Genomic DNA, 144179 nt, shown 5'->3' on the forward strand with positions numbered 1-144179 from the left:
TAAATTAATAAGGATAGGCCTTTAGGTTCACAGGCCACTTCAATAACCATTTTCTGCTGCAGTGTCTTTGAGCACAACCACTAAAGCCATCGCTTTGTTGCAAAGTCAACTCCTTCAACACTGTGTGTTTTTTTTTTTTTCTTTTTCTTTAAATGATAGTGAATTCTATTTTTAGAGACTTTTTTTTTTGTATAGATTTTATCGGCATGAAGGGGGTGGGGGTGGTGAGCTTCAATAGTTCTTAATTTGGGCCAGCAATTTATCTTTGTAGAAAGTCTTGCGTATTGAAGTTGAAATTCACAACTTTCTACTGTACCATGCACATGGATACCATAAGCCTGATTTGCAACACTGAGGACAGTCTTCGTTATTCACTAAACTATGAATTGTTCAGCATGCAAAGTGAATTTTAAGCCAATAGTAGCTTCCCTTGTTTTATTATAATATATATAATTTTTATTTTTTTTATAATATATATTTGGCTTTTTTGACCGAACACTTGAAATTCACTTTGACCTTTGGACAATTCATTGTTTATATAACAACCCTGTGTATATGTTGGGTAGTTCTTCTGCTGCAACAGTAGCAATCATTGCTTCACCGATCAGTTGTCAGAAAGGACATATTTGAAAAGTATAGTGTATTTCTGATCATGCATTATGAAAACCTTTTTAAATGGCAGAATGTGTCCCTGCTCTTTATTAATGCGTGTGCATTCTAGACTTATTTGTAGCTCCAGTAAGACCATGACAGTTGTATGTGAAACTTCCAAATAACTCTGGTTTTATTGCCTTAATCTTTAGTGCCTAATACAGATTCCTATGTTTGACACATTTCATTCCAGGTTTGTTTTTTGTTTTTCTGTCGATTTACATATGCATTTTGTGGAGACAGGGCAATCTCCTTTGCAACTTTTTACTTATTTTCATCACAGCATAAATGTAATTGTCAATATCCTTGCCCTGAACAAAAGTATGTTCTGCCTGTAACCTGCCAGACCCACCATACTTTTTATATTTTCACCTACATGATGGACAGCATGTGAAAAGTGCTGCCCTCATATGATGCCAAAGGGAAATCTTTTTTTTTTTTTTTTTTTTTTTTTTTTTTTTTTTTTTTTTTTTTAATGAAGCCCGTGTCATATTCTATAAATACTGTATCTTGTAAATTTTAGATGTTTATCATATGCACAAAACGAATCTTTGTCTAGATCCCTTCAGTTGCTTCTGGTTAGAGAACTCCTATTCACAAACTTAAAAGAAAGCCCATGTGAATGATGTATTGTAGACTTGTTTATTTCCAGAGCATTACACTTCTATGCAATTGTTTATGATCACCTTTTAGAATGGCTGATCTATAGGAGCCCTTAAAATGGGGAAAATTGTAACATATTTGTTCTTTAGAGTTGTTAAATTTATTTTGGTATTTAATTAGTAAAGACTGAGTTGCTAGCTGATTTTTGGGAATGCAAATATTCACATTGTCGATGCCAATATTTAAGTGTTTTCCTTGAAATGAGGTGTGTGTGTGTGTGTTGAGCAACTGAACATGTATGTAAATATACACATTCTGGGATGACCATTTGTCAAAATGTTAAACTGTTTGTTATACTTTTTATTTTATTATTCTAAATAAAGACGGCATCTTTGTATGTTTAATGTGATTTTAATGTCTTTATTTTAAATTATACACGGTGTTTGTGGGGGAGGTGGGCACTTTCTGCTGTGCTTTCCCATTTAAACTAGCTCCCGAATTGGGTTTTGTCTTAATGAGTGTCCTACAGGGTTCCCACCACCATTTTCCAGGCACTTAGAGCTGCAGTAGTTGATGCAGTGTTTGTAGAGGATGTCCAGTGGTTTTTGGGAATGTGTGTAGGTTTGTCGGCTATGTTTGGAGGGGTGGTGTGTTAGAGGAATGGCTTATTTGCATCTTTTTCTTAACGTTTTTCCCCACTCTTGCATATAGTCAGGGAGAGGGGATACTGTACTCTTTGCAGTCTGTTCCTGCTGGTTGCCCACATTGTTCTCGAGGAGTGCATTGTCTTAACATTGCCATGGTAACTCGCGCCAATGCTCTGGCAATTTTGGCTCTCAAGAGGACTCAGTGGAGGAGCAGACTACCTCCCTGGCTCCCTCTCAGAGATTCAGGAGAAGAGATCTTTGATATATTTTTGCCAAATGTGGCCTGGGCCCCTTAACCCCTTAAAGCCAAACTTCTGGAATAAAAGGGAATCATGACATGTCATTCATGTCATGTGTCCTTAAGGGGTTAAAGGTCTACATCCTATAGCCCACTGATGGCAGTCCTGTTTTTACTTCTATTCCAGCTAAATTTGAGACTACTTTCTGAAAAGATTAGGATGTATAAGACCCTACTGCTCCTTCCTATAGATAATGTGCTGTATATTCAACAAAATCCTAAATATTAAAGTTAAATTAGAAATCCTGTAATTGTACAGTCATGTAATCAAACCGAACAAGCTCCACTATATTGACATACATTTAATAGATTTGGTCAGGTAGACAGAATTTTTTTAATTTATACAGTTTACAATACCTTTTTTAGGGTGCTATTGTAATCTTTGTTAAACATTGTGCAATATGAATTTGGATATTCAGTTAGTTTGTTATATATTCAACAAAGAAGGAAGTGCTCTCACAGGATTTGCTGTAGAAAATCTTCACTGACTTTTATTTCATGAAACGCAGGCTTATAGCATACACTTTCAACCTTTTTAGTCTCACACACAAGACTTGAATCAGTGAAAAATGTATATAGAATATTCCTGAAGTGCATGTCCTTCTTTGAGTGTACTAACCGGCTGGCAGTTGCACTGGGGTAAGAAACACAATTTATTAAGTGTGCTCGGTTTCTAAGATTTTTTTTTTTATATATATAATATAGATTATAGCAGCCTGACCTTTTAAAGGGTCAGTCAATAAAAATTAAGACTTGTGTTCCCAATTATGCAATCTACAGAAAGGAACAAGAATTTACTCATGAAACATTAGTACATCTCAACAGGACAAAAATAGAGTTGCATTTCCATGTATCGGCCAATGTTTTCATAAAAATAAAATAAATACATAAAAAATGACGACGGATACTAAAAGTTGGAAGTCAAGTAGCAAGGCGTTCATAGAATGCCACATCCAAAATGGTTTTGTGAGTCCATATTTCATGAAACCATTGTGCTGTTCACTGAGGGAGTGAAACCACAACTTCTACGTAATTGATGGGGAAGAATCCAGATTCTCCGTTGACCATACCTTCAAACCAGTTCTCATCAATTTGGTTGGTTAAAGTAATGATGTCACCTTCTTTAAATCCAAGCTCTCCTTCATTTTCAGGTTCAAAATCGTAAAGTGCTCTGCAGCAAGGTTGGTCAAAATGTACACTAGAACCTAGAAAACATATAGAATAAGTAAATGTTATAATAGGTTCCTAATATTTCCTCAAGATATGTTACTGAAAATTAAAGGGGGGGAAAAAAAACAACTTGCCAATAAGAAGTGTTTAAATGCATGGGATCACAAAATATTGTCTTATACCTTGCCCTTCTATGGCCGTGTCCCTCAGCTGCTGTGTGTACGATGAGCTGCTGGGGCAGGTGGTCACCCTGCACACACAGTTCACCGATGAGGACAGGGAGATGTTCAGCTCCTGGGGCCGGTACTGGGCAGGCAGCTGCGGGGAGTGGGATTTCACACAGGCCCTGGAGGGAGGCAGCTACACCGGACTGGAGCCCGAGGGCACCTGTGGGTGCTGGAGCATCCTCCATACAGGAGGATCCAGAGGGAGGACGTGCAGAGCCCGCAGCGGCTGGACTTCACCCTCTACCAGGACCATGAGCCCCTGGCCAAGCTGTTGGCCACTGCCACCCAGGACAGGGCCTTCATGGGGGAAGGAGTGAGCAGGCACCCCATGAGGGAGGGCAAGGTGAACACACACTTCTCAGATCCTTCTGAACTACCATTCTCAAACTCCTCACCCAGCTTCATGCACCCCAACATTTTAATTGGACAAAGGACAGTTTAATTTCTGTTTGAGAAATTTTAGGTTAAATAAAAATATTGTTTTATATGGAATTAGTTTTGGGGGAAAATATAAACTTTGCAAGCCAAATGAAGACATCTGGCACAAAGACAACTTTACAGCACTTGGCCTTATTAGCTCTAATACATCCATATATTTTTTTTTTTTTGTTTGTTTTTGCGAAGTGTTTTTCAGCATTCGGCATCTTATCCTTGCATTATTGGTCTCCCCTTCCCCAATGTTAATACTTGCTGGTTCCTTTCTGTATGTCTCTCCAAATCTGTGTTCTCCAATTGCACGTGTCATCTGGAAGTTTTCATGAGTAGAAAGTTGATAATAGAACTAAGGTTATTCACTAATGTGAGCTTTCAAAGTGAATTTAAAATTTAAGGCCAAAATAGAGAATCTTTCCAATAAAGTCAGCTATGCTTCCAGTTTGGCTACTTTAGTATGAAATTTGAAATTCACAAGTGAAACTCTATAGACCATGATGAGCAGCTCCTGATTGTCCTTCTTTGAGTGATTAATGCCGATGTGGAAATTTGCACAAAATGAATTTTACCAAGAAGTATGTTTGCCTTTTTATTACTGTAAACATATAGTTGAATTAAGTGTTCTTGCATAGCAAGACCACTTAATGTTATCTCACATATATATATATATATATATATATATATAATTTTATTATAGCCAAATGTACCACCCTAACTCCTCCCACAGTTTTTACACTACATAGACTGCAATATACCGAGATGTGCGGATTGTTCCCGATTGGATTGCTATTACTTTGTGGAATGTTTCGCCGAATGGTTCATGGAATATCGTCGTTCTTGTGGCAAAATTGGTCCCATAGGAATGAATTGCAAAATGTTCAAAACTAGAGTGGGAACTGGCAAAAGCTGAAAAATCAGGACATGATTTCTAAACTGCCACCAAAATGTAGGTATGGGTCTTGTGATTCTCACAATATAAAGCTCTTCGCTGTAGGATGTATCGTTTTTGAAATCCGACCGTTTGAAAATGTCAACCGCCAAAATACTCTGCCCTGTGCCAGGCTGGAACAGTAAGTGATGTCATAGACAGGGCCTTTTGTACACCTGCTAATGTTTTTATAAATGTAACTGTGAAGCACTTTGGGCAACAACGTTGCAATTAAATGTGCTATATAAATAAATAATAAGTTACTCCGCCCACTCCAGTTGTAGACTACTGGTGGAGGCAAGAACACTTCACACAATTTCCCCAGAAATTGTAGCTTTTCTTGTTATTTCTACAATGCTTAAATTTATTCATTCAAGATTTATTTTTCAAAGGTCCAGATGCTAGTGAGTTAGTTGTTGGTCAAACTGTTGTTGTGCAATATGCACTTGTCTAGATGTACACACAATCCATTATAACTATAGATGATGGCTAAGATTCTAAAATGAAACATCATCATTTGTTAAGGGATCACTCCAAACACTAAAGCCCATTGTAGTGGTTATGGTGCATAGAGCCTCCTGGCTCATGGTAATTTATCAAAATGTTTTTAGAATGGCTTGACAATTTGCCTGCAGGAGAAATTCTTGTCTCTGTACAAGACGACACAATCAATGCTAGACCATACGAATTGGCAGAGAGCTCAACTGGCGCTTTCAGCCAATAAGTGCAGTCCTACTGGAGAAGATCGAATGAAATTGATGTGTCCTTGAATGCCTGTGGGACTTGTTAGTTGCCAAAACAGGTCCTAGTGGTCACGGAGATTGGAATGTTCTTTCAAATATAGAACATTTTCTGCCAATAGGTGGCTTTCCGGTTTGTAGACAGAAGGCATTTTACTGTCAGTTGTCTTAGAGTAAAATGTTCATGCCAGCTGGCAATGGAGTAGAACATTAATGCAGTATATAGTTACAGGATACATGCCCATGAGAATATATTGGCAGGTTATTAGAAAGTAACTACAAAGTACCATCATTCTTCACAATCAATGCCAGTGTCAAAACTGGTGTCTGTCATAAATGTTTCCTTTTTTTATACCATTGAAACTAGTTCCAAAACAATGTTTCTAGTCTCCTCATTTGTATTGTGCTCCCTGGCTGTATCGGGGCTAAATTAAGTTGTGATGTCACTCTCCACTGCAATCATCTGCACCATAGTGACGTTCCAAAACTGTTGCTCCAAATATTGGCTTTATCCAGATTGTTTTGATACGATGATGGAGGGAAAAATATACAACCAGGATGAAAATGCTTAAAGAGGGGAATCTACTATCAGAATGTCTCAATAGAAAAGGCTTAATCTTTTCCAGCATCCATCCCTCTCTTGCCTATTTAAATCCAGGTTTCCTATTAATAGATGCTAGTTTAAATCTCAATCATGAAGCTAGCTTGTGTACACGCTTATTTCTTTGCAGCTTTAGCCCCTGCTCTTGCTAAGTAACCTGTTCACTGAACTGAAGCCCTTGTTCCTTGAACCATGTTCATGGTAAACTGACAATGCTTGCGCATATGCCCCACAGTCAGGGCCGGATTAACATAGGGGCTGATGGAGTTGCAGCTCCAGGCCCAGGCCCATGGAATAGGCCCATTTAAAAAAAAAATATATATATTTTTTTTCTTCCCCCTTACACACTACTCTTATGTTTGCCACCTGTATTTTACTGGCACAGCCGGTATTTGAGGCTGCCTGGCCATGCCAGTATCCCGGCAATACAAAAAACACCATCTTGCCCCCCTGGGCCCTCTTTCCTCCCTAAATATAGTAAAATCTTACTTGTATTCAAGTCTGCAGCTGCTGGCTCTGCCTCTGAACTGACTGACTGCTGAAATCATTAGAAGTGGTGGTCTGAGCAAATTACAACGCTTCCCCATAGGATTGGCTGAGACTGTCAACTAGGCAGATCAGGGGCAGAGCCAGCACAAGTCAAACATAGCCCTGGCCAATCAGCATCTCCTCATAAAGATAAATTGAATCAATGCATCTCTATGAGGAAAGTTCAGTGTCTGCATGCAGAGGGTGGAGACACTGAATGACAGTGCTGCACTAGGCAGTACTTCCCCAGGAAGCACCTATAGCAGCCATCTAAGGAGTGGCCAGTTGAGTTATTTTCTCTGAAAAGACAGTGTTTACTGCAAAAAGCCTGAAGGGAATGATTCTACTTACCAGAACAAATACAATAAGCTGTAGTTGTTCTTTTGACTATAGTGTCCCTTTAAGTTTGGAAGCTTAAGAGGGATGTATGGCAACAAAACTTGTGTGGACTGGCTGACAATAAAATTAGTTTAGGTAATGCAGACTTTAGTTTCTCTCTGTTGCATGTCCGCTTTTTTCTACACTCACTACATACACATTTATTCTGCCCAGACTGTATACCAGGAGCTTCTGCCTGTTAGTAAGAACGTAAGGACACAAGTGTACATGTGAGTGCTAGGGGACAGTCCTTAGAAAGCTTGGAGTAGGCGCATCATTTGATGCATTTATGTCAAGCTCAGCAGGTGCTGCCTGCATAGTATGCCCTTTGGTTGGACAGCCTGCATGATTGGCTGGCAGCCTGACATGCATTCATGCCAGGCTGGCCTTCCAATTTTGTGGACAAACATGCCCCCTTTTTGGGCATGTTCACCCCTTTTGGCAGGTCTGGTCACGTGATTCGCACACTCTTTTACCCTGCACATTGACTTCCTGCTTCACTGGACACTGCTGTTAGGCGGTATGGATTTATTTTAAAGATGAAAGCATAAATTAGAGAGAGATTAGCATAGAGTATGTGTTTTCGTATAGCTGCATCCTTTCCCTCCAACACCATCTCCATCTGATACATGACGCTTGGGAGGTATGGTTGTTTTAGTGTTTTTGGTCGATAACATTCTGTAATTAGGCCCATCATAATTGTTGGCTCCAGGCCCACTGGGCTCTTAATCTGGCCCTGCCCACAGTCCTAGTACTACACTGATCACCTGGCGTTGAAACCCTGATCACTAATCGGACAACCACAGGCATGAGCAGCACATTTCATTAGGGTATGCACCCAATATTTTTTTTTCTCTTTATTTCTGTTTATTCCGGTAATCCAAACATATATAGAATTCAGTTAATAATGCAATCGAACAGTAAATCGGCAGTATGCTTTGGTACAGTGGTTGCATATATTCAGTGAATTGTCATTACGTTACATTTTGGTTATGCAGTTGTATGTACATATTCAATACCTTTTGTGGATTGCGAGCCAGCTCAACCCATATGTTGTTAAGATCCTATGTTGGTGGCTAGCCCCATAGCCCACATGCCGCTCTATGTATGCATGGTCTCTGAAGACCACGATAGCATCGCGTTTGGGTGCTCTAGCCCCCTGTGGTATGCCTGCCTGTGTGGACACCAGTTTTTTTCAAGAAATTCCAGCTCAGGGCTGGATGAGAGGACTCCTATAGAGAGGAGAAAGAGAGAGGAAGTGAGAGAAAGAGTAGCGAGAGGAGGGTTTATTTAAGACCGGTGTAGTGCCGCCGTGGGTCTTCTTAGTAAGGGTGGGGGAGGGTAGGTGATGTTGGTGAGTGTTCCTGTGGGTTCTGCTTTTTTCAAACTGTGTTGGTGAAAGGTTTCTAGTGTGGCTACAGTTTCCCCTTGTCACATGGTTGTTGCGCCCGGAGCCGCAGCACTTTGGCTCACCCTCCCCTCCAGCCATTCATTCCATTTGCCCCCTGCATCTAGGCTTCAAGTTTGCTGCTATCAATATGTGAAATGCCAGGGTGCACCCAATATTTTTTAAATGTTATACATGGGGAATATATATATATATATATATATATATATAGTATATACACGGCATTCACCATAACTACATCAGCTCAGTATGTGCTTACGGTGTCAGAAATGTCCTAGTATCCTCCAAGTGTAAGTAGTTTGACAACTTCCCTGGGTCCCTGCAAGAACCTTCTGTTCCTCCAGGCTTGCCACGCAGGACCAGCCCATTGGCTGGGAGCTTGGATCTGCACATCCAGACTCAGCTCAGTTGTAAGAATTCTGATTGCATGGGAGGTGGTGGTGGGCTCCCAGTGGAGCATAAGTTGCCAATCTGTTATGAGGCTTTTTACTCTGGGAGGAAGTTAGAACATTCCTTGCACTAAAGTTCCTACTGTTTGCTATAGTGGTTATGGTGCTTAAAGTATACCTTTAAAAGAGCGTGTGTGTGTGACTGTGTTGTTTAGGTGTAGAGTGGCTGTTTGTTGGTAGCGATGGGTATTGTGTGGTGCTGTGTATGGGTAGCTGTGAGTAATGGGTGTTGCTGCGTATGGGTATCAGTGACAATTATTTACGTTAAATGTCTAAGACATGCACATAATTTAGAGTATATGTTTACCTTTCTCCTCATACCAGTGGCAGAACTACCACACCGGGGCCAGCCGGCTCAGGGTCACAGTTAGGCGCTGTGGTTCTTTAACAGAACAACCGGGCCCTTTGGTCTGTGAAAAACCCTGGTGCGGGGAGGAGTACAGGTCACTTCCTCCCTGATTACCAAGGAGCCGTGTGGGAGAGAGGACCAGAGAGGAGGGAGTCTAAGAGTCAGGATTAGAGGAGGGAAAGCCTGGCCCAGACTCGCACGCTGGTCACTGGGAGATTGTGCACCCCCTTGGTGACTGGCAACCGGGGGGGGAATCACCTGCCCGCTTCCCCGGGTTAGTTCGCCACTCATTCTACTTATATGTACAGCAACTACCATTTACACCAATCATTTTCCATTTGGTTATATTGCAAGTCCATGTGATACAGTCCATTGCATGGACTCATTTGATAATAATTCAATTGCTTCTAAAGTAAAAACCGTTCATTTATCTTTAAATTTATTGTGTCCTTCCAGTATTGCAAATTACAATGGTAAAACCCCTAACAGACATGGCCGCACCATTACAATACTATGACCCCAGAACACTGATCTATATAAACTCTTAATTCTCTATACTGTGCATTTGCAATTCTACATATCTGGCTCTGAGGCTGCAATAAGAAAACACAGCAAGCAAGCACAGGACCGTCTAAGTACAGTGACTGGGAAGCAATTAGGCAAAATTCCAACACATAACAAGTGGAGTATGGAATAAATGGAAATAAAACTGAGCATTTACATTCTGGCTGTTTCAAGCCCATTTCAAAGCATCCATCTGCAATTGCTTCTCCAATGGCTTCTATGTCAATCCGGCTAGACTTGGGCACAGTTAACAAATTTGTTTCAGCCGAACCAATAATTTAACATTTTCTGGATAGCAGAAATTTGTGCATGTGATGGTTTGGCTAGTCTGAATTTCATCCCTCAAAAAAAAAAAAAAAAAAAGATTTGGGAAAACTAATCAGACGAACCAAAATGGTGAAAAATGGGCCAATCCGTGTACTGCAAAATATATACGTAATATAAATATCAGGTTTACTTTGCAATACACAGATAGGCACATATTCCCACCATTCGGTTTACAGATCATATTAAAAAAAAAAAAAAAAAGTGACCAAAAGAGGGAAGAAGAGCAGTTAAAAAAAATCTATATTTTCTGCTTCTACTTTTTCCCCTTTATTGATCTGAATAAATTCAACATTTAGCAGCTGTCACCTAGCTATCAATCATCTTTTTTCTCCCATAAATCGGGTTGTTTTTTTGTGTTTGAATGCACCATGGGTGGAACTCTGAATCACGAATTAAACAAGCCTTTTCATTGCACAAATCATTTGTTTTGTGATAAGTCTATGTGGCGGATTGGAAATCAAAAATTCGGACTAACTTTGTAACAAAATGAATCTCCAAGTCTAAATCAGACCCTGCATGACTTGAATCCTAAATGACTTAAGGAAAATGTAAATACTATTATGATACAGGATGCATCAACTTGATCAAAATCCGCTTTGTGCACAGCGAACAAAACGTCACCAACACAGTTTTGAAAATATATCTCATCCACGGACGTCCGTGTTGTGCCTGCTCATTTTTTTATATTTTGTTAAACAAAACAATGAAGAATTAGTTGAGGCAAATCATGTTTGTATATAGTTAGTGGTAGTAGTTAGTAGTACATATAGAAAACATTTGATATTAGCAGTCTGTGGAAATGGTCTGGGCGTTACGTGTTAGGTGTATATTGCAGTTAGAAGTTTGATCTAGTAGCACTCAGCATTTTGAGCTTGTACTTCACACCATACACTCATCTGAAACACAACTACTCACAATTAGAGGGTTTGGTCGTAGCCTTCTTGTTGCTCTTAGGTGGGCGTGTTTTGGCTGAGAGAATATGAATGAGGTAAGTGGTACAATATAGGTAACTTTTAGGCAATGCCAATTGTAACCAAGCACATAAAGCAGCTAGTTATCTCTTAATGTTATATGTACGGTGTAAGGTGTAATTGTGAACTCAACGTTCCTTAGACCTTAAAGGAACATGTATTCCTGACCCTATAGTGTTAAATAATACTAATTAGGCCCCTCTTACCCCCTTAAATAAAGTAAAAAAAACCCACCTTATTGCCAGTGCTGCACAGGTCCACCGGCACTGGCTCCACCATTGCCCCGCCTCCTCGGTTGATATCAGAATTGATGATCTCAGCGAATTACAATGCTTGCCCATAGGAACCAAGGAGATGTGGCGTGGGTGGAGCGAAACACCCTGGCCAATCAGCATCTCCTCATTGCAATGTAGACACCAGAACAACTACAATAAGCTGTAGTTGTTCTGGTGACCAGAGTGCCCCTTCAAGCTAGGCAGGAAAGGCTATTCAACATAATATAAACCATTGACATAGAACATTCAGAATACTGCTGTTGTACACTGTATATAATGTAATTTCCAGTATAGAATCATACTTTACTTTACTTTTAACATAGATTAACACTGCACAGGCATTCTGGATTCCTGTTCTGAGCAGTTTTAATGAGATGGTCATTTGCCGCATCAAAGTCATGAATGAATATTTTTCCTCTCTGATCATATGACAAGTCAGAGGGCCAAATGGCGCCAGTCTCTATTTACTAGATACAGAGAAAGGATTGGGGGCACACCCGAGACCTGCATTTTGCATGAAAGGTGCTGCCGCAGTGACCAAACTTCATACATGAAATAAATAGTTGCGGCGCACTCAGACTAGAAAAACTAAAACACAAAGAAGGCTTCTAAATTGCCTATCTAAGAATAAATATGGGGATTTAGTTCCACCATATGGCCATATGATATAGGAGGAGTTTTCAATAGTCAGGTCACTTTTATTATTTTCTCCATTCAACACAGATATCATCTGCAATATTGAGTATATTCGTTCTAGCACTAACACTTTAATTGTTTAGTTTTAACACTGTTTTAATAGCTTTCATCACTTTATTTTTGTATACTCACTTTTGCTCTTACCAGGATTTAATACACTTTATTTTTAATACAAGTACTATTTAATTTGTCCCCCACATTTTAGCGTAGGACCCACCGATATTGGGGTACTTTGAAAGCAGTGGTGGGCTTAACAACATATGGCCATATGGTGGAACCAAATCCCCATATTTATTCTTAGATAGGCAATTTAGAAGCCTTATTTGTGTTTTATATTTTCTAGTCTGAGTGCGCCGCAACTATTTATTTCATTTCTTCTATTTACTAGATAACCTGATAAATGAACATATTTATCCACGATTATCATTGTATTTTCTTTGCAGTTTTCATTTCCTGGTTTTAGCACTTGAGATTTAACTACCGCCAGGCTGGAAAGACTGTATTTTGATTAAATCTGGGTCATTTGCCAAACCAGCAGAATCCATTATCCTCCTATTGCTTTTAAACACCCCATCTGAAAACATTGAGTGTGTAGCAATACTAGCAGCGAGTGAGGGGAAATGGATCTTATTGGAATCGCTGTGCGATGTAGGGTTTTCGTTGCCTGTTTTTTAAACTAGGACTTTGTTTAAAGTCCAAAGACATGCCACAAGGCACTTGAACAAGACAAATAGGGCTCTCATCTTTCTAAGAAAGCAAAATAGTAGCTGTAAGAAGCCTTCTGGCACGGATTCCTGGCTCCGGTGTGTGCCGTTATTTGTCGTGATTATTAAATGGACATGTTAATATATTATCTTAATGAGTGCACATTTTAACCCACACTGGCAGTGTATGCTGCAATGATCATAGGTTTTACGTTATTCTGGCAACACAGCCGCAGCGCATAATCCCAGTGTTATATGTAAATATGTATATATAATTTTTTTAATGTATTTTTAAAAATAGTTCTAAAGTATGCATGTTAATGCTCCAGGCTAATGATTAATTCAGCTTCAGCTGCAGACAGTTCACATTAACCACCTGTTTCTGTATCTCTCCTGCCTTTTCAATCCCATAGCACATGTGCAGGATGGCTGGAGGTGTTTCCGTGTGTTCCTAGATGTACTGCCTACAATTAGCTGAATTTAGAAAACACAAGGCCAAATTAGTCAACTTGAATAGATAACCGATTTATAGAATTCTTCCAAATCAGTCTCTTGATAAGTGTTCTAGATCTGAAATATTTTTCCCCCAATTTATTCTTTAATACGTTACAGAAATGAAAGTACTATTACAAGTCAGATTTACCTGATAACGTCATCGATGTATTGAAGGAAAGGCCATTATGCTGCAGCCTGTCCGTACACTCCAGAGTTGACATTATTGATTTTGATTGGAGTTCCCGGCGAGGGCGACTAGATGCGGTATTAATTCTGTAGGTAGAAAACAGTATCGTGAGCTCGTCTGGCCAATCCAGGTTCTTTGTACAGAAATTCACCTCTAATGATTTTACAATCACCTGTTGTGCAACCTGCTGTGGAGGTCTTCCAGGATGTGAGTGCACTGTCTGTGATAGTCTAACGCAGCTTCTATTAGAACAGCCAGCTGGCTTACTTGTTCTATCTGTAGGGAAAGAAAAATAGTAAACATGTGTCCAGTGCCTTCGATGAAGATTGCTTTCTAATATAAGGTCTCACTCTTGACGTTATTTCATTATTGCTTTATTTTAGCCCTCTAACTCAAGGGTACCCAAAATGTAGATTCCTAGATGTTGTAAAACTACAACTCCTATGATGCTTTGTTTGCCAGCGTGACAATGAATCACGGAAGTTGTAGTTTTAAAACTTTTAGGGATCTACCTTTTGGGCACCACTACTCTAACTTGTCATATGATCAAAAAGAAAAAAGAAACTATTGTGTTGTCTCTTGTGCTCTTAAGAGAGTCATAAGGACCCCACCACCCAGCCCAGTACTTTAATGTGTTCTGTGACAGTAATCTTATCTCCAACGCATAGTGGCACAGATCATAAGAGGAATATAAGAGGACTATGAGGGAAAGTAGCAAGCAATTAAAAGTAATGGGTCTCCTGCAGTAAACGATTTAAATAATTGTCTTTGCTGTATTCCTAACAGTTTTGGATTAAACCCTCTGCCTTTTTATTAACTAGAATAGGTGGTGTACTGGTATATAATACAAAAAAAACATTTATGGCCAGAATATTGGGGATTTATAATCAGTTTATAACACTATCAAGGAAGATTGTATAGGAACTGGGGATTGTACACTCTCCACCTGTTACCTGATTGTGTGACTTTGTGGGCTGTTGTTCTCCATTACTAGAATTTACCCTCCATGCCACAACTAACAGAGAAAGAATGGAGAGATCAGAAACATTATCTCTTCTACCAGATATGAGGGGCAACCCTTAGTTTAATATGGCACCATTTGCCCTTTCAAACAGTGACTCTCTTAGCCTCTTTGGCCTCCCCTCGCATTACCACAATGACAACGTGCCTGTGTTTCCTCACTCACTGTGATATTATAACCGAGTCCATGCGGTAAAGTGACACAACAGAGTATTACTTCGTTGTTGAAAATAACATTTCGATTGTTAGGCCCACCTTGAACATGAATACCATGGAAATGATGCAGACTACAACATTTTAAAAAGGAAAGGAAGACTTTAAAAACTGCCTCTGTTTATTTTTTTAAAAAAGTGCCTCAGAGCAGATATGATAACACACTATACTGGGCCTGTACAAGCCCGTCTCTGGTAATCTTCTCATTAACAGTCCTATACAGAGTACAAGAGGTCATCATTTTAGAAGGTTTAAAATGATAATGTGAAATTATCTGTCTAAGAGTATATTTTATCTGCTTTTGGATTCTTTTTTTCTTTTTCTTTTTTTTTTTTAGAAAATAAGAATGTGTGAGGATAACTGCTAAATAGCGGAGGGAGTCAGAGTTGTAGGTGGAGCATAGTCTTTAAAAGTTCTGTCTGTCTCTCTGTCACCCCCTATCCTGTGAGGGGGAAGAGGCATCTACCAATTTGTGAACTGCTGCACTGTGTATAGGGGAAAAAAAACTAATTTAAAAGGGAGACTTACAATCAGAATTACTACTTAAACTTAAAGGGACGCTATAGGCACCCAGACATCTTTAGTTCATTAAACCAGTGTTCCCCAACCCAGTCCTCAAGGCACACCTACCAGTCCAGGATTTAAGGATTACTCAGTTTTGTCTAAGGTGTTTTTTCTTTTTTTTCTAAAAACACCTTAGACAAAACGGGGTAATCCTTAAATCCTGGACTGGTAGGTGTGCCTTGAGGACTGGGTTGGGAAACACTGCATTCAGGGCCGCCATCAGGGCATGACAACCATAACAGTTGTCATGGGCCCGGCGGCCCGGGCCCCACATGTGGGGCCCATCGGGTGGCCCACACACTTAGGGCCACCCGATGAGCCCCCTCCTTCAGGGGCCCGGTCAGCGCTATGGCCGTTGTATAGTGCGACCGGGCCCCTTTAAAAAAAAAAAAAAGCAGCCGCAAGTGCTGCTGGGAGGAAGTGCTCACTTCCTCCCAGCTCACTCCGCGCGGGAGGAGCGCGCCCGCCCGCCCGCCCAGCCGTAAAGAGGGAGAGCCCGGCAATGAAGAGGGAGCAGCGCCGACTCCCATCATCCCCAGCCACCCTCCTGCAAAGAAAAGGTAAGAGACAGGAGGGTGGCTGGAAAATGAGCTGTGTGTGTGCATGTATGTATGTATGTCTGTGTGTCTGTATGCATGTATGTGTATGTATGTCTGTGTGTCTGTATGCATGTATGTGTATGTATGTCTGTGTGTCTGTATGCATGTATGTGTATGTATGTGTATGTCTGTCTGTCTATCTGTGTGTCTGTATGCATGTTTGTGTATGTCTGTCTGTCTGTATGCATGTCTGTGTCTGTATGCATGTATGTGTGTGTCTGTATGCATGTCTGTGTGTGTCTGTATGCATGTCTGTGTGTCTGTATGTCTGTCTGTATGTGTATGTCTGTATGCATGTATGTCTATGTATGTATGTCTGTCTGGATGCATGCATGTCTGTCTGTATGTCTATGTCTGTCTGTATGCGTGTATGTCTGTGTGTCTGGATGCATGTATGTGTATGTATGTCTGTCTGCATGTCTGTATGCATGTATGTGTATGTATGTCTGTCTGTGTATGTATGTCTGTCTGTCTGCATGCATGTATGTCTGTCCGTATGTCTATGTGTGTATGTATGTATGTCTGTATGTCTGTCTGTATGTATGTATGTCTGGATGCATGTCTGTGTGTATGTCTATGTCTGTCTGACTGCATGCATGCATGTCTACGTATGTATGTCTGTCTATGTATGTTTGTGTATGTCTGTATGCATACATGTATGCCTGTATGCATGTATGTCTGTATGTATGTATGTGTATATGTATGTCTGTATGTCATTATATATGTATGTCTGCATATTATTATGAACGTAGGTCTGTGTGTATGTGTGTATGGATGTCTGTATGCATGTATGTCTGTCAGTATGTCTGTATATATGCATGTATGTCAGTCTGTATGTCTGTATGCCATTATGAATGTATGTGTGTATGGATGTCAGTGTCTGTATGTATGAATGTGTGTGTGTGTGTGTGTATGTATGTATGTATGTATGTCGGTGTCTGTATGTATGTGTGTCTGTCTGTCACTATGTATGCCTGTGTGTATGTGTCAGTATGTATGCCTGTATGCGTGTATGTCTGTTTCAGTATGTGTGTCTGTTAGTATGTATCAGTGTGTGCGTTTGTGTCTGTGTGTGGACCCAGTGAGCGGTATTTGGAGGCGGGCCCCAGGGGGCCCAGACCCTGAGCTGAGTTAGGGGCCCCAAAATTTCTGGTGGCGGCCCTGACTGCATTAAACTAATCTTGGTGCAATGTCCCTCTCCCCCTTAGTCCTGCAATGTACATCATTTTAGAGAAACTGCAATGATTATCTTGCAGGACTAAGACTGCCTCTAGTGTCTGTCAATCAGACGGCCACTAGAGGCACGTCCTGGCTTATAGCCTACTTTAGATCACCTGACGCTGGACATCCTCATTAAGTCAGTGCTTTCCTATGGGGAGGGCCTAATACAGTCGTGGCGCTCGCAGCCAGGTGACGTTGGATGAGAGGGAGTGCCGAGAGACATTGGTGCTGGGATCATGTAAGTGTTAAAAGAGTTATTTAACCCTTGCAGTACTCAGGGGGTGGGGGCAGAGGGTACTATTGAGTAAAGAATAAAGCTTTGTATTCCATACACTATAGAATTCCTTTAGTGTAGTGGTTCTAGTACAAATAGACTATCTATGCAGTCTCAGCAATGAAAAGCAATGCCTTTCGTGAGAAAAGGCCGTGCTTGTTTATATTGCTTCCAGAGGACACTTCTAGTGGCTGTCACTTTATGTTGCAGGACCGATATTCAGCGTGTTCCCTGTAGGGAAGCACTGCATTGGCTGAGATTATCATCATCGATGATCTAAGCTGGGAGTAAAGTGGTGGCTACATGAAGACAGGTGCGCCTTAGGCCTAACAGCAAAATAATCTACTTTATTTCACTTTTTCAGGGAGCAGCAATAATCCAAATTGGAAGAGAAACAATCTTACATTGGAAGTGCAGAAAATGTAGTGTTCCTTTAACTGATTTCCAATTATGTCATAGAAAGTGAAAAGTTCCTGATTTTAAAATCACTAATCTGATATCTTCTTGTATCAACAAGTTGTTCCACCACATATTACGTATTTTTGTGTGCTACGGAAAAGTTTTTTTTCAGTGAATAAAAAATGGTTTGTCACCTTCTTTTGGACCAACAGCAAGAACGGATGTGTGAAATACCGAACTTGATGGGCATGAGTCTTTTCAACCTAGATTCTCTAACTATCCATCAAAACAGCTGCCCGACTATGTAAAATCATATGTTGCCAGGGAAAAATGAATTAAAGGGACACTATAGTCACCTGAACAACTTTAGCTTAATGAAGCAGTTTTGGTGTATAGAACATGCCCCTGCAACCTCACTGCTCAATCCTCTGCCATTTAGGAGTTAAATCCCTTTGTTTATGAACCCTAGTCACACCTCCCTGCATGTGACTTGCACAGCCTTCCATAAACACTTCCTGTAAAGAGAGCCTTATTTAGGCTTTCTTTATTGCAAGTTATGTTTAATTAAGATTTTCTTATCCCCTGCTATGTTAATAGCTTGTTAGACCCTGCAAGAGCCTCCTGTATGTGATTAAAGTTCAATTTAGAGATTGAGATACAATTATTTAAGGTAAATTACATCTGTTTGAAAGTGAAACCAGTTTTTTTTTCATGCAGGCTCTGTCAATCATAGCCAGAGGAGGTGTGGCTAGGGCTACATAAACAGAAACAAAGTGATTTAACTCCTAAATGACAGTGAATTGAGCAGTGAAATTGCAGGGGAATGATCTATACACTAAAACTGCTTTATTTAGCTAAAGTAATTTAGGTGACTATAGTGTTCCTTTAACTAATCAAGGAGAGAATCCCTGGTGTTCTCAAGCTAAAGCTGTGAGTTCTACAAACTCCACTACAGTCATTTTTCATGCAAAAGACAATGTTCAGAAATTCACGGTTTATAAGCAAACGTTTTCTTTCTAATACACCATCTGACCGATCAAACAGCAGAGAATGCTTGCTCTTAGTTAAATAAACTATTTAATTGTGCCAGATTATATAGCCTTGCCAAGATTTCTGTTTCACATTATTTGAATAAATGAGTATAGACCTGAATGCAAGTTATGTTTGTCTTTCTCTCTTTTATATTCCTTTGCCCATCCTGTAAAACAGGATTATAGGGTGATGTATTACAGTAAATTTATTTATCAACTCATCTTTTTATGTCTAAATTCCTTGGGGGGAACTACAAAATTAAAAAAAAACTAAAATCATTCTCGAGTTCAAATGTGTTCCGGAGTCACCTGTAAATTTAGCAGTTTGGATGCCAACTATTAAATACCAATACCATTATTAACTAAAGTAACTGGTGGTGAATTGTTTTTTTTGTAAATGAACTGGTTTTTTTTGGAGTTGGAGTTATTCAGTAAAACCCAAATCATAGTAAAATGAACAGTTGGTAAAAGTAAATTATTGGAAAGTATTCTCCAAGTCTGTTGCAATCACAGCTTGGCTACATGTTTCCCAATTCGGTTTTCAATTCACCGCAATTTAGTTTAATAAGGACACATGACATGTGTGACATGTCATGATTCCCTTTTATTCCAGAAGTTTGGTCCTTAAGGGGTTAAACTGCTAGTGAAATATTAAAAGGCGATTTATTTAGTAAACCTTGAGCGGTGGAGAACTGACATCCATTTGGAAAAAACAAACAAACATATAAACATCAAAAAGCCATTAATAGATACACTCCCCCAAAAATGTTTTAAGCATAAAGAATTTGTATTCCATTAAAAAAACACATGTATCTAAATTAATTGTATTAACATTGTATTGGACAGTTCAAGTGCATACGGTACATTTTGATTCGTTAAAAAATAAAAAAAGTATTAACATTATGTATATAAGGATCTGAAACCCTTTTTAATGTTTACATGGTGGTATTTGTATCTTCTTTCTTATATGTATTTAATATCTGTAAAAATGTAATGAAGAATAAAGATAAAGAACCAAAAAGTGTCCAAACAGTCCAGTATAGTACAAGGACAGGCTTATTCAAAATGTGTGAATTGTTGAATTGTTGGGAGTTCAAACTGGATTCTAGTCCAAAATAGCTGAACTGGAAGCTGTAATTCAAGAATACTACGTTTAGTATTTCAACTACTGTGGCCTAAAGAGTTTAATTCACTTTGTATTCACCTTGACTTTCTAACATTTCATATGTTACTGAATAATCCAAACTCAGTTAGATGTATTACACATTAGTAATGTCCTGAACTGCAATTAACCAATATTTTCTCTAGAGGGCAGCAAAACACGTTTAATCTGGTATTTAAAGCGTAATAGTTCCCAAGGACAAGAAAGAGAATTCCTTTTTTTTTTTGAGTATAGATTTACCAAGATTCCTGTGATTGTTTAATGGAAAGGAATCTGATGTCACCTAGGAATGCATTAACAAGCTGTCATTTCTCAATATCACAGCGTCTTTATTAATTTCTTGACAGGGCTCATAGAATGAATTGACAGACGGTGTACTGAGTAAATCTTTCTTTTAAGAAACACTTAATCTGCGTGCCTGGATATTAAAGGCCTACTCAATTTTACCTGGATTTGTGTTTTCTACTACTAAGCCCTGGAATAAACAAAGGTAATCATTATACCTTTCCTTTTCAATATTGAGTATTAGAATCCCTTTATTGGCAGAAAATCCTTTTTTATTATTATTAAAAAAAAGTTATTAAAGGGACACTCCGAGCACCAACACAACTTTCAAAAATCAGCATTGACCTATGTCTATTTGGAAAATCTGGCTCTGCTAACCCCTATAATTACTTTGGGGTGGACAACTGACTTGAGCACAAGCAGTTTTCAAAACAGTTTTCAGCTGCTACAAATGTATCAAATTCCTTTTAAACTACATCCAAACTAATCATTCCGTACGGGATTTACCTGTGAATTGAATATTCAATGAATAAGACTCCCCAGGTAAATCGCAGACGGATCGATTAATTTGGGTATAGATTAAAAGTAATTAAGTAATTTTGGGGTATAGATGAAAAGAACTTGCGCACACGTCTAGTGGACAATGAGGAAATTAAACCTATTCGTTATTATGTCCACATCAGAGGGGTGGATTCTAGGTGCCAAGAAGACTGCTTGACGAAAACTACTTACACCATAACCAAACTTATAGTGATTGTGCTTGGTGTGCCCCTTTAACCCCTTAAGGATCAAACTTCTGGAATAAAAGGGAATCATGACATGTCACACATTTCATGTGTCCTTAAGGGGTTAAAGAGACACTATAGGCACCCAGACCACTTCATTCCAATGAAGTGGTCTGGGCGGCATGTCCCCACGTTTTAACTCTGCAGGTGAAAATATTGCAGTTCTGCAGGACGATTGATGATCTCAGCCAAGGATTCGGAGACAATCGCAGAGAGAGCAGCGCAGCATAGGACAAAAGGTAAGTAATAACGTTTTAACAATTATATGGCGGGTCACGTAAACAACGACTAGGACTCTATATCATTAGGAATACACGTTTGTATTCCTAACACGAAAGTGTTCATTTAAGCATACTCCCTGCAGACTTGTATTGAAAAGTATCCACCCAATGTACAAAGTAAATAACATAAAACAACCAACCTCCTGTCAGACTCTTAACTACTGACTCCTTAAGGTGAACATGTCTCTGACAACCAGGCAGTGTACTCTATTTCATACTTACATCGTTTTCTAAAAAATTGAACATACTCCTTTCTGCAAGTTCCTTGGACTCTTCAAATTTTTCGACAGCTTGTCTGACTTCTTCATCGGGGATCTTTCCATGACGCTTCTTTTTGTAATCATAATCCAAGCGGCGTCCTTCGAGTTTTTTCAAATGGTACTGTATGAAGAAAACAAAGAAGAAACAAAATTTAAAAAAATATTTTGGACTGGCTGAAAAAGTATTGGGTCCTACTGGGTGGATATGCAGAGATGCCATATTAGTAGCACTAGATATGAATAAATGTTGTTAGCAGTAACATGTAAACCTCACCCCGATTCCATTTAGCCTTGTTTATGAAAACTAGAATTAAAATCATGGTCAGTGACTAATGGCAAACTTTTTTTTTTACAAAAGCATATAACTGGAGCAATAAACACACATATTAAATATATATATATTTAAATTCTTAAACTTTTCTCCATTTTATAAAAGAACGTTTAACTTATGGTTTCCAATGTGTCCCTTCTCCAACAACAAGTAGCAGACTTAGACTGTCCGAAGAGAACTGAATTACTGCAAGAGGTGAGCCTGAATTTTTGAGAAAATTCAGAGGGCTACAGAATTAGCCCTCTCACATACCTCTTGCCTGGCTCACTAACCAGCCTCCCCTCATATTTTCCTTCTCTATCCTTGGTATGCTCTCTATTAGTTCCACGTGTCATGTTAGAAATGCCACACTTCAAATGAGAAGCTAGATCTTTCCCCAATTGGCACCATTGCCTGGAGGAACACAACAACACATTTTCTACACCCAGCTCCGTCAGTGTTCTGCAGTTGGCTGCTGATTGTCGGAATGTCATAAGACCAAGGATTTGACCATTTTTACAAATATCAACCTGCTTCAGTCTGTGTAAGTGAATCTTGAGCTGCAGTGTTATCATAGACTGCAGAATGAAGATGTGCTTTTAATGACATAATAGGTTTGTTATGTTACTTTCTTCGTACATACATGTGGTGGTAAGAATGTAGAAAAGTTCTGAAATGAGGGGCAGTGTAGACCGAGTTTGTATGTTGAGATTGTATTATATTGTTTAATAGTGGTACACCTAGTTCAAAAACCAAAGCCTGATCAATAACTAAAAGGTTAAAAAATCACTGACATGAACTAACAGTCAGTCGCCATCTTATTGTTTTTTATCTTCATAATTTTTTACAAAAAAAAAAATAAAATAAAAAAATGACCAACCCTCTGTGGCTAAAAGAAATGTTTCCTCCATGTCACTACTCAAGTGTTCAAGGAAGAATGCGGAGGTGACAGTAAATGCCCAGATGATATGACACAGACTAGTCTTTAGAGTCAAAGTAGGTAGTGAGGGAATAAAGAAATACCCCATATGCTTGGGCTGGCTCAGCCAGCATTTAGTGCCACTTCAATAGCAATCAGCAGTCCCTTGCCTAACTAAAATCTCAGTATTCATGTTTCTTGTTATGCCTGTGACATCTGTCAGCTGCTATAAACCAAGCATATATCATCTGGGTAATGAGGGAGTTGTGAAATGAACATATTGGAGTGCGGCTAAGTGACACATCTAATTTGGCAGGTAGAATACTCAAACATTAGTTAGTGTATCCTAGAGCATGAAGGTATGCCTTAATAGAAAGAGGTATCCTCCTTCACATCAAATATCTTTTATAGGACCCCTATAATATATAATGTCTTGACTATACCATATCAAAACTAACTAAATATATATACTTATATTTAATGATTATCCACTATTTATTACATGTTCTAAATGTATTTTCTCTCTGTATTAAGAAATAACATTGGAAGCTGTCATAGCTTGGCAGTCGTGGCACTGGCTGTACACTGAGACCTAGTGAGTCCATTAGCTCTACCCCCTCACCAATATCCCTTTGATAGTCCTGGGTCAAGACACAGATGTCATTTCCTACCTACTCCCTTATCAACCATGGTTTCTGATAGAAATTGCATCACTTCTGGCAACTTTACATGTTACTCTGCAGGTCAACACAATAGATAAAGGTGTGAGAGAGCAATCTGCTCCATTAAAGGACAACTGTCATCAAAATGTTTACTTACCAGAATTTCTTTTAAGTCCTTGTCTTGTAAACACTGTAGAGGATCAATAAAGTTTTGCTTGACATTGATGTCTAGATAATCTTTCACCTCTGCCATTTGTTTCATACATTCACCAACATCCAGCAAGGCTCCTCCTAAGAAAGGGAGAAAATTAACCCGTTAAGGAATGAGACTCTGTTAAGATGTGATTTGTGACCAAGCCCTTTTTTTCACTTTTAATATGTGTTCGTTCTTGCACACTTTCACCCTTTCTGTTTAACTGCACCCATACATATTATATATCATTGTTTAAAAGGGAACTATGGCTTTATTTTAGTACCCCATATTTCTCCAAACCACAGCAGTAAATATGAAAAAAGAACAAAATTCTCAATGTTACATTTAATTGCATTTCTACACAAGTGCAAATAACACCATATCATTACAATATTATTATATAGTACATGTCTGTACACAATGAAACACACAAAACACCTTATGTCATTGTGATGGGCCTGACATTCATCTGTAAAAACATGTTTCATATGTTAGCACTGGCTCTCTCTTCTGTGCACATGTATCTATCTGGCTCTATACACTTCCACAGTAAAACAAAAGGTCAGAAAACATTCACGGGAGTCCGCACAACAGGACAGTTCATGCAGGGTAATTTAAAGAGACAGTGCAGGATTTATTGCAAGTGAAACTTAGAAAAAAGTATGGTATGACTCAACAATCTGGAGCCACCCTAAAGCTTAGATGTTAAAGACCACTGTCGGCACCATACCAACTTCATTGCAATTAAATTGTTATGGTGCAATGATGTCATGGGCTTCGCCTTACCTTAAAGGGATACTATAGGCATCAAAACCACTTTATCTTAATGAAACAGTTTTGGTGTATAGATCATGCCCACTTTTGCTTCTGTCCATGCAGCCCTAGCCATACCTCCCCTGACTGACTGACAGCCTGCATGAACAAAATGGTTTAATTTTCAATCAGATGTAACTTGATTTAGACATTTTCATCTCCTGCTCGGTAAACTGAATTTTAATCACACACAAGTGGCTCCTGCAGTGTCTAGCAAGCTGTTAACAGTGCATGAAATAAGGGATTCTAAATAAAACAGAATGTGCAATAAAGGAAGTTTAAACATTAGATCTCTCTTTACAGGATGTGTTTAGGTGTTTTAGTGTCACATGCATGGAAGCGTATCTAGAGCTGCATAAACAAAGTGATTTCACTCCTAAATGACAGAGAATTGAGAATGCAGGGGCATGATGTATACACTCAGTGGCGGAACTACCGCGGTTGCCGGGGGGCCACATTGAAGGGCCCATGCTGTTAGGGCCACTCGATGCTATGTATTTCCAGGGGGCCCGGTCAGCGATTTAACAGCGTGACCGGGGCCCCCTCTGATAAGGTCACTTCCTCCCAGCAACCACCGGGAACCACGCTGGAGGAAGGAGAGGAGGGAGTCAGAGTGGGACTGAGCCACTGAACCCCAGGGAAAGGTATGTGTGTCTGTATGTATGTCTGTGTGTATGTATGTATGTGTGTGTGTGTGTGTATGTATGTATGTGAGTGTGTATGTCTGTCTGTGTGTCTGTATGTATGTGTGTGTATGTCTGTATGTGTGTCTGTATGTATCTATGTATGTATGTATGTCTGTCTGTGTCTATATGTATGTGTCTGTGTGTGTATGTGTGTGTTTTTGTAGGTATGTGTCTGTATGTATGTATGTATGTGTGTGTGTGTGTGTGTGTGTTTGTATGTATGTGTCTGTATGTATGTATGTATGTATGTATGTGTGTGTATGTGTCTCTGTATATGTGTGTGTGTCTATGTGTGTCTGCATGTGTATCTGTTTGCATGTGTAGGGGGAGGGGGTATAACTGATTGAATATAGCTTTTCCATATGAGAACAATAATTTAGATGAAAATGTAATATATATGTTAAAAATGATATCACTTCAGGGACTTTGTAGTGGTGAAAAAATAAAACGTATTTTTATTCTGGTTGTTTGCCAAGTAAAACCGATTGACATTTCAGTTCAATACATGAACTTTCATCAGGATGACATAAAGCATGTGCATAGAACATTTAAATAATAACACAGTGATTAACAAATATCTGATATTCCTATGGTGTTTGTTTAGAACTCTGCATATCTTTTACTAACAAAGATAAGTGATGAAAACCAACGTTGAAGAAGCAAGAATATCCCATTCATATAGCTGCAAATTGAATATCTCAAAGTCATAGGTTCAGTAACATAGGCTCAATTCAACCTTTCAGCCTTTCCAGGTCGATACAATAAGCACCATAAAATTAGGTTAAAATGGCAAAATATCTAGAACCCAGGACACACTTGGAAGCCAGCAAAAATATAGATGAACATTTCTTGGTTAAATCATTTGATAATGTTGTGATTATTAAGAAGATACAGGTTTACGCAATATATTTTTAAATAAAACTAAACACAACTTTACAATTAGAATTTTAATTTTTTTTTAAAGAACCAAAATTGTCACCATAGAGTCTCTTTAACAAATATTATATCACTGTTTTAGAGCTCAATACCTTGTGGCCTATGGTAGTGAAAGGGTTGACTTCTTTTCACTCACCAAATTCAGAATCATCCCCCAACTCTCTCCCATAGCGCAGCATGCAGTCTCCGAGCAGACCTTCTGTCTGAGGATATCCTGTGTTTTTAACTTGTCCTCTGATTTTTGACATTGTGTTCAACATTCCGAGCCTTGCCCTGTATGCTGGAAATGATAAGATATATTCACAATATTTTTCTGTATAGGTAAGTGTATGCATGTTTACATGTATATGCAGTATAATGGGGATATTAATCAGAGAGTTCTGAGAAGTGATGGTTACATTCAGTCATTGTTTTGGTAGAATTTATTAAAGTGATCAAAAAAGTAATTTTTTTTTTTTTAATAGTGAATTACGCCAGTTTAGCAAAAACAGACCCTCTAAATTTACAGTTGTGGGAAAAATCCTGACACTTTTCTGCTAAATTCATAAATCCACTGTATCGCCAAAAATGGTTTATATACTAAAAAGTACGGTTAGGGAGCAAAACCCCCCCAATAAATAAGAAATTCAACAGATTTAATAAATTACACTTTGTGTTTGAGTTTGCAGTTTACACTGTGAGAATTCTTATACAGGTTTCACATCTGATTTTAAAGAATTGTGAGTTCATCCATTAAACAGTAAACGGTGGAGACATGACAAGTGAATTTGAAACAGAAGGTCAAAATAAAGCAGTTGGAAAGTGCTGCTAATCACATTGGCCTACATGTTGCAATTCCTGGGTTAATTCATAATGCTAATAATGCTTTTATAGATCAATAATAATAAACATATTACAAATCTTTTTTTTTGTGGGGGGTGGACTCGAAAGCACAGTAAAGGCACCTAGTTCACTTCGTCTCAATGAAGTGGTCTGGGTGCAGTGCCCCTGCCGTTGTAACCCTTGTTTTCATTGCAGGCTTAAACACAGCCCTAGTGGCTGTCTTCCTGACCACCACTAGACGCGCTTCCCTAGGAGACCCGAGTCAGACTTAGTTCTCAATCAAATTCTGCTCAAAGAGAGCATCTGATTGGCGCAGCATGGTGATTTGCCACGCATGCACACTTTTCCTATGGGGAAGAATTGTATTAGCTAAAATTGGAGACAGGGCAGCCAATGTGGGCTATAAGGTAGGTAATTATTTTTTTTAACTCTTGTAGGGAAACAAATAATCCTACTGGTGAGGAGAAAACTATAGCGTTAAGAATACATGTTTGTATTCCTAACACCATGCCCGAACTGGCCATCGGGCAAACCGGGCAAATGCCTGGTGGGCCGCGATGTCCATGGGCCAAGGCCAGCAGGGGAGATCATAGGCACTTTACTGGGCAGGTCCTTCCTCTTGCGAGGTCGAAGCGTTGCCGGGGTTACCGTGGCAACGCTCCGGATCTTGCAAGAGTAAACGCACCACCGGACCACCAGGGCTGCAATCTCCCCCCTCCCTGGGCAAAGGTAAGAAGGGAGGGGGGAATATAACTAAAAAAAGGAAATTAAATACACAGCTACTTATGCTCATTTTAAATACATGGTTTATTTATAAAAATGTTTTTTTATATATTTGCCTAGATCTGCACCCTCACATACACAGCCTGCACCACAGACACACACACACACACACACACTGCACCACAGACACAAAGTGCACCCTTCACACATGCTGCACCACACACACACATTGCACCACAGACACACACAGTGCACCCTTCACACACACACTACACCCCCACACAGTGCACCCCTCTCTCTCTCTTTCACACTCACACACAAATTCAGTGCATTCTTCACACACACTACACCCCTCACACAGTGCACACCACACACACTGCACCCATCACACAAACACACTGCTCCACACACAAACACAGTAGTGCCTTCTTCACACACACACACTGCACCCCTCACACAGTGTTCACCCCCCACACACACACAAACACTGCACCCCTCACACACACACACACACATTATGCCTTATACACACTACACCACTTACACACAATACATTCCTTGTAAACACTCTGGATCCTCTACACACACTATTTCCCCTATAAACACTCTGGATTTTCTACACATACAAAAGATCCCTTATTATAGGCACACAGTGCACCCCTCACACACACTACACCACACACATAAACACTGCACCACACACACACACACACTGCACCCCTCACACACACTGAACTCCTCACACACACACACTGAACTCCTCACACACACACACACACACACCATGCCTTATTCACACTACACCACCTACAAACACTGCATCCCTTGTAAACACTCTGGATCCTCTACACACACACAAGAGATCCCCTATAGACACACAGTGCACCCCTCACACAAACTGAACTCCTCACACACAGTGCACTCCACACACACACACACACACAAACAATGCCTTATTCACACTACACCACCTTCAGACACTACATCCCTTGTAAACACTCTGGATCCCCTACGCACACACACAAAAGATCCCCTATAGACACACACTGCACCACCTACACACACTACATTTCTGACATACACACTCTGGATCCCTTATGCACACACTAGATGCTCTACACTTAAACACGCACACTACATTCCCTAAACACACAATCTCTACAGTTCAAACACACTACATCACCTACACACACACATATACTACTACAGTCACTATGCACACGCATGTTACACTCCCCTATACACACACCTTCTCTCACTCTTTTCAGTCTCTAGCCACACATATTACATCACAAACACATCACACCTGAAACCGACCAATTTACAGAAAACACCACACCACAATCAGCTCACTACACACACACGCAATACCACAACCACCTTCAAACACATGCACAATACGCTTTCCTTGCCATTTTGTCCTCTGGTATGCCACTTATAGAGACACCAGAGACAGAACAAACACAGGGCCTTTTTCTCATGCTAGAGCTCTTCAGCAGAGCTCTATGAATGGGCTGCCCTGGAAGAGCATTGAACCAACATGCTCACTTTAAGAGGGGGCGTGTTTATAATTGGTGATGACAAAACGCCACCTCTCTGGCCCCGCCCCCTCTGTCTGGGCCACTGTGAGTCAAAAATGCCTGGGCTGAATTTTTTTAGCAGTCCGGGCCTGCCTAACACTATAGTGTTCCTTTCAATATCTACTATTAATAGTTTTTTGTGGGGAGAACACACTTCATTTGTAGAACAGGAGGAAATGAATTGTTAGTAGTTGGTGAAACTTCCCTCATTACATTCTACATAATTCTCATTCCATCATTAACCCCTTAACCCCTTAAGGACCAAACTTCTGGAATAAAAGGGAATCATGACATGTCACACATGTCATGTGTCCTTAAGGGGTTAAGGACGGTGGGCGTGCTATGCCGTCCTTGTGGACCCGGCTCTAAACGCCAGTGGGCGGCAAATCACGTCCACGCTGTCCTTCCCACTTACCTACTCGCCGGCGATCCCACACCGGCAATCGCGACGGGGGGGACTTACCTGACATCCCAGGGAGTCCCCTGCTGCTGATCTGGCCCTCCTGGGCCATGTGATCGCGAGGTCCTTGCAAGGTCCTCTGCTTCTGTACACACTCTGCTGAGCACTTTTCTGCACTTCACTACAAATACTTCCTGTCCTGATTTATTGTCCACCTTCTACTCATTACTGAATACTTATGGATTATTGTATATCTACTACTTTGTGTCTTTAGTTCTCTCCTTTATCTCTCCATTTAGCATTCTATCACCCTCCATAGTTGCTTCTATCATTCATCACTACACAGAGGACATGCCATTTCCAAAGTCGGTCAGGTCCTGAGATTTCAACAAATAAGTTGGCCATGCTCCCAGTATTCCATTGCACAATGAAAAAGGTGAATCAAAGATATGAATGATAGGCTGTGAGACCTGGAACAACTTTATTTCATCAGCCTCAGCTTCGGAATGCTAACATGACATTGAAGCTTACCATTACCTGAGTGTTTGCAGACCGGTGGGATTTAGTCCCTGGGAGAGCACTGTTAATTGTCAAAATGTTTGAAAATGGTCTGAAATGATACTGGGACTCATTGCACCAATTGTAAGACTTATTTTACCATAGCCACTGAAAAGAGCTGTAGTGATTATGGTGTTTAGAGTTTCCCTTTAATAAAAGCCTGCAGAGCAGATTTAGAAAAAATCAACACAGAATATTGGCAGTTTTTTTTTTTTTGTCAATCTTTCTTTTATTAGGCATACTTGAGGGGTACAGAAGAAAGAGTGGGAGATGCAGAAATGTTGTACATAGTAGGGTCAAAACAGTGCTAACAGTGGACATATACATTTCCATAGCAGTAATGCCTCATTTTATATTATTATATATCGATGACCGACAGCGTATTGTCAACTAGCTGAGGTGATAGTCAAGGGGTTGAGCGTGTTCCATGCAGTGTGTCTGCGGGAGATAGTTAAAGATTGCTCGAACAGCATGTGTCGTGTGCATAATAATACAGCTTTGTCAGGTAATGTATTAAGCAATCAGGTGTGGTACCGGCTGAGTAAATGTGTCTAAAGCAGTGATGCGCTTAAGAATATCAGGATTGTGTCATTAAACGTGTAAGCCTGCTCTAATATGTTCTTTTTATCAAGGCTAATATGCAGGATACAGGATAAAGGGTGGGAAGTGCATGGATAGTCCAGCATAGGGCTCACACTGTATCAGCAATGTCGAGTACATTTCCAGTTCCTTGGTGCCTCATTTTTATGTTTTGTAGGTATACAACAGTAAATAACAATATGGAGGTATATAACAATAAAAACAATCGTTTGGCAGAGCTGTACATTGCTAGCTTGTACTTCTTGCTGCGGTTGGCTCATCGGATAAAGGCACATATCATTTAAAACATTTAAAACATTTCAGTATATTCTAGTAGAGCTGCAGCATGGCTACGAGTCAGGTATCTGGCGTGGCTCGTGTTACCGTTTATTGTGGCTTGGTTTGTTGGCAGGTTTGTGAGAGGCATAAAACTATTATCTTCTAGAATGCCAAACTAAACAGTGCCATAGAGCCAGTGTCACAAAAGAAGATTATATATTGTCGTTAGCTAGCTGAAGTCACTTCAGATATCCTGTTAGGTGACTATTGAACTGACACCTAGGAAACTGACCCCCAATGAATTGTATGTTGAGGGCGTCTATAAGTGTGACATGCTAAATTTAAAACGACTAAGAGAGCTATATTGACAGCGGTCCCGTGATTCCTGGGAAGTGCTCGTCGGTCTGGGAATTGTGGGCTAGGGTGTGGGTCGTCTTATGCAGTAGGCTGTTTAATACCCTGGTCGATTGCACCCCACACGGGCTACACATTGCTAGAGTTAAAGAGAGTCGGATGCCCGTGTGACAGGGCTGTCCCGGTCTCACTGTACAGTGGGCCACCGTATGCAGTCGTTAGGCAACTATAAAAGTAACGTTGGTTATATGCAGGGTAAACATCAGGGATAAACGTCATTTACGAGAAAATACGTTACTCAGTTGCTTTGGTCCCGTGTGTCTCGAGGGCAGAGTCATACTAGTGTACTTACTTAAGGCAGGCGTGGGGAGTTGCACATAATTATGAAGGAATGGGACTAGTGGTTAAGTGTGGGGGCTGTTAAGCTCGTTCTTTGAGTGTGGCATGAGTATATGTGAAGTCGTGTGAGTTGGAAGAGTCTGTGTTTGTGGGTGTATGTGTCTAGCGTGGGGTGTCTGGGTGTACCGCTTGGCTTCGGTTAGGGTGACTCGTGGGTGGTAGGGGGGAAGGGGGCAGGTGACTTAAGTCAAAATCAGGCTCTAGTAGCGTTGTAGTGGGTAGAGCCAATTCATTATTCCAGAGTGTGATGGTTGTGTGCGAGGAGTTGTGTAAACTACGTGTCGATATTGGGTGATCCACATGCCAGTGTGTCAGTGCTCGTCAACAGTCGAGACCCTATATAGGAGCCTGGTAGAAAGGCACAGGTGTGAGCAACAATATTGTAAGCAGTAGGGGTTATATACATCACATAGTGTCCTGGTATTGGGGTAGACTGGCTGGCAGTCTGCGTCAGGGTCGTATAGGATTCCCCAGGAGCTCGCAGGTGGAGACTTGGTTGGTAAATTGGGTTGTCACGACCATCCATAGAAATCTTTTCCCCGTGTGAAAGTCTCTGGCTGGTTGACCGGCCTGTGGGACCGTCCTCTGAGGGCCGTGTTGATGCCCAGCAAACAATAATACAGTCGTTCGGTAGATGGTTAGCAAAGTCCCGGGAGTTTTAGGGTGGTCGGTATAGGTGAGTGGCGTGATCCGGTAAAGTCAGGCGATGGCGACATCCAGTTGAGTGCGAAGGTGCCTCGTGTCTGTTTAGGTGGTGACCGCGGCATATGTGACTGGCGTGAGGTTCCGAGGTACGAAGGGGGCGCTGGCTGCCGGGTTCCAACTGTGAGTCGGAGTGGTAGTGACTTTGGGGCTCGCCTGGATAAGTGAGTCCCATGTTAGGCCCAAAGTCTGTAGCAGGTCTGCAGCATCCTGTGGGTCGCGGATTTGGTGGGTTGTTTCCCCACGCTGCATATGGAGCGAGTTGGGGGACCGCCAGCGATATGAAATGTTATGTTGCTGGAGTGTGGTGGTGAGGGGTCAGAGTGACCTTCGCCATGCCAGGGTGCCCCCTGACAGATCCTCGAAGAATGTCAGCTTTGCGCTCTCAAATTGTAAGGGTTTTTTTCCCCGGAGGGCGTTTAGGACCGTTGCCTTGTCTGCTCCGTTTTTAAAGGTAAGTATAGTGTCTCTGGTGGCTGATTTAGGGGCTTTGGTTGGTTTTGGGATCCGGAAGATACTTGTGGGTATGACAGAGACATGGTTACCTGAAGGGAGTATGCTGGTTAGAAGGCGATCGATCTTGCGCGGGACTTCTGTCTCCGGCAGCTCGTCTGGAAGCCCTCTGATCTTAACATTGCATCGCCTTTTCGCGTCCTCCTGGGCATCTAAGCGCCGTTCCAGCAATGCGTGTTTGTGGGGCAGCTCCCTCAGTTCGCCCTGCAGCGTGGCGATAGTGCTCTCGTGCTTTTGGGTGGAGGCCTCTAGCACCGTGATGCGGCCCGTCAGGCCTTGTAGTTCGCCCCTTAAGGCCGTGGTATCAGTGAGGATATTGTGTTGTAGATCCGCCAGCAGGGCTTTTAGCACCCCAGTGGTCACGAGCTTGGCATCAGGGTCCTTCCTTCCAGTGCACAGAGTTTGCTTTGGCTTCGGGTCAGGAGTTAGGGAGTAGTCTTCTTCTGCTTCATCGGAATATTCATCCGAGAAGTCCGTGCAGCCTCCGTGGAGCGCCGCCATATTGGCTTCGCTCGGGCCGCATGTTCGCCTCCACATCTCCCCGATTGTGAGTCCCGGGGCTGTCATTTCTGTCGCCTTCTTTTTGTGTTTGCGTCCCATTTGTCGTGTGGGATACCTGCGTGCAGGCTGCGGTCAGCAGTGGTAAGTTTTTGTCGGTTTAAGTGTGGTTTCTCGAGTTCAGCACGGAGCTTCTGAGTTGTGCGACTGTTCACCTCGATCCGTCAACCGGAAGCCAGAATATTGGCAGTTTTTAAATCGCTGTTAGAAAATTTCTGATAATAAAGTCACTTTAATGTGTTCATGGCATAATACACTGTCACTTTACCTGGGTTTGGCTGTAGGTATTCTGTTGTCTTGGATAGTAGTTCTGCAACAACCTTATTAGTGATGTCAATTTTCTAAAAATACAAACAGAAAAAAATATATAGTTTTTCAGATTTGAATTCAACCATGTCTATGTAACGCTCACATATGAAAAATCACCTAGCTGAATTTAAAAAAAAAAATTGAGTAGAAAATAGTAAAGGTATCATTTTTTAAATTCTTTATCTGCAGATTTTTTTCAATAAACAAATATCGTCGTATCAACAATCATGTCTAGTCAGGGCCGGACTGACCCACCTGGATACCAGGAAATTTCCGGTGGGCAGGCATACTAGCAGATCGCCTAGTGCGCACCGGCCCGCGTGTCACAAGGCGCAATTACAGGGTGAACAGCAAGAGGGGATGCACTCCCCTCCTGCCGGTCACAGAATGTAGTGTGGCCCAGCAGGCAGATCGCGGGTAGGGGAGCTTCTGTTCCCCCACCGGTCTGACAGGAAGTGCTCACAGAGAGCACATGACTGCTTCCTGTCAGACGGGGTACAGTGAGCAGGAGCTCCTCCACCACGGTCTGCCTCCTCGGCCACGCTACAGCTAGGTACAGGGAGAGCTGGGGAGGGGGTGGGGGGGACTAATGGAACACAGGGAGAGCTGGGTGGGAACTAATGGGACACAGGGAGAACGGGGAGAACTAACGGGACACAGGGAGAGCATGGGAGGGAACTAATGGGACACAGGGAGAGCTGGGGGGGAATGGGACACAGGGAGAGCTGGGGGGAAATGGATGGGACACAGGGAGAGCTGGGGGGTCTAATGGGACACAGGGAGAGCGGGGGACGACGACTAATGGGACACAGGCAGAGCATGGGAGGGAACTAATGGGACACAGGGAGAGCATGGGAGGGAACTAATGGGACACAGGGAGAGCATGGGAGGGCACTAATGGGACACAGGGAGAGCTGGGGGGAACTAATGGGACACAGGGAGAGCTGGGGGGGAACTAATGGGACACAGGGAGAGCTGGGGGAAACTAATTGGAGAAAGGGTGAGCTGGGGTGGGGGAAACTAATGAGACACAGCAAGAGCTGGGGGGGACTAAAGGGGCACATGGAGGGCTGGTAGGGGGATATAAGAACACATGGAGGGCTGGGAAGGGGGTATAGGAACACATGGAGGGCTGGGAGGGGCTATAGGGACACATGGAGGGCTGAGGGGAACTAATGGGACACATGGAGGGCTGGGAGGAGGGTATAGGGACACATGGAGGGCTGGGAGGGCATATAGGGACACATGGAGGGCTTGGAGGGGGCTAGTGGGACAGATGAGGGCTGGGAGGGGTGGCTAGTGGGACACATGGGGCTGGGAGGGGGCCTATTGGGACACATGGGGGCTGGGAGGAGCCTATTTGGACACATTGAGGGCTGGAAGGGGGCTATAGGGACACATGGAGAGTTGAGGGGCTGATGGGGCACATGGGGGTGCTACTGAGACACATGGGAGGGCTAATGAGACAAATACAGGGCTTGGAGGGGGTATAGGGACTCATGGAGGGCTTGGAGGGGGCATAGGAACACATAGAGGACTGGGAGGGCGCTATAGGAACACATGGAGGGCTGGGAGGGAGGGTTAGAGGGACACATGGAGGGCTGGGAGAGAGAGCTAGTGGGACACATGGAGGGCTGGGGGGCTATATGGACATAGGGAAGGCTAATAGGACACATGGAGGGCTGGGGGCTAATGAGAACATGTGGGGGCTACTGAGACACATTGAAGACTCTAGAGGGTGGAATAAGACACATAGAGGGCTGTTGGGTAATGAGACACATGAAGGTGGCTGGCGAGTAAAAGACACACGGAGGTGTGTGGGGAGAAAGAGACAGAAAGTTTGGGAAAGGGGAACAGGAGGCACACACAGAGGAGCTGAGGAAGACAAACAAGAGACACACAGAGGGGCTGGGAAAAGATACACATAAAGATTTGGGGCCTGGGAAAGAGACTCACAGAAGGGCTGGGGAAAGGGAGATAGAGATAATGGGGCTGGGGCTAAGAGACACATGAAAGGGGCTTGGGAGAGAAAGACACAAACAAAATGCATCTTCACTTGTGTTTCCTGCTCTCCCTGTAACTCAGAGTCAACCAGTGAGAGAAAGAAGTCGTATTAAAGGGACATTATAGTCACCAGAACTACTACAGTTTAATGTAGTGGTTTTGGTGTCTACAGCCTGTACCTGTAGGCTAAGCACTGTAAATGTTACCTTTTCAGAGAAAAGGCAGTGTCTACATTGCTGCCTAGGCACATCTTTAGTGATAGTCACTCAGACGGCCACTAGAGATGCTTCCTAGTCCAGTGCTGCACACTCTGCATGGAGGCGCTGATCGCTCCCCATAGAGATGCATTGATGCAAAGAATCTCTATGAGGAGATGCTGATTGGTGCGATGAAGCGCAGCATTTTGCCATACATGCGCAATAGCCCCCCCCAATGCTTTCCTATGGGAATTGAATTGGCATTGACTGAAACTTATCCAGTTGTAAACCAAAGTGAAGAGCACACTTTTATTACTTCAAAATAAAACAAGATAAAACATTTTTTAACTGCTGTGCAATAGCATACATTCCCAATTTCAGTCCAAATTACCAAACATTTCATAATATATCAAGAAAATGGACTAAAACATTGATTATATGCAAATGCACGTCTGCTTATAATAAATCTGCTCTTTTGTTTATTTTGAAGCCCTATGAGTGCTTTATTTTACGTTTGAGTGATAGTTTTCAGTTTTCAGTTTTTTTTTCCCGCTTCCATATTTGCACACTGTGCTGCCGCGATGCATTATGGGGCTGGTATAGCTTTTATTCCCAGTCCGGCCCTGTGTCTAGTCAATAAACGATAAAGCATGAAGACAAACAATACAACATTAAATGGTTTGACGACACATGTCTTTGGTGCAGAGAAATGTATTTGAAAGAACCACAGAAAAAGGAAGAAAATAAAAAAATTAGGTAAAGGTTCACCGGGGGACCAGCCTATGACAGAAGAGGATGCTGCAGCCATTATCACATGTATTGGTCCAGTATCACTTTTAATGCAAAACTGAACAATAAGTGGTTTGCTGTATTTTCATTCAATGTTCTATAATACCTTGTTTTGATAAAAAATTATTATTACATTTAAGCTGATTCCTCAACTTGAGTGAGTCAAGTCCTTCAACTTGTGTATATACTCACTGACCCTCCTAATGTAATATCCTGACCTATGGATTTGATAATGGAACTCAGCAGGATACTCTCTTTCTGAACCAAGGTTCACTTTGTTTCAATATAAACAAAAGCCCTTTATCGTTGTGTAAATACATCCCTGGCTGCAGGGAAAGAAACTGAAAAACAGTTTCTTTTGTGGAAAAGTGACCATTCTTATATATTAATCCACGTCTGTTCCTGAGGAAAAAAAGTTGAAGAACTGGTGATATCAGGATAAAGGTAATCAACATGTCTCCAGTCCAAAGACTTACATCTAAGAGGTCCAGCAACCATGTTTCCAGGACACATTGAAAGCAATGTATGTGTTATACAGCTTCTGCATGTTGGTTACTCCAAGTACCATGACCCATTCAGTGATTTGAAGTTGTTATGGTGCTTGCAGCGTTTCAGTGATAAATGCTGTACATACAGAGAATATGCACTTTGATGCCGAAGTTGTAACTTCACCTCTAGCAGCATCACTAGACATGCTCTCCCCTTTATATGCAGCTACAACCAGGTTTAAACTGCATTTACATTACAGACTGTATTAACAGGCTTTACAATTTCTGGCCACTGCATGTTTCTATGACTCTCTTCTCCTATAAATTTTTGCCCGCACATCTTTAAAAAGGGTGAAGAAACATTAAGCTATCATACAAATCATTGCTAATTTTTACAGGTGAAATGCTCAGAACTTACTCTTTCCATCTCTTGAAAATCATTGTCGAGTTTTGTTCCTTCTACTCCACTAATTTTTTCACTTAGCAGCTGTAATACAGAATAAAAAATGAAAACTATTTCTGAATTAGTTAAAGAAGAAGGGCACAATTATATACCAAGCATATGCAATATATTACAGTGTACAAAGGCTTCGTTCTGCAAAGAGATCGGGTGAATAACTCAGCATCAATTTACGAAAATAGAGGAGGTAAGCTCCACGTCTTTTCAAAGTCGATTTATTCTTCTATTCGACAATATGGTCTAAGATCAATGTTTCAGTGCAGCAATCACATTTCTTTTGTATGTGAATATTACATCCATATTTCTATATTTAATACTAAAATAACTAAATCTGGAAGTAGATGGATTAACCTTTCACACCAAGGTGTGTAGGTCCTTCACAGGTCCTGGCCACAGAATGATGTCTGCAGCCAGGTTGAATATGAAAAATGTCAACTGAGCTTTTTTCAGTCACCGCCCTCCTGCTGGAGAAGACATTACGATTAGTTGCCTCCCATACTACATTAAACCTAGAATTACAGCGAATGGCTTCTGCTGGGTAAGAGACTTGTCTGGAGGCCCACCTGTATAAAAGGCTTTATATAAAAGTTTTTTTTTTTTTTTCTCATTACACTTTTCATTCTAGTTTGTTTTTTTTCAATAATTGTTTAATTTTTCTAATTTTTATATCTTGTATATTTTTCTAATTCTTTTGTTTTCATTTATTTGTCTGTTCCCCCATACAGAGTGGGAAAGAAGTATTTGATCCCCTGCCGATTTTGAACGTTTGTCCACTGACAAAGAAATGATCAGTCTATCATTTTAATTGTAGGTGTATTTTTTTGTTGTAAATCTTTATTTTTGCGTGCATGTGGGTAACAGACAGTCGAACCATGCCTCGATAGCATTGGCAAGATAGTTGGTCAAACAAAACATACAGTTTACAAGGCATTAGATTATACTGCACAATTTTTGTAAAATATAGTGTAGAGAACAGGCTAGGCAGTGCATGTCTAGATAAACTATTAAGAGAGAAGTACAAGACTGTGCCAAGTCTTAGACATGGTGTACAAATTAGTAAAGTAATGTAAATCGAGTTGATGTCACTGTGTAGTAATATTCAGGAACTGATTTATACAATGTATGGTTAACAGCATAGTGTTTCAACAAAAAGCAAGAACAGGTATAGTATATGATAACATGGCTTCATCTATGATGTATGTCAAAATGAACTTAGTGTAAGAGAGCTTGCTTGTAGTGATAGCCTAGAGTTGCATACTGGGCTGCACGTTCGCAGAAATTAGAGTATTTTAGGTTCATGTCTAGCTTAGGCATTGCAGTATGTCCCTGAGTAAGTCTGGCTGGCTAGTCTGTGAGTCAGTAAAGTAAAGGCAAGATTAACATGGAGCACGTTATGTTGTATGGTGAATTTACCATTAACCAGATCAGGGTAACTATTCAGGAGTGTGCTACTAGAACATGTGTATGTTAATATTAGAGTGTTGTAGGCTATATGTGTCAACAATATACAAGACATGTAAGCCACTGAGTCCCCACATACACCTCTGCTACTGAGGTTGCTGCTTAAAGTAAACCCTGCACCATTTATACCCACTGATTAGCGGCACATTAATGTAGGGCGGTGGTGAGGGCCACATGGATAACCGCCTAATGTGGCTGGGGACCAGTCCTGCAAAATTAGTCCAGCCTCAACCGATATGGGTGGCGGGAGGTCTATCCCCAGCTCCAGGCCTTGTTCTAGGTCAGCATCCTTGGGCCACAGATTCGGCGTCTCTGAGAGGCCCCTTTTTAGGCGCTGCAGAAGGGCCTGGTGGTCGTCCGCCACCAGCGGCGTGTAGCCTTCGGGTGTTGTGGTCGATGCCTCGGAGGGGGTTTCCTCACGACCTTTGGCCTTGATGGGCTTGCGGCACGGGTAGTGGGTGCTTGGCATATCGCTTCGCCTGGGATGGGCCTGTTCTGCCCCATGGTTCCATTCCTCCCTGCATGAGTAAGGGGTGGTTGGGAAGCCCGCTGCTCCAGCTTCTCCCAGAAGCGTTGAAAAAAAGCCTCTAGCCGCTCATGTAAAGGCTGAGTAGGCATAGGCCCGAGAGCGTGGTCATCAGCCGCCATCTTGTAGACGAGGTGTGGGTTGCAGGAGTTCACAGAAGCTTGTGGTAGCTTGTGAGCCAAATTAGTGTGGCTTGTGAGCCAGATTAGTGTGGCCGGTCCATAGGGGGGGGGGGGGAATGTGGGCTCTGCATACATTCAGCCGAGTGTGAAGGCGGCGGGAGAGCAGCCGTCTCCCCCTGTGGCGCCCTTGTGAGTAGGCCGCATGTTGGTGCTGAGCGGTTCTGAGTGATGCATCAACGTTTGAGGTATCGTTGTGGAGGTCTCGGGTTCCTCTGCCTGATGTCTGCCTCCGAGTGACCGGTTTCAGCGTCTATGTGGGTAGATGCAGCTTAACTTGCCGGTTCGCACAGGAGCTGTTGCTGCCTGTGTCCGCTCAGCTCAGCGGTCAGGCCCCGCCCCCATTGTAGGTGTATTTTAACAGTGAGAGACAGAATAACAAAAAATAAAATCCAGAAAACCACATGTCAAAGACATTATCAATTAATTTGCATTTCAATGGAATGAAATAAGTATTTAATACCCTATTAATCAGCAAGATTTCTGGCTCCCAGGTGTCTTTTATACAGGTAACAAGCTAAAATTAGAAACATGGAGTGATCCTAATCTCAGCTCGTTACCTGTATAAAAGACGCCTGTCCACAGAAGCAATCAATCAGATTCTAAACTCTCCACCATGGCAAAGACCAAAGAGCTGTCCAGGGATGTCAGTGACAAGATTGAAGATGTACACAAGGCTGGAATGGGCTACAAGAGAATCGCCAAGCAGCTTGGTGAGAAGGTAACAACAGTTGGTGCGATTATTCGCAAATGGAAGAAACACAAAATAACTGTCAGTCTTCCTCGATCTGGTGCTCCATGCAAGATCTCACCTCATGGAGTTTCAATGATCATGAGAATGGTGAGGAATCAGCCCAGAACTACACGGGAGGATCTTGTTAATGATCTTAAAGCAGCTGGGACCATAGTCACCAAGAAAACAATTGGTAACACAGCCGTGAGGGACTGAAATCCTGCAGTGCATGCAAGGTCCCCCTGCTCAAGAAAGCACATGTACAGGCCCATCTGAAGTTTGCCAATGAAAATCTGAATGATTCAGAGGAGAGCTGGATGAAAATGTTGTGGTCAGATGAGACCAAAATCAAATTTTGCCACGTTTAGGGGAGGAGGAATGCTGCCTATGACACCAAGAACAACATCCCCACAGTCAAACATGGTGGTGGAAACATGCTTTGGGTGTGTTTTTCTACTAAGGGGACAGGACAACTGCACCGCATCAAAGGGACGATGGACGGGGCCATGTTCCATCAAATCTTGGGTGAGAACCTCCTTCCCTCAGCCAGGGCATTGAAAATGGGTTGTGGATGGGTATCAAGTGGCTCAAGAAGAAGCACATTAAGGTCTTGGAGTGGCCTAGTAGTCTTCTGAACTTAATCCCATAGAAAATCTGTGGAGGGAGCTAAAGGTTCAAGTTGCCAAACGTCAGCGTCGAAAACTTAATGACTTGGAAAGGATCTGCAAAGAGGAGTGGGACAAAATCCCTCCTAAGATGTATGAAAACCTGGTGGCAAACTACATGAAACGTCTGACCTCTGTGATTTTGCCAACAAGGGTTTTGCCACCAAGTACTAAGTCGAATGAGTCAAATACTTATTTCACTCATTGACATGCAAATCAATTTATAACTTTTTGGAGCAACTTTCACGATTTTTTGTTTTTTTGTTATTCTGTCTCTCACTGTTAAAATACACCTACCATTAAAATTATAGACTGATCATTTCTTTGTCAGTGGGCAAACGTTCAAAATTGGCAGGGGATCAAATATTTTTATTCCCTCACTGTACATTTTATGTGTAACACTCACATTAGATAGATGCTAAGTTGAAAAATATAAAGAAAAACCAAAATCAAATGAATCAGATGAAAAAGAAAGCAAGTTATCATCAAGGAGTTTTGGAACTAGAGTATTCATCATTAAAACCCCAAATCTGTCCCTTTGCTTAACAGCCTATGTCTGTCTGTTTCTCCTTTTCCTGATCCAGACAAATCTATTCACTGCAAAGCTCCGTGAGGCCTTTGGATCTTTATGCGGATGTCTTTTTATAAATACTGAAACTGTATGTTTTTCAGAAAAGCTTTTAATATTGCAACTTTGCAAGTGTGTTGAAAAGGCCTTTTATTTAAACCATCTCCTTGCTGTATAAGAGCACTCTGGCACACAGACTACAGTTACAGCAAAAAGTTCCAAATTGTTTGATTGCAAATTCTCTTTCATTGGTGAAACTTTAAATAGAACATAGAATAAAATGAACAGACATTTCACATAAACGACATCTTCCACACTAATACATTTCTCCAGAACGTACAATCAAGAAAATGTTTCTTTACTCCATAAATTCCCTCCCAGGATGTACATCCCAAATAATGTTAATAAACTGAATATATGTGCAGCGTTATAGAATGTATGAAGCTCTGCATTTCAGAGTAGATATTATTGAAAGGATTCTAACAGGAATCGCTACTTCACCAAGCTACTTTATTGCTCCAGAGTTAAACTTCTCCTGGACAAGACAATGGCCATGGCACTTTTTGGCAGTGCAGACACCTTTTTTCTAGCCTTCTATATATTAAATGTGTGTTCTTCCAGGTTTGGCACGGACCACATAGTTTGTTGATACCTTGAGATGGCTTAGCTCTGACCTCCTTCCTGATCCACCAGTACAGAACCTGGGCACATAACATGTGTGCAGACCTCAGTTTTGACAAGGTCTGTATAATATGTCTTGAGCGTTCATTGCTATATGTGATAGGAGTGTGTAATTGTGCAGTGCATGTGTGATATAAGTGCTGTATATGGTATGGATCCCATGAGGGTTCTATGTATGATATGGGTATGAAGCAAGTGCTGCATATGATGCAGGGGCCCCATGTTAGCACGTACAGGGACAGATGTTTCCCTCAAGGATTTAGGAAGGTCTAGAATTGGTACCTCAGTTGGGTAGTCTAGCTGCCTTTTCTTTTTAATTATTCTTTTGTTGGTGGATCATGATACAAGAGGCATTAGACTCAGTCTATTATAAGATATCATACCCTCCTTATATTTCCAGTTGGTAGTATATTATGAGTATGTATGTTTACTCTGCATACAATGGCCAGCTTTATCAATGTACTATGTGTACAAAGTTCTAAGTTAGAGTTTATAGAGGAGGGAGATGCATTGCTATAGAGGGAGGTTGTGTTTCAGCATCTTTTCAAGTGACATGTCTGATTTTGAATGTGATAGTGCTTTAATTCATGGTGTTACACAGCATATCCACCAAGGTGTAAGTCTTTCAAAACAACATTACGGCTCTCCAAAGATTATACTTCATTCCTACAATTAACGGTAGGGGTGAAAGTGTCGAGAGGCAAAAGTCCCCCACTTCCATCACTACATAGATAAACAAATACATATAGACTAACAAACATACAATAAAGTTGACAAACCTATCATTACCATTCATATTATATACAATACCACTCTTAATTCACATTAGATTAGATTCCCACTCTTCTAGAGATTCCTAATTGATATCACAATACACTTTCCAAAATTGGATTCTCAAGGACCTTTATCCAGTTATCCCAGATCTCATATTGGCGAATATTAATACTTAAATTCGAGGCTACTCCCCTTTCCATTTTCCATTGAGTTATAATGGTTGCCTTAATTGTCTTCTTCCAATTTTTTGCAATGGACATCTTAAAGGCCATCAAAGCCTGAATCAGCAAGCCTTTTTTTATCTTTAGTTAACTGCGGAAAATTTAAATGTAAAAGCAAATTGTCTGGGGTCCAGATATGCGTGGTATCCAAAAATCTATTTATATGCCCCAAAAATTGAGCCCAGGCTTCCCTAATTGGTGCACAATCCCACCGTATATGTAGTTCATTCGCCCCCTCAATCCCACATCTCCAACATCTAGATGTCTCTCCCTTCGAGAATTTCTGAATCTTATTAGGTGTCATATACCATCTATTAAGGATTTTGAAGTGAGCTTCCCTAATATTTAAGCAATGTATCGTGGAATAGACTGATTGAAGAGCCCTATACCATTCCTTTATATCGATATTTATTAATAAATCTCTTAATATTTATTAATAAATCTCTTTCCCATTTACTTTTAGCTATAGGGTGAACAGGTCCTTTTACACTTTTCAAAATCTCAACACATCTGGTTAATATTTTAGTATTTTTCTCTGAGTCTATCAAATCATTTAATTTAGATATTGATAATGACCTCGTATTACTACCGAGGGAACTTTGCAAAAAACTTTTAATCCTAATAAAATGAAACGCTTGTGAGTATGAAATACCGTATACTCTTCGTTTCTCAGAGAAGGGGATGATCTTCCTATCTACTAGTATGTCTGCTAATTTTTTAATAGTGAAAACTGATGAAAACTCGGACTGAGTTGAAGCGCGTCTGCATTACTGTGAATTCGTGTGTCACCATATGGGACCTGCACAGTCATCTTTTAACCTTTATTTACAATAAATTTGTTTATTTTTATTCCATCATTTGCTGCTTTTCCTGCCTTTGGGGGACGTCACTCAAGATTCTCCACATAGCCTTTTGAGGCACCTTTTGGCATTATATACAGAGCCTGGTACGGCTCTGGAATCCGTGAGTGTATTCAATCACTTTTATACCTCTTTATCTGTATATACAGTCTATACTATGTACTATTTTTTGTTGTTATAGGACTTTACTACATGGAATATTTCCTACATACACCTGTACATGTATAAGTATTACTATTTTTTATTGATACACAGGGAGTGGTGTGTGTATTTGGCACTTGTTGTTTTCAAGTACCTTTATTTTATTATTTTGACTTTAGGGTGTTGGGGAACACCTTTTCCACTCCAGTACTGTGTTTTTATTGTTCATTTTACTGTGTAAGCGCCATCCACTTTTCTCTTTTCTCTATGGTGATCACATGGCCCTGGAGGGCCGGGGTGGCCGGAGCTGCTGCAGGGGGACTGCTGGGGTTATGGGCAGTCCCCCCTGACCGGGATCGCTGTGGATCGCCGGTCCAGGTAAGTGTAGCGCACATACCCGTCGAAGTACTAGGTACGTCCGGTCCTTAACTACCTTTTTTGCCGAACGTATCTAGTAGGTCCGCAGTCGTTAAGGGGTCAAATAAATATGTAATATAGAACTATAATTTTTTATTTATTTATTTTTTTTTTTACTGACTCTCCTTTTTTACCATCCCATTAGTTACTTCTCATTTGATCTGTAAATCAAATGGTGGAAAAATGCCCCTATCTGTGCACAAAATGCATACATAATATGTGTATATGTATACAAAGAAACTAGTCCTGCGCTCAAACTCCCATTACCCCTGGGCGGCAGCAATGACTATAGTACACACATCAGCCAAAATACATTTAGTAAAAACCAAAGAAAAACGTTACCTGCGCTCTTTCCACATCCCTATGTATTTTTAAACAAATTGAGTTTTGGGGTTTTTACTATATGTGTATATGTGTTGCCCTTTTAGTTAATCTGAATAGTTTGCATGGGTACATTTTTTTGAACCAAAACATCACATGGATGAATTTCATGGCACCCGGAACAAAATGTTTTCTGGATGAAATGGACGATTTGGCCAAACTGAATTATTTCCCATTTTTAAGAAAAGATAAACATTTTAACAATTTATAGAATACATTTAAAATGTCAGGAAGGGATATGTTAGGTCAGGAAACAACCAAACATGTAATTCGCATAAGCATCAATTTCCGTTCAAAGATTCAGGATGGGCTATCAAGCATGCCTCTGCTTCTTTAAATCCGGTTATTGAAAAATACCACCATTTGCAATTTAGTATCCAACTATCGACTCAAGCTTACTCAAGCCTACATAATATTTTATCTCCCAGTCTGATTACCACATCTTCGGAATCCGTTTAATACTGAATGCTTTAACAAAAGATATTTCACAGAAGAAATGACAAATATTGAAACATTGATTGTGTTCTTTGTATATTGTAAATAATCTAGAATCTATAATTGAGACAGAAAGTGGATAACTGTAAAGAAGATTTATGACACAGTCTGAGCTCATATTTCTATATTGCCGAGGCCCGAGAGCAGGAAGATAGAATGTTGGGGAGGTCCTTATATCTGGCAGGGAAACAGACGTTCCGGATTGGATCCTCTCTATGTTGCAGAATGCAGCTTCTATCTTAATTCTTCCAATCCATTTTTCACTGGGACCGTAACATTAGCCTGGTTCTTGTAAAATTAACCCAGTGACCCATTTTTGAACAGTTATGAAATAAATAAATACATTATTTTTCCCAACCATCATTAGCATCGTTAAACTGCCAGAGGACAATTTATTGAGGGCAATTAATTGCCTGCTATCAGATGAATATGATGTACGCTCTGAAATAGTATGGGGAATTCATTTTAAAGCCCCCTAAACTGGTATTGAACCCCTACTAAACTCGTACTGATCACCTACTAAACGGGTATTGAACCCCTACTAAACCCGCACTAATCACCTACTAAACTGGTATTGAACCCCTACTAAACCCGCACTAATCACCTACTAAACCGGTATTGAACCCCTACTAAACTCGTACTGATCACCTACTAAACCGGTATTGAACCCCTACTAAACTCGTACTGATCACCTACTAAACTGGTATTGAACCCCTACTAAACTCGTACTGATCACCTACTAAACCGGTATTGAACCCCTACTAAACCCGCACTAATCACCTACTAAACCGGTATTGAACCCCTACTAAACCCGCACTAATCACCTACTAAACCGGTATTGAACCCCTACTAAACTCGTACTGATCACCTACTAAACCGGTATTGAACCCCTACTAAACTCGTACTGATCACCTACTAAACCGGTATTGAACCCCTACTAAACTCGTACTGATCACCTACTAAACGGGTATTGAACCCCTACTAAACCCGCACTAATCACCTACTAAACTGGTATTGAACCCCTACTAAACCCGCACTAATCACCTACTAAACTGGTATTGAACCCCTACTAAACTCGTACTGATCACCTACTAAACTGGTATTGAACCCCTACTAAACCCGCACTAATCACCTACTAAACTGGTATTGAACCCCTACTAAACCCGCACTAATCACCTACTAAACCGGTATTGAACCCCTACTAAACTCGTACTGATCACCTACTAAACCGGTATTGAACCCCTACTAAACTCGTACTGATCACCTACTAAACTGGTATTGAACCCCTACTAAACTCGTACTGATCACCTACTAAACCGGTATTGAACCCCTACTAAACCCGCACTAATCACCTACTAAACCGGTATTGAACCCCTACTAAACCCGCACTAATCACCTACTAAACCGGTATTGAACCCCTACTAAACTCGTACTGATCACCTACTAAACCGGTATTGAACCCCTACTAAACTCGTACTGATCACCTACTAAACGGGTATTGAACCCCTACTAAACCCGCACTAATCACCTACTAAACGGGTATTGAACCCCTACTAAACCCGCACTAATCACCTACTAAACTGGTATTGAACCCCTACTAAACTCGTACTGATCACCTACTAAACCGGTATTGAACCCCTACTAAACTCGTACTGATCACCTACTAAACGGGTATTGAACCCCTACTAAACCCGCACTAATCACCTACTAAACGGGTATTGAACCCCTACTAAACCCGCACTAATCACCTACTAAACGGGTATTGAACCCCTACTAAACCCGCACTAATCACCTACTAAACCGGTATTGAACCCCTACTAAACCCGCACTAATCACCTACTAAACCGGTATTGAACCCCTACTAAACTCGTACTGATCACCTACTAAACCGGTATTGAACCCCTACTAAACTCGTACTGATCACCTACTAAACGGGTATTGAACCCCTACTAAACCCGCACTAATCACCTACTAAACGGGTATTGAACCCCTACTAAACCCGCACTAATCACCTACTAAACGGGTATTGAACCCCTACTAAGCCCGCACTAATCACCTACTAAACCGGTATTGAACCCCTACTAAACTCGTACTGATCACCTACTAAACCGGTATTGAACCCCTACTAAACTCGTACTGATCACCTACTAAACGGGTATTGAACCCCTACTAAACCCGCACTAATCACCTACTAAACGGGTATTGAACCCCTACTAAACCCGCACTAATCATCTACTAAACGGGTATTGAACCCCTACTAAACCCGCACTAATCACCTACTAAACCGGTATTGAACCCCTACTAAACCCGCACTAATCACCTACTAAACCGGTATTGAACCCCTACTAAACTCGTACTGATCACCTACTAAACCGGTATTGAACCCCTACTAAACTCGTACTGATCACCTACTAAACGGGTATTGAACCCCTACTAAACCCGCACTAATCACCTACTAAACGGGTATTGAACCCCTACTAAACCCGCACTAATCACCTACTAAACTGGTATTGAACCCCTACTAAACTCGTACTGATCACCTACTAAACCGGTATTGAACCCCTACTAAACTCGTACTGATCACCTACTAAACGGGTATTGAACCCCTACTAAACCCGCACTAATCACCTACTAAACGGGTATTGAACCCCTACTAAACCCGCACTAATCACCTACTAAACGGGTATTGAACCCCTACTAAACCCGCACTAATCACCTACTAAACCGGTATTGAACCCCTACTAAACCCGCACTAATCACCTACTAAACCGGTATTGAACCCCTACTAAACTCGTACTGATCACCTACTAAACCGGTATTGAACCCCTACTAAACTCGTACTGATCACCTACTAAACGGGTATTGAACCCCTACTAAACCCGCACTAATCACCTACTAAACGGGTATTGAACCCCTACTAAACCCGCACTAATCACCTACTAAACGGGTATTGAACCCCTACTAAACCCGCACTAATCACCTACTAAACCGGTATTGAACCCCTACTAAACTCGTACTGATCACCTACTAAACCGGTATTGAACCCCTACTAAACTCGTACTGATCACCTACTAAACGGGTATTGAACCCCTACTAAACCCGCACTAATCACCTACTAAACGGGTATTGAACCCCTACTAAACCCGCACTAATCACCTACTAAACGGGTATTGAACCCCTACTAAGCCCGCACTAATCACCTACTAAACTGTTATTGAACCCCTACTAATTCATTTTGCATTCCCTCTTTCTGCTGCTGTTAATCCATATTCAGTTGTCTTGCTTAACTTCGCTTTCAAATTCCTTTTATTAAACAAAGTAATATGCACCTGCCAGGTTTGAATCACATGAAGTACTTCCTAATACGTACAGTACCGATGGCAATTCCTGATGCAAACTGTAATGAATGCTGCTTTCAGACCACTCTGCCCTCCTATACGTATTATAAAATGTTTACTCAAATACTTCACATGTAATGCTATAATTTAAGAGACACTCAAGAGCTGGGAGTGAATTTGTTTTTAAAGCATTATATAAATAATATACAATCTCCTTTAACCCCTTAAGGACACACGACATGTCTGACACGTCATGATTCCATTTTATTCCAGAAGTTTGGTCCTTAAGGGGTTAAGGTTCTGCTCATTCACTATAAGCAGAAGGATGAGGCAGATCATTCCCATAACAGGAAGAGGATTTGGGTTGTGGTGGTTATGGTGCCACAAGTTGTGCCCTAGGACCTCCAAGTTTAAGTAATGAAACAATTTGTTAAAGGGACACTATAGACACCCAGACCACATCAGCTCATTGAAGTGTTTTGAGTCCAGTGTCCCAGTTTCCTTAACCATGAAGTGGTAATTATTGCAATTTTTAATAAACCTAACTAATTACTTGCTGGGGTTAACGCCACCTCTAGTGGCTGTCCCATTAGGTCCCATCTCCGGTTGACAACGGCAGAGCCTGAACCAGCATTGAGGGACATCGGTGCTGGAATATGGTAAGTGACAAAAAGGGGGGGGGGAGTGCAAGGGAGAGGAGCACTAAAGGGAGCTATAGTGCCAGGAAAACAACTTTGTCTGGGGTACACTGTGCGCAATTCACCACCACCATGAGAGCTGGAAGCTCTCTTCATTGAGGTAAGCCTGGCAGTACAGGGCATAGCTCATTGGCTGAGAGAGTGATCAGCTAACACTCTTACCCAATGGGGGGCCTATGGCAATTCATTCACCAGGGCCCGGTGATTTCTGGTTACTCCTCTGATCCTGAGAATAATATTAGGTTTGTTCGGACTAGGAATTCCCTGCCATTTACCTTGATCTTTGTATGTAGAATAATGCAAGTTTTAATATACTGTATGTTATTTACTTAGTTTCAAGCACAGAGATACTGCTGTTGCTGACACCTGATCCGAGCTCCATGCTTGCTTAATTAAATGCTTTTCATAGTGATCAGGGATTTCATCAGCATTTGATGGGGTTTGACGTCAAATGTCACGTACCCAAGTTAAACTTTGTCATTACCATTGAAGCACCCTCTAGCCAAGTGTTTAGCCATTAGAAGTGTGTTTAGCCATTAGAAGTTTGCTTAGCCCTGCAATGAAAACATTGCCATATCTACTAAATGGCAACGTTTACATTGCAAGTCTAACATTATAGAGCCACTGCACCCAGACCACTTTATTGAGATGAAGTGGTCTGGGTATCTATTGGGGTCCTTTAAATGGACACTCCAGGCAACCACTTATTGATGCCCAAGGTAAGATAATTTTCTCGAGTTAAAGGGGTATCTAAGAAGCATAGCCACTACCAAGCATTGCAGTAATGTTGATATCAACATGCCCCTGACACTGTAACTTGATTACGTATTGAACTGTTTTCGAGGATGTTTCACTCGCTCTGTATTTGGATAGCATTATAGCAAATGCATAGCATGATAGCAGTTGACACACAGCTTATTAATGTCGAGTAAAGAATCGGTTGCAATAGTCCTTTTAAACATACAATTAAATTGAAAAAATAAATACAGTGATCATTACAGAACAATCTGTCTGCAGCATCCACACAGGGGGTCATGTATTTCCTTTAGCATATTTCCGTGTTTCTCTTATAAATACATTATAGAGAATTACCAGACCCCACAGGAGTTGATGAGAACGTGAAATGAGTAAGAGGTTCAGAGAATTTTGCAAGTCATTTCCCTGAAATTTACTGATAAAGGTTAATGGAGATTAGAGTTTTACAAGATGTATTATTATACAAATTTAGCAGATCAGCACAAATTTTCTAACAGTCTCTCAACTCTAAGATAAAACATCTAGTACTGTAAACATTTACAATATATTACATACAATTTCAGTTTCTTCAATTGTCTCCAACAATAGCTGGGATGACACACACACACACACACACACACACACACAATTCCATCAAACAGAAAGGTCCAGAACACCTCTTTTAAGTTTAAGCTCTTTATATTTATTATACCAAAAACTAAATGACATCAGCATTTCGACCCTCTTAGGGGTCATCAAGCATTATAGTTGAGCTTAGTAGGGATACCTTCAATACGTGAAGTTTTAGTGTGACCTGAGACTCCAGTGGTAGATGCACCATACATATGTCTGCATATGTAACATTAGACGTTGAAACAGCAAATGAAAATCCATGTGTGTTTTTAAAGTAGCCTTAACAGATTTTGCCACTCCAGATGATATTGACCCAGAGACCAAGACAAAGACTTTTCTGGGCACAGTTGTGAGGGCATTTGATAAGCCTACAAGACTAGAAATTTCATGTTCCCGTAAGTTTTTTGTAATTGTCCTATTTATAGTTAAATCCCCCTCTAATAATATTGTAAATTACTACGGAATCTGTTGGCGCTATATAAATGGCAATAATAATAATAATAATAATAGCAACACAGCACCCTTTACACACACACTCCCCCCTCACACACACTGTCCCATGCTGCACCACTCACACACAAGTAACCCTCACACACTGCACCACACACTGTCCCATACTGTCCCCTGACACACAGTGCTCCCTCACACGCACACTGCACCCCTCACACACACACACACACTGCACCCCACACACAATGTCAAAACAATTTCTGAGAAGTTTAATATTGAATGAGGGAAAATGGCGAGCCATAGCTTTGCAGCCGTTGGAGATGTATCGAAGACAGAGATTAAACACTTCCTTCTAGCCATAATAATTCATTCCAGCAATGGGTGCTGTGATAGGCTCTCTCAGCCAATCACTGCTGCCCACTGGTGCTCAGGTAACATGTCCTGATTAGTCATAGCAGGACAAGGTGGTTGTGCTGCTGGGGATCCTTGTTTAGCATTAAAACTTAAAAAACAGTTTGAAACAGAATGGAAAAACAGTGGGACTCCAGACACTTTAACTACTTCCATGCAATGAAGCACTTATAGTGCTTACAGTGCCCTTTTAAATATAGCGATCAAGGAGACTTAGCTTCTCCTGGACCAAATTGTAATTACAATTCTCCTTACTGGTAATATTAGGAACCTCACTTGTGGTTTTTAGTTCAATATTTGTTTTTCTCTTGGAGAGAAAGATTAATTAGAACTTCCTGTAGTAATTGCTATGGTTATTTTCTGATCCATGCAGTAAATGCTATCTGTTGATCAGTATCAGATGCAATGACTTGTGAGCAGACGTTATAGACGGGTCAAATATTAACCGTCAACATTGGATATGAGCTTTAAGTTGAACAACATTGGGTTTGTAATACAGAAGTTCACTTCCACATTATAAAGTATCAAACATTTTGAAACAGATGTGTCTCAGTGGTTATAGTATTTAGAATGCCCCTTTAAGACTGCAGTTTCCATCCTAGTACAAGTCATATTATATTGTGGAAGGAAATACATCAATTTATGGAATGACTGGTAGAAACTAGGCTGGGGCTTGAACAATGCAAGTAAATCATTGTTTATTGGTGAATGAAATGATTTTGTCACTGTTTGAGTCACTCTGCACCAGGCAGGGACATGTTTTAGATTTACTGTGCGTCTGTTATAAAATAAAAAAAAAAAAACAACACAATTCTGCTGACACCATTCTGTAACAAGGGATCTCTTTTTTGTTTTGTCCAGGGCAAAGATACATTTTGACAATATGTACTTTGTTTCAAATCCCTGGAGTTTCTTACACAGTATTTTCAAGCTTGTTAAAAAATAAATAAGTAACGGATAAGAAAAACTAAAAACATACAAAACTGTATACTTTAACACCTAGCTGGAATGCGACACACTAGTAGCAAGGTAATAGTGGCACTCATTAGAGGCAACTACTATAAAGAACAATATATAGCCATATTATTATTATTATTGTTATTATTATTGCCATTTATATAGTGCCAACAGATTGCGTAGCGCTTTACAATATTATGAGAGGGGGATTTAACTATAAATGGGATAATTACAATAAACTTATGGGAACAATAGGTTGAAGAGGACCCTGCTCAATCGAGCTTACATTCTATAGATTCCCTCAACCCTGAGATACTGTGGATTAACTCCCGGTTGTCTAGCTAAGCATGATGGGAGATATAACTGTGAGCTCATTGGAAAAGGGCCATCTGCACCTTTTGTTTCTATCAACATCATTTGTCTGTCAATTATTTGTTGATTAATTATCCCACTGTATAACAGTAAAGTAATGTCATGTGGGAAACATTTGAGCTATATAAATGCTAATATTGCTAAAATAGTTCACAGCATCTTGAGTGCACATACACTGATCAGCCACAACATTAAAACCACCTGCCTAATATCGTGCAGGTTCCCCTCATGTTCGCAAAGCAGCTCTGATGCGTTGAGGCATTCTCCAATCTGTCCTTATTGGGCAGACTAGATGGGCCGAATGGTTCTTATCTGTCGTCACATTCTATGTTTCTATGACTCCACGAGACCTCTGAATGTGTCCTGTGGTATTCGGCACTTTGCCAAGACATTAGCAGCAGATCCTTTAAGTCCTGCAAGTTGTGAGGAGGCGGCCTCCATAGATCTGATTTGTTGTTCAAGCACATCCCAAAGATGCTCAATCAGATTGAGATCTGGGGAATTTGGGGGCCATGGCAACACCTTGAACTTGTTGTCATGTTCCTCAAACCATTCCTGAACACTTTTTTAAAAGTTTTTCAGCAATTTTATCTACAGTAGCTTTTCGGTGTGATCTGACCAGATGGGCTAGCCTTCGCTCCCCATATGTATCAATCATCCTGGGCGCCCATGACCCTGAGGTCAGTTCACCACTTGTCCTTCCTTGCACTAAATTTGGTAGGTAATAACCCCTGCATACCGGGAATGTCACAAAAGACTTGACGTTTTGGAATTGCTCTAGCCATCATTACTTGGCCCTTGTCAAAGTCAATCACATCTCTTTGCTTGTCAATTTTTCCTGTTTTCAACACATGAAATTCAAAAACGGACTGTTCACTTGCTGCCTAATATGTCCCATTCCTTTACAGGTGCCATGGTAACGATATCATTGATGTTACTCACTTCACCTGTCTGTGATTTTAATGTTGTGGCTGATCAGTCTATAGCCCATAACTAACAGAATAGTTCCCTTCGGATAATGAAAAGTGTCCCTGAGCATTAAAACTGAAGCCATTGTGAATGACGCAGTAATTAAATTGCACTCTTATGAATCATCTCAGTTATAAAGCAATATCCACATTTGGTTCATCATTTCGAAACCACAGAGTCATCTCCACTATTTCCATGCATACTATCTAACCACTTAAGTGCATTCTAAAAAATAAAATAAAAATCCCTATTGGATTTGCACTGGTTTAATGTCTTATAATGTCTTATCTGTCTATACACTATAAGACACTCATGGCAAACCTCAGTAACACATGTTTGGTAATTACATTTCACATGACTCATAGAAAAACTAAAGGCTTAACATGCTGGCAAATAAATCTCTAACATCTGGGGTGTCACTCTGCCAGCACTGCCACAAGGGGACGCCATCTAAATGACCGTAAAGTAATAAATAGGGAATGTCATGTTCTGTTTCAATGTCGAATATAGAAAATAAAAATACAAATGTATTGGTCACATGAACACTAAAACGGATTCAAAATATCTCTATTGATCTCACCTACTCAATCAGACCCTACTCATTTACCAAGAACAGTATCGCATGTAAAGCAAACTATGATCTATACTTGAGACTGGCCTGCTAATGCTCTGTAGCGGAGCTCAGTACTCGGGCTAAGCACCTCCGCTGTAGTTTTCTTATTAGTTTGTCACTAGTCTAATACTATTCTTACCTTTTTGTGTCACTTTACCCCATTCCCTCTTGCATGTAAGCTCATTGAGCAGGGCCCTTAACCCCTCTGTTCCTTTGTGTCCACCTTGTCTGGTTACAAATACATGTCTGTTCGTCCACCCATTGTACAGTGCTACGGAATTTGTTGGCGCTATATAAATAAGAACATAATAATAAAAATAAAATAATAATTCCAGAAGAATATCGCACTTCAATGTTAAAGCTCCCACAGACACTAGACGACACATAGTGCTGGGGACAAGAACTGGCTTTATTGCAGCTGTGCAGAGGTATTTATACCCACAGAGGGTAATTTGCATACAGTGGGAAATTAACAGTACATACATTTCCCTATCAAGTCTTCCTCACATAATTCCTTGTTTTTCTTGCTGAAAACAACCCTCAGCCCCACCAAAACAAAACAAATGCTCAGCTCCATTTTGTCCATATAATTCCAACAACCTGAAACAACGAAAGCTCCTTGTAAAATTCTCATACCAGCAGGAGGAAGCCCTACCCTGCAACTCTGGGTCCAAGACAGGATCCGTCACACGCAGTAAAAGGGATAGGGTAAAAAAGGTTGGGGAAGGACATAGACCATGAGGGGGGGAGTTTTTACTGAAGGATAAAGAAGATATGTTGATATAAAACAGTTGTATGAGGAGATGATGTAGTAATATTGAGACGGTCGGGCCGAGGGGATCAATGTGGAGAGAAAACACGGATACGATGAAGAGGTGTATGAGGGGAAGGGGAGAAGGAAAGCATGTACCTGAATTTAGATAGCAGACAATGAAGCAAAAAGGGGACAAAGATGAGTAAAGTGTGAAGGGAAATGGGAACTTGTATTTTTGTTATCCTGTTTCTACGGATAATTTGACCCTCAGACTTAAAACCATTTGTCGTCAATGTGCAAGCGTGCGGTAAGTAGACATGATTTAACGTCTTTCACCACTGGCCACTTATTACATGGTCGGGAAAAGAAAGATGTAATGCAACAGAAAGGAATGGAATTTTATCAGCAGGTTTTCTAAAATTTATAATCAACTCGTGCTTCTTACACTACATTTTAAGCTGTTTTAAAAAAAAAATATTTGCACCATTGATTTCCCCAGCGCATGTGATCAGAGATGAAATGTAAGTCAGAGAGAGTTCTGCAATGCAAGAAAGAAATGTGGCCTATTGTGTAAGTGACAATGCGTGTGGCTGTGTGTGGGAAGACGCATGTTACACGGAATGATCTGAAGTAACAAGGGAAAAAGAAGGGAAAACAAGTCAATGTCAAAATGGATATTAAGCAGCTGTAAATAAAAAATCCTGGCTATTAAAAAAAGAAAGACTTGCAGTACATACAGTGAACCGTAAACTGCAGCGTATTGTACCAATTGTGGTTTTCTTAACGTGCCCCCTGAATTGTGCAGTCTCTGCATATGTGCATAAGCTATATGCAATGCATTAATATGTTGTGTAGTATGCATGACTACTGTGTCCATTGCATGACTGCTGTGAGCAGTAAATGAGTGCCGTGTGCAGTGTATAAATGTTGTATTCAGTATATCCACCGATCAGCCACAACATTGCCTAATTTCATGTAGGTCCCCCTCATCCTGCCAAAACAGCCCTGATGCATCAAGGCATTGACTCCACAAGACCTCGGAATGTGTCTGTGACGGAACAACAGAGAGTACCTCTTCTAGGTCAGCTTCCTCTTTGCCACCAGAGGACTCTGGAGCAATTCACACCCAGTCACCAAAACTTGATTGGGGTCTCTGAGAACCATTTCATCAGACCAGGCTACCGTGTTTATAGCTCAGGAGAATTTATTAGAGAATATTGCGAGCTTCTATATTTGCAGGCTTTTAAAGGGGATAACCCTTGGTATAAAGTAATTTTGTAAATGCAGAAATTGCCCACAAGAAATATGTATACAAATAACTTTAATTAAAATAGATATCTACGATAGAGGCAGCACCTATCTGGCAGTAAAATTGCTCACTAACTATTGATAGGTATTATACTAATCTGTGCCTTCAACGGCACCTATCATGCTGGCAAGATATGTTTTTCTAAAGTAAAGACAGCTCTAGGTCGATACCCAAAGCCCCTATCTCCTGTAGCTGCTTCAAGACAGCCGGCCTAGTAAACCCCACTTACACGTCAAATAAAACAACCTCTTGCAGACTAACTCTCCCAGAACCTAAAATCAAATGTAGAACATCGGCACCAAAAGTGCTCGACACCAGGCCCGGACTGGCCATCGGGCACACCGGGCAAATGCCCGGTGGGCCGCGATGACCGTGGGGCCGAGGCCGGCAGGGGAGATCACAGGATCTCCCCTGCCAGCCCCTGCAGGGCCAGCGCTACCCGAGCGCCAGCCCTGCATAGTGCCTCCATGGGCCGGTGGGGAGATCAAAGATCTCCCTCACCGGCCCAGAGACACTCAGGTGCGGCCGCCGGCTGGGGAGTGTGGGAGGGAGGGAGGCAGGAGAGAGGACCGGCGGAGCTCTAACCAGCAGCTCCGCCGGGTCCTCTCGCAAGGTCTGAGCGTTGCCGCGGTAACCGCGGCAACGCTCAGATCTCGCGAGAGTGAACTCTAGCCTGCAGGGGGCTAGAGTTCACTCTCACCACAGGACCACCAGGGAAGAATGGCCGCACGGCACCCCTCCTCCCCCCAGGCAGAATGGACCCCCCTCCTCCCCCCAGGCAGAATGGACCACCCAGGATAAAGGTAAGAAGGGGGGGGGGGGATATAACTTTTTTTTTTTTTTCTTAATACAAAAATATATTTAAATAAAATATACATTCACACTCACACACACAGCACCCCCAGACACACACAGCACCCAAACACACACAGCACCCCCAGACACACAAAGCACCCTCAGACACACACAGCACCCTCAGACACACACAGCACCCAAACATACACAGCACCCAAACATACACAGCACCCAAACATACACAGCACCCTCAGACACACACAGCACCCTCAGACACACACAGCACCCTCAGACACACACACAGCACCCAGACACACACAGCACCCAGACACACACAGCACCCACAGACACACACAACACCCAAATACACACAGCACCCAAACACACACAGCACCCCCAGACACACAAAGCACCCTCAGACACACACAGCACCCTCAGACACACACAGCACCCAAACATACACAGCACCCAAACATACACAGCACCCTCAGACACACACAGCACCCTCAGACACACACAGCACCCTCAGACACACACAGCACCCAGACACACACAGCACCCACAGACACACACAACACCCAAATACACACAGCACCCAAACACACACAGCCCCCACAAACACACACAGCCCCCAAACACACACAGCCCCCAAACACACACAGCCCCCAAACACACACAGCACCCACAGACACACACAGCACCCACAGACACACACAGCACCCACAGACACACACAGCACCCAAACACACACAGCCCCCACAAACACACACAGCTCCCAAACACACACAGCACCCAAACACACACAGCACCCAAACACACACAGCACCCAAACACACACAGCACCCCCAGACACACACAGCACCCAAACACACACAGCACCCAAACACACAAAGCACCCCCAGGGTTCTGTGTGTGTGTTTGGGTGCTGTGTGTGTTTGGGTGCTGTGTGTGTTTGGGTGCTGTGTGTGTTTGGGTGCTGTGTGTGTCAGAGGGTGCTGTGTGTGTCAGAGGGTGCTGTGTGTGTCAGAGGGTGCTGTGTGTGTCTGAGGGTGCTGTGTGTCTGAGGGTGCTGTGTGTCTGAGGGTGCTGTGTGTCTGAGGGTGCTGTGTGTGTCTGAGGGTGCTGTGTGTGCCTGAGGGTCTTTTTATGTGCCGTCACATTCTAGGTTTCTAATTTTCTTTGTATGTTAACTCACTGAGGGTTATTGTATATATTATATATATATATAATATATAAAATAACCCTCAGTGAGTTAACAGACAAAGAAAATTACACAATAGTGGATGTTTTAAAATCTCACAAACCCCCAAACGATTATATTCAAGTTACCAGTTTTATGCAGCTTTTCTCTCTGCTACCATTTACAGATTATATTTTTATTAGTGTTGCGGTCTTTATCACTCATTCTAATTTGCCTACCTAAATAAAGGGGGGGGGGGGGGGGGGATAATATGTTTTGTATTGTTTTTTTTGTTGCATACAGGCTGTTTAAAGGCTCTTCTGTGTATTTATTTATTATGCGATGTGTACAAGTTGAACAGTTGTTTAATAAAAAATAAAACACACACAGCACCCAAACACACACAGCACCCAAACACACACAGCACCCAAACACACAAAGCACCCCCAGGGTTCTGTGTGTGTGTTTGGGTGCTGTGTGTGTTTGGGTGCTGTGTGTGTCAGAGGGTGCTGTGTGTGTCAGAGGGTGCTGTGTGTGTCAGAGGGTGCTGTGTGTGTCTGAGGGTGCTGTGTGTGTCTGAGGGTGCTGTGTGTGTCTGAGGGTGCTGTGTGTGTCTGAGGGTGATTTTATGTGCCGTCACATTCTAGGTTTCTAATTTTCTTTGTCTGTTAACTCACTGAGGGTTATTTTATATATTATATATATATATAATATATAAAATAACCCTCAGTGAGTTAACAGACAAAGAAAATTAGAAACCTAGAATGTGACGGCACATAAAAACACCCTCACATACAGCACCCCTCTTACATACACACACTGCGCCCCTCACACATACAATACGTCCAAATATATATATATATATATATATATACATACACACACACACACACACACACTACAGCACCCCTCACACTGCACCACTACACACATTACGCTCCAGATACACGCTAGATCCCTTACCCTATATGCACTCTTAAGCCTCTACACACACACACACACACACACACACACTGGGTCCTTTACACACTAGATCTCCTACACACACACTACATTCCTTGTCAACAAACACATACAACATTCTCTAAACACACCCTCTCTACAACCCCTACACACACTACGTCACCTATACACACACACTACAGCCCGTATGCACACACTCGCTACATCCCCTATAACACTATGCCCCCTATATACACACTCTCTACAGCCCCTAGCCACACATATTACACCACAAACACAAATGAAATTTACCTATTTACACAATACCACACCACACTCTACACACACGCAATCCCACAAGCACGCTCTAAACATATGCACCATACACTTTCCTGGCCCTTTTGTCCTCTGGTATCCCACTTGTGAAGACACGAGAGACAATTTAAAAGCAAACACAGCGCAAGCATGTTATTAAATTTGCTTGCGCTGCGCAGAACAAATTCAGGGCTTTTTTCTAATGCCAGAGCTCTTCAGCGGGGCTCTGCGCATTGAACCAACATGCTCACTTTGAGAGGGGGCGTGCTTGTCATTAGTGATGACATAACACACCCTCTCTGGCCCCGCCCCCTTAGGGGCCGCTCTGATTGAAAAAATGCCTGGGCCTAATTTTTTTCCCAGTCCGGCCCTGCTCGACACGTGTTTCGGCGTAAGGATACACCTATGTCAAGAGCTTAGTGTCAAGTGTTCCCATGAGTGTTTAAATGAGAACATAGAGCCCTCCCTCCTATCTCCATCATCCAATCCGATAGTATCAGACGTTAAGTGGGAGTATCTTTCAATTGACTCACTCCCATTGGTGAAGCCAAATGCTCATCAGAATTAGGGGAGGGGATTAGAGACAGATTCCCATTAAGATGTTCCCTGGCAACCCAATTAACTTGCAGAGCGCCGGATCAAAATCAGAGAATGCCACAAAAATATATATATATATATATATATAAAGTTACAGTCTCAATAAATTGTTGCAGAAAGTACATGCCCGACTATATAAAGGCATATTTATTCATACTTATTCTGAAAGTAAGCGCATTTAGGGGGCTGTAAACAGATCTTTCAAACTGATCGCACGGGGACAGACTTAAAAGTGAAAAAACTACTTTCTCTTAGAGACAGTCCCAATACGTAATTACAAAGAATTGACCTCTGGTTAAATACGGACATATTTGTTCAGAATATAGATGTATCCAAGAAGTGTAAATGGATCCCATTAATATTAATTATAAGTCAAGAGCTATTCTCTCAGTCATAAGTCATAAACCAGGCATAGGCAACCTTCGGCACTGCAGATGTTTTGGACTACACCTCCCATGATGCTTTGCCAGCATTTTGTGTGTAAGAGCATTATGGGGGATGTAGTCCACAACATCTGGAGTGCCGAAGGTTGCCTATCCCTGTCATAAACCATTAATTCATTGATTTATACATATCTGATTAAAGCATAGCTCATGAGAATATTGGGATCCCCCTACTAAAATATATATATGCGGGAGGAGAGGGAGAGGGAGGAACTAGGGGGAGTAGGCTCCCTATTGTTCAATGTAATATAATAGAAAAAATATATAGTGAATTCCTCATTAACTACGGGAACACACTGGCACTACAACTACCACACCCATGGATAAATGATCACAAGAAATATATTTACAAGTATATACAACTACATGCAGGTAAATTTTAAAGTTTAAACATATGAGAACTGGAGCAGATATCAACCCGGAATCATAGGAAGCAATGCTCTCTAATTAAATAAATGGGTAGAACGAAAAACCCTCATTTAGACCTCTTGGACTCAAAGTTCCAAGTTTATGGACTGTCTGTTTATCTGTACTCCCTACTTGAAGTGGCCTTTGAGACTACTTTACCCAGAATTTTAAAGGTGTATTATCACTCTGTTTATTCACAATGTCACATTTGTTTGGGTTTTGTTTTTTCACATAGAACCTACTGTTCTAGTTAGGCTCTCTATATTTTAATATCCTAATATTCGGCTTTAATAAAGGTTTATACCACCTATACGAATTTTTACTTTTAAGGAACTTATTTTGGTGAAGTGGGAGTCCGCAAACTTTAAGTGGGTGGTCGTCCCATCCTGCTTTATTTTTCCTCTATACCAAAGGCTTATACCATATTTATGGATACTTAATTCGTTTAGAGGTTCTCATTTATGGAGGAGGGATTCCCCACATATTTGTAAAGGGAGTTATCCTGACTCCATTTAGTAGTTTTTGTTTTATATATATATATATATATATATATATGTATAAAGGCAATTTGGCCTGGAATTGTGGGAGGTGCTGGTATCCACTCCTAGACTACTTAAGGCACACCCCTTACCTTGCTCCTTACCGTTCGAGGTCAGTGTTGAATGAGGATCCACTTCCAGGTTCTCTCAGACGCCTTCTTGCTTTCAGTATCCACAAGTTTTTTTTGCGGCAAGCTGTGTCCAGGAATCCTGTTGCAGGCCTTTCCGTCCGTCCAGCTTCTTCTGACCCCGGTCTTCGTCGTAGATCGTGTCCCAAGTTATACCTACCTGTCACGCCAGGATCGGTTCCCACGGCGCACGGTACAGCACGGGTCCTCGCTTTACGGTTTTTCCCTGTTACGCCGCAATTGAACAAGCCGTTCGTGGCTTCATTTCGTACGGTTATTCGGCTAATCATATATATTAGTTAAGTGATCATTTGCATATAACTGTTCCCTTGCTACAGTGAAAAAAGTTATCATTTCGGTTGTTTTGCCATTCGGCACTTAATTCATGATATGCTCAAACACGCTTGCTGTTCGCATAAAATTCATACGTTTCAACTATTCGTCCCAGCTTCTGTTTCCCTTCACATTGGGTTTCGGTTTTCTTGCTATGTATTACGCATAAATCCTTTCGTGGATTATATTTCATCATTTCATGTATATACCATTTGGTTAACGATTTGCTTGATTAAATACAAAGATTATTTCCATTACTGTTTAAAGGTATCAGTATTCTATCAATGTTCATAAAAAAAAAACAGCTAACATATCTGTATGGATCATTTTGACTCCCACGCTTTCAGGGGTCTTCCATACTTATCCATTTCATTCAAGTTGGTTCAGCCTACATTACAGGCCTCATTTCTGTGTTTTAAACTACGACACATACATAAGGATACAGTTTTCCTTTTCCAAATAATGAATTCTCGGGTTGAATCACACGTACTGATCCAACCAATCATAGGTCTTTTACAGTACAGTAATATACATATATATATATAACTTTACATAATTTTAAAGCATGGTGTTTTCCCTGCCACATTTGTTATTATATAATTCATATATGCTGTTTAAACATAGGCCTCCCTCACCCCATCCTCTTATTTTACTTGACACCCATCATACATTCCCCACTGTTTTAGACAGAATTGTGTATTAAAGCCACGGCATCACTTTGCCGTGGTAACACATTTATATTCCCATGGAATATCACTACATTTCATTTACAAGTAATACGCCAGCAAGACTTAAAAACATCGTTGGTACAGGCTACACAGTCTACTTCATTCCCACACAGTCCACACTCATTATACTACTCTCTTTTACCCGTTTCAGGCTGTCCAGGTTTAAATATCTTTTCACCACATGGTTTTTCCTGTGAGATATTCATACTACCAGGTACGTACACCTGCTCATATGGTATTCTGCCATACATTTCATTTCTCCCCCCTAGGTTAGAGTACTGGCAATAGGGTCATAGGCTTCCCAATAGGTATTTACCCCTTCTTAGCAATTGCCATCAGTTAGCGGTCCCACGTGGCCAAAACTCCGCCTCAACGTTTCAGAGGCAAACACCCATCGGGCCACATGGTAGCTAGCCGCCTCGCATGTTACATAGAGAGGGCCTCACCTGTCACTCACTTCCCCTGTTTTTCTGTGTTACAGTCACCGAGAGGCCTAAAATTCCTGCCACTACAACGGGTGGCCTCAAATCCCCTCGCGCCAACGCATAGATAGAGCCTCTCAAGCCACTTGGCAACTAGTAGGGCCTCACCTGTCACCAAACAAGTGTAATGTTTTGCCATCCGGCTTAGCTAGCCTGCCAGTACGATTTGGTGGTTTTCATACACTAATTAATTGTTTTGTTTGTAGTATGTCTCAGGAAGGGGTAGAGGATTTCTCCCTGCCAAACACTCCGGCTAGAGCTATCACTCCTACACAAGGAGGAGAGGTAACTAGTCCAGCATCGATCAGATCCTGGACGATCCCTTGTATAACTACAGAATTGAGGAGACGGCAAATCCCTTACCCCGCTACAGCAAGGAAAGCAGAACTTTTCAAACTGCTACGAACCTCAACAAACCACATGGATGCCGGGGAAGGACCTAGCCAGTCCAACCCAGGAGACATACATTCCATGTTGTCTTCACTCATGGCGTCCATGAGCAAGGTCAACTCCAGGCTGGAGAAACTTGAGTCGGTCACCACGGCCCTTACTCTAGCAGGGCCACCCGCTGCTGCCTCACAAGCACCAGCCGACTTGCTATTAGTTACACCAACCATCACCCTGGATGACCAGGAAGTTAGCTCTGCTCATATGATCCCTGAGCACATTAAAAGAGATATCTGAAAGGTAAAGACGTCAACCTGGCTTCCCTGCTGATTGCCTCCCAGGATATTGTGGAAAATAAGACTTACGCTTATGATGATGTGTCTGTTGTTGTCAGATCTAGGGACGCCCGCCTAAACAGAAAACTGACTATCCCTGAGTTTGTACTGGCCTTTGGTATTTACCGGGATGTCATCTGTGCGGTCTATCCCAATAGAAGAGAGGAGTTTGATCTTTATATGCACAAGCTGGTAGACCTGGGCAACAAATATAGTGGTTCAGCCTTTTATGATTACCTTAGGTCTTTTTCTGCAAAAGTGTCTGGAGCGATCTCCCAGTATGGAACAAGATCCAACTGGGGAAGGATTGATACCGTCATATTTTGCAGACACTTTGCAGGTCTAAGAACACCGGCTTGTGCATACTGCTCCTCTACAGCCCATACGACAAATTTCTGTCCCAACACGGCGGACGAACATGCCTCCACGCAAGGAGCTAGTTCCTCTGGTGTTCCAAAGAAATTGTCAAGAGACTGGGACGCCTAATCAAGTTTCTGGGCAAGTCCCAGATATGTAATAATTTCAATGTTGGGTCTTGTAATTATAGCGGTTGCAGATTATTGCATATCTGTTTAAAATGTTTTAGGGCACATGCAAAAACCATGTGTCCAAATAAAATGTACTCCAAGCCTTACCTAACGTCCATTAATATGCGGGTATTTACTGCATTTATGTCACATCACCCGTCTAAACACTTGGTGGACTTTCTTATCTCTGGTTTAACAGAAGGCTTCCACATGGGTATTCTACACATACCATCCGGGACTCTGGAATGCCCTATTCTACAATCCGCACAACACAACCACACAGCGGTTGACACTCTCATAGCCCAAGAAGTGTCTGAGGGTTTCGTATTGGGGCCTTTCAAAGCTCCTCCATTCATAGAATGGCACACTAACCCTATTGGTATTGTCACAGGGAAATCTTCCCTTAAACAGAGACTCATCATTGACTTGTCGGCACCACACTCATCGGCCAACCCCAGTCTTAACTCCCTCATACCCTCCAAGGAATTCTCCCTGCAATACACCACCATAGATCACGCCATTACAGCTATCATACAAGCAGGGGTCGGAGCCTGGCTTAGTAAGACCGATATTACTAATGCCTTTAAATTGCTGCCAATCCACCCCACACTGCGGCATCTGCATGGCATCAAGTGGGCCGGGAACTACTATTTTTTCTCCCATTTAACTTTTGGGTCCAAAAGTAGCCCAGCTATTTTCGACACATTTGTCGAAGCATTGTGCTGGTTACTATTGAACATAGCCAGATGCCCTACGGTATTACATTACCTGGACAATTTCTTACTGGTCGAGGAAAATACTTCCCCTTCTAGTAGCCTCAAAGCTACCAGCAAGCTATTTGAGCAACTAGGTGTACCAATCTCCCCTAAGAAAACAGAGGGGCCAGACACGATTATCACTTTCCTGGGTATTCAATTAGACTCAGCCACAATGCAAGCAAACCTACCACACGACAAGATAGAGAACATTCTTACCTAAATCAACCGCTACCTTCAGCTCGGTACTTGCAACTGCAAAGAGCTACAGTCCCTGCTGGGATCACTAAATTTTGCCATGCGTATCATACCTCAAGGCCGCTCCTTCATATCACGACTCTTGTATCTTTTTCCACGCTTCCTACACGACACACACAGGTTGTCCTTAGATACCCAAGCTACGGCAGACCTAAACATGTGGAAGAGATTTTTAACCACTTGGAATGGTAAAAGTATGTTCCTCCCTCAATTGACTGTCTCATCTCCTACCATTTGGTCAGATGCGGCATCTACCACAGGTTTTGCAGCAATTTTTGGGAACGAATGGCTTTGGGGCAGCTGGCCTACAGCAGTTCAGGATTTGGAAGGTTTTTCCACTACCTCAGCTCTCTTTGAGATCTATCCCATCATGGCGGCTGCTGTAGCATGGGGTCTTTTATGGGCAAATATGCCAGTTCGTTGTTACTCAGACAACCAGGCAACCTGTCACATCATCAACAAAGGTCGTTCCAAATCCCTTACGATCATGAGATTTCTGAGGAAACTCACTTGGTTGGCAGCTTGTCAGAATTTTTGTCTATATTGTTTCCATGTTCCAGGTATATGTAACACAGCTGCTGACAGTTTGTCTCGTTTTAAATTTCAGGCATTTCATCAAGCACTCCCGTCAGCTGCACCCACAGCCACCACCACTCCAACATTTCAACAACTAATACTGGACTAGACACCATCATGCATCATAGCAGGACACTGTCCCAATTGGCACTATCAAAAAATACACACAAAACATACGACAGGGCTTTTACCCTATTCAAAACATTCCTTTTGGAACATAACATCATGCAACCATTTCCTATGACATCTTTTGGGGGTTTTGCTTCTTTTTGCCACCTTAAACTCAAAATGTCATATAACACCATCAAAACTTTATCTCACAGGTATTCAACACCATCTTACAACCAAACAACACTAGTTTCATGGCCACTCACCAGATTAAGACCATACTCAGAGGCATTCAGAAATCTGAACCCACACGTACATCACAGAGGCTACCCATAGATAACCATATCTTCAAAGCATTGTCTAACCTGCTTGATTTAAAACCTTTTGACACCACTACAAATTCTGTCATCAAAGCAGCAATATACATAGCTTTCTATGGATTCCTAAAACCTAGAGAGTTTACTACAACCAACACAACACAATCTACTCCTATTCTCCTCTATTCCCATTTAGCAAAACACATGGATCATTACATCCTGACTCTACCTCACTCCAAAACCAGTCAGCACATACCAGTAAACATTCCATACTATCCCACGCACAACAGGTGGTGCCCCGTCAGGGTTCTTGATGCATACATACAGCATCATAATTTACTACCATCACAACCATTACTAATATTACAAGGTTCGGTACTCACCACTACAACCTTCATGACCTACGTCAGGTCTTTGCTCACTTAACTGGGCCTCAACGCAGCTAACTACTCAGGGCACTCTTTCCGCATAGGAGCAGCATCCACAGCCTCCAGTGTCAACATTCCAATTCATGTTATAAAAACACTGGGGCGCTGGTAGTCATCCGCTTACTCACGATACATACTGAACCCAGTACAAGAATTAAGGGATGCTTTCAAAAACATGTCTGGTTGATATATGTATCTGTATTGGTTGTCTGTAATAAATGTGATTACTTAATTTTGCCCTCTTCTTTCTCAGGCCTACCTCATCGTTGGTTCCGGCACACCACAACCGACTTGCCCTTTTTACTATCCTACAATTAATTATGGTATTTCACTCTCTACTATCATAAGCACCTAACACAAGTATTAAGGCAATTTGGCCTGGATTTGTGGGAGGTGCTGGTATCCATTCCTAGTCTACTTAAGGCACACCCCTTACCTTGCTCCTTACCATTCGAGGTCAGCGTTGAATGACCCTCTCACCACACCACATTTTAACATTTAATTTCCTTTCTATTTCTTCTTCCTGGGTAGGCCCTCTTCTTTCTCAGGCCTACCTCATCGTCGGTTCTGGCACACCACAACCGACTTGCCCTTTTTACTATCCTACATTTAATTATGGTATTTCACTCTGTACTATCATAAGCACCTAGCACAAATATAAACACACATACATATATATATTTCAATAAAATAACTGAAAAAATATCAATTGACGATTTTCATTTTACAGTTCAGCTATTTTTCTTTTAACTAATCTAAGCAATTTATCATAATTCCTATTTTAGTGAATAATGCTGTTTGGCAGGAGGCTGTGCTCTGAAACTACAACTCAGAGGGGGGTAGGTGCTAATGCAGATGAAGCGTTTAGGAAAGTTTGGGATTATGGACACTGTCCTGTCCTCAGCAGAAAAAAATAAAATAAAAATACAGGAGTTTTGTAGGCACACATGTAGCCACAGGCAAGATAATGTTTCACTCATACAATTTGTTAAACTTGTCATAGAGTGTTCCTCCTCCTGCAGTTCTTGGGAAAGATGATGTGGTCTTAAACTGTAATTGTTTTGATTACACCAAACTGGGAAGCAACATTTGCAAATGCTTTACAATTACAATACGGATTGATGCAGATTAACTAATAAACATTTAGAACATGTAGAATAGATTACAGTTTTTAAAGGGACACTATAGGCACCATTTCTTATAATTTAAGTGGTTATGATGCCTGAATTTACCTGGCACCAGTGTTTGTAGTTATAGTAATACTGACAATGTTGTCAACAAGACCCTTGGATGTATGGTCACCCATTTAACAAAGTACATTCTTTCCCAATTATAGAGCCAGTGGTATTATTGCCTTATTATAATAGTACATTCTTCTCAATGTATTCTATGTCGACATAATAACAGAAGCACGGCATAACATTTCATTTAATATTCTAGAATTGCATTGTACAATGAAAGCGATGATTATCTGTATGTGGGCGTGGCTATAGAACTACTTTATGACTTCCCGTAAGAAGCACAAGCTGTCATTAATTTTGAACTGCACGGTCCAAACAGTCATTACTTTCCAACTATGTGCATCCATCATGGAATGGAAAGATACCCACAGAAATCTGTTTCTGCATGTTTCGTAGTGAAGATGACTCTATGACTAAGGCATCTGTCACACGTAGTTACAGCAGCTCTCAAAGTAACCTTGAAAATATAATGCAATATCTGACACAAAAAGCAATCAAAGAGCTAGGATTTTTATATTTCACTCTTACTGTGCTAGCAGAATATGGGTTTAACGCAAGGCCTGCAAAAACAGAGAATATGCAATTCATTGTAAGCTATTGTTTAAGGACACAACGTATGCACCACAACCACTAAAAATCATTTTAGCTCAAAAATTCTTTGGGTGCTACCCATAGCACCCTCTGCCTACCACTGGCTTCCAAGGCTAGATGGTGAATTTGGGGCTTCACTTCCACAATAGCCGAGCAACAGCAGATGCCAAATAGTTTTAGGCCACAAGAATGCAATAATGGTTTGGCCCAAACCATGGAACAGAACCCAATGGAAGGACACTCACCAATACTTACACATTTGCATCAATGCAGCCTAGATCCCAGCCATTTAGACCTTGTTCCAATATAGACACAGGCACGTCAATCCAGCTGCGGTCTAGGCAATATTAACATAGCTTCATTTTTACTAGGTCTGGTTCTGAACTAGCCTGAAATGATGCAGGCTGTGACCCTTGCATCTTTTTATATTTTAGTATTGGCCTGTTTGCACAACGTGACTGCACATGAAGAAAGCAAATTTGATAAAAGAGTCTGTCTGCCTTTGACCAGTGTCAATTTCTGGTCTCTCATAGCCCATAAGTGAGTCATATTTCTGTTCCTGATTCTCTTGTTACTGAGCCGGATACACCTTTGGCCCTGAGCTAGTCTATCCTTGTGTTTGTGTATCAGACCCAGCTATGCTCCTGGCCTTGATTTTGCCCTTGTTTCGATTTCCTGTATACCAGACTTGGCTCGTTCCTGACCTTGCTTTTCAGCTTTTGTTACTAATTTGCTCTAGTTCTGTAATATAACTTGTTTGGACTTGAATTATTTAGTATTAGTTTTTTTATACTTCCTATTTCTTCCCTAAAGTCTGCTAATACAGATTTCTCTAACTCTTACTCTATCTTTGGATGTTGATTTATATCTTGCTGAGAATCCCCCGTCGTTCCTGAAACCCAAATAATTTTTGCATCATAACCACTAAAGTGAGCTATATCGGTTATGTTGTATAGAGTGTATTTTTAAGTATTAGGTTCCTCAGGTATTGACGCGGAGTCATTGAACCTTATTTATACAAGTTACAGAGCAGTTCATTTATATTTGTAGGCTCGCCGTAGCATTCGTTTCAAAACAGAGTTTGACTTAAATACGATTTATTTTGTATGTGACATTTGTCATTCTCTTAACAATTACATGACCATGAACCAAGGGACTTCAGCATGGCTCCCTGAGGAAGGCCCAGTCATGGTACTTGGTAAAAGTCTCTCACTGCATAGCCCCATGGGGTTACATGCTGCTGCGAACCTGTGGTTAGTAGCAGGCTGAGACCAATCTGCAAGGCAGAGATTCCTCCCATCATTCCATTAAGTGTCTCTGTCTTCTCTCTCTCAATTCCAGTGAAAGGTAAAGAGCATATCTTCTATTTTCCTGGTGCATTGAGATTGCCATTCCCATTGCAAGATTCCAGATGCTTATTTTCCAGACTGCCTGCAAATCTGGCAAGTTGCCAAAACAGAGTCTGATGATGAGCAAGTATGGCTTTGCAACTAAACACAGTGAAGTCCCCTGCAGCTGTGACATTGTGAATGCCTATAATTGCATTTAAAATTGGATGGATAAGTTCATTCCCGGGAGACATATTAGAGGGGCAAGGGTTTAAGTGCCAGGAGAGCCCTGTTTGTCATACTACTCAAAAACAACTTGACTAAAAAAAATGGACATAGAGCATCCAAGAACTATTTGCACCATTATCATTACAATAATTTGTAGTGGTGATAGTGCAAGGGGTAGGCCGTGACCATCTCTAGATTCAGATACGAATAGTTGGTCATTTCAAATGCAAGGACCTTCCATATGGTGTCTCCATGTAGACAACCTGTGATCAGTGCTGTATTTACCGCAAGGCTGACAAGGCATTTGCCTTGGGCAGCACTTTCAAAGCCACCCTCAATCACCCTGACAAATGCCTTGCCAGCCTCTTGTCCTGGGGGGGCTCTGGAGCTGGCTGGCTGGCGACCTCTGAGCCCCCCCGAGAATGGCATGCGCTGATGTAGTCGGGCGGCGAGGGAGCACTCTCCCCTGTTCAGCTCCCTCGCGTGCACCTCAGTGATGCCGGAGCCGGAATACAGAGCCGGACTGGGAATTAAAAGCAGCCCTGGAAAAAAATTATTTACCAGCCCCATAATGCGTCGCGCCAGCATAGTGTGCAGATACAGAGTTAGAAAAGATAACTTAAAATTAAAATTATTACTCCAACGTGAAAAAAAGCACATATAGGCTTAAAAAAAAAAGAGTGCAGATTTATTTTAAGCAGACGTGCCTTTGCATATAACCAATGTTTCAGTCCAACTACCATGACATATTAAGAAAAGCTTGGTAATGGAACTGAAATGGTGAATGTATGTAGGGCACAACTGTAAAAAATTACGTTATCTTGTTTATTTTGAATGTTATTGTGCTGGAGTATGCACCTAGAAACAAGACTGGGCCAATATCTGCTCATTACATATGGTACATATTAATGACATTTCTTAGTGTATTATGCATATATAAATGTACATTAATATATGTGTAAATATTATAGGCATAATTATATATATATATATATATATATATATACATATAAAATCAGTGGCGGATCCAGAGCCTGATCTCAGGAGGGGCACTTATAGATTATTTAAAGAAATAATCCATGCACAATAACCACTACAGCTCTGTGTAGTGGTTATGGTGCCAGGAGTGCCGGGACCCGCTCCCAGAGTAAATAGTCAAACCGTTGGGATATGGGGCTGTAGTAGGGTATAGGAGCAGTGGTGCAATGTGTGAGGGGTGCAATGTGTGTGAAAGGTTCAGTGTGTATGGGTGGCTGTGTGTGTGTGTAGGGCAATGTGTGTATGGGGGTCTGTGTGTGTGTATGGGGGGGCAGTGTGTGAATGTGTATGGTGTGAGTGTGGGCAGTGTTTGTATGGGGCTAGAGTTCACTCTCACCACTGGGAACACCAGGAATCCCTGGTGGTCGCAGTGGTGAGAGTGAACTCTAGCCCGTAGCTCCAGGGCTAGAGTTTCCCTGTGGCACTCTCCCTCCCCCTCTGTCTCTCTCTATTCGCCCCTCTTTCTCCCCTTGTGTCTCCCCCTCCCCCCTCTGTCTCTTTCTCCCTCCTTTCCCTGTGGCACTCTCCCTCCCCCTCTGTCTCTCTCTATTCGCCCCTCTTTCTCCCCTTGTGTCTCACTCTCCCCCCTCTCCCTGTGGCACTCCCCCCTCTGTCTCTCTCTCTATTCACCCCCCCCATCCCCTCTGTCTCTCTCTCTATTCACCCCCCATCCCCTCTGTCTCTCTCTCTATTCACCCCCCCATCCCCTCTGTCTCTCTCTCTATTCACCCCCATCCCCTCTGTCTCTCTCTCTATTCACCCCCCATCCCCTCTGTCTCTCTCTCTATTCACCCCCCATCCCCTCTGTCTCTCTCTCTATTAACCCCCCCTCTGTATCTCTCTCTATTACCCCCCCGCATCTCTCTCTATTACCCCCCCCCTCTGTATCTCTCTCTATTAACCCCTCCACTGTATCTCTCTCTATTAACCCCCCCTCTGTATCTCTCTCTATTAACCCCCCCCCCTGTATCTCTCTCTATTAACCCCCCCTCTGTATCTCTCTCTATTAACCCCCCCTCTGTATCTCTCTCTATTAACCCCCCTCTGTATCTCTCTCTATTAACCCCCCTCTGTATCTCTCTCTATTAACCCCCCTATCTCTCTCTCTATTACCCCCCTCTGTATCTCTCTCTATTAACCCCCCTGTATCTCTCTCTATTAACCCCCCTCTGTATCTCTCTCTATTAACCCCCCCTGTATCTCTCTCTATTAACCCCCCCCTCTGTATCTCTCTCTATTAACCCCCCCTGTATCTCTCTCTATTAACCCCCCCTCTGTATCTCTCTCTATTAACCCCCCCTCTGTATCTCTCTCTATTAACCCCCCCTCTGTATCTCTCTCTATTAACCCCCCTATCTCTCTCTCTATTACCCCCCTCTGTATCTCTCTCTATTAACCCCCCTGTATCTCTCTCTATTAACCCCCTCTGTATCTCTCTCTATTAACCCCCCTGTATCTCTCTCTATTAACCCCCCCTCTGTATCTCTCTCTATTAACCCCCCTCTGTATCTCTCTCTATTAACCCCCCCTCTGTATCTCTCTCTATTAACCCCCCCTGTATCTATCTCTCTATTACCCCCCCGTATCTCTCTCTATTAACCCCCCCTGTATCTCTCTTTATTAACCCCCCCCCCTCCGTATCTCTCTCTATTCACCTCCCCCCCCACCCACCTTAGAGGAGTCGAGGAGTCAGGGGGCCGGCCGCGTTCCACACTGCAGCCTCGCCGGTCCGGCTGCACTCCTACTGCTGAGGGCTGAAGGGGGAGGGAGCATATCTTTACCATGCTCCCTCGCGGTTCCCACAATTCACAGCACGGATGCTGCTGTGAATTGTGGGAACCGCGAGGGAGCATGGTAGAGATATGCTCCCTCCCCCTTCAGCCCTCAGCAGTAGGAGTGCAGCCGGACCGGCGAGGCTGCAGTGTGGAACGCGGCCGCCGGCCCCCCTCTGAGTGTGCCACCGGACCGGCCACCCGGTGGCACATACTTGCGCAGCCCCCAGATGCCGCGGCCCACCGGGAAATTTCCCGGTATCCCGGTGGGCCAGTCCGGCCCTGCCGGAATATGACGTCACTCCGGCTCAGGCATCACTAAGAGGCGCGCAAGGGAGCTGAGCAGGGAGATCAGAGTTCCCTCGCTGCCTCCACTATGAGCCTGCCTGCCCGCCCGTCTGCGTGCCTGCCAGCCCTGCCAGTAGCAGCCCCACTGGATCCCAGGCAAGAATCCACTTCTGCACTCCCAAAGGTAGGGATGCTGGATAGATTGAACTTAAAAAAAAAAAAAAGGTAACAAATTGTGAGTGTTAGTGTGTGTCTATTAGTGAGTGTGTTAGTGTGTCTGTTAGTGAGTGTGTTAGTGTGTGTCTGTTATTGAGTGTTAGTGTGTCAGTGTGTGTCTGTTAGTGAGTGTTAGTGTTTCTGTTAGTGAGTGTGTTAGTGTGTGTCTGTTAGTGAGTATGTGTGTGTTAGTGTGTCTGTCACTGAGAGTGTATATGTGTTTGTCAGTGAGTGTGTATGAGTGTTCATCAGTGTTTGCGTGTGTATCTGTCACTGAGAGTGTGTGTCTGTCAGTGTGTGTATGCATGCGTCAGTGTGTGTATGCATGTTTCAGCGTGTGTATCTGTGTCTGTCAGTGTGTGTATGCGTGTCTGTCACTGAATGTGTATGTCTGTTAGTGTGTGTCTGTCAGCTAGTCTGACACGGAGTGTATATATGTATGTCAGTGAGTGTTGTATATGTGTGTTTGTCAGTGTGTATCTGTCAGTGAGCATATGTGTAAATGTAGAAAATTGATGGAAGTGCACTCCACCCCTTGCCAAGGAATCCAGGGTGCTAAACTGGATATGTCCCAGTACCCAAATGGACCAAATATAATAGTAAAAATAGAAAATGAATCCACTCCAAATTAATTCCAAGAGAAAGGCAATTTATTGGAACCAGCAGCTACAAAGCGACGTTTCAACCCCTAAGGATCTTTATCAAGCATATTAACATACTTTATTGAGCATATGTGTGTCCCAGTGTGTGTGTGTGTGTGTGTGTGTGTGTGTGTGTGTGTCTGACACTGTGGGAGTGTGCGTCTGTCAGTGAGTGTGTATGTGTCTGTCGGTGAATGTGTGTCTGTCAGTGTATATGTGTGTCTGTCAGTGAATGTGTGTAACTGAGTGAGTGTAACTGTTAATGAGTGTGTGTATGTCTGTGAATGTGTATGTTTCAGTGAAAGTGTGTGTTGGTTAAACAGTGTGTGTGTGTGACAATGACTGTATCTGTAAGTGAGTGTATGTCAGTGTATGCATCAGTGAGGGCGTGTGTCTGTCAGAAAGATCAATTTGGAAGGAGGTGGGGGGTGGTGGGGGGGGGGGGAGGGGGTGCCCAACTTTTGTTATGCCTAGGGCAGCACAAAACCAGAATAGACCACTGCCTGTCATACCAGGTGACCTGGGCAGAGTTGAGAAATTATACCAGTGTGAAAAAAACAAGACAATGGATAAAAGCCTTGATTTCTCCTGTTTGTGATATAGAATCTATTTGCAGGGATCCTAATGACGCAAACATTGAGGTTCTGATCCATGAAACCAACCCATTGATAAAAGACTGGGTTGAACCTCATATCTAAGCCCTGTCTACCTCGTCAGAGGCCTAAAAGCAAGAGAAGCAGGCAGGCAGCTGGGCTAAATGCATTCCGATTTAACACTGAATTGATCTAGGAGTAATGCTTTGAAGAGATTTCTAATTATCTTTGCTAATACTATGTTGAGTGGTTTATTATTTGCATTTAGGAGTGAAACATGTCTGTAGTTACAGTTACAGTGTAATTCTAGATCTTCTCTCTCCTTCTATATTACACTCACACCTTTCAGAACCGCATTTTATCTTACAGCATTGTAAGGATGTGATACATTGCTCCAGTCAGGAGACAATCTAAGAGAACAAGGGGATTTCAGAAGCTATTAGGACAGACACAGTCCACTCAAACACCATGTCTAAGGACTGAATGTTACTCCCTGCCTCGTATCCCTCCTTGATGGCAACAGAGCTGAGCAGCTGGAGCAGGAGAGGGAGAATAAAATTAATTTCAAGATTGTGTGTCTGTTGTAAATCATGTATGTTAAAGACAGCTTGTCTATCTTTTATGTATGAATGTGAGCCTGTGGAGCGACTGGTCAAATTATGTGTGAGTGCATAAGTGGCCACCCTTGCCCAGTTCCAACACTGGGAAGAGAAGGAGAAGATATTAGCCAAAAGGTCAGTTCCTGTTCCATTATAGATTGATTGTTGAAAGGAAAAAGTATGAAAATATATGAGATATCTAAATTTATATATATGTGTGTGTTGGTTAAACAGTGTGTGTGTGTGACAATGACTGTATCTGTAAGTGATACAGTCATTTGCTCATTAAAGAACCACAAACGTCACCACAACCATTTCATCTCAATGAAGTGGTTTGGGTGCAGTGGCCCTATTGTTTTAATCATGCAATGTAAAACATTACCATTTTATAGAAACTGCAATGTTTGCATGCAGCAGCTGAGTGAAACATTCAACATTCATGACAATTCCAAACAACATCAAATACTGCTCTTTGGAAAGCCCTGAATTCAATACTTTCCTATGAGAAACATTTAATTGGATCTCGTCCCCAATGCTCCTCTATGAGGCATCCAGGATATTGTCGTGGGAGTAGGAGAATTTTTTTTAAGGTTTTTACTGCAAAAGGAGGGGTGGGAGACTATACTATAGGATACTATAGCCTTAGTTACAGTTTTTTGTTTTTTTATACCTATCTCTATAGTGTTCCTTTAAACTTGCGACAGGCTCATATACTGCATATATAGATTGAGCTATCCTTGCAAGTGAATTAAGATCCACTTGAGCTGTATAAAATGTTCCATTATATATATATATATATATATATCCATTATATATATATATATCCATTATATATATATATATATATATATATATATATATATATATATATATATATAACCAATAGGTGCAATAATGGATTTAAAAAACAGAAGAGAAACTGGTGATTGTGCAAGTTTGCAGTATGTGCCTACTGATTCATTCATTGACTATACCATTTTATCTGTATGTTTATTCATCGTTACATAATGGATACTGTTATACATAAAATTCAGGCTGAAAAAAAAAAATCACTCTTTACACTGTATGATTAACACAGCCAAATCCCAATCATACTTTCCCTGTTTCCCCGCGAAACACTTATTATCCAAGCAGATACCAGAATCGGAATGCACACACCTCCCACATACGTTCTTCAAATACTTTTGAGAAAGTAAAAGAGCTGGATAAAATACTTTTATGGAATCTACTTTCTCTTTCACTCCATGAACATTTAGTAATCGATCATTTAACGACATACAACCACTTAAATCAAACTAATCTCCTTTAACCCCTTAAGGACCAAACTTCTGGAATAAAAGGGAATCATGACATGTCACACATGTCATGTGTCCTTAAGGGGTTAAAGGCACACTGCAAACGCCATAATCTCTTACGCTCCTTGTCAGGTGGTGATGCAATTAGATTCACTGTCTCTGTCCGTGTTCTGAGACTAAAACCTGCAGTAATGTGCAAAAAGCTGCATCTATAAACCCACCTATTGCATTACTAGGGGAAGATAAGCATCCCCTGCTCATACAAGTTCTAATATGACATACAAATCCCTACTATGTTCGACAGTCTCCATCAGAGCCTTTAAAAAAGCTTGCTGCAATTAGCGTAATATTGTGTTTAACTGCAGGTTGAAACAGCATAAGGAAAACTATAGGCACCATAACTACTTCAGCTTTATTGTAGAGATTATAGTGCTTGGACCTTGTCCCTGGAAGTTTACAATTGCAGCCCTGTCAGTCACTTCCTGGCTCATATGCCGACTAAACTCCATACCCCTGGTGACTGGTGACGCACACAATGCATGGTGAGAGCCAGGATGTATAACTCTGAACTCTTTGATTGACAGCTTTAAAGGGGAACTAGCATCACCCATTGTAAGGAGTCAAACTTTTTTCTTAGAACAGTTTGGCCTTTTACTTGGGGTCCAGCAAGTGCCACTCCCTTCCTCCACTTTCGATTATAAATCCCAAAGTGCACTGGGTGACAGCGTTTTTAAGAGCTTCTGGAAGAGGCAAGGAGCAAGGTGGATCCCATTAAGAAGGACCATTTTGACACTTGGGCACTTCTGACACCATAATCACTACCGTACACTGTAGTGGTTATGGTGCTTGGAGTGTCCTATTTTTTCTCAGTTTGGCAAACTTGCCAACCACAAGGCTGCAGACTAAGGGTCTTGGTACCATACCAATTTGTAAAAGTTTAAGTGGTTATGATGCCCAGAGTGTAATTTCTGATGAAACACTCTAAGCACCATAATCATTCCAGCCCATTGTTGTGGTTATTATGAGGGAGTCTTTGAGTGCAAATTTTAAGCCGTTTGACAAAAAAAAAAGATTCTCTATCAGCACCTAAAACACAGGCCCATCAGCTGCCGCTGAGATAATGCTCTCAACGCCAGAAGACTATCACTGCCATCCACGTGTGAAAGGATTCGTAAGATACAGCAAAATGTTTATATCTGCATTATTTTAGGGGCATTACGTGGACTTCAGGGATAGCCCAGGTTTTCTCAAATCACTCAGACAAAAAGATTATTTGATCAAACCCAAACGGTTTGCACCATAACAACTACAATAAGATTTACTCATTACAGTGCTTTGATTGACTGTTTAATAAACCAAACAAGGCTTCATCTAGTTACACATACTAGAGTACAGAACAAAACAACAATAATGATCAGGGTGTGGTTTGAAAACTGCGAGGAAAAAACGTTTTCTTACCATGAAAAGAATTTGAACACTCCAACGTTAGAGAATTTTTTATTTTTTTTTTATTTCTAGCGATGGAGTGTTCCTTTAAAAAAAGCAAAGGGTCTTGCCTGGTAGAGGCTGCTCCAGTTGTCCACATTAATATTTTCTAATAAGCAGTATTGACCAGAGCTGATTTACTTCTACAATCCTACCAGAAAATGACTTCTGCTTATAGATTATTCCTCCTCAGCCTCAGTCCTCTTTTAGACCAGCAAGAATAGCAAGTAGGCCATATTTCCCCTGACAGTTAGCACTGCCAAGCATGCATTCATGATTCACATTCACAGCTGTTACTTGACATGTTGTAAGAAAATAAGCGTAACATCCAACATGCAAACTAGGAGGAATGTTCTGAGCCCATCACCTACAATTCTGCGTCTCACAACATCACTTTATTTATATTACAGGTTGTAAACTATGAGTCATTCCAATGCAAACATGTTTATTGGGATTTGCAGTTTTCTGGTGTAAAATGGGTTAAACGTTCACATTGTTGTGGTCTGTGTAATAGAAATGTTTGGCGTAATAACAGAACTCTCGCCTCAAATTGGATCTTCCTTATGCAGTCAACATTTTTACAAGTGTTTTTAATTCTTTAAAAAAAACATATATACAACTGCGTGCGTACCTAGTGTCTTATTTTGTTTGTTTTTACATGTTTTTAATTATAAAATATTTTGTAATCCTATTTCCAAGTGTTGAAACTGGGAACAATTTTCTTTACTTTTTTGTATTATGGGTTCTCTCGATCTCTGTTTATTTTATTTAAAAATGTATTTATTTATTTTTAAAATATTTTACCAGGATGGATACATTGAGATTTCTCTCGTTTTCAAGTATGCCCTGGGTATATACACACACACACATATAGATATGTAATACATAACAGGTAATAAATATATTCAACCATGACAGGTGCATTCTGTGCTGAGGTATATTGCCATGGGTGTCTTAAAGGATTTCAGATTGAATGAAGACTTGACTGTGTCCCTGAGGTTATTCCATATTTGCGGTGCTCTGTAGGAAAATGAGAATAGAGCCACTTTATTTTTGTATCGCGGCATGCTAAATATCTGGCTTTCTCTTTCTGACACTTTTCTTCAACTCCTGGAGTTTCAGCTGCCAGGAGCCAATGTCAGCCATGTACTCTAGTGTGTGCGCAAGAGTACAGCATTGAGGTCTATGGAGGATCCTGCGAGACCCTCCATAGAAAGAGCTTTATTTACTTACAGCGATCACTGATGATGGCTGGGGTAAAATTGCAAGCTTGACACGGTAGCTCCTCCTTTTCGTCTAGCGTACGAAATATACTGAGACAAAGTAGTCCCCAGTGAAATTTCCACACAGTCAATCTGAGTATTTCATTAAGATTCTAATCATTAGGAAACAGTCATTTTTGATATTGGGTGTGAGATTTGCTTTAATTGCTATTTTTTACAGTCTCTACATCACTACACTAAAAGAGGCAAAACATAAAGAATAACCATTGTTAAATAGACTATTTATTCATTAAAAGCAGGAATACCCACTGGCCAGAAACGGAAAATGTTACACCAACTCGGGCTCACAAAGAAGCCACAAGCTAGCATTTGTTATCTGTGAAAACACAGACAGCAGCTCTATAGAATGTTCGAAATATTTTCTCCAGATCTGATCTCACTGTTCTATCATTTTAACTCCCCAGTCAACCTTTTATGACCCAGTAACACAACTTTGACTTCTGTACCTTCCTCTTATTATTGATCCACAACAGGGCTCTCCCCATTCCTTTTTCCCCCAACCTTCCTATAACCCGTCTATCTTCGTCAATTCTCCTCAAACCCCCAATTGAAATTATTTTACGCTACTGTCCTTTTGAAACTTAATATCTATTCTCTAAATGCTGGATTTTAATATGTAACATTGATTATAAAAATGCAGAAATGCCCTTAAAGGGACTCTATAGGCACCCACACCACTGATCTGGGAACCATGTACCTTATTTTAAACCTGTAACTGAAAACGTTGCCACTGCAGAAACAACAGTGTTTCTATTGCAGAGTTAACACTCCTTTAGTAGCTATCAGGAAGACAGTCACTAGAGGCGCTTCCGCAGCTAAAACTGAGTTAAACTTGGTCGTAGCTCATAATACACTCATTGAGAGCATTTGCTTGGCACCGCGTGACAATTTTCCAGGCATGCGCACAAACCACCCAATGCCTCCCTATGGGAAAACATTGGATTGGCCAAGTTCATTAACATTAATTATCTCAGCCAAAAAGTCAGCACACAGCAGTAGGTAAGGAAAGTAAAATTTAACTTTTAGCACGATGTAAGGGGAAGGGGCGCCTAGGTAGGAATACACTATTGCATTAGGGATATATGTTTGTATTACTAACGCTATAGTATTCCTTTAATTTTACCATGTAGTCTGACAATTTCAGTTCTCACAAGCCAAGAAGTGACTGTTAAAAAACTAAACTAGGTAAACTGTCAGTTTCATTTAACAATATATATTTTGATTGAGTAATTCTGACCAAACATGCATTCTGTGTATATGCCTCTTTTGTTTAAGGCTTATCAAAACACCTCCAAATTGTACTCAATGCCTTTAGAATTAATAGTAGCCTTGATTGAAACAATTTAAATGGCATTCGGGGAATGTGAAATTGACTTAGACACCAAAGGATGTTCTGAAGACTCTCGTGTTTTATAATTATATGATTTGTAGGAAATAGTTCTTTCAGTCTCTTAAGAAATGATTACACATCTTTCAAAGAACTCATTGTACTCCAAAAAAACATGCATTTTATCTAAACTGTACCTGTCGTGGTACACACACAAGTTAGGTTCATTTTAAATTCCACAATTATTGTCCCAGTAGAAATGTTACCATATATATCGATTTTAACTTCAAGCTCTTTAAAATGTTGTTTTCTATCCCATCTATTTATCAAATTGCTTCATTTGATCCGTGTGTCAGAAGCACAGAGGGTCTAATGCCATTGGGTGACAAGAAGAGCGACAGAACAGTTGTCTCAAGCCAGCATATCAGCGTCAGCAGTGATGGAGCAAGAGCTAATCGCAACAGACAGAGGTCAACAATGTAACAAGAAAAATGGCACTCCATGATGGAGGTGTTGGCACAATGGGCAGCTGGTAAATAGGATTATAACATCTCCCAAAGCATGTCCTGACCGGTGAGACTAAAGTTGCAAATTATTTGTTACACTCTATGCCCGGTATATTATGTCTGCTAGTAGACTTTGAAAGGCAGAATACACACAGCCAACACTTTCACATTATTTATTAAGTATTTATAAAATACAGCTATGTCAATATAATGTACCAAGCACCTTGCTAGGTCATTCACACTTCTGAAATATTGTAAAACCACATTATTGCATAGCTTTCATTTTTGCTTTTGCTTTGAGATTATGACACTCAGATTGTAATGCATTGTATTGTTTTATGCTAATTGAAAAAAAATTGCCATTTCTTTAGAGGGTTATGCTATCAAACAATGATAAACAATGAAAGATAGAAAACACACTCAGTGGGTAAAAGGTAAAAAAAAAAAAAGTCACAACAATTACCCTTAGTTAATAGTATTGTAGATAAAAGGACTCCTCTTGGTCCTCAATACAATATAGAAAAAAATACCCAAAGGTAATCTACAATACAAATATTTGTTGGGTTATGCTATGTATATCAAAGTCATCTTTTGTTTCTGCTGTTTGGTTACACAGTAATATAGGTTGTAAAGACTCACATCCATCATGTTCAAACTTTCACACATTTTAATTTCTTATGTTTATCCAAAACAAGGTGAAAAGTACAATATGAAGTGATTCCCAACCGTGTAACAAAGTGGGGAATGCATTATAAGCATTGCTTCATATCAGGGGTAGTAATCACACCACAGATCCGTGACATGCTGTTAATTGTTTCATAATTAGAGATGTCCTGAATATGGTCAGAGCTTAAGAACATTCCGAGCACCATAAGCACAACAGCACAATATAGTGGTGGCCCTTTTGTAAATAGTCAAACAAGTTTAGAATAGTTCGACTTATTACCTCTGTCCGCTGGATGATGTTCCCCACCTCCACTACTTCAGACAGAGAGTTAGAAGTCTAACATCTGATCATGTTGTTTGCCTCCTTCACTGGTACCTGAACCAACAGGTTACTGCCGCCACCTTAAAGGACCACTATAGTGCCAGGAAAGCATACCCCTCAGGGTCCCACTCTCGCCGCCCTGAAGGGGGAGGAAGGGGTTAATCCCTTAGCTTTTTTCCAGCGCCGGGCTCCCTCGGCGCTGGGACTCTCCTCCCTCTTCTTCCGTCATCGGCTGAATGCGCATGCGCGGCAAGAGCATTCTCAATGCTTTCCTATGGACACTTGCGTCTTCTCACTGTGAAAATCACAGTGAGAAGCGCGGAAGCAATGAGACAGTCACTAGAGGCTGGATTAACCCATAGGTAAACATAGCAGTTTCTCTGAAACTATGTTTCAGCAAAAAGGGTTAATCCTAGCTGGACCTGGCACCCAGACCACTTCATTAAGCTGAAGTGGTCTGGGTGCCTATAGTGGTCCTTTAAAGGCACAGCAAGCGCATACGTTCAGAGCTATAGCGTCTAAAAGGCTCTAGATTTGTGAGCATAAATCTCTTTAACTTTCAGTGTGTATGCGAATTGTCTATAACAATTTTGCACGTATTTCTCTACTTTCTGTTTTTCCAGTTACATATGAGAAACACCCTATATTGTATGGGTAAGCTTTGTATCTAGCGCTGCACTATTCCACTGTGTGTACATTAAGGGGATTATTATCTAAACTTAGTTTCCACACAAAGTGGTATATATCTGTTTTTTTGGGTTAATACGAGTGCTATAGCTGCTTAAAATCAACCTAATACTGTATACAAAGACCACTAAGCGCCTCACTTCACCCGTATAAGAAAAACATTGTTTTTTCTTTTCTGTTTTATATCTGATCATATTGTTGAGAGAGAGAGTGAGTGAGTGAGTGTGTGAGTGTGTGGTGTGATGGGGGAGGTTGAAGAGAAACTTTCAGATCTCTAGTATTGTTTTAGTCTTTTACAGCTTATTCATGTCACTAAACAATACAGGAGTAAACAGTTCAATAAAAATGTTAAGGGTTGTTTACTAAAATGAAAATTACCAGCTAAAATTTTAAGGCTAAAATAGCTGAACTGGAAAAAAAACTCAATTTTAGCTATGCTTACAGTTTCGTCTCTGGCCCCCTGGCAAAGAACTAGAACAACAAGTCCTCTTAAGCAGCAAGTGCCGGTTCGGATCCCATTATTATAGCAGCTCACAACAGTCCGCTAGCATATAATATCTCTTGCAGCCACCAACACTAGAAATGATAGCTGCTGTCATCTACTACCAGTTTCGTCGGTCTGTTTAACCGTAACTCATCCTCCATGTCTTTATATTCCGCTTACATTACTTCTTCAACTGGAAATTAATTTCAGCTGCTTCCAGAACTAAAACATACAGGGCTATTCATTAAACACTGGATTTTTTGGCAATTTGCAGATTTACCAAAGCCAACTGCGATCAAGATCCAATCTGTCTGGCTGGTTCTGTAACATTCAGAAAATCACTAATACCTGCATCCAAATCAACACGAAGGACAGGAATCGAAGATTTATTGAGCACATGGCGGCCGAAGATAAAACGAATGCATCCGGCAGAAGCCACATTCGCAAATTAACATTTCCATTCTTTTTTGTATTGCAGCCAGAGGGCAGGTAGTTAGGATTGGAACTTCAGACTTGGATTGAATTAATTATGTCTGGATTTCAGCCGTCCAGTGGCGTTTGGTCCGACCAAAGTCTGGACCAAATTCAGGCCCAGTTGGGGCCTGATTTACACAAACCAGATATTGTTAAATTTTATCAACAATGTCTGCATTTTGATGTCTGAATGGCCTCATCCAGCAGCGAATGGTCTTGCCCTATTCGTTACAGAGCCATTCGGACTTTTGTGAAAAACTCTGATAGGCCACCAATATTCCCTATGGATGACACGTAAAGCCGCACATGCACCCTAGATGTGGTCACAACAAAACTAATAAAATGCCATCTTTCACCCAACACGTCGACCATTATAAGGCTTGCACAAACAGAAAAGGAGGCTAGCCACAATTACGAACTGAATATTGATATAAACAGAAAAAATATTTGCAATTCTTGCTAAGGATATTTCTCTAGTCTGAGAAAGAATTTAGATCCGAACAAGGCATTGTTTAGAACACATTTATGTACCGATATGTGTTGTGGTGGGGCCTTGCTTGCATTTTAATGAGACATTCTAGGCACCACATGTGCAATAATGAATGGAATAAACAGAACATCAAAAAAAAGCAATTTTTTTCTTACTGTATGATTCCAGATATGTGATTTTTGCAAAGGAAACTTGCACCGGAGCAACACCACAATTATTTACTAACCCATGTGACATAATCCGACAATGCACTAACACATTTGTGTTTTATCACCCTAGAATGTCATATCATCAGTTTACGATGTGTCTCCTACAACAGTTCATATAATTACTGTCATTTACTTTCTAGCAGTTTCCTAAATAAGGCACCCATTATTGATTACAATATTGATCCTGTTGTAACCCATGAACCCAATCATTGGAATTCAGGAAAAATTCATAGCTGTACCGATTCGCCACCACAGAAATGGTGACAGATTTTAAAATGTCCATTTACCATTAGAATAAAATAGATGAATCACGCAGCAACGTATATACGGGTACATTGAAACAAACACCTGTAGTAAACAGTAAATAAACAAACAAAGTGGGTATATACCAAGGTTAGGCAGTCGTCAGATAATATATTTTAAATGCATTTGAGCTGATGTCATGTCTAAATAATGACTTCTGGAATAGCTGTGATGCAAGATAAAATATGCATCCACACATATGCACGAATTAATTAGCACCCAGTGGAAAGCATGTGACAATTAAATCAAAGCAGATGTTGGGGGCTATAAACATTGTATAGGAGACACAGACAATTATCACAGCAACACAATTGAGGTAATTGCACTGTTTGCAGAACAATTTTGACATCTATAAAATCTAGAGATACCTGTAGAAAATTAAGCTAGGAAGCAGAATTGAAACATGGATTTTTTTTGTTTACAATTAACAGATCTCTACACCTTATACCCATGCATTCCCCCTCCAGCTGTTTATTTTTCTTCAGAATGCATTGTAGTATTAATACAAGATAAAAAAAAGTGTTGAGTAAATCTAAATAACTCCCATCAGATCTGCCAATAAAGGATATGATAGAACATGTCTTTTCATCAGACACTCCCTTGCTGTGTCACAATGTAGCACAGCAGCCAGTTGAATAATTGTGTTTACCTCGAAGGAAGTGGTGGATAGCCTGTGTGTGCAAATCACAGGGCACATGTGTTGTGTACATTGTATACAGTCCTGTCACCTTGTACCTGTTAGGAGAATGTATCAATCTCACATCATACATGGGTTCATTATATCTTATTGTGTTTACATGATCTGGTAACCCAGCTACAGGAAGGACATCAGAGAGTTGGACTGGCTGTGTGTAAGATGAGAATGTGATGTACACTGTGTATTGGCTTCAGCTATAAAACACTTTTATTTATGAACAAATAGAAATGAAATGACAATTCAGGACCCATGCTTTACCTGGCTGGCTTTGTGGAACTGCTTCTTCAGACCTGCCACTGACATTCTCTCATCAGTTCCCCGGTTTATAGCAGTGTGCACTTTAACTCCTTTGGCAGCTGGAGGCTGGCAGTGTGCACTCAGTGAGTGTGATCCAGGGGGGGCGCTCAGCGGGCAGTGCAGCGAACCTCAGGCCATTCCAATTCCAGAGAATGGAACGTTCAGCGTTCGCTCAGGGAGCACAGCGAGAGCGAAACACGCCTAGTCACTGGGGGGAACGCCCCCTTCTATTGGATTGGCCAAGACGCATAGATATGCAAATTAAGGGATGATTTACCGCCCTGCTGAGTGATGGTTGCAAGGAGTCTTGTAGTGGGACTTGCAGTGTAGCTATGGTAGTATGATGTTGTTGTGGTGTAGCTATGGTAGTAGTGTTTGATACAGTCAGTAACTATGTAATTAGCCTTCTTGGAAGTTTTATTGTGTAGGGATATGTACTATGTTGTACTCATTTGTGCATTCCCAACAGTTTTTGTTTTTTTACAAAATATACTCATTCTGTCTGTTTTTTTTTTAAAATGCATTTCTATTAATGATAGATGATTATTACAAGTGTATGCATTTGAAAAAAAAAAAATTGCCAGTTAATTTTAATTTCTACTCCTTTTTAGATACCCCTCCCCTCACAAGACCCAAAGACATCTGAAACAACCGTCTGGGGTTGCAGTTTCTGTAGAGTTGACAGACTTGCTAGCATTTTGCTTTCACATTACCTTTGTGGGTGGCAGCAGGCTGAGTTTAAATATGTTTTAATACCTGAGCATAGAGTAACCTAATGGCAAATCAATTTTTTTTTTATATCAGTTCTAAGATTCCTCATGTATTTTGTTTTAACTTCTATTTTGCTCTAACATTAACTTCCATTGGGATCTACGTTTTATGGCAGCCTTACTAAGGATCATAACTTATCAACATTTGGATTTACACAGTTTGCCCAAATCTGATCTATTCATTTCAATTCCATGCAGCCTATGTGGTGGAATATCGGTAAAAATAAATTTAGTAGGCCGAGATTGCCACGTGGTATGTGCACGTGCATATGCTGATGTATCGGTCGGTTGGTTGCACGTGGCAACGATACAATCAGTAGTGTACGGAGCATGTGCAGGAATACAGGATATGCGAGTATTCCCCTCCTCCATTGTGCTGGGCAAGCCATGTGGTCAAACAGGAATTTAGTCTCTATTCTGTTGATTGGGTAAGAGTACGTGTAGGTGGAACTGATTATAGGAGGAGCTATATGTCTATATAAGGTGCCTACACTGTACGATCAGGGCTCAGATTTTAGCTTTTTTTGGTGACATTAGTCCCTCTGAGTCCTGGTCGGTGAATCGAATAAAGATCTCTTCCTTCCTGAAGAAACCTGTGTCCATCTCTCTGTGCTTGGCTTCCGTCAGTTTCTCCGGTATCATTTGGTGCATTGGCCGGGAATCTCATCGTTCAACGGTAGCTGAGAGTAGAGGCGTGAGACGGTCTATCTTTGCCCACGCTCCCTACGGCTGCACCCCTGAACTTTTGCGTGGACCTCCCTTTGTCTCGGCGCCACTGGTCTGTTGTGCAGGAGATCATCGGCCTCTACGTAGTAAGTGCTGGGGTGCCCCCGTCGATGAGTGTGAACTCAGGTTCAGGAACGAGGAGGTAAGACGACTACTGTTTTAGACGGTGGACCCACTAGGGGTATTGGATACCGATTGTGCGGTAGGCCCATAAGGGGTTTGTATTGTGTATGGAATTGGCCCCCTCAGTAGAGGGAAGGAGCGAAGGCACACCGCTCGTAATTAAACGCCCTGTAGTCAGCCCGTTTAATCTTGGTTTGGAGTCAGGCTGGGTCCTGTGTAAATAGCCCAAGCCGGACACCGGTGTCTTGTCTAGACTAGCGTATCTAGGGTGTATATTTTGTTCGCTAGGTCGGAGGTACCGGGAGACTAAGCGGCGCCTGTTGTATATTCTGTCCGCTAGATCTCAACCTATCTTGGCTAAGTGGGAAGGCGTGTAAATTTGGAACCCACTAGACTATTGATAGAGTAGATAGACTAAGAGGGTTCTGTGTAAATTCCGCCCTCTAGTTCGCTATATGTGGTGCTTGGGCAGCGACGGCTAACCAAAACGGATGTAAATTTTTTAGGTAGTCCCTCCAGGTACTGGCCAATAGATTAGTTGGGAAACTGTAAATGTGTTAAAAATTATTGTAGTAGAGTGTATATCTTGCTAGATAGCGTGAGCTCTGCCGTCTAGCGAGAGTGTGAATAGTGTGTAACTGTATCATAGCGCACGGTACCATAACCATGTATTATAATTACTGATACTGTAAATAACCACTAATAACTGTCGTTTATGTTGTATGTTTAACATCATAACAACTACTAACTGAACTGTGACTTTAAAATTGTACTTTAACCAATGCTAACCGTACTATAACTACTGTTTGTAAAGACGATGTTACTAGGGTGTGTTATAGACGGGTGTAACAGCTTTGTGCGTACGGTAATTCCCTGTATGTTTTGTTGTGTGCGTTTGGCCTAGTAACCGTACCACGTGGTGCTGTTGCCAAGGGGAACGAGTGTGACTGTTGGACGTGTGTTTGTTTTGCTTCTGTTGGAGACGACGCTCCGTTGCTAAGTATGGGTGCGTCGGATTCAAAGATCATTGATCCCTTAGAATGTATGTTAAGGAACTTTAAAAAGGGATACTATGTACATGATTTTGGAGTAAAGATGTCCCCAACACGCCTGACTACTTTATGTAGTAGGGAATGGCTTGCCTTGGTGGCTGCATGGCCTCCACGTGGTAGTCTTGATCCTAATCTGGTGCAGCGCGTACACGTGGCTGTATCGGGTAGGCCTGAAATTTACGGCCAGTTTCCGTATATCGATTGTTGGAAGCGGGCCGTAAATGACTTGCCAAAATGGATCAGGGTATGCCACGAGGAGCAATCTCGCCTCATGTTGGCCAGAACTCGTTTGTCCACCAAGGCCGTGATTACGCCCATTCTGGACACGCCCCCTGAGTCAGAGATCCCCTTGCCGCCCCCTTACTCCTCCTCTACAGGAAGAGGAAGAGGAGGTGCTGCTAGTAATATTACTCCCCTTGCTCCGTTGTCTCCACCTACCCCCTCCTCTAGCTCAGAGTCTAGCCCACTTGCTTTAAACCCTCCCCTTCCGGTACCTACCCCTATTAACCCCAACTATCCAGATTTGGCGTCATTTCTGGTTCCTGGTCAGGCTCCTCCCAGCCCGGCCCGGAATATTCTACTTACTGATCTTCCCTTCAGTAAAGAAAAAGCGTCCCCTTCTTACTACCCCTCGACCGGAACCCATAACTGACCTTCCTCAACGAAGGCCCATACTAACCCGACAATTGACCGGTACCCTCCAACCCCGACATTATCAAATGCCTCTCCGACTGACACCGGGCCCGACACATATTAATGGTGAGGGTCAGTTACAACATGCTGATCCCGTATTTGTCTATGTTCCCTTTACCACTACTGATTTATTCAACTGGAAGACCCATAACTCCTCCTACACAGATAAACCTCAAGCCATGACAGATTTGATTACCTCTATAATCCAGACATCCAGCCCACTTGGGCTGATTGCCAGCAATTACTTATGACATTGTTCAATAACGAGGAAAGAACTCGGATAAATCAGGCGGCAATTAAAGAGCTTGAAGAAGTGGCCCGTACTCAAAATCAGGCAAACCCGGCAGCATGGGCTGCAGCCCATTATCCAAACGCAGATCCGAATTGGAATGTTAATGGCGCAGATATGGCCCATTTAAGAGCTTACAGGGACGCCATTATTGCTGGCATGAAAGCCGGAGGGAAAAGGGCGATCAATATGTCAAAGACGGCTGAGGTATTGCAGAAATGTGATGAGTCGCCCAGTGCCTTTTATGATCGATTATTGGAGGCATACCGGTTGTATACCCCCTTTAATCCAGAGGCTCCTGAGAATTCCCGGATGGTTAACTCTGCCTTTGTCAGCCAGGCCTATGGAGATATAAAGAGAAAATTACAAAAGTTAGAAGGGTTTGTAGGGATGTCTATAACTCAACTAATGGAGATAGCAAATAAGGTTTATATGAATAGGGAGACAGAGACAAAAAAGGAAGAAGAACGAACGATGAGAAGGAAAACAGATATGTTAGCAGTAGCTATCGAGGGTGTAGATAGAAGGAAAAAGGAAGTGTATAGGGGAACTGAGAAAAGCGAGAATAAGTGGAATAGGGAGCCTTTAAGTAGGAACCAATGCGCATACTGTACGGAAGAAGGGCATTGGAGAAGTGAGTGTCCACAGAGGGAACAATATGAGAGAGATAGAACAAGGGCAGGATATAGTAAGAGAGGCAGAGCGAGAGGAAGAGGAGGCCCTGGAGGAAATGGTGGGAATAATAGAGGAAGCGTTCATGGGGATAGGTATTACCCAGCAGCGCAGAGACCCCGAGAAAGAGAAGATAGAGACTTTGTGGGTTTGGCTGACACTGTCATGGAAGACTATTGATACCGACCGGGCTCCATCCCCCTTGGCCGAGCGGAGCCTATGGTCGATGTAGCAATAGGGGGAAAAAGGAGTTCTTTCATGATCGACACTGGTGCTGAACATTCTGTGGTGACTAACCTGGTCGCTCCTCCTTCAGGAAGAACTATCACTGTAATAGGAGCAACTGGGAGGAGTGCTGCTAAACCGGTTCTTAAAAGTCGACTCTGTACACTGGGAGGCCACGTAGTAAAACATCAGTTCCTTTACATGCCTGAATGTCCAGTCCAACTTCTAGGACGAGATTTGTTATCGAAATTACAAGCATAGATAACATTTCAGCCTAACGGAACGACATCCTTGAAGTTTAATGGACACTCAGGTATAATGACATTATCAATACCGAAGGAAGAAGAGTGGCGACTTTATACAGTGTTGACCAGCCAAAACCCTAAGAGTGATGAATCCTTGTTTAATATACCAGGAGTGTGGGCAGAGAATAACCCACCAGGACTTGCTCGCAATATCCCATACGGATTGAACTAAAACTTGGGGTTTATCCAGTGAGCCTAAGACAATACCATATTCCCCAAAAGGCAAAGAAGAACATACAGTCTTATTTGGCTAAGTTCACAAGGTATGGTATCCTAAAATTCTGTACTTCCCCCTGGAACACCCCATTGTTGCCTGTTCAAAAGCCTGGGACAGATGAGTATCGCCCTGTGCAGGACTTGAGAGCAGTCAATGATGCGGTAGTAAGTATACATCCAGTTGTGCCCAATCCATATAATCTGCTTGCCTTAATTCCGGGCGGGGCTACTTACTTTACAGTTTTGGACCTTAAAGATGCTTTCTTTTGCCTACGAATTGCTACAGAAAGCCAGTGTATCTTTGCATTCCAATGGGAAAACGCTGTAACGGGCTCGAAACGCCAGATGACTTGGACAAGATTGCCCCAAGGGTTTAAAAATTCACCTACCCTATTTGGATCAGCATTAAGTCAGGACTTACTAGACTTCAAGTCCATCCCAGGAGAATGTGTACTACTACAATACGTAGATGATTTGTTGATAGCGGCAGTTACAAAAGAGATATGCCAGCAAGCAACATATGATTTACTGCACATTCTTTGGAAGGCAGGATACAAGGTGTCCAAGAAAAAAGCTCAGTTGTGTCAGCCAACTGTCAAGTATCTGGGATTCCATATCTCTGAAGGTCAAAGGATAATGGGGCCAGAGAGAAAAGAAGCTGTATGCCAAATACCAACACCCAAGAATAGAAGACAAGTGCGAGAGTTCTTGGGGGCAGCAGGCTTCTGCAGGATATGGATTCCCAGTTATGCGATATTGGCGAAACCCCTCTATACAGCCATAAAAGGCACAGAACGCGATCCCTTCCTGTGGACCATCGAACAGCAGAAGGCATTTGAGGATGTTAAGAAGGCATTAATGAGCGCCCCAGATCATACACGTCCATTCTACTTATATGTACACGAGCAAAGAAGGATGGCTGTGGGAGTACTGACACAGTACTTGGGATCATGGCAACGACCTGTTGCATATATGTCTAAACAACTGGATGCAGTGGCCAGTGGTCTTCCACCTTGTCTAAGAGCCGTAGCTGCCGCCGCCCTGCTGGTAGCCGAAGCTGATAAGCTCACTCTGGGTCAGAAACTCTACGTGCGAGTCCCGCACGCAGTGCAGACGTTGCTAGACTATAAAGGCAATCACTGGTTTAGCAATAACCGTATGACTAAGTATCAAGCTATGTTATGTGAGAACCCAAGAGTGCATCTTGAAACTGTCAATAACTTGAATCCCGCTACCCTTTTGCCACAACCTACTGAGAGTCAACATGATTACCTGGAGGTGATGGATGAAGTGTTCTCAAGCAGACCGGACCTTCGTGATTTTCCCATCCAGAACCCCGATGTCCAGTACTATACAGACGGCAGTAGTTACGTGAAAGAAGGGATTCGCTACGCAGGATACGCAGTGACAACCATAGACAAGGTGATAGAAGCTCGGCCATTGTCAAAAGGAACATCGTCACAGAAGGCAGAATTAATCATACTCACACGAGCGTTACAATTGGCTGAAGGATTGAGGGTAAACATCTATACGGACTCAAAGTATGCATTTTTAACCACTCATGCCCATGGAGCCTTGTATAAAGAAAGAGGACTACTGAACTCAGAGGGTAAATAAATCAAGTACGCAGCGGAGATATTACAACTATTGGAAGCCGTATGGGAGCCGAAGGAAGTTGGTATCATACATTGTCGAGCGCATCTGAAAGGTGATGGTGATGTGGTGAAAGGAAATCGGATGGCAGATAATGCAGCCAAGCGTGCCGCTGAATCGGGACAACAGGAATATGTGGAGTGTATAGCTGCTCTCATACCGACCCCTCTGTCTCAGTGGACTCCAGTTTATACAGCTCAAGAAGAAGAGTGGTTAAAGACTGAAGCTGGAAAATACTTGGAGAATAATTGGTATCAGTTAGAAGATGGAAGGATAGTTATTCCAGCATCGCTAGCTGTAGAAATTGTCCAGAACTATCACAATGGGACACATTCCGGGAGAGATAGTATGGAAGAATCTCTTAGGAAGCATTTCTACATACCAAGATTGTCCAACTTGACTCAAGCCATTGTACGAAGATGTGTGTTATGTGCCAAAAACAACGCAAGGCAAGGTCCAGTGAAACCACCGGGAGTCCAGTACATGGGAGGGCTCCCTATGTCCAATCTCCCAATAGACTACACGGTAATGCCTAAATCCGGCGGACATCGTCACCTACTGGTAGCTGTGTGCACCTACTCAGGATGGGTCAAAGCATGTCCCACTCGTACAGAGAAAGCAGGAGAAGTTGTGCGATTTCTGTTGCGAGAAATAATACCCCGATATTGACTACCATGTTCTATAGGATCAGATAATGGTCCAGCCTTTGTTCACCAGTGCCTACAACAACTGACTCATATGCTTGGTATTAAGTGGAAACTTCATACGGCATATAGGCCTCAGAGTTCTGGGAAAGTGGAAAGGATGAACAGAACCATTAAGAGCCAATTGGCAAAAATGTGTCAAGAAACCCAACTCAAGTGGAATGTTCTTTTGCCAATAGCTCTGTTGCGCATTCGTAGTACACCTACCAGAAGGATGGGTCTCTCACCTTTTGAAATTATGTATGGGCGTCCACCTCCCATACTTAGTAACTTAAGGGGGGATTTGAGTCAGTTGGGAGAAGGAATTACCCGGCAGCAGATTGTAGAGTTGGGTAAAACTATGGAGGAGGTACAGAAATGGGTACAAGATAGGTTACCTGTGAATATTTATCCACCTGTCCATTCTTATCATCCAGGAGACCATTTTTGGATAAAGGAGTGGAACAGTGTACCGTTGGGACCAAAGTGGAGGGGTCCTTATGTTGTTCTTTTGTCTACCCCAACAGCTATAAAGGTGGCCGAAGTGACTCCGTGGATTCATCACTCCAGGGTTAAACCAGCAGCAGCAGATTCTTGGCAAGCTACACCAGATCCTGAGAATTTCTGCAAGATCCGGTTGAAGCGTGCAACTCAGTCGGAGTGACGAGGAGATATTGGGACATCTAGAGTAATTATAGAGATCAGCAAGTAGGTGTTTTGACGGCCATAATAAAGCCTGACCACCTGCCTACGTTACATAGTCAGAGTGTCTTGAAGGGATCTCTGTGAAGGAAAGTGAGGATCAGAAGGACTCCATTCCCTGCAGCCCTCACATTCCTGGAAGCTGAGGTGCCATTGCACGGTCGAAGAGTTAGGAAGAAGATGTCAGGAGTGATGTGTTTAATAATGCATATATGTGTGTTTTTAATTATTCAGGAAGGTAGAGGTACCGACACACCAGGCTGCGAGGTTTGCATTAAGACTACGAAAACAGGCAATCACATTTCCCAGACCCTTATTTGGCATTCACAGTATGAGTGTAAAGGACATGTATCTAAGTGTAGATACTTAGGCATAGATTATAGTGTATGCCATTTAGGAGCAGGAGAACCTAAATGTTTTAGCCCTGAGTATCAACCCCGTACAATTTGGTGACTATTCGGAATGGAGACTCACAGGGGACCCTGATAAGAAAGACCATACTAGAAACAGTACATTCTCCAGTTGTTTTGCTATTTGATGCATGTAAGGCGATATCAGGTGGTAGAAAACCGTGGAATGTATGTGGGGATCTTAAATGGGAAAGAACGTATGGGTCTAATGATAAGTATATTTGCCCAGTAGTAAGTATAAATATATAGATCCAAAATGCCCAAATAAAGAATACAAAGATTGTCCGTATTGGTCCTGTGTGGGGTGGGCAACCTGGGGACAGACAGTAGATAAGGATATGATCGTCACTAAGTTGCCTACCAAGCCATATTGTAAGTCTAGGGAGTGTAACCCAGTCCATATACTTATCAATGACCCAGAACTATTCATAGATAGGTTTGGGAACTTATTTGGGTTCCAGATATATGGATCAGGTTTGGATCCTGGGACAATATTATTTATAGGAATAGAGACCGATACTGTGGCAACCCAGACTCATCAGGTCTTTCATTCCTTCTATGAGGAGATGAGTGTGGAAAATAAGATCCCCCATAATGCGAAAAACGTATTTATAGATCTAGCCGAGAGCATTGCTGGTAGTCTTAATGTAACCAACTGCTATGTGTGTGGAGGTACTAATATGGGAGACCAATGGCCATGGGAAGCAAAGGAGGTAATGTATTCTGGTTCTGAGACAGTTGAACAGTTAATATCTTCTCAAACTAATTATCAAGTGAGTGTTAGAGGTAAATCTGAGTGGCGATTAAAGACCTCCATTATAGGTTAAGTTTGCATAGCAAGGAAAGGAATAATGTTTAATACATCTGTAGGAGAATTGACTTGTCTAGGGCAAAAAGCTTATAATGATAGTACAAAAGATACAACTTGGTGGTCAGCTTCAAATGTCTCAGAACCACCTAATCCGTTTGCAATTTATACCAGTTTAAAGGATGTGTGGTTTGACCTATCTGCTACATCTAGTTGGAAAGCCCCAGCAAATTTGTACTGGATCTGTGGTAAGAAAGCCTATTCGGAGTTACCACAGGACTGGGAAGGGGTATTAGGTATGCTCAAACCATCCTTCTTCTTGTTGCCAATTGAAACAGGAGAGACTTTGGGAGTTAAAGTATATGATGTAAATCATAGAAAGAAAAGGGGACCCCTAGAGATAGGTACCTGGGAAGATAATGAGTGGCCTCCCCAGCGTATTATAGATTATTATGGGCCAGCTACGTGGGCAGAGGATGGTACTTATGGATACAGAACCCCAATATACATGCTAAACCGTATAATAAGATTACAGGCAGTGGTTGAGATAATTACCAATGAAACATCACAAGCGCTTAATCTCCTAGCAAAGCATAACACTAGGATGAGGACAGCCGTCTACCAGAATATATTAGCCTTGGATTACCTATTGGCAGTAGAGGGAGGTGTATGTGGGGAGTTTAATCTAAGCAATTGTTGTCTTCAAATAGATTATGAAGGGCAAGCAATAGCTGAGCTTACTAGCCATATGGTTAAACTAGCACATGCGCCTACTCAAGTATGGAAAGGGTATAATCTGAGTAGTTGGTTTGGTAATTGGTACGAGCAGCTTGGAGGACTCAAGGCACTGGTAGGTGGAGTCATGCTAATCTTGATGCTGTGCCTCTTCCTGCCGTGTCTGATTCCTTTGGTAGTTAGGTCTGTGCAGAGCATTATAGAGAATATAGCAGAGAGAAAGGCCGCTGCACAGATAATGTCTGTTTACAGGTATGAGGTTCTAAATCAAAGAGAACACATACAGGGAGAGGAATGCTGAGGGGTTCGTATCTCTAGAGAGTCGCAAAGTCTAGTCTGGTTTATGGCAACTTGAGGTGTAAGCAAACCCCGATTAAGTGATGCATCTGGAATTATGAAATATCAGAAGCATCAAAGGGGGGAATGTGGTGGAATCTCGGTAAAAATAAATTTAGTAGGCCGAGATTGCCACGTGGTATGTGCACGTGCATATGCTGATGTATCGGTCGGTTGGTTGCACGTGGCAACGATACAATCAGTAGTGTACGGAGCATGTGCAGGAATACAGGATATACGAGTATTCCCCTCCTCCATTGTGCTGGGCAAGCCATGTGGTCAAACAGGAATTTAGTCTCTATTCTGTTGATTGGGTAAGAGTACGTGTAGGTGGAACTGATTATAGGAGGAGCTATATGTCTATATAAGGTGCCTACACTGTACGATCAGGGCTCAGATTTTAGCTGTTTTTGGTGACATTAGTCCCTCTGAGTCCTGGTCGGTGAATCGAATAAAGATCTCTTCCTTCCTGAAGAAACCTGTGTCCATCTCTCTGTGCTTGGCTTCCGTCAGTTTCTCCGGTATCACCTATATGTTCATTCCTTTTATCCAAGCAGTATTTAAAAAAAAAATTTCTAATTGTTTAATAAATATATGTACCTTACAACATATTGCAGCTTTCGGTGAAACGTTTTGAAACATTTTATGAATGATAAAAGAAAGGATTAGTTAGTGGCAGATGAGACATTCGAATTTTCTTAAAGGGACACTATAGTCACCTGAACAGGTGAGAACTACAGCTCCCTGCAGCCTTTCTCATGTAAACACTGTATTTTCCGAGAAAATACAGTTGTTTACAGTGTTTACATTGAAAGCTAGGAACACCTCCAGTTGCAGTCACTCACAGTGAACCAAAGGGACTTCTCATAATATGCCTCCATCCACTCAGATCTGATGTCAGCAGAGCTCTGGGCAGCACTGTGCACAGCATCCTGTGATTCAGTATCTCCTCCCTCTGCGTGCAGACACTGAACTTTCCTCATAGAGATTAATTGATTCAATTCATCTCTATGAGGAAATGCTGATTGGCCAGGGCTGTGTTTGAATCATGCTGGCTCTGCCCCTGATCTGCCTCTTTGTCAGTCTCAGCCAATCCTATCTGGAAGCATTGTGATTGGATCAGACTACCACTTCTGATTATGTCAGCAGACTGCTTGTTTTTCTGAGGTAAACAGCATGCAGAGTTACAGCTTCTGGCTTGAATACAGTAAGATTTTTACTATATTTATGGAGGCATGAGGGGCCCAGGGGGGCTAGATTGTGGTTTTAACACTATAGGGTCAGGAATACATGTTTGTGTTCCTGACCCTATTATAGTGATCCTTTAATGGATACCTCACAAGATAGTCAATTTTCTGTGTGGGTGGAGGTATAAAGAAGCTACAATGACACAGTTTGAAAATACTATGAACGTATTTAATGTATGCATTATGCTTGGATATCATTTTTTTCGAGAATTCCTTCTTGATAATCATCTTACTTAACTAGATGTCTATTAAGCAGTATTTATTTTTATTATTGGTATTTATATAGCGCCAACAATATTATAAGAGATAGAGGTTTTACAAAAAATGAAACAATTACAAAATGTTAGGTAGGTAGGTAGGTTGACGAAGACCCTGCTCAAATTAGCTTACGGCTTAGAGGAGGAATAAAAAAAAAGAGTATGTAAGACCACTTTCAAATGGTCAATAAATGATCTTTCATGGACTGTAGTGAATGGCGCTAGTTGCCTGTGCTTCACCCAGTGCCATGGCAGGGCGCTGTCATCACTTTCCAAAATTCTGCAAATAGAAGAAACAGGCACTGGATGATGCTGGAGCAGAGACACCCCAGCCTACTCAGGTTAGACTGATACAAATGTGGTGTTTTAGGATACAGCCATGCTTCTCAATTTCTTTGGAAGTTACACTGCAAAGAGAGAGCCTGATTGCTCATTCACATATGGTGAACTACTGAGGAAGTGCTGATGAAATATGTAGGGGGGCAATGAATTAGGAGAAAGGGGTAATGGAAAATACAGTATGGTTTTGGGGTTTGGTTGTGTATAGTTTACTAAATTGTATGTATGTACGATTATTTATGTATTTACGTTTGTGTGTTTGGCTACTTCTGTGTGGATGCATGTCTGCGTGGTATGTATTGCTTGGAGGAAGAGTCATCTGTTTTTGCTGTGGTCTCAGCCCTGATGAGTATTATTACTTAGGACACAATATTTGATTTTGTTTATATCACTACTCCATAACTGCATTTGGTACAAACAAAATGTGCACTATGAAGCAAAGGAACAGTGAATACTGTATGCCAGAGGTAAAAAGCACACAATGCCAGCACCTATCTAATTACAGGCAGCTCAACTCACAAGTCAGGTTTGGCCTGTAGACCCAGAATCCAAACCTACATCTTTTGGCCTAGTACCATTTATTTTTGTGTATAGCTATAGATGTAGCTGCTCTAAGAATCTGCAATATGCTAATCTACCTAAATATATGCAAATTAACAAGCCTTGCTATTTTGGTAGTGCATATAGCTATTGCTACCAACAGAGGGCGCTATACAGGCTCCATAGCTAAATCCACCTAGTTGGTAACAAACATCAGCAGGGCAGGAGATCACACAAAACAATTAACAATAAACAAACACATTTAACACACCCTGCACGTATAATGGGCACACGGTGACTTAGACATAGGAGTAGTCCAGGGTCCTATGTAAAGTGTCCGTATGAAACTCCAGGTGATTGTGACTACCGCAACATATCTCCCCCGCCACAAGGGAAGACTAACCTGCTAACTGACCTCCAATCGGTCTGTGCCTGAGTTAGTCTGACCCACCCCAAAATGTCCAGCTAACCTGGTAGCCTCCTGAACTCCATTGTCTCGCTGGGGAGGGAGGACGACAACCTCAGCTACCAGTAACCTAAACTGTTGATGGGGAGGGAGACATTCACTCTACGATCTCAGTAACACAAGCTGCTGCTGGGGAGGGAGACCGACACTCTCTGCTCCCGATAAAACCATTTGCCACTGAGCATGGAGGCCAATTCTCTCCTCTCTAGCTCTCTTTTGACTTTTCATGCAGCCAGTCAATAGGTCCAAAGACTAGGATCCCTAAAAATCCACACAGGACACACAGTACCAAAAAGAACAAACATCTCTTTTTTCTTCTCAGGACCAGCCCATAGGCTCACTACATGTAACGTATGGTGACAATTCAGTAAAAATACAAGCAATTAAGTCATATCAGACAACTTACAGCAACTTCTAATAACACTACATATTTGTAAAAGGGTGGGGGGAAAAACAATTAACACAAAATATCTCTCTTGCCTGCAGAATTAGCAATATGCAAATCTACCTGAATGTGCAAATTACAAAGCCTTGCTATTCAGGTAGTGCATATAGCTGTTGCTACCAACAGAGGGTGCTATACAGGCTCCATGGCCAAATACACCTAGATGGTAACAAGCATCATCAGGACAGGAAAGAACACAAAACAAATAACAATAAACAAACACATTATATACACACTGCACCTATAATGGGCACAGGGTGACTTAGACATAGGAGTACTCCAGGGTCCTACATAAAGTGTCTGTATGCAACTCCAGGTGATGGTGACTGCTGTCACAGTGTCCGTTATGAATGATAACAATGGTAAGTAAAGAAATGTTGCAGGTTAAGTATGGCAATTTAGTCAAATATACTTGAGAGTCAGATTAATAATCCAGTTACTATTGAAGAAAAAATAATTGTGACGAACTGGACCTCGTCACAGGTTCTTGGAGGGGCATACTTGCCAGCCTCTTGCCCTGTGACTATGGCCCCTGTAATGAATTTTGGGTTAAAAACTCTGGTTGTGCCTCTTGAACTTCTAACAGGAACAATTCATACTTTTGAAGTGGCACTTCAAACTCCCGAACTCCGGAAGCCATTGGAACTGCCATTTGACCACGTGGTGGCGGCGGCCATCTTAAGCCGCGAGTACAATGAGCAGTGTTTGGTCGTCGAGTTCATGGAACTCAAATCGGACACTCAACGGCGCGAACACTGCTAAACTTTACCTTCCAAGGATGTTCGGCTATTCGAACGGGAGTCGAATGGTGTTCGGTAAAAATAAACTCACGAACAAGAGACATACACTGACTTTATCCATGAACCGCTACATTTGGTATTTCTAACTGTACTTCAAATCCCCGAAGTAGACCGGCCGCACAGCCTGATTCTCTGGAACTGTTTTGGGTATGGGACCATGCGTGCGGTCAAAATATGACTTCCAGAGAATTCTTGAACCCCTGAACTGATTTTTGGATATGTTGGTCACCCAGATCAGGGCTATCAGGGGATGTAACACTTGTGGGGATATCGTGTGTTTTTGAGGTACTTTGGGGTTATTGTAAAATATGTGTTTTTTCTGCCTGGAGATAATTGGGTTAATACAGTATCTGACTCAATTATCTCCCTGGCAGAGAGGAGGGGATATATGTTTGTTATGGGAGTGTCGTGCATTTAATCTATGTTCTTATTGGTCTGTGTCTTTGTGTTGGAGTCCCCAACAAGGTAAATGTGGGCGTACCCCTTGCATGGGGATTGTCATAAAAGGCCAGCGTTGCACCATTAAAATGGAGTCCTGCTTAACTCTCAACATAGAGCCGCGCCTCATGTTTGTAGGCACCTGCTATACAAGCTATATCACTAGCTCTTATAAGACCTTTACAGCTATACTCTTTTGGAGAGACCTTCCCACTGGGAGCTGGATCCAGGAGTTTGGTCTAGGGTGGGAAGGAACAGCGAGACCCCCAGCCAAGCTACAGAAGCTAGGGGGCTACAGTGTTATGGTATCTGGTGGAGTGCTTGGAGCCCTCGGTGAGCACTAGGAGAATCGATTGATGGAGGCAGGGCCGGATTAAGAGCACACTGGGCCTGGTGCTGACAATTATGATGGGCCTAATTACGGAATCTTATCGACCAAAAACACTAAAACAGTCATACCTCCCAAGCGTCATGTATCTGATGGAGATGGTGCTGGAGGGAAACTCATAGGATCCAGCTATAAGAAAACACATACTCTATGCTAATCTCTCTAATTTATGCTTTCATCTTTCAAGTAAATCCATAACCCCTAACAGCAGTGAAGCAGGAAGTCAATGGGCGTGTAAAAGGGTGGGCCACTGGTGCGAATCACGTGACCAGACCTGCCAAAAGGGGAGAACATGCCCAAAACATGCTCACTCCATGCTTTCTAAGGACTGTCCCCTAGCACTCGCTGGTACACTTGTCTCCTTACCTTCTTACTAGCAGGCAGAAGTTCCTGGTATATAGTCTGAGACAGAGAAAATGTGTATGTAGTGAGTGTAGAAGAAAGGGGACATGCCACAGTGTTAGAGAGACCAACGTCTGCATTACCTAAACTAATTTTATTGTCAGCCAGTCCACACAAGTTTTGTTCACATACATCCCTCTTAAGCTTCCAAACTTAAAGGGACACTATAGTCACCAGAACAACTAGAGCTTATTGTATTTGTTCTGGTAAGTAGAATCATTCCACTCAGGCCTTTTGCAGTAAACACTGTCTTTTCAGAGAAAATAACTCAACTGGCCACTCCTTAGATGGCTGCTAGAGGTGCTTCCTGGGGCAGTACTGCCTAGTGTGCAGCACTGCCATTCAGTGTCTCCACGCTCTGCATGCAGACACTGAACTTTCCTCATAGAGATGCATTGATTCAATTTATCTTCATGAGGAGATGCTGATTGGCCAGGGCAATGTTGGACTTGTGCTGGCTCTGCCCCTGATCTGCCTAGTTGACAGTCTCAGCCAATCCTATGGGGAAGTATTGTAATTTGCTCAGACCACCACTTCTGATGATGTCAGCAGACAGTCAGTACAGAGGCAGAGCCAGCAGCTGCAGACTTGAATACTAGTTATATTTTACTACACTTAAGGAGGCAAGAAGGGGCCAGGTGGTTTTAACATAATAGGGTCAGAAATACATGATTGTGTTCTTGACCCTATAGTGCTCCTTTAAGCAAGAGTATGTGAAGAGTAGTTAGGGTTGCCACCTTTCTTGGAAGAAAATACCAGCCTTAATCATTTGTATAATCACAAGGAGTGACATCAGAGAAAATTCTGTAAAATCACCAACAAACTACTCACAGTTTGATTCTGCTGTATAGATGGATTGCTCCCAGTGTCTCAGTCTCACAAGTCACCCAGTGTCTCAGTGTCCCTATGTATTACAGTGTCAGTGTCCCCATGTCGCCCAGTCCCCTAGTCTCTCAGTGTCCCCTAGTCTCTCAGTGTCCCCATTTCTCCCAGTGTTCCAATGTCTCAGTGTGTCCCCATGTCACTAGGATACTGGGGACACAGTGAGACATGGGGACACAGTGAGACATGGGGACACTGAGAGACCCGGGGACACAGAGACATAGGGAAACTGAGAGACATGGGGACACTGAGAGACCCAGGGACACAGAGACATGAGGACACTGAGACATTTTGGGAAACTGGGAGAAATTGGGACACTGAGACACTAGGGACACAGACACTGGGAGTCATGGGGACACTGAAACATTTGGGGACACTAAGACACTAGGGACACAGAGACATGGGAACACAGACACTGGGAGACTAGGGGACACTGGGAGACTAGGGGACACTGGTGACACTGGCTGGGAAGCAGACACTTGGGGACACTGGGAGACATAGGGACAGTTGTGGACATAGACATGGGGACACTGGGACATATAGGGACACTGGGAGACATGGGGACACTAGGCACACCGAGACACTAGGAACACAGACACTGGGAGACTTGGGGACACTGAGACACTAGCGACACTGGATGTGGGACACTGGGAGAAATGGGGACATAGTGTCTCCATGTCCCAATGTCTCCCAATGTCCCTATGTCTCACAGCATCCCCATGTGTCTCAGCATCCCCATGTGTCCCAGTGTCCCCTAGTGTCTCAGTGTCCCCATGTTTTCCAGTGTCCCCAAGTGTCACTGGGTCTCCCAGTGTCTGTGTCACTGGGTCTCCCAGTGTCTGTGTCCCCATGTGTCCTAGTGTCTCAGTGTCCCCTAGTGTCTGTGTCCTCATGTGTCCCCTAGTGTCTGTGTCCCCTAGTGTCTCAGTGTCCCCATATGTCCTCTAGTGTCTCAGTGTCCACATGTGTCCCCTAGTGTCTCAGTGTCCCCATGTGTCCCTGCTGCCTTTCCCCCCATCCCTCACTTACCTGAGCTGTAGAGCTGCTGTCTGGACTCTGTGCTGTGTTGCTGCTCCCCCACAGATCAGTAAGTAGTAGAGAGAGGCAGGGATATGCTGTAACTTCCTATCCCTGCCTCTCTCCACACACAGTGACCCCTACTGGCCGGTGCTGGTATTGCAGAGCAATCTCCATTTATTCTGAGAAAAATACCTGCATTTGTATTGCTGGTATTACTGCAATATCGGCACGGCACGGCAGCCTCAAATATTGGCTGTGCCAGTAAAATACCAGTCAGGTGGCAAACCTAAGAGTAGTGTGTTAAAAAAAAAATATATATATATTTTTTATTTTTTAAATGGGCCTATTCCATGGGCCTGGGCCTGGAGCTGCAGCTCCATCAGCCCCTATGTTAATCCGTCCCTGGATGGAGGCACCCGATCGGTGCGGCAGGTGGTCCGTCACATTTGGATGTTAAGTATCATTTACAGCGCAAAACTTGTTTATTTATTTATTTTTTGATAATTTGGTCACGTTAGGTGATTGCAGCTAATTCCTTTTCACTTATATTTGATTTTCTTAAAGCGCTATCCACCTTTGGGGTAATTTTGTAATTCTCCTTTCATCCAGCCTAAAAGTGTGAACTTGTGTCCTATGTATAGTCCTGTTTATATAGTAATAGACTTCTAGATAATGGTTTGTATTGGCCCTTAATATATTTGTATAATGCTATTATATCCCCTCTGAAGTGCCATTTTTCTAAACTAAAGCGATTTAGTACTTAATAACTAAAAAGTTCCATTCCTTTTATAAATGTTTTAGCCCGCCTCTGCAAAATTAGTTACCATCCTGAGAATGAATGCTGCTTTTTATATTTGACAATGCCTTGCTGGCCTTAGCTGCTGATGATTGATATTGAACATGGTTGGCTAGTTTGTGGTCTATAACAATTTCCAAATCCTTTTTGTGTGTTATCCCTAATTCACTACAGTTTAGGGCAGTGAATTGCTTGTGCATTCTTTATTTGTAATTGCATAACTTTGCATTTTTCTACATTACATTTCATCTGCCATTTGAGTGCCCAGTCCCCCAGTCTATCTAAATCCATCTGCAGCAAAGTAATATCTTGCTCACATTGTATGACTTTACAAAGTTTTTTGTCATCTGCTAACACTGAAACATGACTTTCAATGCCTATTTCAAGATCGCATATAGACATGTTAAATATAAGTGGTCCCAGAACAGAACCCTGAGGGACACCACTTACCACTGTCCATATTGAACATTTACCATTAATAACAATTAATAACAACTCTCAGTACTCTATCTTACTCTAGTACTCCAGTTTTAGCCAAGAATATGAATTTTCATCTGGACCAATTTCTTTGAGTTTGAACACTAACCTATTGTGTGGAACCGTATCAAACGCCTTGGCAAAATCCAAGAAGATCACATCCACAGCAACACCCTGATCTATACTTCTACTTACGTCTTCATATGCAATTAGATTAGTTTGGGAATCAGAAGTGTTTTTTGTTAATTAAAGAAGAGATGTATTGAGCACAAGTGTTACTACAGCGTTCCTCCCACCTCTATTTTCCCTCTGTTCATGAAACACTACCACTATGCGACTAGCTCTTGGTCTTTTGTGTTTGATAGTACAATATACTTAATAAAATAGCTCCTCGCTAATATGGCGGTGAATACTAAGCCTTCTACCGACTCTACTATGAGAGATATACTCCCACAACTAGTGATAGACCCATCAGAAGTTTAACATCGAGGTTGATACTGGAACGATACCGGATCACATAATAATTAGCCTGCGGGCTTGTGGGCATGCTCATTTATAGCCTCCCTTGCCACCCTTGTCTTGGACCACTGTTTGACATGGATAAAACCTAGTTGACACTCAGAGTTAAACCGGTTACTATACTTAAGCTAGTTAAGAATAACTATCCTCTTTTTTAAGTCTAGAGTTTTATATCTAGTTCCTAGAGTGAAGGGCCTAGCCCTAGAGTGCAGATGTGTTACGCCCGCACCTGGTACACCCTACTAAGATAAAGCTTGTTACTCTTATAGCTGTGTAACGCACTGGTTATATGCATCCAATTATTGCACATTAAGCTAAGTATTTCCAGGTTATTTATAGTAACTACCTTCAGAAGCATATGATTTGGAAAAAAAGTGTTACTACAGGATTGCTGTAGTAGAATCAGAAGACTATGGGTCTTCTTCTGTGGCTGTCGACATGTTTCTAAAACATTATTTAAAAAAATACATTTATTCTACATTTAAGTACACTTAAGGATGACAGCATACCTATAACCATGGTGAATGTACTCTTAATAGATATCTGTGAATGTGGTAACTTGGGTGCATGTAAACATTAAAGGAACACATACACTCACATATATAGGAATCTCAAAGTATGGTAGTTGCACCGGGAAATATATGTATATGTATTAGGGATGTGCATGGGGAATATTTTTGGTTCGGTTCGGCATTCCGAAATTCGGAACTTCGGGACTTAGGCAACTTCGGAACTTCGGAATTTTGGGACTTCTATTGCAGCCGCGTAGTAGATTACTCCCTAATTCCCACGGTATTAGGGAGTTATCTACCAAAAGGCTGAAAGACCTTAATTGGAATTAGAAAATTTTGCCCCTACTCGCTATAATGCGAGTAGGGGCATGTCTGTTAAACAGTGAGCAGCCTGTGGCACTTCGACACTTCGGAAGTTCGGCACTTCGGCAATTCGGACATTCGGAAGTATCCGAATGTCCGAATTGACTGAAATTAGTCCGAATTGACATTCGGAACTAAACAAATTGCACATGTCTAATATGTATGTATATATATATATATACACACACAACAGTAAATACCAAATATTGAACAGTCTCTTTATGGAGGATCAAGACCTATATTTTCTAATTGCTTGGTAATAAATAACAGCTCAGCCTGAGGTAGATTTTTAGAGAGAGCTTTTTGAAAACTCTAGTTGTATAGCGTTGAGCAGTATGATCACCGCTCTAGGATATGTGAATAGCAGATGTCCTCAGAGTTGAAATGGCATTTGAAACACAAAGAAAGGTATATAGTGCTTTCTGCATATACATTAAAGTATAGAATAAGAATAATTCTACTTAAAGTTTTCAGAGCAGAAACTACTGTGATTCCTAAGCGTAGGTTGTATGATCTCCACCAAGGATGGGTAAGCGTCCAGATGTTTGTTAGTAAGAATCCAAAAATGGCTAGGAATATATTTTAAAAAACAGCTTTAATATAGTTAAAAATACACACAACGTGTTTCGTCAAAGAGGGGGCTTTTCCAAGTAATCATAGTCCTGGCATCAAGTCCTTCTATAGGGAGAGTTGTTTTGAACTTTCCAATTCAAATAGACATATCATAGACAAGTGACCGCAATCTTAGGTCACATGATAGGAATGGAAAATACAGTACCAGCATATAAAAGACAAATATATCTATGCATAATACAAGGTCAAATAAAAAGATGAATACCCCCCCCCCCCCCAGCCCATTGATTTGGGCGGTTCACCCCCCGCACACCAAAGACAGGCTCCGACACAAAACATGACCACCACCCTGAAAACCGACAGCATCCCCATGTGTCCAGGGAGAGCGACAAATACAAGCGCATCAGGGCGGAAAATAACCCCCAGAGACAGAACCCAAACTGACTCACACTCCATTACGCACAACACAATACTCGACCCAACCTATAGGCCCAATAGGCACCAAGGGGACAAATCTGTTGCAGACACCCCCCTCCCACGACAAGCTTAAACGTGGGAGTCTGACCGAACCAAGGCAGCCACAAGGCCTAGATGTCCATAAAAAGCGAATGTAACATACAATGCAGTGTGATGATAATGCAATACCTGTTATATAATGTGCAAACTGAACCTTTGGTGACTCCCTCCCCTTTTCCTCTCTGTACCCCCTTGTTACTTTAAAACAATAAAGAACAAATTGGAAAAAAATAAAAAGATGAATAGACAAAAGTAATAACAATGCTCTTTAATCTGCAAGAAATAGCAGTAAAAATGCATGGTCATGTGATAGGAGGAAACGCATCGCGATCACATTGTACAACATGGATAGTGTGGTCCCTGGCTAGAATAATCATAATTAGGAGATGGCAAAAAAATATATGTAGAAAAAATATATAAGAATTAATGTATGAATTAAGATCCAATGCATGCGCATTAGGTCTCCCCCGCCGGCTGACTCTGGCGGGGGAGGAATGGAAACGGACCCAAGCCAGCACCAAGGGACATCGGCACTAGACCTAGGTAAGTGACAGAAGGGGTTTTAGGCGAGGGATGGGGAAGCTATAGTGCTATGAAAACAAGATTTTTTTTTCCTGACACTATAGTTTCCCTTTAAAGGCAAAAAATATAGAGTGATCGTGCAATAGCAAATATAGATGGGAAGTGGAGTAAACCCAAAACCCAGAGTGATTTGGTCGTGATCACTAAAACTATGAAAAATATGATTAAAGGGCATGAAAAACATCACAGAGCACATATCTGTATTAAGATTCTTATTAAAAGGAAGCAAAACTAAAAATAAATCAAACGAAAAAATGTATTTTACGAAATGATGATCATATGGTCACTGGGGAATTATGGGAAATATAGTATGTGCAGGAAGAATTTAAAATTAGCGTGTTTATAGTAAAAAAGCATGAATACAAATATATAATACAGGTGGGAAAGCCTAACTGTTAAACAAAAATAGTTTGATAAGTCTGGGTCTGAGAGCAAAAAACTTTCTGTCCGACACCATGACTCTGAACATACTGACAATTAATGCCAAGGGCTTAAACACACCCAACAAACGCAGGACCCTACACAGAGACATTAAGGCTAAACAAGCGGATATCGCTCTAATACAAGAAACCCATTTACCCAGGTCGGCACGCGTACACTTGAAAAACCATATCTATACCACAGTCCACGAAGCGAGGGCTCTGAGGAAAAAAGCAGGAGTGGCCATCCTGATACATAAACGATGCCCGTTTAACCTGACCAAAGCACATATAGATCCAGAAGGCAGATATTTAGCTCTCACCGGCACCATACACTCCACGAGGATACATATAGTAAATATATACGCCCCCAACACTCCTGAGACAGGATACTGGGATTCACTGAAAACGCTATTAACGCACCTCACAGGTGGCATCTTAGTGATGGGGGGGGACTTCAACGCGGTCCCCTGCCCGGCAATAGACAGGAGTAGCAAACCAGGAATGACTCGCGCGCAGGGGGGGGGGAGACAAGACAAATTGCTCAACGCTTTTCTTACACACACAGGGCTATTAGGCGCCTGGCGCATACAACATCCACACACAAAAGACTACACATACTACTCAGCACCACACAACACATATTCAAGGATAGACAACATATACTTAAACGGGGCTGGCATGTCCAAATTGAGCCAAACAGAAATACATAACATCACATGGTCAGACCACGGAGCAGTAACAGCGACCCTGACTAAAATACAGCACCACAGTAGCTGGACATGGAAATTAAACACATCACTTCTACAAGACGAAGCCATACTCAATGACACCAAAAAAGCTATAACAGACTACTTCACCACTAATGAGGGGGAGGATATAGGCCCAACACCACTATGGGCGGCACACAAGGCTGTCTTGCGAGGACACTTCATCAAAATCGCAACCCATAAAAAGAAAACCAAAACGAAGCAACTCTTCGAGCTGCAGACTAAATTACGGAAAGCGGAAACTAGACATAAACAGGACCCCACCGCAGATAACTTCCAATCACTACAAGACCTTAGACATGCCCTGAAAGAACTGTCCATAGGCGAGATCTCCAAAGCCCTTACGTGGTCTAAACGCTTTTTCTATGAAAAAGCGGGCAAAATGGACACATTATTGGCCAGGACCCTGAAACCCAGGCCCGGATTTCGACCAATCACGACCATAAAAACACATACAAACACTATAGCTAGCACACCTGAAGATATCAATAAAGAGTTCACTAACTACTTCAGTCACTTATACAACCACTCCCCCCACAGCGACAGCGAACTCCACCAACACTTAAAAAACATAGAGACCTTCCTTAACCACTCGGATCTGCCCACAGTAACAGAGGGAGAAGCCGACCTCTTAAACGAACCGATCGCGCCAGAGGAAATCGCAGCAGCGATCTCAATACTCAAAGGCAACAAAGCCCCAGGCCCTGACGGCTATGATATCCAATACTACAAAGCATTTAAAACAGAACTGATCCCACAACTGACCAAACTATATAATCATTTTATGACCGGAGGAGCCCCAGACCGAGACATGGCCACAGCAAACATAGTACTGCTGCCAAAACCCAACAAAGACACCACTCAGACCGCCAATTATAGACCAATCTCCCTTATCAACACGGATTTAAAGATATTCGCAAAAATTCTAGCGACAAGACTAACTTTACTATTGCCTAAACTAATACACTCAGACCAAGTGGGCTTTATCCCGGGCAGACAGTTATACGAAAATACCCGTAGAGGGGTAGACTTGCTATGGCACATGGGACAGACCAAATCCCCATCACTGGCCCTGTCACTGGACGCAGAGAAGGCCTTTGACAGGGTACAGTGGCCCTTTATGTTCCGACTCATGGAAAAGCAGGGATTCCCAGAAAAATACATAACAGCTATCAAAGCACTCTACACGGACATACAAGCCCAAACACTTATAACCGGTGCCCAAAAAACACCTTTCAGTGTAAGAAATGGAACGAGACAGGGCTGCCCCCTGTCCCCGCTCCTCTTCGCGATGGTGTTAGAACCCATGCTGCAAGCCATCAGAAATAACCCTAACATCAAGGGGATACAAATAGGAACACAACAATACAAAGTGGCGGCGTACGCAGACGATGTTCTGCTCACGCTGTCCGAACCAAAACAGTCGCTGGCACACCTGCATACGCTCCTACTGGAGTACGGCGAGGTGTCGGGATACAGGGTAAACCTCACCAAATCGGTGGCTCTCTCCTTCCATGTCACTGATGAGGACAACACTCATCTAACCAACACATACAAAATTAAACTAGCTAAAGAACAATTCACGTACCTAGGGATACAGTTAACAAACAACTACTCTATGCTGTACAGGCAAAACTACACAACACTAATACACAAACTGAAGAAAGATCTGGAGAACTGGTCGGACAAACCAATCTCTTGGATAGGGAGATTGCACTCCATAAAGATGAATGTCCTGCCCAGACTCCTTTTCCTATTTCAAGCATTACCCGTTAAAGTCACAAAAAAGGATATAGCCGACATCCAAAAAGCAATAGACGAATTTATATGGCAGGGAAAGAGACCCCGGATAGCCAGAGCGGTACTATACAATCCAAAGTGGAGGGGGGGCCTAGGACTACCTCACTTACACCACTACTATCTAGCAGCACAGATAGCGCAAATAGCGCATTGGCACAGCCCTGAAGGACAACATCAATGGGTAGATATTGAAACCACCCTCATGGGCAAAGACCCACCACAACTACTCATATGGACCCCTAAAAAACACAGGGTAATCCTCAGAACCACCTGCCCAGCAATTCTAAACTCTATAGACATATGGGACAAAACAGCCATGAAATACCAACTCATGAACAACCCCTCCCCCATGACACCGATACTACGTAACAGAGCGTTCCCACCAGGACTCTGTACAGAAGCTTTCCTAGGAATTAAAAACACAGGGACACACAGATACGCTCACCTGTACCAAGACAACCAGGTAATCACCTTTGATCAGCTAAAAACTCTAGCACCCCTGACAAACCACGACTTCTTCAGATACATCCAAATCAGAGACTTTGCACAAACAACAGAAGTCAGAACAGCAATACGCAAACGCAAAACCTTTTTCGAGAGCATGTGCCTTAGGGAACACATGCCCACGAAAATGATAACAACACTGTATAACCATATAGGGGAGGAATCAGGAGAATGGGGTACATTAACCTACACGGACAGATGGGAAACGGATTTGGGAGAAAAGCTAGAGGGGGAAGAGTGGCGAGACATATGGGACGCAAGTTCCAAGATCTCAATATGCACCACCTTACAGGAACAAATGTACAAAATCCTATTCAGGTGGTACACCACCCCGACAAAACAATGCCATATGGGCCTGAGCCCATCAGACACATGCTGGAGACTATGTTGAGAAAAAGGCACTTACATCCACATGTGGTGGGAATGCCCCAAGGTTAGGATATACTGGAAGGAGGTGACAGACCAAAACTCACGCATATTGCAGAGACCTCTGACTGCAGACCCATGGGCTTGCCTCCTGTCCAGACCGACTGAGGGGTTAGACAAACACAGTCAGAAATTACTAAACTCACTAAATCTGGCAGCCCGCAGGGCGTTAGCACAACATTGGAACAAAACAGACACCCCACCTATCACGCTTGTACGGACGAAAATTAGAGATAACTGTCTAATGGACAGGTTGACGGCCCAGGTGCGAAACACCTCATCTACCTACCGAAAAGTATGGGAACCATGGGAACAGTTTGACACATGATTTAGGGGACCTAACTCTCAACTGGTAAAACCAATGGTATAGATACTAATGCTGAGCCAAACAACCCTGTAATGCGCAACTATGTGACACATGTTAATTAGTTTATGTTATTTGTTACATTATTGTATTATTTAATTACAAAAAAAAAAAAAATGGACGGTTACCATGACGGAAACAATGGGCTTCTGCGTAAGCCAAACTAAGCATATGTATTACTATGTAACTGTCAAACCAAAAATAAAGAATTGAAAAAAAAAAAAAAAAAAAAACTTTCTGTCCTAGGCTACGGGACAGGAAAAAAGGCTGTGGAGCAGGGACTTATCGTTAAATGCTGCCATGATTAGCCAGGAATAAGGATTATTCCTGGCTAATTAATAAAGGTGTTTTTGCATCTAGTTCTGTCTATGTCTGGTTCCTGGTCCCTGACATTACGCAGGGGCCATGAATACAGATGGTACAGGCAATACACCTATACCTAACCTATTTACCCGGTAGGACCAGCAGAACCACCATTTGGACCAGTATGCCCATCTGGATCCAGCACCCAGCCAGCCTGCGATTGCGGACGCCTCTGCCTCACTTCCTGTTCTAGCACCGGTTGTAGCCTCCAAACCTGTTGCGGCTAGAGGAATGACTGGGTCTGTCCCGCTCCCTCAGTATTTTGGGGGCAACCTAGATTGTGCATTTGCATCGAAGCACTCTATACCCTTACAGCCACGCAACTCTCCACTAGCTTTCGAAGCCATCGATGGCAGACAAATACAGCCAACCCACGTGACCCAGGAAACCGTGCCCATATCTCTGGCTGTAGGGGCTCGACATCATGAGACGATCCAATTCCCGGTTGTAACGGATCGTTTCAGCAGACAAGGGGTTAAAATCCGTTTAGGCGATATGCCCCTTTCTGAGAGACAGGCACAGCTACTGCAGAACACCAAACTCCCGAACTGGATACAAAATAGCACTCCAAACTGGAACCTCACGAATAGCTGCTAGCAGGCGAACAGGAAAAGCTCCCAAGCGGCTTACACTCCTGGCAGTCAGTCCCTATCAGCATACAGTGAATCCCCCCCAAGAACGAGACAGGGCTCCGTGTTATGGGTCAAGCAGTGGTCTCAGGTGCTGGCACACCCAACCTGGTTTTTATTACAGTCAGGTACAAACAGAACACACCCAGGGGGAGGTATAAAACAACCAATTACATAATAGTACAGCCCACAGTTTCCCTCCCCTCTGCTTGGGAGATAATATATCTACTATACTATATATACTATATCTACTCAATTATCTCCAAGCTAAAACGTACACATTTTTATAACTTTAAAACCATACATCACATTCACATAAAAATACATATCCACAATCAATCCATTCAGGGGAACACCATATTAAAAAATGGCATGAATCAGACCAGGGGTTCAAAAGTTAGTAAAAGTATCTTTTGTTCCCCTGGCTGGCAGCATAGCAATCTGGCTCAAACAGGTTTTACAGGGGCCTCTATCCTGGAGACAAAGGGGAAAGTATTCCAATTATCCAGGGCTAGAGGCAGACTCCATTGAGCACATGGTTGCAAAAATACATAAAACACTTTAAAATATATAAAGTCACCTTTTACACATAACACACAGACATTTCACATATCCCCAGATAGCTGGGATCTGAACGCACAAAACTACCGAATAGCGCTCAGATCCTATTCACACAGTTCAATTGCCATGGAGCTAAAGTCTTTCCCATAGTCTTTAATTATATGAATAGGCTCCATTGCATAGCTATCTGGGGGTATCACCGCTCACACAGGGCAAGTACCGAATGGCCCCACTGTGTTTAAAGGGCCAGAATGAGTGACATGCACTCTGTTAGGGCCGAATACGTTTTTTAAAAGGGCCCAATCTCCCAGGGCCATAGTCCAAAGGCAGCAGGTGGGCAACCAGGCTCCTCCAATGCAATGTGGCGAGATTGGTCTCATCACACAGGTCATTTCCTCTCCATATTACCAGGTTGTTTTGGGATACCCTTGGTTACAGAAGCATAACCCCACAATTGATTGGCGCAAAACTGAGATATTATCTTGGTCCCAGCAATGCACATTTTCCTGTCTCCAGAAACCGGTCAAAGTTTTGGGCACATGTTCTGCCTCTTCCTTACCCGCTATACCAAGAATTCCAAGATGTATTTGACAAAGGTCAAGCCAGCATTCTGCCACCACACCGTCCGTATGACTGTGGTATCGAACTCCAACCTGGTGCCATTCCTCCCCGTGGCCGGATTTACCCGCTGTCTGTAGCAGAGAATCGAGCCATGGAGGAGTATGTTACCGATGCATTGTCTAAGGGATTCATTCAGAAGTCATCTTCTCCTGCCGGGGCCGGCTTTTTCTTTGTAAAAAAGAAAAATGGCGAGTTGAGACCATGTATCGACTATAGGCGTCTCAATCGCATTACTATTAAGAATGCCTACCCCATTCCATTGATCACTGAGCTATTTGACCGCCTCAAGGGAGCAACGGTCTTCACTAAACTTGATCTGAGAGGGGCATATAATCTCGTCCGAGAGGACCACGAATGGAAAACCGCATTTAACACCAGGAGCGGGCATTACGAATACCTAGTAATGCCCTTTGGTCTTTGCAATGCTCCGGCGGTTTTCTAGGAATTTATAAATGACGTCCTGCGAGATATGCTGCAGCAATGTGTGGTGGTTTATCTTGACGATATTCTTATCCATTCCACATCTCTCGAGAACCATCACGCAGACGTTTCTCGTGTTCTACAGAGACTTAGAGAAAATAATCTGTTCTGTTAATTGGAGAAATGTGAGTTTAACTGCAAACAGGTCACATTCTTGGGCTATGTTATCTCAGATGCTGGATTCTCTATGGATCCAGAGAAACTTTCGGCTGTACTAAAATGGCCTCGACCTACGGGTCTTCGCTCTATACAACGTTTTCCTGTCTCAACGTCCTAACCCAGAGAGCTCCAGGCATCCGTGCGGGTATTTCTCGAAGAAATTGAACCCGGCGGAATGCAATTACCAGATTGGTGATAGAGAACTTCTAGCCATAATTTTAGCTCTCAAAGAATGGAGGCACCTTCTTGAGGGTACTTCAGTGCCAATCCTCATCCTCACAGACCACAAGAATCTTACCTATCTTTCCGAAGCTAAGCGGCTTTTCCCCCGGCAAGCTAGATGGGCTCTCTTCCTATCAAGATTCAATTATGTGGTTTCTTACTTGCCTGGTACTAAAAACATTCGGGCTGATGCCTTGTCTCGACAGTTCTCTCCTCCATCTAGAGAGGAGATAACCCCTACTCCTGTGATTCCTCCGGACCATATACTGGCCACCATCCGTACTAACCTCACCTCACCCCTAGGTGAGGAGATTCTGGCTGCACAAATTAATGCTCCTCCAGAGAAACCTAATAGCCGTTGTTTTGTACCTATTAATCTCCGTACTAAACTATTAAGTACATACCACAACCCCAAAGCAGCTGGACATCCAGGCAAAAAACAGTTAATCTGGTCCGTCTCCCGGCAATTTTGGTGGCCTAATCTCCGTTCGGATGTCACCGCTTTTGTAGCTGCCTGTCCTGTGTGCACTCAAAATAAAACCCCACGACACCCTCCAGTGGGTCTCCTGCAAACCATACCTAATGGTGAACGACCCTGGACCCACTTGTCCATGGATTTTATCGTAGCTCTTCCGGTCTCCCATGGCAATACAGTCGTTCTTATGGTTGTTGACCGATTCTCGAAGATGTCGCATTGCAATCCCTTGAAAAAACTACCAACTTCCCAGGAACTTGCAACAATTTTTGCTCGGGAGGTCTTTCGTTTGCATGGGTTACCCAAAGTGATAGTCTCAGATAGGGGTAGCCAGTTCGTGTCCAGATTTTGGAGAGCTTTTTGTACACAAATGGGAATTCAACTTTCCTTCTCCTCGGCCTACCACCCGCAATCCAATGGTGCAGCGGAACGAGCTAACCAAACACTGGAACAGTTTCTGCGTTGCTACATTTCTGACCACCAGAACAACTGGTCTGATCTGCTACCCTGGGCGGAGTTTGCCCACAATAGTGCGATTAATGCCTCTTCCCGGCTATCCCGTTCTTGGCGAACTATGGGTTTCAACCGTCCATGTTGCCTGATACGTTCTTGCCACAGGGGATACCGGCATTGGAGGAACATCTCAGGGAACTCTGTTCCACTTGGGTGCAGGTTCAGAACTCTTGGCAACGCGCAATGCAGAACTACAAACTCCACGCTGACCGCAGACGCCTTCCTGCACCTACCTATCAGGTCGGAGAGAGGGTCTGGCTGTCTTCTCGCAACCTACGGCTCCGTGTTCCCTCACAGAAACTGGCACCCCGATACGTTGGGCCATTTCGTATACTTCGAAGGGTTAACCCTGTAGCTTAAGCACTTGACCTTCCTGCTAACATGCGCATCTCAAATGTATTCCATGTTTCCCTCTTGAAACCGTTGGTTTGTAATCGTTACACCACCAGTGCCACGTCCACGTCCTGTTCTGGTCGACAATCATGAGGAATATGAAATACGCAGCGAGTCTTCAGAGGACAGATCCAATACTTGGTGCACTGGAAAGGGTACGGTCCAGAGGAACGCTCCTGGGTTTCAGCCTCTGATGTCCATGCACCATCCCTCCTTCGTTCCTATCACGCCCGCTTCCCCATGAAGCCCGGACCCACCAGCAGAGATGGGGGGAGTCGTTGAGGGGGAGGTACTGTCAGGGTTTCTTTGCTGTTTTAAACAGCAACCCTTTCTGTTCCAGTGAGTTTTCAGCTATAATTACTATCAGCTCCTTCAGCATGTTGCCACGGTTCTCACCTAAGAGTAGTAATTAACCCTGCTGCTAATCAGTTCAGCCTATTTAAGCAGCAAATCCCAGAACCTCCTTGCCCTTGCGTGGTTTCCTGTTCCCCAGAAGTCTCCTTGTTCCTATGTTTCCTGTTTGTTCCTGGTACCTGACTCTGGCCTTGTTCCTGACTCCGTGCTCCTGATCCTGGCTTGTCTGACTACCCGCTCTGGTGACTGACCCCTGCTTGATTCCTGGACTTTGCTTTTGGTTATTTATTTGTTATTTATTGATAAAGGTGTTTTTGCATCTAGTTCTGTCTCTGTCTGGTTCCTGGTCCCTGACAGATTCACCCGATGCCCTTTGGTGGGAGGCTGAAGGCCTGTGCATGCCAAAGTCCCATGTGGGTCTGGTCTCCTGTTGGTGGATCTCCGTTGGCCGATAAGTGCGGGTCAATGTACGTCGGCATGGGTGTCCACTTGTGTTGCAGGGCTGTCAGTAAGCTCTGGGTCCGTCGGGAACAGAAGGGCCTCCAGCTTTTCCCAGAAGACTTGGAAGGCCCTGTCCAGCCGATGCTCGACCTCTGGTAACTCGCTATAAGTGCTGGGGAGGCACGCCGCCTCCGCCATTTTGGATGCTATGTTGTCGCTTGTAGTAGGCCCCTGTGTCATCACGGCTTTCTTGCCGGGCTGTATCAGGGTCTCCTGAGGGCGGACCGGGATAACCCCCACCGGTCCATAGGGGGGGAACGGGGGTCCGGTCTCTGCTTGTTAGCCGTAAGTGCCAGCGGGGGAGCGGCCGTCTCCCTCACGCCGGCCATGTGTGTAGGCCTCACGGGAAGAGCAGGTGCAGCAGGGCGGAATCGTAGCTTGTGTGGCATCGATGTGTGCCCCTGTGTTTTGCCTGTCGTCTGGTGGCCTTTTTTGGACCGATCAGATCCCGTTTTGGCTATCAAAATTTGTTTATTTAGGGCCGCAGAGCAGGAGCTAAACGAATCTGCATCCTCTGCTCTCAGCGGTCAGGCCCCGCCCTTACCACTAAGCTCTTTTAATAACTTTGGGTGTATTCCATCAAGCCCCATTGACTTATTTGTCTTTACTTTTGACAGTTGGAATAGAACCTCTTCCTCTGTAAACTCGCATGCATTACAGGCATATGTGTATTGTGTACCTGTATTATACAGAGTTCAGTGTGTGTCTGTATATGCAGCTGTGGGTCAACAAAGGGGGGGAAGAGGGGAGGGGCAGCAGCTCTATAAACTATAAAGTATAGTGTTCTGTGGGCTAATCAAGTTAAATGCTGCCCTGTGAGTAACCACCTGCTCTGGAAGCCAGCAAGTCTATCTACTACAGCAAAGGGCTGTGTTTATGTAATCAGAGATTGCCCTGAAGGTACAGTGGGTCCAATAAAGATAACTTTTTGTTGTCATGGTGTATTGGCAAAGGGGGAGGTAGTAACTAGTGTAAGGAATCACTTTGTAAAAAGAATACCCACGGACGATATATTAAGGCTGTATTGTCACAAAGGTATTTTAAAAGAATATTAGAATCTAGTAATTAGGACTTGACTCTGAACAAATGGTTGCAGTAATTATTTATGTATTCTGAAAGGCTGGGCAACAAATAATTAATTCTTGATACAATAGGGCTTCCTGCAGGGGCGTATTAGCCGCGAGGCAAACAAGGCATTTGCCTTGGCCGGCATTTTCCAGGGGGCGGCAAAAAGAAGCCGCCACCAAATGCCCAAGGCAAATGTCTTGTTAGCCTTGCGGCTAACAGACATGCTGGGCTGCTGCTGGGCGGTCGGGCGGCGCTGGTGGGCGGCTGGCGAGAGAGCACTTCCTCTGAGCTGTCTGCTCAGCTCCCTCGCGCGCCGCAGAGTGAGGCTGGGAGCCGGAATATGACCTCCCAGCCTCACTCTGCGGACGGCGCGCAAGGGAGCTGAGCAGACAGCTCAGAGGAAGTGCTCCCTCGCCAGCCGCCCGCCCCCCCCCGACAGCCAGTGCCACGCGCCCAGCAGCCACTGGACCACCAGGGAGGAAGAGAAACCCCCCAGCATTCCCAAAGGTAAGGAGAATGGGGGGGGGGGGTGTTTAAATCAATTTTAAAAAACGTGTTAATGTGGGTGAGTGTGTGTTAGTGTGTGTGTGTGTTAGTGTGTGTCTGTTAGTGTGTTTGTCTGTTAGTGTGTCTGTGTGTGTCTGTTAGTGTGTGTCTGTTAGTGTGTGTGTGTGTGTGTGTTAGTGTCTGTTAGTGTGTGTCTGTGTGTGTCTGTGTCTGTTAGTGTGTCTGTTAGTGTGTATCTGTTAGTGTGTCTGTGTGTCTGTTAGTGTGTGTCTGTTAGTGTGTTTGTCTGTTGGTGTGTGTTTCTGTTAGCGAGTGTGTGTTTCTGTTAGCTAGTGTATGCGTATCTGTCAGTGAATGTGTGTGTGTGTATTTAGAATGCGGGGCGGGGGGAAAGGTTGGGTGGGGGTGGCGCGGGGGGTGGAGAGCGCCTGAGTTTTGTCCTGCCTAGGGCAGCACAAAACCAGGATACACCACTGGCTTCCTGATGTATTTTGGGTAAAAAAAAATATAAATAAAAATAACCTGGGTAATAGGGTATAAAACATTTAAGTATTGAGACAAGCAGCCAAAGCAGACGGACGCTCATTGCATGGGCTCTGTGTTCTCTCAATGTATTTGACCTATTGAGCAGTCTTATGACCCGAAAACTGGGGTGCTGGCACACATACATACTACTTGTCGCAGGACCAAAAACCAAAAACCCAAGAAGCTCAGGTAGGGTATGAATATCGAGGATCTCCTGCAACAAGTGCATGTTGCATATGGGCTCAAGATGGCCGCCGTCCTCAACAATTTTCAGACTCTGAGGAAGTAATGCTGGCCAGGGGAGCTGCTGTCCCTCTGGCCTTTTCACAAACTCAGAAGTCCCACGGAGGAAGCCTGTGACTACAGCCACTCTGAAGCAGCTACTCACCAACCATCAGAAAACTATACAGGTGGATGCGGCCACGCTCCGCTCCAACCTTACAGGCCTTGTGGATCTCATAGGGACAGTGGAAACGTCAACTGTGATACAGTTTCTAAAGCTCACCTCTCTTGAAAGCGAAGTGCATAGCCTTCAGAAGCAGCAGATCATCTTTGAGCAACGTTTCGCTCTCTTGCAAGACACACTGCACCGCAACAACCTCAAGGTACGAGGCAAACATTGGGGCAATCCCCAATAATGCTTTAGGTCATGCAAGGATTCTGTCCAAAATCTGGAGGAAGCAGCCACTCTACTGGAGACCCTGGCCCATGCAATACCCCCGCAGTGTCACATACCTGGGACCACATCAGACACCTATGCAGCAGCCACAACCTGAGGCTCCCTATACCTTTCCTGGCACTAGATTAGTGTCACCCATACTTTTCATTATGTTTAGTATTTGTTTGACTTGTTCTCTTTTTTGTTTTCTTAGAAAGTTTTCAACCTTCTCAGGTATCTGATTCAACAAAGATCTCAGTTGAGGGCCATACAAGACCACTTAACTATGTCCCCCGTTCCTTGTTTCTGTATTAGTGGCAGATACTAGATCATGTTGGCTATGCCCAGAGGCATAAAACTAAATGTGGATTTATGCCTATTATCCAAAGTCCCAACAGATAACACAGTAGCCTGCAAATTGTTATATTGTGGTAATCTTTTTCTTTATAATTTTTTCCGTGGCCATTGACCATGTCTGCCCTCCCGCAGACGGGATGAGGACCACAAAAAAAACTACTACTTCAATGGGAACTCTTCTGGATAAGGACTACGGTCGGACACAGTGTGGCCCAGGGGCCTAAATGAAAAGTATTCATAGCTTTCCTATAACCGTATTTTTATTTCTGACATTCTTGGGGATGGAATCTCTAATTATGTGATCTATTACACATGTTGCTACTTAGCCATTTTGTTACAATGATTTACAGCAGGCCTGTCCAACCTGCGGCCCCCCTGTGTACTGTATATAAATTTCTTAATGCCTGTGGGGACTTTGACACACTATAGCAGAGTTTGTTATTAGATTTCCCTTTAGAAGCATATTATGTTACATATCAGAAATCTCCTCTCACTATACATATACACATATCTGTACAGGTATTGCTGTATCTTGACTTGTTTTAGGGAGTACCCACCCGCGGCCTGGTATTGGCTGCACGCTTTTTCAGACCGCTCACACTAAACATGAGCAGGGTGAGTACCAGGTTTCTTCTTTTGTTTTTAGGTATTTATGAACTGATGTTTAACCCCTTGAGGACACATGACATGTGTGACATGTCATGATTCCCTTTTATTCCAGAAGTTTAGTCCTTAAGGGGTTAATGTAGTTGGTTGTCCTGATGAGAAACTGAAACTTCAATTGTTTTAATATATATATATATTTTTTAACCTTAACTTTTATTGATATAACAGAGAAAAACCTAATCTCATATAATGGAACAATATCAAATTTCATATGATTCCTTTATACTTTGAAAAATATACTATGTTTTCATAATTTCTTTTTATAAAGTTATGCAAACTCCAAAATCCAAAGAGGTGAGGAGAAAGAGGGGGTAGAGGATAGGAAAAAGAAAGAAAACAAAAAATGGATGCACTTTAAGTGAGTATGGCTGATTGAGCAACAATGTTCAAGGGTTATGGTCAAAGTAAACTCCAAAAGACACACCAAGTTCCTTGAATACCCATACCCAAAGTTGGGCTACCAGTGGACATGTCTACTGGATGTGAAGTGAGATCCACAACATTTAATACACAAGGGAGAGTGAGATCATTATGTGCTGCAGCCTAGTAGAAGACAAATGCTATCTGGACAAAAGTTGATAGGAGTTTTCTCTCAGTAAAATGTGTACGTTCACCTTAAAGGACCACTATAGGCACCCAGACCACTTCAGCTCAATGAAGTGGTCTGGGTGCCAGGTCCATCTAGGATTAACCCTGCCTGCTTTAAACATAGCAGTTTCAGAGAAACTGCTATGTTTACATATGGGTTAATCCAGCCTCTAGTGGCTGTCTCACTGACAGCCGCTGGAGGCGCTTCCGCGCTTCTCACTGTGATTTTCACAGTGAGAAGACGCCAGCATCCATAGGAAAGCATTGAGAATGCTTTCCTATAGACTGACTGAATGCGCACGCGGCTTTTGCCGCTCATGCGCATTCAGCCGATGACGTTGGAAGGAGGAGGAGAGTCCCCAGCGCCGAGGGACCCCGTTGCTGGTCAAAGGTGAGTATTTAACCCCTTCCTCCCAGCGGGAGTGGGACCCTGAGCGTGGGGGCACCTTCTGGGCACTATAGTGCCAGGAAAACAAGTTTGTTTTCCTGGCACTATAGTGGTCCTTTAAAGCTTTTGTTGAAATTACAGTCTAGTCTTCTTAGTCTCTCTCAACTCTCCCAACATTGTCTCTCATTTAAGCACATTAGTGTAAAGAATGCCAAGGACATGGGCATAAATTAAAGAAATGAGTTCAGAAGACCTAACAATGCATCTGCAAAGCACTTCATAAGAAGTTGGGTTTCAGTTGGTAAAGGACATATATGAGACTGGTCAAAATTGTGGAGTTGATGGGATTGGATAATTATCGAATCTGGCATCTTGTGAGTGTCCTTAAGAACTAAATGAAGAATAAGCTTAATCCCTAAGTGGAAATCTGCAACCTGGAATATGAAATCTGAATCATTATCGATCCACCAATAAAACTGGTGGGGGCATATGCGCAAAACATTAAAACTAGTGCATGGGCGGCCTGTGCTGCCCAGTCAGTAGAAAAGGTCCCGTGGGATGGGGGATGCAGCCTGTGAAATAACATGGGTCCATAGTCCCTCCTTGAGCATCAGGTGGGTATACTTAAAAAAAATTTTAACTATTGGCTCGCAGGCTGCTAGTGCTTCCGCTTCCCACTGTCAGTTCTTTTAATGATCAAATCACTTGAAAAAATCAAGTGAACTATAATTTGCAAATGAGCTTCCTGCCAGATGCATTCAGTTTATCATAGCCCACATGTGGTCATTGACAAATCTGCAATTTTGGTGCTGTAGATTGGTTTCAATGTTAAAACCATTGATTTTTCCGAATTCATCTGAACCAATGTTATAGAATGGATTGAAGCAACCGAATCCTGAGCGCATTTGGCTTTAGTAAATCTGAGAATTGCCAATGAGGTCGGACTCCATGTTATTCGCTAAACATTCAGGACAAAATCCGGTGAAAACGTCCGTGTAAGACTCACATAAGAGTTTTGACTTGACTGGAAGGGGAGCTTGCACTTTTATTGGAGTGGTACTAAAAATGTCATGCTCTGTAAATGTGCATAGGGATTTGGGATAGTGCGCAGGTAACTATTTTTTTGTTGCTTTTTTTTCTATGTATTTGAGCTGATGTATACTGTAGCCATTGCTGCCGCCCAGGAGTATTGGAAGTTTCAGCGCATAGCTTAACTTTGTGCTCTGTCTCTTTGGCAGAGATGATCAGTGTTGATGTTCTCACCCAGCCCAGTGCTTTCACATAGGAAAGCATCGAGAGGCTAGTGCGCATACTATGCAAAACGCTGTGCTGTGCCAATATCATGGTGTCTCTGAGACCTAATTAAAAGAGCTTTACTCTGATATTTTACAGAAACCTCACTTTTTACAGGAACTAGAAGCAGGTTAACCCTGCTAAGAAAATATTGCCATTCTCGTAGAATTGAATCTAGAATTGAGATGAAGTGGTCTGGATGCCTATAGTCCATCTTTAAAGTTTTTAATATGCAGTAAATCACGATTTCTCATTTAAGTGGAGATCTCAGCACTTGTTTTGTCTCCTTTTCTACCACTGGAGCCTTTCTGCATCAACAGCTAGTGGGGGCCTCTTTCACGGTATCCCAGAGGTACTTTCTCACAATCTGACCTTCCATGCCAGGTAATTTGTAGATGTGAGAGCAGGCACAGCAACTCCCGCAACATAAGTCCTCCAACACATATTGTCTCTGTTGATGTGCAGTTCATGCAGTGTTAGCACAATACTTCACACAGTAAGTGGTTTTACATGGAATTGCTTAGGTGGCTGACTCTTGAACAATTTAGACCTTGTGTGTGAGTGGAAGAACGACCAAAGTCTTTTACAAACATATCCTTTATTATTTCTAAGAGTAGGAAGCTCCTATCAATACCAAACTTCAAAGTGTTTTTTTAATATGTGTTGCTCTCTGAAGCATTGGAGATGTCCATCGATGCCTGCTGTGATTTTGTGGGGAGCTTCTCCTTACCAGGATTTAAATTTGTGGAAACAAGTATTGTATGCATTTCAGTATTTTTTTCTAAGTACAACATCACTGAATTTAAACTATATATCTTCCATGACAAAGATTACTTCTAAACGCTGTCATCCATTCAGTGTGGATATGAAATACATTTTAAAAATATCAATCTTGGCCCTGTTAAGGGGTCACTCAAAGCACCATAACCACTAGAGAAACGGTAATGGTTGTCTTGCCACTGGTGCCTCCCAATGTAACAAGTCATATCATTTGGTAATGGTTTGACAGCTTAGCTAGGGTGCCTGTCCCCTCCTCTATGAGAGCTGGAAGCCCTCGGCATTGAGATAAGATAAGCCTGGAAGTGCGGGGCTTAGCTAATTGATCTGGTTATGGTTGCTTTAATTTTAGTGGTTTCAAAGACACTAGCAACAGTCTGAATGACAGAATTCCAGTCTAAAAGAGATTGTACATGTTGGGAATTGTCACCACTTAAGGTAGCTTCAGAAAATGGTATCTGAGAATAATGGATTTTAGTAATCCTGGTATAAGCTTAGAGATTCTAAAACGTTTATCAACTACACTTCTCTTAGCTTTGTGCATAGAGCCTGAGTGGCTACATGGTTTGCCCTTGCATCTGTGTCAATTTCTTACTGGAGTTTCCCTACACTTGTGTTCCTACATAGTTTTTTCCTGTCTCTACAGCTCACATTCTCATTTTCACATGCAATACTCTACTTTACCTCCCTTTCCTGTACCATTTGTTCAATAGCACTCTAAAAGTCACAATTCCACGAACAGCCCCCAATCACACTAACCCCCTTACATACAATGTCACAAGTGTTCTCTTCTTAAAAAGCATTTCCTTTGAAGTGGCATTTTGGAGGTCATGTCTACCATTTCTCTGTAATCAGATGCTAGAATGTTGTATACATTTCAGTCCTATAAGCGTTTCTTATTTTCTCCACCTATCTCTATTTCCTCCCTTTTTTCCTCTGCTCCCCTTTATATTCACTTTTGTCCCCCTATCTCTGGAGTCCATGTAATGTGGACCTTTTGTTGTTGTCTTTTTTCCTTTTATATATGATGTCATCCTGATGAGTAGTTGGTTAATATCTGGTATGCTTGATGCTGTAGCCAATGATCACTTCCTAGCTGGAACCGGGGAAAACCTCAGTGCTTTTGCCCCAGTCGCCGTGGCTTAATTGGGGTCCTCATGGAGCCTATCTGTCCTGGAACAGGGTAGGGGATAAGCTCTATTTCCACCCAGGGACTGAACGACACACAGTCCTGGAAGTTATAGTCCTTACAAGGACTTTCCCCGCTGAATCCTCCACAAGCTGGAACAAGATGCAGAGCAGTGAATAGCCTTTTCCCCTCCCAGTAACTAGACGACACATAGTTCTGGGAGTACAACTGATTTTAATGAGTCAAAGTCAGCCTTTTATGCACAGAACCAAGTAGGGCGTCACCAAACAATACAATACAAGCCCCTCCCAGATGTCTCTGTGCCTGGGAGATCATTGAGTTAAAGACCGGTAAGTTAATTATCTCCTAGTAACAGAGAGCCAAACATAAAAACATAAAAGTACCCTGTGGCGAAACCGACCTCGCCACGTGTCCTTGGAGGGGGCTGATTGCCCGCCTCTTGCCTTTGGACTATGGACCAGACTTTATGGGAATGTGATACCCCAGATAGCCATACCATGGAGCCTATTCATATAATGAAAGACTATGGGAAAGACTTTAGCTCCATGGCAATTGTACTGTGTGAGTAGGATCTGCGCGCTATTCGGTAGTTTTGTGCGTGCAGATCCCAGCTATCTGGGGATAGGTGAAATGTCTGTGTGTTATGTGTAAATGTGACTTTATGTATTTTAAAGTGTTTTATGTTGTTTTGCAACCATGTGGTTAATGGAGTCTGCCTTTAGTCCTGGGTAATTGGATTACTTCTCCAATTAACTCCAGGGCAGAAGGGAGGAAACCAGGGTGCATTGTGGGGATGTTTTTCTGCCAGCTAGAAAGGAACAAAAGATACTTTTAGTAACTTTTGAACCCCTGGTCGGATTCATGCCATTTTTTAATATGTTGTTCCCCTGAATGGATTGATTGTGGATATGTATTTTTATGTGAATGTGATGTATGGTTTTAAAGTTATGAAAGTTGTGTAAAAGTATATTTTACACTGTATGCATAATGGGATTATGTGTCACACTAAGGGGAGGGGATGTGTGGGAGGTAACATCTATGTCATTGGTTCTTTTATGCCTCCCCCTGGGTGTGGCCTGTATGTGTGAGTTGGAAATAAAAGCCAGGCTGGATGAGCCAGTCCAGAGTTCCTGTTTTACCCTCAAAGTGATGTGTCGTCTCATTATTGGGGGAAGGATTTATTGTATGCTGTTCCAGTTGACTGCTAGGGGTACAAGCCTATTCGTATGGTTCCTATTCAATGGTCTACAGCATTCATACGCTTGGGAGAATTTAAAGGTTTCTTGGATTCGGTGATTATGGTGTCTGCCAGAGTGCTTGGAGTCCTCAGGAAGCACTAGGAGCATCCATTAACGGAGGTACCAAGTCGGGGTGCCAGGCGATCCGTTACATTGGTGGCAAGCGGTGGGATGGCGTCCTAGTGCGAGGTAAAGCAGCTCAGAGACACTGTTTGGATTTACAAATTGAGGGCAACGCTAGCACTCGTGCAGCGCCCCTGGGAGCAGACTAGTATGGAAGGTTCTGGCTCTGGAGATGATTGGCTGGCCGAGGTGAGGCAGCGAGTGGCCGAGTATGGGGATGATATACCCATGGAGACACGCCGAGTGATCTGGAACCAGGTCATGGCCGAGCGAAACACAAGGCTGGACCGAGAATTCCGGTTGGCGAAAGAGAGGAAGTATGCTCAGCAGCAGGAGCGTTACAGCAGCCGAGTAGAGGCTGCATCCGAGGAGGTTAGCCGTCTTTCCCTGAGGCGGCGGGAGGAACCCAAAGTGGGGGTCCTCATAGACTGGTCCTGTGAGGAACCACAACAGGCAGGTAGAGATGGGACCAAGGTCTCTCCACCGGGATGCTGGGCAGCCGGCCCAGATCCCCAGCAGCAGCCAGAGTTGCCAGGTGGGGAAGCAGGTGGCCCTTACTCACAAATGTTGAGGGGCCTCACGGATTGGTCCTGGGAAGACCCACAGATGGCAGGTGGAGATGGGACTGCGGTCTCTCTACCGGCCCTACAGGGATGCTGGGCAGTCGGCCCAGATCCCCAGCGGCAGTGTGCGTTACAGGGAGCTGAAGGTGCCGTTCTTGCTCCTCAGCGGCAGTCTACGGTGCAGGGAGAGGAGCCTGTTATCCCCTCTCCCCAGCGGTTGAAGGTGTGTAAGGGAGAGGAGTTTGTTATTCCCTCTCCCCAGCGGCAGCACAGCTCACCAAGGGGAGAAAGTAAGCCCCCCACCAGCGCAGATGGGACCGTGGTCTCTGCGCCCTGCCTACAGGGAGTACAGAGGGTCAGCCCTGCTCCCCAGCGGCTGAAAGTGTGTAAGGGAGAGGAGTTTGTTACCCCCTCTCCCCAGCGGCAGCTTAGCACACCAAGGGGAGACAGTAAGCCCCACACCAGCGCAGATGGGACCGTGGTCTCTGCGCCCAAGTTACAGGGAGCTGAAGGGGCCGTCCTCCCTCCCCAGCGGCAGTGTGATTTGTTGGGAATTGGGAGCCCAGTCTCCATTCCCCAGCGGCAGAGTATCCAGCAGGGAATGGAGAGCCCAGCCCCCTTTCCCCCTCAGCAGGACTCTGTGCTGGGAGGAGAGACAGTCGGTCTCCCTCCACAGAGACGGGAAGTATGTATGGGAGAGGATATTGTTACCACCTCTCCCCAGCGGCGGATCATTAATGTACAGGGAATAGAGAGCCCAGTCTCCATTCCCCAGCGGCAGAGTGTTCTAATGGGAGAGGAGCTGGTTACCACCTCTCCCCAGCGGCAGCTTAATGTACCAGGGGGAGACTGTAAGCCCCACACCTGTGCAGATGGGACAGTGGTCTCTGCACTTCCAGCACAGGGGGTAGGGACGGTCGGTCCTGCCCCCCCACGACAGGGCTGTTTAGCCAAAGGGGAGACAGTCTGTCTCCAGCAGCAGAGCTGTGTACCCAGAGGGGAGACGGTCGGTCTCCCCCTCCCACAACCAGGCTCCAATCAGGCTACTTCAGTGGTAGCGCTGGCACCAGGGCAGAGTACCGCTGGTCTCTGCCCACTCAGCAACCCACCAAGGCAGACTACCAGTCCCCCACACAGCCGTGGTGAGGCACCTGGACCTGGACAAAGTTCTCCTCTACCCAGGTGTAGTAACCAGTTATTGTGGGTGGGAGGTACTGCTGTTTGTGCTTCATGGGTGGGTTGCTGGACTAACCAGGGCACTGACCGGCAGGAGGTCAGATACCCTGTTAGTCTGGGGGGTAAAGGGGAGAAGTGTGGCGAAACCGACCTCGCCACGTGTCCTTGGAGGGGGCTGATTGCCCGCCTCTTGCCTTTGGACTATGGACCAGACTTTATGGGAATGTGATACCCCAGATAGCCATACCATGGAGCCTATTCATATAATGAAAGACTATGGGAAAGACTTTAGCTCCATGGCAATTGTACTGTGTGAGTAGGATCTGCGCGCTATTCGGTAGTTTTGTGCGTGCAGATCCCAGCTATCTGGGGATAGGTGAAATGTCTGTGTGTTATGTGTAAATGTGACTTTATGTATTTTAAAGTGTTTTATGTTGTTTTGCAACCATGTGGTTAATGGAGTCTGCCTTTAGTCCTGGGTAATTGGATTACTTCTCCAATTAACTCCAGGGCAGAAGGGAGGAAACCAGGGTGCATTGTGGGGATGTTTTTCTGCCAGCTAGAAAGGAACAAAAGATACTTTTAGTAACTTTTGAACCCCTGGTCGGATTCATGCCATTTTTTAATATGTTGTTCCCCTGAATGGATTGATTGTGGATATGTATTTTTATGTGAATGTGATGTATGGTTTTAAAGTTATGAAAGTTGTGTAAAAGTATATTTTACACTGTATGCATAATGGGATTATGTGTCACACTAAGGGGAGGGGATGTGTGGGAGGTAACATCTATGTCATTGGTTCTTTTATGCCTCCCCCTGGGTGTGGCCTGTATGTGTGAGTTGGAAATAAAAGCCAGGCTGGATGAGCCAGTCCAGAGTTCCTGTTTTACCCTCAAAGTGATGTGTCGTCTCATTATTGGGGGAAGGATTTATTGTATGCTGTTCCAGTTGACTGCTAGGGGTACAAGCCTATTCGTATGGTTCCTATTCAATGGTCTACAGCATTCATACGCTTGGGAGAATTTAAAGGTTTCTTGGATTCGGTGATTATGGTGTCTGCCAGAGTGCTTGGAGTCCTCAGGAAGCACTAGGAGCATCCATTAACGGAGGTACCAAGTCGGGGTGCCAGGCGATCCGTTACATACCCCAAAACATTATAAAAACATACAATAATCCCACATGTCCTACATACCCAAACAGCCCTGATCTGAGTGCCCAAGTTCTCCAAATAGCGCTCAGATCCATGCAGTATAGGGGAAATGCCACTGGGGCTAAATTCGGACCGGCCGCACACATGGGAGCTCCTGCAGTCGAAATACAGGATACTCCACTTGGCTCTCAGGGAGCATTTGTTCCTCTTGGTCTCAGGCACCTTCCCTCCAAAAACTGCTCTTCTGGCAGGTCGCAAAGTTGTTCAAAACACCAGACAAAGTTGCCCAAAAACCGCAAGATCAGATAGCCTAAGACAGTTCCATAACATTCGCGGCTACGTACCACTGTGGACTGTTCGCATGTTTGTTCGTGCGAACGCCCGCCAGGCAGCGATCGTTTGGTTAAATCCAGAAAAGGGAAGTGCCAAACCAGGGGCATCAAGGGAAAGCTGATTATGACAGCTAGGCAGGGTAACTCTCGAACGGGATCTCAGACCTGGACTATAGTCGGTGAGCAGGTCAGCTTTCACTCCTCCAGGAGTTCGTGGCAAACTTTCGTGGGAAGGAGCGTTTGTCATAGATGCATCCCAACTACAAATAAAGTGACTGTTTAAATTGTGTTGACTCACCCATCAGTATTATGTCTGTAACGGCGCCATTCATACATTCCTTTTGTCACCATATACGCTAATGTACATTGGCAATATGTGTATTCTTGTGCTTCTTTCAATTCTTCAATAAAGATTGTCACACACACACACACACAAAGTATTAAACAGTCTCATATGAAACTAAATAAATAAATTGCACATACACTATATAATGTGATGACCCAAATTTCATACATTGAAAAGGATTTATATCCAAGTAGTCCGTTACTGCCATCCAGTGGTTGAATTGGTGTAATGCAAAATATAAAGTATAACCAAGATTACTATATTCATTGAAAAAGAATGTGTGCAGATCTGTGTTTAACAATGTATTGACTATCCACTGACTTCAAGTGGAATGTGTATTCAATCCCTTTTTTCCCCACCATAACTTTCTGAGTGTGTGCTCTGCAAGTAACGTCAAGCCTCTCTAGCAAGCCAGTAACCAACCTCATGCTGGTGATGAGTTGCAATAACAACAAGAGAAACTGCTGCAAATATCATATAAATATATCTTTTTGATTTGCTGGTGAGTTTGACACCAATTTCTTTACTGTATAATCCCAACTCAACTTTTTTATACATTCCTGTATCCCAACTCACATAGATTAAAGACAAATGTATTATTGGTTTAAATGTTTATATAAGCATTCCCCAACATTTCCCTTTTAAATATTGACCGTGTCTCCCACTCATTGTTTCGATTTATTCACTATAATGTAAAGAGGGGTATACATTTATTTGATGTTGTTAAGATAACACCTATCAAAAAGATCATTGAAAGCACGCAGCAGGATTTTCCATGATATTGTCAGCTATTTAATAGTCCATTTTTGTTTTTTTCTCTATATTACACATTTTTAAAATCGAAATAACAGTAAAGTGTGCAGGGCCGGACTGGGAGCTAAAAGCAGCCCTGGAAAAAAATTCTATACCAGCCCAATAATGCGTCGCGCCAGCATAGTGTGCTGATATAGAGGGTGAAAAAATAACTTAAAATTGAAAACTCTTACTCCAACGAAAGAACGCATATAGGGCTTCAAAATAAACAAAAGGGCGCCTTTATTTTAAGTAGACGTACATTTGCATGTAATCAATGTTTCAGTACAACTACTTTGGCCTATTAAGGACATTTTAGTAATGGCACTGAAATGCTGAATGTCTGCAGTTGCACAACTAAAAAATATGTTATTGTGCATGAGTATGCAACCAGGAACAAGACTGGGCCAATACGTGCTCATTACACACACACAATATATATATATTAATGACATTTATGTGTGTATTATGCATATATAAATGTATATTACTATATGTGTAAATATTATAGGCATAATTATATGTTACTAATACACACATCAATATACATGCATATATATCATAGAGTAGTGATTACTCTATGATGTGTAGATGCTGGGAATTATGGAAATCGCGAGGGAGCATGGTAGTTAGCTCCGCCCCCTCCCTCAGAAACATTTTGTTATGGCTTACTTAGCTGATTAGAGTGCACCTTTTCACAATATTCTAAGTTACTGAGATTGTGGATTTGGGGCAGGGCCGGACTGGCCCACCGGGATACCGGGAAGTTTCCCGGTGGGCCGCGGCATCTGGGGGCTGCGCAAGTATGTGCCACCGGGTGGCCGGTCCAGTGGCACACTCAGAGGGGGCCGGCGGCCGCGTTCCACACTGCAGCCTCGCCGGTCCGGCTGCACTCCTACTGCTGAGGGCTGAAGGGGGAGAGAGCATATCTCTACCATGCTCCCTCGCGGTTCCCACAATTCACAGCAGCATCCGTGCTGTGAATTGTGGGAACCGCGAGGGAGCATGGTAGAGATATGCTCCCTCCCCCTTCAGCTCTCAGCAGTAGGAGTGCAGCCGGACCGGCGAGGCTGCAGTGTGGAACGCGGCCGGCCCCCTGACTCCTCGACTCCTCTAAGGTGGGTGGGGTGGGGGGGGTTAATACAGAGGGGGGGTTAATAAAGAGAGATACAGGGGGGGGTTAATAGAGAGAGATACAGGGGAGGTTAATAGAGAGATACAGAGGGGGGGTTAATAGAGAGATACAGAGGGGTTAATAGAGAGATACAGAGGGGGGTTAATAGAGAGATACAGAGGGGGTTAATAGAGAGATACAGAGGGGGGGTTAATAGAGAGATACAGAGGGGGGTTAATAGAGAGAGATACAGGTGGGGGGGTTAATAGAGAGAGATACAGAGGGGGGTTAATAGAGAGAGATACAGGGGGGGTAATAGAGAGAGATACAGAGGGGGTTAATAGAGAGAGATACAGAGGGGGGGTTAATAGAGAGAAATACAGAGGGGGGTTAATAGAGAGAGATACGGGGGGGTTAATAGAGAGAGATACGGGGGGGTTAATAGAGAGAGATACAGAGGGGGGTTAATAGAGAGAGATACAGGGGGGGGTTAATAGAGAGAGATACGGGGGGGTTAATAGAGAGATACAGGGGGGTTAATAGAGAGAGATACAGAGGGGGGGAGGTTAATAGAGAGAGATACAGAGGGGGGGTTAATAGAGAGAAATACAGAGGGGGGGTTAATAGAGAGAGATACAGGGGGGGTTAATAGAGAGATACAGGGGGGGTTAATAGAGAAATACAGAGGGGGGTTAATAGAGAGAGATACAGAGGGGGGGTTAATAGAGAGAGATACAGGTGGGGGGGTTAATAGAGAGAGATACAGGTGGGGGGGTTAATAGAGAGAGATACAGAGGGGGGGTTAATAGAGAGAAATACAGAGGGGGGGTAATAGAGAGAAATACAGAGGGGGGTTAATAGAGAGAAATACAGAGGGGGGGTTAATAGAGAGAGATACAGAGGGGGGGTTAATAGAGAGAGATACAGAGGGGGGGTTAATAGAGAGAGATACAGAGGGGGGTTTAATAGAGAGAGATACAGAGGGGGGGTTAATAGAGAGAGATACAGAGGGGGGTTAATAGAGAGAGATACAGAGGGGGGTTTAATAGAGAGAGATACAGAGGGGGGGTTAATAGAGAGAGATACAGGTGGGGGGTTAATAGAGAGAGATACAGGTGGGGAGGTTAATAGAGAGAGATACAGAGGGGGGTAATAGAGAGAGATACAGAGGGGGGTTAATAGAGAGAGATACGGGGGGTTAATAGAGAGAGATACAAGGGGGGGTTAATAGAGAGAGATACAGAGGGGGGGTTAATAGAGAGAGATACAGGGGGGGGGTTAATAGAGAGAGATACAGAGGGGGGTTAATAGAGAGAGATACAGAGGGGGGGTTAATAGAGAGAGATACAGGTGGGGGGTTAATAGAGAGAGATACAGGTGGGGGGGTTAATAGAGAGAGATACAGAGGGGGGTTAATAGAGAGAGATACAGAGGGGGGGTAATAGAGAGAGAGATACAGAGGGGGGGTTAATAGAGAGAGATACAGAGGGGGGGTTAATAGAGAGAGATACAGAGGGGGGGTTAATAGAGAGAGATACAGAGGGGGGTTTAATAGAGAGAGATACAGAGGGGGGGTTAATAGAGAGAGATACAGAGGGGGGTTAATAGAGAGAGATACAGAGGGGGGTTTAATAGAGAGAGATACAGAGGGGGGGTTAATAGAGAGAGATACAGGTGGGGGGTTAATAGAGAGAGATACAGGTGGGGAGGTTAATAGAGAGAGATACAGAGGGGGGTAATAGAGAGAGATACAGAGGGGGGTTAATAGAGAGAGATACGGGGGGTTAATAGAGAGAGATACAAGGGGGGGTTAATAGAGAGAGATACAGAGGGGGGGTTAATAGAGAGAGATACAGGGGGGGGTTAATAGAGAGAGATACAGAGGGGGGTTAATAGAGAGAGATACAGAGGGGGGGTTAATAGAGAGAGATACAGGTGGGGGGTTAATAGAGAGAGATACAGGTGGGGGGGTTAATAGAGAGAGATACAGAGGGGGGTTAATAGAGAGAGATACAGAGGGGGGGTAATAGAGAGAGAGATACAGAGGGGGGGTTAATAGAGAGAGATACAGAGGGGGGTTAATAGAGAGAAATACAGAGGGGGGTTAATAGAGAGAAATACAGAGGGGGGTTAATAGAGAGAGATACAGAGGGGGGTTAATAGAGAGAGATACAGAGGGGGGTTTAATAGAGAGAGATACAGGTGGGGGGTTAATAGAGAGAGATACAGGTGGGGGGGTTAATAGAGAGAGATACAGAGGGGGGGGTAATAGAGAGAGATACAGAGGGGGGTAATAGAGAGAGATACAGGGGGGTTAATAGAGAGAGATAGAGGGGGGGTTAATAGAGAGAGATACAGGGGGGTTAATAGAGAGAGATACAGAGGGGGGGTTAATAGAGAGAAATACAGAGGGGGGGTTAATAGAGAGAAATACAGAGGGGGTGAATAGAGAGAGAGACAGAGGGGATGGGGGGTGAATAGAGAGAGAGAGACAGAGGGGGGGTGAATAGAGAGAGAGACAGAGGGGGGGAGTGCCACAGGGAGAGGGGAGAGAGTGAGACACAAGGGGAGAAAGAGGGGCGAATAGAGAGAGACAGAGGGGGAGGGAGAGTGCCACAGGGAAAGGAGGGAGAAAGAGACAGACAGAGGGGGGAGGGTGAGACACAAGGGGAGAAAGAGGGGCGAATAGAGAGAGACAGAGGGGGAGGGAGAGTGCCACAGGGAAACTCTAGCCCTGGAGCTACGGGCTAGAGTTCACTCTCACCACTGCGACCACCAGGGATTCCTGGTGTTCCCAGTGGTGAGAGTGAACTCTAGCCCCATACAAACACTGCCCACACACACACCATACACATTCACACACTGCCCCCCATACACACACACAGACCCCCATACACACATTGCCCTACACACACACAGCCACCTATACACACATTGCCCCACACACCCTACACACTGAACCTTTCACACACATTGCACCCCTCACACATTGCACCACTGCTCCTATACCCTACTACAGCCCCATATCCCAACGGTTTGACTATTTACTCTGGGAGCGGGTCCCGGCACTCCTGGCACCATAACCACTACACAGAGCTGTAGTGGTTATTGTGCATGGATTATTTCTTTAAATAATCTATAAGTGCCCCTCCTGAGATCAGGCTCTGGATCCGCCACTGATTTTATATGTATATGTATATGTATGTATATATATATATATATATATATATATATATATATATATATATAATGATGCCTATAATATTTACACATATATTAATGTACATTTATATATGCATAATGTCATTAATATGTACCATATGTAATGAGCAGATATTGGGCCAGTCTTGTTTCTAGGTGCATACTCCAGCACAATAACATATTTAAAGTGAAGAGCGCACCCACAGGACTTCAAAATAAACAAGATAACGTCATTTTTTACAGTTGTGCCCTACATACATTCACTATTTCAGTCCCATTACCAAGCTTTCCTTAATATGTCATGGTAGTTGGACTGAAACATTGGTTATATGCAAGCAGGCATGTCTGCTTAAAATAAATCTGCACTTTTTTTTTTTAAGCCTATATGTGCTTTTTTTCACGTTGGAGTAATAATTTTAATTTTAAGTTATCTTTTCTAACTCTGTATCTGCACACTATGCTGGCGCGACGCATTATGGGGCTGGTAAATAATTATTTTCCAGGGCTGCTTTTAATTCCCAGTCCGGCCCTGATTTGGGGTTTTCATGAGCTGTAAGCCACAATCATCGCACTTATAACAAATCACGGCTTCAACTATCTTGCTTTGCATGTAATGCGTCTCTCTCATATATTAGTTTCCCCTTTTACATTGCATTACTGAAATAAATTAACTTTTGCAGGATATTCTAATTTTTGGAATATTACCTGTATGTGTTTAATCCCCAAATGGAATCATGATTTGTGTTGAATTATTGCTTACTACACTTGTATCACGTGCTATCAAAATACAACCTTCACTATCACATCGCACATGCCATCTCTTCATTACCTATCATCAGTGTTGACATTTAGCATGACAGATCAGTGTGCTCTTTTTTCTATCCTAGTGTTCTCTCATCAGAGCAAAACAGTAGAAACTGGATTCATTCAACAAGGCAATGTTTTTCTGTATTCATTCCTTGGTTATCTTCAACTGCTGTTTGTTCTGTTTTTGTTGATAATGGCACAATAGTGTTAGGTCATCAGTTGCCATGCTTTGAGTCTAGGTAAGATGAGCTGCCCCTTCGTTCATGGATGATTGAGCACTTGGACTTTCCTTAGCAGCAAAAACAGGATATGGGAACAGGCAAGAGCTTAGAGATATCAGTAGCTTGCCCCTTCGGTTAGTCCCCATGCAGGTCTCAAAAATGTTTTTGCTCACTTGTGCCATTACAAAAAGAAACAATACCATTTGCATATCAGACTGATCCCATCCATAAGGGCAGTCTAGAATCAAAATGTCGACAAGTTCTCTCTGCGCGAGAGATACAGCAACCCAGGACGATCATTTCGGTCTTGTTCAGACCTCATCAGAAAGGTGCAGCTGATACCCCTCTAGGCACAGTGAGCATGAGGTCCAAGTCTGGATTACTCTTTTTGCTTAGGAAAAGCCCTAGCAAATTGCATTGTAACAAAAACAGAGAATATGAGAACTCAGGTATTAAAAAAGTTTTGTTTTTTTCTTCTCACTTGTGCCATTAGAAAGAGAGCCTATACCATTGGCACATCAGTCTGATCTTACCCATAAGGGCAGTTCAGAAGCGAAATGCCGGCAAGTCCTCTCGGCACAAGAGATACAGCCACCCCAGACAGCCACTAATGGCTGGTTTTATTTACAGATCAAGTGAGAAGTGGAGGAGCAGTGAAGAATAAAAATACTATTCTAAATGTATTATATATTTTATAAATATAGGATATAGATTTTTATTTACTGCTCCTCATCGATTGGTTACTTCTCACTTGATCTGTGAAGTAAATGGAGCAAAAATCTGCCAATCGGTGTATTGCAAATATATGTACATAGTGATGATTGGCCAATTTTCGTGCCATTTTAGTACATCCAAATAGTTTTTGCCAACATGATTGCTTGGACAAATCCCAAATAGCCCCCACCCACTGTATCCCCCACGTATTTTATTCTTCATTTTTTTTCTCCATGCATGAGTGTACTTAGAACCAATCACAGTTGTGTAAGCAAGTAATGTCAACTGATATGATCGTTAGTTACATTTTTAATATTTGAGTTCCTCTATTAAACTATGTTTGGTGATTACATGATGGCCCTTCTATTGCATTGATCCAAAGTGATGTAAAAAAATACACAAATTAACTTATTTCTACTGTGTGGTACTCTTCTTGGTCACTGCACAGAATTTGAATGGGAGTTGGATTATTATTGTCTTAAACCCACATTTAATTAAAACGTGTGTGACGAGTTTTCTAGTTGAAACGATCTCAATATGGATGGAGTGCAGGAGCTAGAGAACAAACGGTAATTGCAGCGAGGGGAACAGTGACATAGTTATCTTTGCATAGCCTGGCTTTGTACTTGTATAGCTCATGTCTTGCCTTCAGACAGAATTATTATATTAAAGCTGCCTTGGAGTTTATCATGTGAAAGAAACAAGTGGGGGATGTCTGATTGACCAGGGTGCCACAGTCCTTTGATTAAGTTCATGCGCTGTTGGAATGTTCTAAGTATTTAAACCAAACCCATTAGTCTTATTTTAACCCAACTGCTGCAACTACTTTAATCCTATAAAAAGAAAGCACCAATTAGCAAAAATAGAAAACTGGTGGTGTGCTATGATATGTGCTGAAAATTACATCCTTTCTAGTCAGTGTGCTCTTACACTCACGGACAAATAGAGTTTGTTGCTAAAATTCCACCACTAAAAGGAAGAGACGGCTCGTGTCGTGTCACCCAGAAATAAAAGGATTAGTAAATCAGGCAGCATATTAATATGGCCCATTACCTAGCCTGACCCCCACGCTGTGTGGTTTTATGTATTAAAGAGTTGGAACTAAAGTATACTTTAAAAAAATGGTTTAGATATTTAAAGGGACACCATGGGCACGAACACAAGTTATGCTCATTAAGTTTTTTTGATAAGTTTTGGCTTCGTAGATATGCTGTGTTTTTGTCATTGCTCAATGCTATTTAGTTTTGATAAATAGAATTTCTTATCCAAGTCCTCTGTTCTAAAAACTGGTCTACAGGACAAAATGTGGGGCAGTCACCATGGAAACAGCAGGAACATTCCACTGGTGCAGGCATAGGCAACCTTCGGCACTCCAGATGTTTTGGACTACACCTCCCATGATGCTTTACCAGCATTATGGGTGTAAGAGCATTATGGGGGATGTGGTACACAACATCTGGAGTGCCGAAGGTTGCCTATCCCTGCGCTAGTGGCTTCTCACGTTTTATATTTTCTACCACTTTTTAAAATAAAATACTTTGGTACATCTCCCTTACTGTGCCTTTGGATATGCACCAAATTCAACCACTTGGAGTGGTGACTGAACTGTTGGGGGACAGGGAGCCTGAAGACTGGCAGACACAGTGACACAGATGGAGAGTATTGCTACTACATGAATGTCTGACTTTTTACATTTTATTGTGTTTTGCTTCACATCTCCTGTAAGTCATCTCCAGGAAACGCAGAGCATCGACCCAGAGCCGAGGGACGTCAGCCCATGAATCAGGTAAGTAACCCTTTATTAACCCGGATTGGGGGGGATGGAAGGGGGGGAGTATCCCTTTAAGAAAAATTGTTTCATACTTACCATAATTTTCTTTTCCTGATCATTATCGATGGCAGCATTTATTTACGGGTTAGCTCCTCACTGGAAAAAGGTAAATGTAGAGCTCCATTTTGCACTACAGAGGTTAATTTAGCAACAGGATATTTCATTGGAACACACATAAGTAAGGTTGTTAAATAGCACTTATATACTGAGTTAAATAGCACTTATATACTGTTTCTGCTGGGTTTTGGGGAATGAAGCCAATTGAAAGAAAGCAGTTCTGCCAATTTACAGTATAAATAAAAAAAGGTAGGTTAGTGCTAATAATATAGTGGACAGGCAGCGACCTTATAGAGGGTAACCCTCTAACCCTCTATATGAGAAATATACAGTAAGGAAAAAGAAAGGTTGCGCCAAAAAATAAAATAAAAAAATAAAAAATAGTAATTAAAAATTTAAAAAATTAAAAAATAAGTGAAAAAATGTAAGTTCCAATAAATATCAGAAGGTAAGAAAGGTAAAATGGATATAGTCACTAATTCCGCTGTGGGGATATCTTCTCTTGTTGTAGTAGTTCACACCGTCTCGTGATATGGAAAACACAAGAAGAGAGGACCAATTGTGCGCAGTGTATACAATTAATGTAACAATAATATAAATATATATGTTACACTCACATTTGGATGAGCTATGGCCAGCTCAGGGTTTTTAAGCATACAGCGGAATAATCCCCGCTTACAGGATATGTTGGTGCTTGGCCTCCAGGGGGTTTGTCCAATTCTCAGGAGATAAAAACAGCAAATAGTGCTCTCTGATGATATTATGAGGTAGTGAATAAAATAAAATAAAATAAAATATACTCACAAGTAAAGTGCAGGTCACACTGCACTTTAGAAATAGCGTTGGTGGTATAATCCCCACCTCAGGATAAGTAGTATAAAATGCCAGGAAAAATAAAAATAGTAAGAGTAATAGTGTGTAAAAAAGATAGTGGTAATGATACATAACCAAAAATCATTTATTTTATAAATAACACAATATAAATAACCATTAACGCGTTTCACCACTGGGGCTTTATCAAAATGGAATAACATATAACCTGGCACATAAAGAGTATATATAGGTACACTAGTACTTTAAAAAATGGCACCAAAATGACATCATTAATTGGTGGCCAATCAAAATCATACATTGTCCATGTACAAAATCAAATTTAAAATTATAATTAAAACAATAAACAGAAGTATGTATCTTTTTTTTTTTTATTATTCTTTATTTTTATTGTGCATGAAATAACAACAGGTGTGCAGAGCCACGATAGCAGCTGCAGGCTTTTCAGAACATTTTTACAAATTAAATTGTGGCAGATTAAACAGCACTTTTTTTTTTTTTTTAAACAAACATGCAAATATCTGGCTTTATGACAATAGTGGATAGATTTAAACACACTAGGCTATACAAGCCTATCAATAGTTTAGTTTAGTTACGTTTAAGATTATGTTAAATGTTATGTCATGTCTATGGCATTGCAGTTCTGAGGAGGTCAAACGTTAACACTTATGCCATGTTTACAACTGTTTAAATTCTCTCTTTAGTTAGGAATCAAGATGAGCCTGACAGGTAAGAAAAGTCAGAGGAGAGACACAGAGTGAGAGCACTGCATTAGTGGACATCATAGCATTGGGTTACTAAAGTTGACAGGTGGTTTACTTTATGCAAGTATATTACTAAACAAGCTTGGTAACGAATAGGCTTGGTATTGATTATGCTTCAGAACAAATACGTTTGAACTATTATGCTTGTTAATAAGTTTGTTTGATAAAAACAGAAAAGTAAGTGTAAGTCCCGTACTGTCCATCAGGATGGGGGCTGACAGGATAGACAGGTGGCTGCTGACTGTCCCCATTGAGGCATGCTTGCTCATGAGGCACAGAGGTAGTCTTTTTAGCCTATGCCCATTGCAGTGACTTGTTTCTTGCCTGCGGTGTTTGTCTCAGGGGCACCTAAGGACCGGGAATCAGCTCCCTCTGCATACAGTAGAGTGTGCAGCTTTGCGGCTGCTCGCTTTGCAGCTGTGGCGTGGAGGGGATGATATAAGCTGTGCCGTGCACCGGTTCCCGGATCAGGTGAGTGGCTTGTGTGGAGGCCAGGTTTTGCGGTTTCGCTCACATGTATGTGTGGGCCCGTGCGTCTGCCCAGGTAGCCGGGTGTCATTTCCCGCCTGTGGGGTCGCTGGCATTTGCATGTCATGGCGGCCTTTCTGGGTGCTTGCGGGGGGTGCCTGTAGTGGTGGCGACGGGTTTTAGGTCGGATCCACGTGGCCACTAGCTTGACTGCCAGTCTGTGAGCCATTCCGCGGTCACACAACACTGCCCAGAGGCTCACGCAGAGCCGATCGAGTTCCACTAGAGGGTTCGCGGCATGTTGGGCGTGTGTGCTCCGCTTCTTGGGCCTACGATGGGCGGCCATCTTAGCTATGTCCCTGCGGTCTGGTGCCTCTCGGCGGGATATTCTCGCTTGTGCGGGTGCCGTGATGTCCCTCAACGGCAGGGGGGGGAGGGGACAGGGGTCCCTTTCACCTCTATGTGCCACAGCAGTGTAGGCACCCGGGAGACCGGCCGTATCTTCTCGGCTGCGCCTGCGAGTAGGCCCAAAGAGGCTTCAGGGTGCGACTTCCGGTATATTAGTGAGATGCCTTAAAAAGCTGTCTCTTGTGCGTGTAGAGGTACTCCAGCAGAGTCTTTGCTTGGTCTCTCGAGTGGAGAGTCCTGAAGTATGTATCTTTTATAGACTGTATATCTCAATCTTTTGGGATAGATTAAACTAAAAAACGAGGTTCCAAACCCCAATTTGGACTTTGTAATAAAAATGACGCGTCACGTGACTCGCACAGCACTATGGGAAATGTAGTGCGTGTGTCACGTGATCGGCGTCTGAGTGTGTGTAGATAGGGAGGGAACAGGAGGGTTGGCCGTATGCTAAGTGAAGTAGTGCAGCCGTCCTATTGGTGGGCGGCATGCACTACATAGAGGGCGGGATCGAAGAGCAGCACGTGACCCGCGGCCAAGAAGGAGGATGGTGCGCGGGTCACGTGATCGGCAAATCGGCGAAAGGGTGTATGGGAAATGTAGTTTAGAACGCCCTTTCGTCTGTAGATTAGTTATAAAAAGCATAATTGTTATAAAAGGGGACAGGATGAGTGAATTAATTAGTCTACAGATAATTACATCATACAGTAACAAATTTAAACACATCATATATATACACATATAGAAGAAGCTGAATATGACAACATAGATAGAGGGGGCCATATTAGTTGTGGGCATTTGTATATAAAAAACTGGGTATAAGATATATAAAATTATCATTGAGATATTTTAAGATAATTTAAAACATTTTAAAAACATTTTGATAAGAAAACATATATTAGTAGGGGTGATTTACAATGATAAAGAGAGACACATAGTATATTAATATAAGTATAAGAGAAGCTATATAGGGTAACAGTAATAATGGAAGCCATATATGTAGTGGGCTTCCATGTGCAAACTACAACTAAAATACATAAAACAAGCATGTATTAACGTACATATTTATGCTGCATATAGTTGTAAAAATGCGGTCAGGTTGGGGGTATCCTAGACTATTATGCCGTAGGTAACAACTATGAATAGGATATCCCCAAACGGACAGCCAAAAATAATAAAAAACATAAACGTAATAAAAAGACCAATAGTATTGTCATAAAAAATTAAATAAATCAAAATCTACGTTTAGGCCTTGGGGGGTTAAAGTTTGTAAGTTGAATACCCACTCCATTTCTAATCTACCTAAGATATTTTTTATATTGCCACCTCTCCAGGGCAACTTGCATTTCTTGATTCCTATACATTTGAGAAATTTAGGGTCCCTAATCGTATGTCATTGTTGAGATTTTTAAATATTTTCCATTGGGAACCAGATTTTACACTTGTTACATGTGATGTCACCTCATTATATACTATCATCCCTCATCAACTTGGATGCAATGCTGTCAAAACTATGTTATCCAATGAAAAAAGAATTCCAGATACTCAGATCGACTTAATTGTGGAGGGTATTGACATCATTTTAACCAATAATTATTTTTGGTTTTATGACTCTTTT

General features: G+C 42.5%; 1 protein-coding gene across 3 annotated transcripts; it reads right to left on the reverse strand.

The window, feature by feature from the left end:
- Window positions 1-3073: 3073 nt before the first annotated feature.
- Window positions 3074-87098, reverse strand: SH3GL3 (SH3 domain containing GRB2 like 3, endophilin A3). Of its 3 annotated transcripts, XM_063448979.1 has the most exons (10): window positions 86899-87098; window positions 37914-37982; window positions 33977-34049; window positions 26378-26521; window positions 23771-23904; window positions 21685-21843; window positions 13801-13904; window positions 13590-13714; window positions 11216-11269; window positions 3074-3404 (listed from the first exon to the last, which is right to left on the reverse strand). In XM_063448979.1, the coding sequence occupies exons 1-10, from the start codon at window positions 86941-86943 to the stop codon at window positions 3199-3201; spliced, it is 1113 nt and encodes a 370-aa protein (XP_063305049.1). In that variant the 5' UTR covers window positions 86944-87098; the 3' UTR covers window positions 3074-3198. The 3 variants fall into 3 exon arrangements, with proteins under 3 accessions (XP_063305049.1, XP_063305050.1, XP_063305051.1); XM_063448980.1 differs by lacking the exon at window positions 11216-11269; XM_063448981.1 differs by lacking the exons at window positions 33977-34049; window positions 86899-87098 and having other exon boundaries at window positions 37914-37971.
- Between the last annotated feature and the right edge of the window lie 57081 nt (window positions 87099-144179).

This window comes from Pelobates fuscus, chromosome 3 (assembly GCF_036172605.1).
Source record: "Pelobates fuscus isolate aPelFus1 chromosome 3, aPelFus1.pri, whole genome shotgun sequence".
NCBI lineage: Eukaryota > Metazoa > Chordata > Amphibia > Anura > Pelobatidae > Pelobates > Pelobates fuscus.

Coding starts and splice junctions, on each gene's coding strand:
- SH3GL3 (XM_063448979.1), bottom strand. CDS start 86,943: ATGTCAGTGGCAGGTCTGAAGAAGCAGTTCCACAAAGCCAGCCAG. Junction 37,983..86,898: donor AGTTCCACAAAGCCAGCCAG/GTAAAGCATGGG, acceptor TCTGTATTACAG/CTGCTAAGTGAAAAAATTAG. Junction 11,270..13,589: donor TACATCGATGACGTTATCAG/GTAAATCTGACT, acceptor ATATTCTCTCAG/CCAAAACACGCCCACCTAAG.